Below are 118,531 nucleotides of genomic sequence, written 5' to 3'. Positions count from 1 at the left end.
CGTCCACTGACCTCCATGGAGTTCCCTAATGAGGAACCATGGGAATTTGAGGCTCAGACGGAGACCATAGAGATTCTATTAAATTTACTTTTGCCATTCATGAGCTCTAATGAGTATTCTTCCTCTAAAGAGGATGAAGATGTTACTGAAGAGCAAGTTGCTAAGTACCTTGGAGCAATCATGAAGCTAAATGCCAGGTTGTTTGGTAATGAGACTTGGGAGGATGAACCTTCATTGCTCATCAAAGGACTGGATGACTTGACTAGGCAGAAATTACCTCTGAAGAGACAAGATCCTGGAAAGTTCTCAATACCTTGTACCATAGGTACCATGACCTTTGAGAAGGCTCTGTGTGACCAGGGATCAAGTATAAACCTTATGCCTCTCTCTGTAATGGAGAAGCTAGGGATCATTGAGGTACAAGCTGCAAGAATCTTACTGGAGATGGCAGACAATTCAAAGAAACAGGCTTATGGACTTGTAGAGGATGTCTTGGTAAAGGTTGAAGACCATTACATCCCTGCTGATTTCATAATCCTAGAGACTGGGAAGTGTATGGATGAATCCATCATCCTTGGCAGACCCTTCCTAGCCACAGCAAAAGCTGTGATTGATGTTGACAGAGGAGAATTGATCATTCAAGTGAATAAAGACTCCCTTGTGTTTAAAGCTCAAAGATATCCCTCTGTCACCATGGAGAGGAAGCATGAAGAGCTTCTCTCAATACAAAGTCAAACAGAGCCCCCACAATCAAACTCTAAGTTTGGTGTTGGGAGACCACAACCAAACTTTAAGTTTGGTGTTGAACCCCGACATTCAAACTCTAAGTTTGGTGTTGGGAGGTTCCAACATTGCTCTGAACATCTGTGAGGCTCCATGAGAGCCCATTGTCAAGCTATTGACATTAAAGAAGTGCTTTTTGGGAGGCAACCCAATCTTTAATTATCTATGTTAAATTTCTATTTTCTTTTGTTATTTTATGTTTTCTTTAGGTTGATGATCATGTGAAGTCACAAAAATAATTGAAAAAGCAAAAACAGAAGGAAAAACAGAATGAAAAATAGAACACCCTGGAGGAGAAACTTAATGGCGTTAAACGCCAGTAAGGGTAGCAGAATGGGCGTTAAACGCCCAGTCTGGCACCATTCTGGGCGTTTAACGCCAGAAATGGGCACCAGACTGGCGTTTAACGGCAGGAATGGGCAAGAAGCTGGCGTTAAACGCCAGAAAAGGGCAGTAGCCTGGCGTTTAACGCCAGGATTGGCAGCAAGGGGCGTTTTGCACGTCACATGGTGCAGGGATGAGAAATCCTTGACACCTCAAGATCTGTGGACCCCACAGGATCCCCACCTACCCCACCTCTCTCTCTCTTCTTCACCCATTCACCAATCACCTCAATACCTCTTCCCCAAAAACCCCTCACCTATCAAATCCCACCATTCTCTTCACCACTCACTTCCATCCTTCATAAAACCCCACCTACCTCACCATTCAAATTCAAACCACTTTTCCACCCAAACCCACCCATAATGGCCGAACCATACCCCCCTCCCCACTCCTATATAAACCAATCTTCACTCCTTCATTTTCACACAACCTAAACACTACTTCTCCCCCTTGGCCGAAACACAAAGCCCCCTCCATCTCCTCTATTTCTTCTTCTTCTACTCTCTTCTTTCTTCTTTTGCTCGAGAACGAGCAACCTTCTAAGTTTGGTGTGGTAAAAGCTAAAGCCTTTTTGTTTTTCCATAACCATTAATGGCACCAAAGGCCGGAGAAACCTCTAGAAAAAGGAAAGGAAAGGCAAAAGCTTCCACCTCCGAGTCATGGGAGATGGAGAGATTCCTCTCAAAGGTGCATCAAGACCACTTCTATGAAGTTGTGGCCAAGAAGAAGGTGATCTTCGAGGTCCCTTTGAAGCTCAAAAACGGCGAATATCCGGAGATCCGACATGAGATCCAAAGAAGAGGTTGGGAAGTTCTCACCAACCCCATTCAACAAGTCAGAATCTTAATGGTTCAAGAGTTCTATGCCAATGCATAGATCACCAAGAACCATGATCAAAGTGTGAACCCGGATCCTAAGAATTGGCTTACAATGGTCCGGGGGAAATACTTAGATTTTAGTCCGGAAAATGTAAGGTTGGCATTCAACTCGCCCATGATGCAAGGAGATGCACACCCATACACTAGAAGGGTCAACTTTGATCAAAGGTTGGACTAAGTTCTCATGGATATATGTGAAGAGGGCGCTCAATGGAAGAGAGATTCAAGAGGGAAGCCGGTTCAACTGAGAAGGCATGACCTCAAGCCCGTGGCTAGGGGATGGTTGGAGTTCATCCAACGCTCAGTCATTCCTACTAGCAACCGATCTGAAGTTACTATAGACCGGACTATCATGATTCATAGCATCATGATTAGAGAGGAAGTAGAAGTTCATGAGATTATATCCCAAGAACTCTACAAGGTGGCGGACAAGTCCTCTACTATGGCAAGGTTAGCCTTCCCTCATCTCATTTGTCACCTCTGTAATTCAGCTGGAATTGACATAGAGGAAGACATCCTCATTGATGAGGACAAGCCCATCACCAAGAAAAGGATGGAGCAAGTGAGAGAACCTCACCAGGAGCATGAGGAAACTCCTCATCATGAAATCCCTTAGATGTCTCAAGGGATGCATTTTCCTCCACAAAACTATTGGGAGCAAATCAACACCTCCCTAGGAGAATTAAGTTCCAATATGGGACAACTAAGGGTGGAGCACCAAGAGCATTCCATCCTCCTCCATGAAATTAGAGAAGACCAAAGAACCATGAGAGAGGAACAACAAAGGCAAGGAAGAGACATTGAGGAGCTCAAGCACTCCATAAGATCTTCAAGAGGAAGAACAAGCCGCCATCACTAAGGTGGACCCGTTCTTTAATTTCCTTGTTCTTTATTTTCTGTTTTTCAAAAATTGTGCTTTATGTTTATTTATGTTTGTATCTTTATTACATGATCATTAGTGTCTAAGTGTCTATGCCTTAAAGCTATGAAAATGAATCCATCACCTTTCTTAAATGAAAAATGTTTTTAATTGAAAAAGAAAAAGAAGTGCCTGAATTTCAAATTTTAAAACAGTTTAATTATTTTGATGTGGTGGCAATACTATTATTTTTCTGAATGAATGCTTGAATAGTGCATATTTTTGAATTTGTTGTTTAAAGAATGTTAAAATTGTTGGCTCTTGAAAGAATGATCGGAAAAGGAGAAATGTTATCTGATGATCTGAAAAATCATAAAATTGATTCTTGAAGCAAGAAAAAGCAGTGAAAAGCTTGCAAAAAAAAAAGAAAAAGAAGAGACGCGAAAAAAAAAAGAGAGAGAAAAGAAAAAGAAAGAAAAAGAAAAGCAAGCAGAAAAAGCCAATACCCCTTTAAACCAAAAGGCAAGGGTGATAAAAAGGGATCCAAGGCTTTGAGCATCAGTGGATAGGAGGGCCCACAGGAATAAAATCCTGGTCTAAGCGCCTAAACCAAGCTGTCCCTAACCATGTGCTTGTGGCGTGAAGGTGTCAAGTAAAAACTTGAGACTGAGCGGTTAAAGTCGTGGTCCAAAAGCAAAAAGGGTGTGCTTAAGAGCTCTGGACACCTCTAATTGAGGACTCTAGCAAAGCTGAGTCACAATCTGAAAAGGTTCACCCAGTTATGTGTCTGTGGCATTTATTTATCCGGTGGTAATACTGGAAAACAAAATCCTTAGGGTCACGGCCAAGACTCATAAAGTAGCTGTGTTCAAGAATTAACATACTTAACTAGGAGAATCAATAACACTATCTGGATTCTGAGTTCCTATAGAAGCCAATCATTCTGAACTTCAAAGGATAAAGTGAGATGCCAAAACTGTTCAGAAGCAAAAAGCTAATAGCCCCGCTCATCTAATTAATACTGATCTTCATAGATGTTTTTGGAATTCATTGTATATTCTCTTCTTTTTATCCTATTTGATTTTCAGTTGCTTGGGGACAAGCAACAATTTAAGTTTGGTGTTGTGATGAGCGGATAATTTATACGCTTTTTGGCATTGTTTTTAGTATGTTTTTAGTATATTTTAGTTAGTTTTTATTATGTTTTTATTAGTTTTTAAATAAAAATTAATCTTTTGGACTTTACTATGAGTTTGTGTATTTTTCTGTGATTTCAGGTATTTTCTGGCTGAAATTGAGGGACTTGAGTAAAAATCTGATTCAGAGGCTGAAAAAGGACTGCAGATGCTGTTGGATTCTGACCTCCCTGCACTCAAAGTGGATTTTCTGGAGCTACAAAAGCCCAATTGGCGCGCTCTCAATTGGTTGTTGGAAAGTAGACATCCTGGGCTTTCCAGCAATATATAATAGTCCATACTTTGCCTGAGATTTGATGGCCCAAACAGGTGTTCCAAGTCAGCTCAAGAATTCTGGCGTTTAACGCCAGAACTGGCACAAAAGCTAGAGTTAAACACCCAAACTGGCACAAAAGCTGGCGTTTAACTCCAAGAAAAGTCTCTACACATGGAAGCTTCAATGTTCAGCCCAAGCACACACCAAGTGGGCCCGGAAGAAGATTTTTGCATTAATTACTGATTTATGTAAACCCTAGGCTACTAGTTCTCTATAAATAGGACCTTATACTATTGTATTTTCATCTTTGGATGTTTAGTCCCTAGACCTTGGAGGCTGGCCATTCGGCCATACTTATACCATTATCACTTTTGTATTTTCAACGGTGGAGTTTCTACACACCATAGATTAAGGTGTGGAGCTCTGCTGTTCTTCATGAATTAATACAAAGTACTATTGTTTTTCTATTCAACTCAAGTCTATTTCTTCTCCAAGATATTCATTCGCACCCAAGAACATGATGAATGTGATGATTATGTGACACTCATCACCATTCTCACCTATGAACGCGTGACTGACAACCATTTCCGTTCTACATGCAAACAAGCTTGAATGTGTATCTCTTGGATTTCTAATCTAAGATTGGAACCTTTATGGTATAGGCTAGAATTATTGGCGGCCATTCCTGAGATCCGGAACGTCTAAACCTTGTCTGTGGTATTCTGAGTAGGATCTGGGAAGGGATGGCTGTGACGAGCTTCAAACTCGCGATTGTTGGGCGTGTGACAGACGCAAAAGGATCAATGGATCCTATTCCAACATGATCGAGAACCGACAGATGATTAGCCATGCAGTGACAGCGCATTTGGAACGTTTTCACTGAGAGGACGGGAAGTAGCCATTGACAACGGTGATGCCCAACATAAAGCTTGCCATGGAAATGAGTATGAATGATTGGAAGAAGGCAATAGGAAAGCAGAGGTTCAGGAGGAACAAAGCATCTTCATACGCTTATCTGAAATTCCAACCAAAGAATTACATAAGTATCTCTATCTTTATTTTACGTTTTATTTATCTTTTAATTATCGATTCTCCATCACCATCTGAATTAGCCTGACTGAGATTTACAAGGTGACCATAGCTTGCTTCAAGCCGACAGTCTCCGTGGGATCGACCCTTACTCACGTAAGGTATTACTTGGACGACCCAGTGCACTTGCTGATTAGTTGTGCGGAATTGTCACAAAGTGTGATTCACGTTTAAGAGCTCCAAGTCCTTTGGCGCCATTGTTGATGATCACAATTTCCTACTAAAGACGTTTAATGGTATTGCATTAACGTATTTAAATGCGTGTCAGATTATTAAAGTTTTTGAAATAATTAGATCGATTGATTAGATTGCCGCTTGACAAGAAGTGAGTTTAAAACCTTGATTAAGTTAGCTAGAAGTCAAAGTTAATGATTGAGCGTGGATAAAGATGGGAATTCGAAAGGAATGGAAGTTGAAGAGCTTTTTCATATAAGATAAAGTGTTGGAAATAATGTTGAATATTCGAGTGAACTTGAAATAGAGTGATAAGCGAGTTGGAAAGCATCTATTGATTGATTAGTTAAGGGAACAAAAGCATTAGCCTGTCGACCACATTGTCTCTGCAAACACTTATCTTGAAATATTGCACCTCAGTGTGTTTCTTCAAGTTTTGGTAAAGTGTCGACACCTTATAACTTCTTTTTTTAAACCTATTGTGTAACTTCTGCTTTACACCACACTCTTCTCTTATATCCAAGTCTTATCGCTTATTCGGTATTTGAAGATTTATATATATGCTAAGACTTCGTACTTTTCTAAAGTATTCAAAATTAAAGTATTAAAACTATGTAATACCTTATATATTATTTTAGTTTTCGAGAACGAAAATTTTTATAAGGTGGGTAAGATGTAAGACCAAGAAATTTCGTAAAAATCTTATTATTAGCTAATTTTAATTTATTTATTCATTAAAGATTTTATTTTCATAAACTATTTTATTAAAAGTAATTAAATTAAGTTCTAATAATTAAAATAGAAAGTTTACTTAATTTTCTGATTATTGGATAATTTTCTATATTTAAACTATAAAGTTTAGTAGTTATAAAAGAATAAGAATTTTATATGACTTAGTTTAAATAATTGAGATTTTAGGATTTAATAATTTAATTTTTATAAACAAAGAAAATTAATTATATTATCTCTAATTTTAAATTACAATATTTGATTAAATGCCAATTTATAAAATAATATTTAAATAATATTTTTAAAGTGATTTTGAAGGATTAAATTTAGATTTCAAAATTTATACAATATAACCTAATTTGATTTAGAATTTACCGAATCCCAATTTACCAAAATATCCCAAATTTTAATTTGCCCCCAAATCAAACTTTAATCCTAAAAATTAAACACAAAATCCTAATTTTTTTGTACCCAACCCTAGCCGTCACTAACATTTTCCTTATCACAGACACACACGGTAGAAAAAAAAGAAACAAAAGAAAGGGAAGGACGGAGTGGGGGCAGGGAAATCAAGGAAGAAAGAAAGAAAGAAAAGGGGGGAAAAGAGAGAGAGCAGAGGAAGAGAAATGGGGATCGAGGGAGTGAGGGAACGGAGGAAAGCTGAGAAGAAAAGGGGATGAAAGGAGCGTCGCCGGTTGAAGAGGAGGTCATCGCCGCCAGCTTCATCGGACCTTTGCTGCCAGACCGTCCTTGCCGCCGCCGTTGGAATCGCGAACGGAGGAGGGAGAGGATGCGCGAATGGGAGCATCGCAGAGTTGCCGTTGCCGTCGTGTTGCTGGGCTCGCCATCGTCGCGTCTAGGTGGCTGCTGCGCTAAATTATTTACATCACCTTTCTGACTGCCAAAAACCGCCGGTGGAACCACAGTCTTCTCGGGTCGAGTTCCGAGTCTTGCGTGCTAAATTCAACAGCTGTTGCATGCAGCATCAAGGTGCTGCATCGTCACCAGAGCTGCTATTACTCCGTTTTCTCGATTACTCGTAAGCCCATGTGGTGTTACTGTTGTTGGCTGGTTCCTTTGTGGATGTTGCCACCGCGAAATCTAGTTGGAGTTGACGCCGTTATTTTTGGGCTGAGAGAAAAGAGTTCGGTTGACGCGTTTGGGTTATGGTTTCAACTTATTGAGGTAGGGGCTTTTTCAAAGAACTTAATTTTATAACTTGGAATTGCTATAAATAGATATTAATGTGATAGATGTACCTCTAGTGATTTTGTAAGTCTTATGTATTTGTTGGGATGTTTTTGGATGAATGTGATTGTTGTTTGACTAGATTGTAGTTTGGTTTTGTTGAATGGGCAATTGCTGAATTATTTCTTTAAAGTTTTGGAAACGAGTTTGGTTCATTGAAAATGATTTGAGTTTGAAGTTGTTTCTTGAAATATGAATTTTTGGAATTAAACTTATTTGGTTTTGAGCCGTGGAAGGGGTTATAGAATGGTTTGGTTGGGACCCGAAAAGGGTGGCAAAGTCCAAGTTTTAGGGGAGATGCTACCGAATTTTTATGAAATTTAAGATTTTGTTTTAAGAATGTGATTTAGAGAAGGAATGAATTTGAGAGGTTCTATTATTTGGTTCTTGATTTATTAAGAAATAGATGTTTTCGAGTTTAATCTGTTTACAAAAAGTTTATGTTTTAAGATTGATTTAAATAAGAAAGAACCTATGTTTTGAAGTTTGATTAAAGAAGTACTTTTGGAAGAGTTTTAGTGGATTTTAAAAGAAGTTGAACTTTGATTAATTAAGTTCGTTTTACTTTTGAAGTTTTCTTTAAACTTCGACTTAGCAAGACTAAATAATTTCGAGCCTTGAAAAGATTTTCGATTTATGAATGAAATGAAATTGGTTTTTTAGGCGTAAAATAAGTTGGTTTTGAAAGTGGCTTGGAACTTTTGGCTTACATGCCTTGGTTTTGATTTTAAATCTCTATTTTAATTGATTTCAATTTAAGTAACTATGATTTCGAGGATTTCTAAAGAATTTAAGAAATGAGGTAGGTTATTCTTCCCTAAAGTAATGAGACCTTGCTGTGGATTTAAATTAATAACTTTTGATTTCAAAGTGATGGAGCGAATGGTTTGAAAATAAATGATTTTGAGTCTTTTAGAAGAGATTTTGAATTTGGCTTGGTTTTGAAGTTGCTTGGAAGTTTTGAAAAGAAAATTTACTTGATAAAATTGGTTCTTGGCAAGATGTAAACTGAATACATTTCTGATTTGAAAGTAAGTGAGCCAAGAATGATTATTGATATAAGATTTTGAGTTTGATTGACTATGGATATTACTGAGAAAATATGATGAGGGTCTTTGGCATGGCAAGGATGGTGGTATAATCCCGCTTGCTCAGTGCATAAACCGTTATGCAGGGATGGTGATTTTATTCCGCCTACAGTGAGGATGGTGGTTTTATCCCGCTCTCATATTGATAAATTGTTTGGCAAGGATGGTGGTTTAGTCCCGCTTGCGTGTTCCGAACAAGGATAGTGGTTTAATCCTGCTTGTTTATGTAACCTATGGATAAGGATGATGGTTTAATCCCGCTTATCCGAGTCAAGTCTGGCATCATAACCGACGTATGAGCTCATGGCCAGTAGGACAGACATGCATCATATGCATTTATATGATATTTTTGGGTGTGCATATTGTAATTGGTTTGCCTATGTGAATAATTATGTTTAATTGCTAATTACTCTGCATGATGTAACTGCTTGATTGTGTTTGAACCTTCTTACTTATGTTTATGACTAAAAATTGGTTGGATTGTGGTGAATTGGTTGTTGATTGAGTTGCTTGGGCCTAGGGCCGTGGTTGATTATGAGATGGGCCGAAGGACATGTTCGGTTTGTGTTTTTTGTTTAGAAAAGTATGAAAAACTAAACTGTTTCAGAATAGACTTATTGAACCTATGCTTGGAACAGCTTGGTCATTCATTCTGTCTAGGAAAAAAACTTTTAAAAAGGTTTAGGATTTTTGAAGAATTAACAGTTTTCTCTTTTAAAATGGATTTCAGATTTTTTAATATAAATCTTTGGTTTTGAAATGATACATAAGGCGGCTATCGATCACTGTACCCTGAAAACAGTTTCTATTTTACGTATCTTAGCAATTTTGTAACCTTATAGTGAGAACCCTTTCGAGGACGATGTTCTCACTCCCCTACAGGTGTTTCCTTTTTCAGGATATGGCCGAAGAAGTCACGAAGAGTTTATTACGTTTTTATTTATATGATGTATTGTATTGTTTTAAATATTATGTTTTACCCTCGCCTTTATCTTTACACATTTGTAAGAGGGATATGATTTTATTTTATGTAAAGCTTGTAAGTTAATACTATGTATATGTATGTATATGGTTGTAAGTATGGATTTATGTTGTGTTTTAAACGGTCTTTTGAAAAATTCATTTTATGTTTTAAACAGACTTATATTTCAATATTAAATATTTTAAGAGTCGTCATAATACCCAAGCTATCAGAGTGGCGCAGCCGGAAGCATGACATTTTGATAGTTAGGGTGTTACATTTCGCTCCTCACCGTGCGTCATTTCTACTTCTCTGCCTCCTCGACAGTCTTGCTGGGTGGTCTCTACTTCTCTGCTCCTCACTCGTCGTCTCTGTCCTTGTCATCATCGGTATGCTATGACTCTTGGGAGGAAGTCCTGAAAGTTTCCTGCTATGAAGCTTTGCATCTCAGCGTAAAGCTGTAGGCTCCTGCACACTATTCTAACTTAATTAGTGATGTGAGAAAGATAAGGATAATTATGTGATTTATTTTTTGATAGAGTGATGATTGGCATTAGTATTCATAAAAAAAGAGTTAATTAGCAAGAGTGGCTGGCGATTTGTCAATTTCTTGAGTTGTTGGGTGTTCAGCTAATTGGTGGTGATGGGTAGCTAGAAGAGGGTAAGTGGGTAAGGTAGCAATTTATTGTTACAATTCTTCAAAGCATTTCTCTGCAAAGCATTTCTCTATTAGCACAATGACTTTGACCAAAAGTTTATTTTGACATCTTTCTCTTGAAAAAAAATTTAGCCTTACATTTTTCCTACTAAAGACCTTCAAACTAATTAAGCTCCACACAGGCTTGCTGCTTGAAATTTTGTTAACTAAAAGTGACAATGATGAGGCCTTAAATGATAGGGTTAATGATGATGGAAAGAACAAAGTACTGGATGATGAATTTGATAATTTTCTTGATAGCAAGCCTAATCTAGAACTGTAGGGTGTGGATCCAAAGAGGGGTTGGAGATGGTAGTTATTGTTTAATTGTTTATGATTTTTATTTGTTACTATAAACATTGCTAGAGATGGAACTTTGGTTTGGTATCTGTAGAAAATCTAATCCACAGATATAATATACCTGATGTCTTTGAAATGCTATGATTGCATTAAAGTTTTCATTGTGCACAAATGGTAATGTTTAAGCATGAAAATTGAACTGATTCTGAATATAACTGTGCTGAAACCAATTAAAGAGAATTCTTCACTAAATGGATATGGAGTCTTTGAAGCCGAAAAAAATTACTAGAGCTTAGAATAGTGTCTTTTTATTTATTTATTATTTATGTTATTCTTCATGAGTTTAAAATGATGATCAGTGATATGTTTTTATGTTGCATTTTGTATAAAAATATTAGAAATTATTAAGTTTAAATATTTGAAATTTGTATATTAAATTTTTAATAATTTTATTTTATATTTAGCTAAATTGGTTGAATCCCGATTGAATCTCTGAACCGTTGAACCAATCATTCCACTGGTTTATTAACCAGTTTGGTTCTCGCAACCTTGCTTCGACTACACATGTTGCATTGAAACAATATGTTAGAATGCCTACTACTGATATGTCAAAGAATATAACTAAGTTAATAACAAAATTAGAGAAGTTATATACTAGCTTGGCTTTAGTCTTCATGAAGGTCGTTGAGCCGCCGGTATACTTGGATGACCTGGTCGATGCCCTGTTAGCTCTGTTTGTGAGACGCCGATGCCTAAATCCCTCATCGGCATCCTAATGAACATACACAACCTTCTTGATTTCTGGGCGAAGCTAGGAAGTGAGGTGGTCGTGCCTATCTCGTACATTCTCTAGCATCCATTGCAGCTGCCTACCCATTCGATGGTTATATATCTTTCTGATGAGGGTATCGTGCTTCTTGTCCCATATAAAGTGCACCTGCACAAAGAAACTTTAAAATTAGTTAATCAAAATATATCGTATTAAACAAAATAGAATATATAAATTAGCTAATAAGGTTTTACTATATTAAGTTTTTACCGCCTACTTCTGAAACCATCACTCTCTGGTCTCAGAGGGTATCTTCTTGTAGCTCGGCCATGGATGGTTAGGGGTGTTCATGGATTGGATCGTATCCGGAGATCCGCGGTAAATATCTGCATCTGATCCGAAAATTGCGGATATGATCCGATCCGCACCCTTTAAGGATCAGATCGCGGATATCAGCTCTACATCCGCGTATCCAATCCGCGGATCCGCAGATCCGCACAATAATAATGGTTAGGGGTGTTCATGGATTGGATCGTATCCGGAGATCCGCGGTAAATATCTGCATCTGATCCGAAAATTGCGGATATGATCCGATCCGCACCCTTTAAGGATCAGATCGCGGATATCAGCTCTACATCCGCGTATCCAATCCGCGGATCCGCAGATCCGCACAATAATAATTAATATGTGTGTGTGTGTGTGTGTGTGTGTGTGTGTGTGTGTGTGTGTGTGTGTGTGGTATTATATTTTACTTGTTTGTATGCTTTAGTTAGTAATTATTTTTCATATATTGTATTATTTTATTTTTTTTATTTAGGAAAAGTTTGATTAAAAATATTTTAGGAATAAATAAGTTTAAAAGTGTGAAAGAAACATTTTTATTGAATTTTTTACATAGAAATATAATTAAAAAGAGAAAGTTCAATTATGTGGATATAAAAGATATCCGATCTGCACATTTGCGGATCGGATCGGATCCGACACTAAGAAATGCGAATATCATATCCGATACGATCCGATCCGATGAAAATTATGCGGATCGGATCGAATTTTTGGTTATATCCGATTCGATCCGATCCACGTACACCTCTATGGATGGTCATACATCAGCTTGATGATGTTGGTCATCTCTTGAGTACATGTGTTGTTGTTTAGCGCAAACCTATCAACAATTCACACACAAACCAATACGGTAATATAAATCAAAACTTGAGAAGCAAATAATATATAAAGATTATGCAAAACTCTACAGAGTTTGGGGCACATTCTAGTTATAGATGAGACAGCGGGCTGCTGAGTGGATGGAGGCGACATCGTCACCATAGACGCAGGGACATAGTTGGGGTTAGGCACCATAATGAACAGCTGTTCTGATGCACCTGCAACTTGTGACATCACCGGGGTAGTCGGATTAGAAGGAGAGGATCCAGAATTTCTAGGGGTACCGACAAAAACCCTCCCTCTACCACGTCCATCCGTAACACTTCTACCTATTGTTATGTCTACAAAGAGCATACCAATTAAAATTGAAACTAAACAAGTTCAGTACCTTAAGTTTATAATTTTAGAAAATCATAAGTTCAAAACAAGTTCAGTACCTTAAGTTCAAAACTAAATAAGGAATAAAAATCAGAACATGTTCTAGCTAAAATTGAAACTAAACAAGTTCAGTACCCTAAGTTCAGAATTTTAGAAAACCCTAAGTTCAAAACAAGTTCAGTACCCTAAGTTTAGAACTAAATAAGGGACACAAATCAGAATACGTTCTAATTAAAATTGAAAATAAACAAGTTCAGTACCTTAAGTTCAGAATTTTAGAAAATCCTAAGTTCAAAATAAGTTCAGTACCCTGAGTTCAGAACTAAATAAGGAACAGAAATCAAAACATGTTCTAGTTAAAACTGAAACTAAACAAGTTCAGTACCCTAAGTTCAGAACTAAATAAGGAACAGAAATCAAAATATGTTCTAATTAAAATTAAAAATAAACAAATTCAGTACCTTAAGTTTAGAATTTTAGAAAATTCTAAGTTCAAAACAAGTTTAGCACCCTAAGTTCAGAACTAAATAAGGAACAAAAATCAGAACATGTTCTAATTAAAATTGAAACTAAACAAGTTCAGTATCCTAATTTCATAATTTTAGAAAACTCTAAGTTCAAAATAAGTTCAGTACCCTAAGTTCAGAACCAAATAATCAACAATAATAAGAAGTCTCAAAATAGCAAATAAACCTTATAAATTATATCAACAAATCAGAATTTCAGAAAATCCTAAGTTTAGAAGCATTACCTGAAGAGCGCCAGAGCTGAGAAGAAGAAGCGGCGTAGATGGCAGTGATAGCAGTAGCGGCGTATGACAGCAGAAGCAGCAATTAGACGGCTGCAGAAGTAGCGATGTAGATGATGGTGGAAGCATTGGCGTAGACAATGGCAAAAGTAGCGGTAGCAAGTCGTTCAAATTTGAATGTGGGAGAAGAGGATTTGCGCTTTAAATTTATGTCACAGTTACAGTCAAATTTACAGTCAGAAAAATTCGAAGGTTACATATTGCGGGTCGCCAAAACGAACTGTTCCACTAAGTGGGTTTTCCGTCGCATTTTTTCGCCGGTAAATCCGACGTGCCATTTTTTTTGTTTTCCTTCTAATTATTATCGGAAACTTTACCATCGAAATCGTACATCCGCCGAAAATAATTTGACCTGACGAATTTGACGCCTAACCCATCGGTGAATCTGCTGAAAAAGTCGCGGCTACTCTGCGACGCTAAACCTGATGTTGTTTTGGGTGAAAGAGTGAGTAGAAAATATTTGGATGGAAAAAGTTGTTATTGATGACGATGATGGATACATTGGTGATGTAGTTGTAGAGAGTAGTGGAGAATAATGGATATTGATGTTATGGGAGTGTATGCAGGTGTGGTGATGAGTGAGAGAATGGAACTGTGACAATGTAGGTGATAGTGGATGTGGTGGAGGTGAGGTGAAGAGTTAGAGTGAGGAGGGTGAGAGAAAGACGTGATGAAGAAGGATATTTTAGTCTAAAAATTAGAGAAATTATTATTTTAATACAAATTCAATATTAGAGATGAATTTGAATGTAAAATAACTTTACTGAGCCGAAGACAAAGATACTTAATTTATTGCATAAACATAATATATCTTTTTTTTTATTATATCCATAAAATTCAATATTCTAATCAATTAGATATATCTTATCTATTAGATATATGTTAGAGTCTAAAAATATAAAGTATATAAATAAATGGATATAGAATAGTTAAATTGAAGTATTTTAATAAAGAGGACAATTTTGATTTTTACCCAAAATCTTAAGAATAAAAAAAATATTTAACTTTTTTTTAAATTATTTATTTTTATTAATTTTTGTAATTTATCATTACAATTTTTTTGTATTTTGAATGAAAAAATTCAGCATTTTTTTCTTAATTATGCATTTTTCATTCTTTATAAAATTTTTAAAAGTTCACAAAGAAACATACAAATAAACAGAGAAGGATAAAATGTAGGAAATAAATAAAAAGAAGTACGTAGAAGATTCAACAGAAAGAAAAAGAAGAGAAAATAAAAAGAAAGAAGAGAAGAAAAGAAAAAAAAAAGTTAAGCTCATGAGTAAAATAAATAAAAAATATGTTAGAGGTATTTAATTGAATTTGGTTATAAAAATATCTGTTCATCTAGTATTTTTATTAATTTTTTATATGTTTACTTTCCAATTTTTTAGAGAACTATCTCTAACTAGAATTAAATTTGATATTCATTCATAAAATTTCTTAGTCACTATTATTCCTAAAATTAATGATATATTCGAATAATATTAGTAATTAACGTTCTATATTATTAATATATTATTATTATTCAACCATACTATTAAAAGTAAATTGTTAGAATACAAAATAATATAAAATTTAGGGTTTAGGATTTTGAATTTATAATTTAATTTTTGAGAAATTAGGATTTCGAATGTATTATTTTTGTTAGATTGTATGTTGTTTTAAATTTAAATGTAGTAAGGAAGATTGATTTTCTATTTTAAATGTGGAAGAGAGAAAATATGAGATCTTAAATCTAAAAAGGTGTTTCTTGCATTTATTTAAATAATACAACTAGGTAATCAAGCAATAATACCCAACTTTTATCCAATATCATTAAGACCCATTTAAATAAATACAAGAAATACATCTTTAAATTTAATGTCTTATATTTTTCTGTCTTATACAAAATCAGTATCCTTAAAAATTGGTATATTTAAATTTAAAATAAAATATAATATAAATAAAACAAAATAATAAAATTTTTAATACTAAACCTTAAATTTGATATAAAAATCCTAAATTAAAATTTAAATTTTAAATTATAAAATTTTATAATTTTTATTGTAACATTTTACTTTTAGTAGTTTGTGGTTGAATAATAATAAAAGGAAGTTAATTAACAATACTATTTATATCATTTTAAGAAGTTTGGTGAGTGAGAGAGATTTTAGAAATAAAGTCCAAATTTAATTTGAGTTAGAAGTTAATTCTCTAAAAAAAATTAGAATGTGAATATATAAAAAAGTTAATATAGTTTATATAAGATGTTAAAGGCTATTGCAGATAAACTGATTTTTTTTTGTAGAAAAGATTTTTATGAAGTAAGGAGGATGAGAGAAATGGAGTTAAGTAGAAAGTGGTGCAGACTCCTAAAAGATTAGGTGGGTTGGGAGTTTGGGATACTATCATTCGCAACTCAGCTCTTTTGTTTAAGTAGTGGTAGTGCTTTTCAAAGGAGGAGTGTCCGTTGTGTAAGAAGGTATGTAGTCTGCTCATGTAATAATCTGAATCCAAATGAGTTTCTATCCACTCAGAAATTATCTGCTCGGGGATCCGTGGAAGAATATTTATCAGTTACAGTTCACGAATCAATAAGTTAGACAGAAGTTAATAACTGGATCATCTATGAAGATCGGAGATGGGAGAGGAACTAGAATCTGGGAAGATGTCTGGTTTATTGGAGGTTCTTTTGAAAGATCATTTTTCAAGACTCTTCTCAGTTTCAAACCAAAGAGGATTCGTCACAGGAGATTGTGGATTTCGGAATGGGTTTACATGGATATGGAACTTCCAATGGAGGCGAGAACTATTCCAGTGGGAGTTGGATCTAGTAAACCTGCTACATGATACCTTAAGGCTGGTCAAAGTTGCATATGAGAAAGAGGATAGAGTTGTGTGAAAATATGATAAACAAGGTGTTCCTTCTACTAATTCATTTGTGCAGGTGTTGCAGGCGAAAATGGTCCCGGAGGATGTAACAAGCTACAGTTTTACTATAACTATATGGAAAGGGCTAGTTTCACCATGAGTGAAATTGTTTGCCTGATTTGTCTTAACTGGTTGGGTCAATGCGAATGAGAGACTTAGTCGGTTTAGGGTTATTAACCAACAAGGTACCTTATGTGTTTTATATAATGAAGGTGTTGAATATAGTTACCACTTATTTTTTTTGTTGTAGTTTTTTTTTTTTTTTTTGACAGGTTTGGTGTGCATGCATATCATATGTTAGTAGACAATGGTCTTATTCGGATACGTTGAAGGAACATTTCTAAAGTTGGACTGAGATATCAAATAAAAAGAAGGATTGCAAGAGATAGATAGTAGGAGAATAATTTTTCAAAATAAAAAAAAAAAGAGATTTAGGAAATTATTAATATGCTTTTCCTGAACTACAAAGAGTGGTTAGGTGCAGACTCCTTTTATTATTAATAATAATGTCGGAGATGATAAAAAAATATTTACTTTTGTTCGATCGTTTTTTTTTTTTTTTTTGTCTTTCCTTTATTTGTTTTGTTTTACCTGTGTTATTGTCCTTTATGTTTTACTTTTTTGTATTGAACTTCTCTTTAAAAAAAAGTTAATATAGCTGATTTTTTGAATTTAATAACTGATTAAAAACTAAATAGTTTTTGGTTATATGCTTTTTTTTTTAATTAAAAAAGCTCAACACAATAAAGTGGAGCAAAAGAAAAGAAACAAAAATTTATAACGCTAAAAATAATAATCCCTAGTTATCTCCGACATTGCCATCAACAACCACAGGATTCACCATCAATTTACTCATCGTAACTTGTAAAGAATCTTTAATAATATCCACCACACTTGAACCTTGATTTTTAAAGATTCTATCATTTCTTTCTAGCCAAATTGTCCAGATGACCGCAAAAAAATCAACAACCACCGCTTCCGTTCCATCTTTCTCGCTGATATATCCGTCCAACTTTCATAGTGTTGCTTGAGCGTACCTGGAATAGTCCATATCCTTTCAAGAGCGAACAACCAAGCACACCACACCTGCCAAATGAGCTCACAACCAATGAACAAGTGAAAGGCAGTTTCAACAGATTTATGACATAAAACACACATGTTATCATTTTGGCCAATAACACCTAATCTACACAGTCTTTTCCTTGTATTCACCCTACCAACCAGTGCCAACCAAGTAAACAACTCAATCCTTGGTAGGATGAATCCTCTCCAAATAGTAGTAGTGAAGCTATAGCTTGTGATATCCGTCGGAAGTATCTTTACTTGCAATACCTGCATAAAGAAATTAGTAGAATAAACTCCTTTTTTTTTATCAAAATTTCAGATCACTCTGTCTTCTCTCTCAGTTGTCAGTTTCACTTATTGCAGAACCGCATGAAGCTGGTTTACTAGTTCCAGCTCCCATTAAAATAACTCTCGTCGCCATTGGAAATTCCAAATCCACTCTAACCCATCTCAGAACACACAATCTCTTATGACAGATCCTTGAAGATTTGAGACCGAGAAAAGTCTTGAAAAAGTAACTTTCAGAACACCACAAGATAACCAGTTATCTTTCTAGAAGCGGGTTATCCTGCTATTCCCTAGTTCCATAACCAAGCCTCTGATAATCTTCTCCCTCACTTGTGACTCCCTGATTTGTAGTTGACAAATATCCTTTCAAGGACCTTCTCTTATAGGTACAAGTTGATCACAAATCATCTCAAAAAGATTCATGTTATTACAGGAACATACAATTTTTTTCCAAAGTGATAATCCTCTTTCAAAAATCTTCACCACCACTTGAACAGGAGCGCTGTATTTCGAATTACCGCGTCACCAATTTCCAAACCTTCTACTTTTTGAAGATCTATATAACTTCCTATTTCACTAGAGACATTCCGTCCCTTCCGTCTTTCTTATTCCACAAAAAATATCTCTGTAAAAATATTATTTTAAATACATTTCTCAAGGTCTTAACTATATATGATCATTGGTTGGATAAAAACTCAATTTCATCGTTGACATATGTATTTTATATACAAGTAATTAATTTGATGATTACTTTTTTATAAGTGTATCATTTTTTTGGGGAAAATATTGCTCGGTGTTATGGTCTATATCTATTTTTGAAAAAAGAACATAAAGAATAATAATTTAAATCCTCACTATTCTTTTGGTCGGATTTTTATTCGTATTCTAAAATAATACATACTAACAATGCGTTTATTTTTCCTAAAAGTTATGATAAATTGTTGAAGTCCTTCTTCAAACTATATTATCATAACGTTTTTGGGATTAAAATCAAATTATTATGAAATAGGTACAGCAACCAAAATTCATAATATTTACAAGAATGAAAAGCTTTTTTAGGTTATGGGTGATTATTAAAAGCTTATCCAAACCAAGAAAATATAATAATTAATAACAAATAAGAAAAAGTCTTGTATCAAAATCCAAAAGAAAAAAAAGTCAACGAAACTTGCGTGAGGAGCATGTTTGCTTATGTTTGATCGGCTATTGTTTCAATTCTTTCCATGTATTTTGTTTTTTTACGATATTTTTTAATTCGATATACTAAGATTAATCTATTATTAATTAATAAATTATTATATATAAAATAATATTTAAATTCATAATATTTAATTAATAAGATGAATAAATTAATAACTCGATGAATTTATATTAATTTTCGTTCCCATATTATTAATTCAAGCAGTGTTGGTAAGGCGATAAATAAATCAAAGTATCTAAAATTAATTTATTTTTATATTTATTATTTATTGTTAAAATAATCAAATAATATTAATAAATATATAACTATAAATATTACAAATATAAATATATAAATAGAATTAAGTCTCAAAATGATCATTAAGATTGATTACTTGCACTAAAAAAATTTTGAGATTCACATTACGCTATAAATATTTTTAAGATTAAAAAAATGTTAGTCCTCACTCTTTTTTGTGTCAGAGTTACTCCTTACATCATAAGTGACTTAGCATATTTCTTTTATATTAGACTAGACAAAATAATATTCTTTTAATTTGATGCTAAATATTCGATAAAATAACATCGTTTAACTTTAAAATTGTTTTTTTACGCATAAAACGTTTTGTGGTTCATTAAAGTTGAATGACATTTCATAAAATATTTAGCATCAAAATTAAAATATTATCATTTAATTCAGTATAGTATAAAAAAATATGTTAAATTATTCATTACGTGTCAAGTAACTTGATAAAAAATAATAAATATTAACTTAGTAAATTTTTTTTTATTTTAAAGACCTTTATAATACAATTAAAATTTTAAAAAATTTTTTTGAGAAAAGCTGACCAATTTCAAAAATCACTTTTAAATTTAACTCTTTATAAATATTAAATTAAATTAAGTAAAATAAGATATTTTCTTTTTCACATTACCGTCATTAATTCGTATTGGGGAAGGCTTCAAGCATGAGATGATCGAAACTCATACCTTGCTTCAGGCGCAAATAAAGTAATAGATTAAAGAAATTTAATATTATATTGAAACTTAATTTAGTGACAGAAATTGAATGAACGCGTATATCACATGTGGCGTAAACTTAGCACATAATTCTTTGGAATAGGATATTGCAATAGGATAGCAAATGCATATACTATTGCAATTCTCACCCTACATAGTTTATTATTTAGAGGTATTTCTTGCTTTGTAAGTTAGTTTTAGAAGGTGTTAAATTCATCTAACCTCAAATTCTAATATAATATTAAAATTTATTCAATTTAATATTGTTAGTGTTTTTTGGAGATTAGCCATTGCATAGCTGGTCTCTTGATAAATTTTTACAAATTTTTTGTCAAGATAAGTTATACGTCAGTAATAAAAGAATAATAGATTTTGTAAGTTGTAATAATTTGAACAACATTTTTGTTACGATGGATAACCGAAGATTGATGGGCTGGACTCGTTAGGTTGGCCCGATTGTCTGTGGATGGAAGCCTTCGCAGGAAATCGCGCTTTTGGGCCTCCGTCCGACTTGTGAGTATGAGTGACTGGTGGGTGGTACCTGCAAAGACACTCCGATGCCTAAGTCAGCAAGGGTGTAAGCAGGTTTAAAGAGTATTGGGACTTGGAGATATCTGAGGGGTGTCAGTGTATTTATAGTGGTGAACCAACAACCACCGTTGAAGTAGTTCCACCTTTTAAGGTGGGTAACCGCCCTTTTATTTTAGGGAAGTTGAGATATAGCTCCTGAAAGTGGGTTGAGAGATTTTTGGGGCAGTTATTTTAGTGTTATCTGCCAGCTAATTCCCGTTCCCGACTTCTTTAGAGCAGGTCGTGGTGGGAACCGACTTCAAGGGGAAAGTTGGTGTGAAATTAGGGCAAATTCCTTGGGTTGGGCCTTTCTTTCTGGACCTGGGCCTTAGCGTTGGGTCAGGGTATGAACAGTGCCCCTACTCGAGCCCAATTTCTTTTAAGAATTGGGGTCGAGTATTTTAACTCGGAATCGCAGCCGACTTGATAAGGAACCGACGTGATTTTTTAGAACCGACGTGTTTTGAAAATTCTCAACAGCCGCGTCTAATCAAACATCGCGTCCGTTAGGAATTTGCATATTTATACGCGGGGATCAGTTACATTGGGAACGGCGCCTCTCTTTAAATGACGGCCTCCGCTTTTACTATTATGCCCCTAACGCTTTTATAAATACTTTCCCTCTCTTTCCTTGCTTCATTTTCGAAAATTTTCACACTTTCTCCCCTCTGTTCGAAAGAAGCTTTGTTCGAAGGGACTTCTTTTTCTCTGCTCCTTCCCTTTTCAAGCAAAGGTTAGTTTTTTCTCTACTCTCTTTTTATGAAGTGCTTTTATTTGCATGTTCTTTTTAGAGAGGAGGGTTGGCTCGTAGGCTCTTAGTGATTCTTGTTTGATTCCAGGCCCTTAGAGACCCTGTTTTGATCCTTTTTTTCTTTTTTCTTTGTAGGTTTCGCTATACCTTTCTAGGAAAGAATGTCTTCTATAGAAACCCTTGCTCAATGGGTGGATGTCACCGTTCTGGGGGAGAAACCCTTTGTAGATACTGACTTCATCACCAACCTCCGTACTCGTGATAGACTTTGTACTTCTGATGAGGATGAGCCAAAGTATGAGTTGATTGCCCCGGGTCCAGAAGACCGGGTTTGCTTTGCGAGGGCTGCTGAGGCAGCCCCTCATTTTTTCTATATGTATGAGAGCATGATTACCCGTTTGGGTGTTTTTCTTCCTTTTTCTGACTTTGAAATAGCCGTTTTACGTCACTGCCGTGTTGCTCCTACCCAACTTCACCCTAATTCTTGGGGTTTTCTGAAAATTTACCAATTTATCAGCCATGCTTTAGACTTTCTGACTTCTCTGAGGATTTTCTTTTTCCTCTTTCACATGACTAAGCCCTTTAGTGGGAAAAATAACAAACAACAGTGGGTGTCTTTCCGAGCTATACAAGGTCGGAGAGTCTTCACCCTTTTTGATGAATCCTTCCATGACTTCAAAAATTATTTTTTCAAAGTTCAAGCTGTAGAGGGTTACCACCCCTTTTTCCTGGATGGGAATTCTTCCCCTCGCTTCCCTCTGTACTGGTTAGAGGCCTCCCCCTGTGAGAAATATGGTTTGGATGACTTGGATGAAGTGGAGGCGGCCATTGTGGGGTTCCTCCGAGAAGTATGGGGGAGGGCCCCCTATCTGGATACAAAAAAGTTTCTTCAGGGGTCTCCGACTTTTGTCCAAACACAACTAGGTAGCTTTTTGTTTGTTTTCATATTTTTCGACTTGTTTTACTGATTTTAGCTACCTAATTGTTTTTACAGAGATGGCGAAGAAGAATTCCAGGGAGTCTTACCAGAGAGTTCAGGAGGCTAAGGCGAGGTCCCGCGCCAGGGTCGGCAGTGCCAGGGCAGCTGGTTCTTCCCTTCCTTCCCCTCCCCCCTCTTCTCGCAATTTGGGGACCCCTACCCAACCCATTGTCATTTCTTCCTCAGCCTCTTCTCTGCCGTCCCCTCCTCCCCGATCTTCTCCTGAGCCAGAAAAGAAGAAGCACAAGACTTTAGTGTCTAGCTCTTCTTTTGAGGGTGAGGCCAAGGTGGATGCGCCTCAGTTCGTTCGGAAGCATATCTATCCTCATACCCGTATAGGTATGGATGATTCTTCTGTTCGAAACCATCTTACTATTTTGGCTTAGGAGAGTATCAGGGCAGCAGGGGTGTGCACAAAGTTCCTTGATATTTTTGAAAAGACTTCTCTTAGCTCTCTGGGTTCATCCTCGAAGGTTGAAGAGCTGGAGGGGAGGCTTCTCTTATATCAAGAGCAGGAGAAAATGCTGAGGGGGGAGGTCGCCAAATTGAAGGAGGAGAGGGATGGCCTCCAGGAGAAGGAGAGGAAGTTGCAGGCCCAATGTTCCATGGTGGAGGGCCTGAGGGAAAAGGTGCAGGAGAGTTATTCGAGCTTGTTCGAGGACCTCGTGGAGGTGAAGAAAGATTTGATGAGAGCTCGGAATGCCTATACCGAGTTGGAGGACTCTATTGCTGACGGGGCTGAGGAAGCATGGAGGATCTTTAAAGAACAGATCGGAGTCCTTGCTCCCGACCTAGATCTCTCTCCCTTGGATCTGGACAAGATCGTGGTCGACGGGGCTATAGTTTCTCCTCCCTCTCCTCAATATGTCACTGAGTCTGATCTAAAGACTCGGGGGCAGAGGATAATGGAGTCCCCTCCCCGACCAAAGGATGCTCTGAGTTTCTCGAAGGCTCCGGGAACTTCTACTCCTTCTCCTATGGATATTTCTCTCCCTGGACCTGATGGCGCTCCGACTACTCTTCCTGACTCTGGTGGTGCTCCGACTACTCCTCTCGGTTCTGGTGGTGACGTCCTTCCTAACTGAAAAAATTGATTGTGGCTATATGGGGCCCGGCCTGTGGGTCCCCTCTTTTTTAAACTATTTATTTTCTTGAATTGTGGTGGTATTCTGTTGACATTTCCTTGGCCTTTTATGGTCGTTAACAAAAAATACCCTTTTTTGGATAAGGGTTTAAGTTACCTCTGTCTATTGTGTGCATGCTTTTCTGTTTTAGGTTTCGAAAAAATCTTTTTCTTTTTTTTTTTATCTTTATGTTTAAAAAATCTTTCCCTTGACTGACTGTCCCTTCTTCTTAGTTTCTCTTAAGTTTTTCTTTGGGACAGCCTTTGCCTTAGTGCTTTTGGCAGGTTTTCTGATCTCTTTTGGTATTCCTTATACTCAATTTTTGATTTATTAAGTTCTTATGACTTAGGTTATTTTTGCGATGCATTTCTTTGTTTATCGGTTTTTTCGACTTGTAAGTCAGATAATTTCCGAGTTTACCACGATCGACTTTTATAACATTTTTACACCGACTTGTACCTCGTCGTTTTATCCTGACGACCATCTAGGTCGGTTCATGGGATTTTCACGCTTTGTTGAGCTTAAGTCGGCGCGTTTCGTAGAAAGAAAGAAAGCGAGAAGGAATTTATAAAAGATATTGTAAAAGATCTTTATTTATTTGCGAAGGTACTTTACTGCTACTAAGGGTTATTAACTGTTTATTGTCCTTTAGTCTCTACTGTGATGCCTCGTTAAAAATCCTCCTTCAGAAAAAAACCCTTTTATTTTGGGAAAAAATCATGAAGTGGGAAAAGAGTACATCAGGGAGTAGAGTTCGCTTTTAACTATAGTACCTTTTCATATTACAAGCATGACACGACCTTGGTAACTCGGTGCCGTTTAAGTCGGTCATCCTATAATAACCTTTTCCTAAGACCTCACTAATTTTGTATGGTCCCTTCCAATTCGCAGCGAGCTTCCCTTCCCCAGATTTGTTGACTCTAATGTCGTTTCTGATTAAGACTAAGTCGTCTAGGGTGAAACTCCTTCGAATGACTTTTTTGTTGTATCTGGTGGTCATTCTTTGCTTCAATGCCGCTTCTCTTATCTGGGCTTGCTCTCGGACTTCGGGGAGCAATTCAAGTTCCTCTTTATGCCCCTGTATATTTCCGACCTCGTCATGGAAGATCACCCTTGGACTTTGCTCGTCGACTTCTACTGGCATCATGGCTTCCACGCCATAAACAAGTCGGAAAGGTGTTTCTCCTGTGGCAGATTGAGGCGTCGTCCGGTAAGCCCATAACACTTGTGGGAGCTCCTCAGCCCAAGCTCCTTTTGCTTCTTGTAGTCTTTTCTTTATTCCTGCCAGTATGACTTTGTTAGCTGCCTCGACTTGTCCATTTGCTTGTGAATGTTCCACCGAGGTGAACTGGTGTTTGATCTTCATACTGGCTACTAGGCTTCTGAAAGTAGAGTCAGTGAACTGGGTTCCATTATCTGTGGTGATGGAATGAGGTATCCCGTATCTTGTGATAATATTTTTGTAGAGGAACCTCCGACTTCTCTGAGCCGTGATGGTGGCTAATGGCTCTGCTTCTATCCACTTTGTGAAGTAGTCTATTCCCACAATTAAGTATTTGACTTGTCCTGGGGCCTGGGGAAAAGGTCCTAACAGATCCATCCCTCATTTTGCAAAGGGCTATGGAGAAGTTATATTAATTAGCTCCTCGGGAGGAGCCACGTGGAAATTTGCGTGCATCTGGCATGGTTGGCACTTCTTCATAAATTCTGTGGCATCCTTCTGTAAGGTCGGCTAATAGAATCCAGCTCGGATTATCTTTCTAACAAGCGACCTGGCTCCGAGGTGGTTTCCGCAGATCCCATTATGAACCTCCTCTAGTACTTCAGTGGTCGTTAAGGTCGGTACGTATTTCAGCAATGTTGTTGATATACCTCTTTTATAAAGGATATTTTTCACCAGTGTGTAATGTTGTGCTTCCCTCCGGGTTTTCTTGGCCTCTTTCTCCTCTTTAGGGAGGATGTCGAATTTTAAATATTCGACCAAGGGGTTCATCCAACCGATGTTTAGCCTGGTTACTTCAAGGACATCTTGTTTGGCCTCTGTTTTTGCTACAGAGGATTCTTGGAGAGTTTCCTGGATCAAGCTTCTATTATTCCCTCCTGGCCTGGTACTTGCTAACTTGGAGAGGGCGTCTGCTCTGCTGTTAAGATCCCGAGTTATATGTTTGATCTCGATTTCTGCAAAGCGCCCGAGGTGCTCCAGAGTTTTTTCCAAGTATCGCTTCATATTTGGGTCTTTGGCCTGGTACTCTCCATTTATCTGGGAGGTCACTACTTGAGAGTCGCTGAATATCATTACTTTTGTTGCACCGACCTCTTCTACCAATTTTAAACCCACGATCAGGGCTTCATATTCTGCCTGATTATTAGAAGCTGGGAATTCAAATTTAAGGGAAACCTCTATTTGCGTTCCCCCTTCATTTACCAGTATTATGCCTGCACCACTTCCTGTCTTGTTTGAGGATCCATCTACGTATAGTTCCCATATAGTTGGCTTTTCCTCTTGGTCTCCAGCATACTCTGCTATGAAGTCGGTGAGGCATTGGGCTTTAACTACTGTCCGAGTTTCGTACTTCAAGTCGAAATCGGAGAGCTCTATTGCCCATTGAACCATTCTTCCTGCAACATCCGTCTTTTGGAGGATTTGCTTCATAGGTTGGTTCGTTCGGACTCTTATTGTGTGGGCTTGGAAGTAAGGCCGCAACCTCCGAGAGGCTATTACTAAGGAGTAGGCGAACTTCTCTAGTTTGTGGTACCTCAGTTCAGGGCCTTGTAGAACCTTGCTGGTGAAGTACACGGGATGTTGCCCGACTTCATCTTCTCGTATCAGGGCTGATGCTATAGCTTTGTCTGCTACAGACAAGTATAGAACGAGCTCTTCCCCAACTAGAGGTCGGGTCAGGATTGGAGGTTGGCTCAAGAACCTTTTGAACTCCTGGAATGCTTCTTCGCATTCTGAAGTCCATTCGAACTGACATCCCTTTCTTAGTAGAGAGAACAGCGGAAGGGATCTTAGTGCTGATCTTGCCAAGAACCTGGAGAAGGCTGCAAGTCGACCATTCAATTGTTGAACCTCTCTTAAGCAAGTCGGCCTTTTCATTTCCAGGATAGCTTTGCACTTGTCGGGATTTACTTCAATCCCCATTTGCGTCAGCATAAACCCTAGGAATTTTTTAGCCTCAACCACAAAGGTACACTTTGCGGGATTTAGCCTCATCTCGTGTAACCTTATGGTGTTGAAGACTTGCGAGGGGTCTGTCAAGAGGTCGGTTTCTTCCTTGGTTTTTACTAGCATATCGTCTACGTAGACTTCCATTAAGTTCCTGAGGTGAGGGGCGAACACCTTATTCATCAGCCTTTGATATGTGGCCCCGGCATTCTTTAGTCCAAAGGGCATGACCACGTAGCAGTAGTTTTCTCTAGACGTGATGAATGATGTTTTTTCTTGATCCGGCTTGTACATCGGGATTTGGTTGTATCCCGAGTAGGCATCCATAAACAACAAGTATTGATACCCCGAGCTAGAGTCCACTAGAGTATCAATGCTTGGGAGTGGATATGGGTCTTTGGGACATGCCTTATTTAGGTCAGTATAGTCGACGCACATCCTCCACTTGCCGTTTTGCTTCTTGACTAGCACTACGTTTGCTAGCCATGTTGGATATTTAACTTCTCTGATAAAGCCGGCTTCTCGGAGTGCTTGTACATGCTCTTCCACCGCTTGAGCTCGTTCTGGGCCGAGCTTACGCCTTCGCTGTTGTACAGGTCGTGACCCCGGATATACTGAGAGCCTGTGCGACATGAGCTCGGGGTCTATCCCTGGCATGTCAGAAGCTTTCCAGGCAAAAAGGTCAGAATTATCTTTTAAGAGTTTTGCAACCTTTGCTTTAGGTTTTCTTCTATGTCGGCTCCTATGTTAGTATTTTTTCTTCCTCTTCGCCGATCTGTACTTCTTCAGTTTTTCTTTCTGGCTGCGGTCGCAGCTCTTTTTTGGCTCTCGCACCGCCGAGCTCTATGGTGTGGACTTCCTTGCCTTTTCCCCTCAGGTTCAGGCTTTCATTGTAGCATTTTCTTGCCAATTTCTGATCTCCCTGTACTGTTGCTATCCCCACAAATATCGGGAATTTCATGCAAAGATGAGGGGTAGACACCACCGCTCCGAGTCGATTTAGGGTAGCTCTGCCAATTAAGGCATTATATGTTGACCCCACATCGATGACTATAAAGTCTATGCTTAGAGTTTTGGATTTTTCCCCCTTTCCGAAGGTCGTGTGGAGGGGTAGAAATCCTAGTGGTTTTATTGGCGTGTCGCCTAGTCCGTACAAGGTATCGGGGTAGGCTCTTAATTCCTTTTCATCCAACCCTAGTTTGTCGAATGCGGGCTTGAAAAGGATGTCTGCTAAACTCCCTTGATCTACTAAAGTTCTGTGGAGATGGGCATTTGCCAGGATCATGGTGATCACCATTGGATCATCATGTCCGGGGATTACTCCCTGTCCATCCTCCTTTGTGAATGTGATAGTCGGGAGGTCAGGAGCTTCACTCCCGACCTGGTAAACTCGCTTGAGGTGTCTCTTGCGAGAGGACTTGGTGAGTCCCCCTCCCGCAAATCCGCCTGAGATCATATGTATATGTCTTTCAGGAGTTTGTGGTGGTGGGTCTCTTCTATCCTCGTCATCTCGCTTTCTTTTCCCATGATTTTTCGACCTTTCCATGAGATATTTATCAAGTCGGCTCTCTCTGGCCAACTTTTCTATTACATTTTTGAGGTCGTAACAATCATTTGTTGAGTGACCATACATCTTATGGTAGTCACAGTAGTCGCTGCGACTTCCTCCCTTTTTGTTTTTGATGGGCCTGGGAGGCGGCAGTCTTTCAGTATTGCAGATTTTTCTGTATACATCCACTACGGAAACTTTTAGAGAAGTATAAGAGTGATATCTCCTCGGCCTGTCGGGACCGACCTCCTCTTTTTTCTTGGGCTCCCTTTCCCTCTCTTTTATCGAGGGAGGATGCCCAGGTCGCCAACTCAGCTCTCGTAACCTGGCATTCTCCTCCATATTGATGTACTTTTCGGTTCTCTCTTGTACATCGCTCAAGGAGGTGGGGTGCCTTTTTTATATGGACTGCGAAAAGGGACCTTCTCTAAGCCCATTCATTAGCCCCATGATGACTGCTTCTGTAGGCAGGTCTTGGATCTCCAAGCACGCTTTGTTGAACCTTTCCATATAGTCTCGCAAAGGTTCTCCGACCTCCTGTTTTACTCCCAGGAGGCTTGGTGCATGCTTTACTTTATCCTTCTGAATGGAGAACCTCATTAAAAACTTTCACGAGAGGTCCTCAAAACTGGTGACCAATCTTGGAGAAAGGCTGTCGAACCACTTCATCGCTGCTTTTGACAAAGTGGTTGGGAAGGCTTTGCAACGAGTAGCGTCGGAAGCATCGGCTAGGTACATCCGACTTTTAAAGTTGCTTAAGTGATGTTTCGGGTCTGTGGTTCCATCATAAAGGTTCATATCAGGACTTTTGAAGTTCCTTGGAACTTTTGCCCTCATTATGTCCTCGCTGAACGGATCCTCTCCTCCCAGGGGTGACTCTTCTCGATCGCCTCGGGAGTTCCAACCTCTAAGGGAGGATTCTAGCTTTAAGAGTTTTTCCTCTAACTCTTTTCGTCGCGCCATTTCCTCCCTTAGATTCCTCTCTTCCTCCCTTTGTTGTTCCAGCTCCTGTTCCAGCTGTTCCAAACGACCTTGGTGGCCATGGACTAGTCCCATTAGTTCGGTCGCATGGGGTGGCCCTTCCTTTCCCGATTCGCGTCCCTCCGAGGAGTTCATCTTTGGATTTTTTAACCCTGAGGTGCCTTCCCTGTGTTGGTCATTGGCTCCCTAGTGATGGGTCAGATCTGCGTCATTGTTTCCGGTATCTAGATTTTCTTGTTCGAAATCTGACGCCGTATGACCATCCTCAGGTGATTTATCCGCCATTACTGGTTGATCTCTCGGGTCTCCGACAACAGCGCCAATGTTACGATGGGTAACCGAAGATTAATGGGCTGGACTCGTTAGGCTGGCCCGATCGTCTGTGGATGGAATCCTTCGCAGGGAACCGCACTTCTGGGCCTCCGTCCGACTTGTGAGTATGAGTGAACGGTGGGTGGTACCTGCAAAGACACTCCGATGCCTAAGTCAGCAAGGGTGTAAGCAGGTTTAAAGAGTATTGAGACTTGGAGATACCTGAGGGGTGTCAGTGTATTTATAGTGGTGAACCAATAACCACCATTGAAGTATTTCCACCTTTTAAGGTGGGCAACCGTTCCTTTATTTTAGGGAAGTTGAGATATAGCTCCTGAAAGTGGGTTGAGAGATTTTAGGGGCAGTTATTTTAGTGTTATCTGCCAGCTAATTCCCGTTCCCAGCTTCTTTAGAGCAGGTCGTGGTGGGAACCGACTTCAAGGGGAAAGTTGGTGTGAAATGAGGGCCAATTCCTTGGTTTGGGCCTTTCTTTTTGGACCTGGGCCTTAGCGTTGGGGTAGGGTATGAACAATTTTTATCTTTTCTTTTATATTTAAAATAGAAAATAATAATTAAGTCTTCGAATAATTTTATATCAGTTAAATTATCCATTATGAATATTTATGCTCCACACTTCTATAGGATTTTATAAATAAAATTAGTTACTAATGAAATAATACCTAAAGATTTATATCACTAATAAAATTAATTTTAGAATATACAAATAACAAAGAAATTATTGAATAATTCAAAAATATAAAAAAATAATAAAAAAATCATATTATTTTTATAAGTAATAAATAATTTTTATATCTAATAAAAGATTTGTCTATTTAAAAAATATTCACTTAATCTAAAATTACCAACAGTTAAAAATAAAAGGGTAAAAAACACAAATAAACCATGGGAGGAAAGTTGTTACATGAATAAGCCAAATTGAAGATTGATTCACGAATGAGCCAAATCAAACTTATATGTAATTCGAACCTAATTGGTTCGAACTACGTTTGCATATAAATCAAACCTATTTGGTTCGAACTTCAAACATAAAATTCGAACCTAATTGGTTCGAATTACTCATGAATAAGTGCCACCACAAATTCGAACCTAATTGGTTCGAATTACGAACAATTGGGCTATATAAGGAGTTCGAATCAAGCAAATTCGAACCACTTCTCATTTTCCATACCCCATCAAATCCCAGAGAAAACGACCCAGATTCGATCCGAGAAATAGTAGAACCGAAGACTCAGCTGATGGAGGACGATCCTGCAAGGCTGTACCGGTTGGACGGGGTTGCTCATATAGCCGGGGTCATCAACGACGAGGTTAGTACATAGAAAACTTTATGCACACGGTTTATTTGAGTTAGTGGTTTTGCATGTGGTTTTAGTGGCATTTTATGTTAGTGGTTTATCGTGGTGGTATTGCAAATGGTTTATATTAGAGGTTTTGCATGCGGTTTAGTTGGTGGTTTTTGGTAAGTGGTTTTTTTTAAGTGGTTTTATATGCGCTTCTGTTTATGGTTTATGTAAGTGGTTTATGTTAGGTGGTATTGTTAGTGGTTTATTGTAGTGGTATTGCAAATGGTTTATTTTAGTGGTTTTGCATGCGGTTTAGTTGGTGGTTTAGGGTAAGTGATTTTTTGTACGTGGTTTTATATGCAGTTGTGTTGATGGTTTATGTAAGTGGTTTATGTTAGTGATTTTATATGCGGTTGTGTTGATGGTTTATGTAAGTGGTTTATGTAAGTGGTTTATTGTGTTAGTTTTTTTTTTTTGTTCCTAGTATTGTATGTGGTTCTAATAATGCGGTCCATTTAATGCGCAGCCACAGCGATGCATCAGGAGCATGCGGCGGCAACAAGGCATGCCACTCGATGAGTGTTATGTTTCCTACTTGCAGATGGTCGGGTTATACCATCTGGCTAGGCTGAACGATAGATGGTTCCGGTTAGATGAGCCCCTTGTCAGCGCATTCGTCGAGCGGTGGCGTCCTGAGACGCACACCTTCCATATGCCCTTCGGAAAGTACACGATCACGCTTCAGGACGTGGCGTACCAGTTGGGGTTGGCAGTGGACGGGCGTTGTGTCAGCGGTTGCCTTACAGAGTTCCATTTGTATATCGAGGGTGGACGTCCAGCTTGGGTGTGGTTCGAGGAGTTGCTTGGAGTGGTTCCTCCTCCGAGCTAGGTTCAGATGTTTGCAGTAAACTGCAGCTGGTTCCAGGAGACTTTTGGAGAGTGTCCCGAGGGAGCCGATGAGGAGACCGTGCGGCACTTTGCTCGTGCCTATATCATGATGTTGTTGGGCACTCAGCTGTTTGCCGACAAGTCCGGCAATCGCATTCACATCAGATGGCTTCCCTACGTAGCTAGGCTTGAGGAGATGGGTTCCTACAGTTGGGGGTCTGCAGCATTGCCATGGTTGTACCGGTGCATGTGCCGAGTGGCAAACAGACATGTGGTGAAGTTAGCGGGCCCACTTCAGCTACTTGAGAGGAGAGCTCGTGTCGGGACACGACGGAGCCAGCGTGAGTGGAGGTGGCTAGAGCAGGCTATCGGGGAGGCTGATGAGGCAGGTAGGGTTGGTGGTCGAGGACGAGGGCGTAGAGGCAGACAGAGGGCACCCGTTGCGGGCCACGACGATGGTGATCTTCGTGACGTGGACGGTGGGGGAAGGGGTGCAGTCGGGGTTGTTACTCCCCATCATGGCGGCCTTGGTGGAGAGGGGTACGCCACCGGAGATCCCACTGCCCATGGTGAGGTGGGACTTGGGGAGGGGCCGCTAGGAGATTACTTCGTTGGAGTTCCCCCTGACGACCACACACTTCAGCAGAGTACGCCATGGGTGAGTCCGGGCAGCACGTTTTCAGTCTTCCTTGCCGGTGTTGGGTTTGAGGGGGATTTTGGTGGATCCCCCTTCTTAGATGAGATCAGTGCCATCATGCATGATGATGAGGCTACCTGTGGGCGGAGTCAGACGACGGGGACACAGGCACCATTACATGTCGATCTGAATGAGCTGCCCTCCGTGCCTCCTCCTGAGTATTTCGCTTTGGGTGGTACCCCAACTTCGGCACATACAGTTGTCGGGCCGTCCTCATTCCGACCGGCACATGTCCAGCCTGGGATGCCTGCACAGCCAGCCCCGCAGGACGAGGACGAGGACGACGAGATCGAGGATGAGGAGCCGCTTATCCGGAGAGGTCAGAGGACACGGGTTCCACGTCGTTGCTTCACGGGGTCGCACCTGTTTAGATGATTTATGTTGCCGAGTTGTATGTTACCTATCTTCGTCTATGTATTTTGTTATTAGTGTTACTTCGTATCCACCTTTAGATGTATGTGTGTGTTGCTCTGAAAACATCTGTACTTTGCGTTTTGATGTTATTTAATTTCCGCATCATGTCTTAATTAATTTAATTCGTAGACTAATTTATTCCCATGTGTGTTCAACAGAAATTTCATTTAAAACTCCTTAAACGAAACATATTCATCAATTACGATCCCATGCACGTAACATATTCAGCTCTGTTCCTTAGTAATTCGAACCAATTAGGTTCGAATTATATGTTTGAAGTTCGAACCAAATAGGTTCGATTTATATGCAAATGTAGTTCGAACTAATTAGGTTCGAATTACATATAAGTTTTCTTTGACTCATTCGTGAATCAATTTCCAGTTTAGCGGATTTGCGTAATTTCTCAACTCCCTTGGCTTATTTACGTTTTTTACCCAAAATAAAAATATCTTATTTTTCTATTAATACTTTAAAAAATACATAAAATCGATCTTATCTCTAAAACTTTTTTTTAAATATATATTTGATATTGATAATTTTTGCATTATTTTAAAATATTTTAAAATTTTATTTTTTTTAATTATTTTTATCAGTAATATAAATTTTCTTATATCATTTTAGTAGTTTATCTTTTTAAATAATTTATAAATAAAAAAATAATGCTACATGACTAATAAAATTTATTTTTTTGGCCAACATTTTAGTGAATTTAGTTATTATTCTAAATTCCAAGTACTAAATTCTAAACCTAAATCTCAAATCTAATAATATAAAGATAAGGTGTTGTCTAAAAGTGTTGACTAATATAGATAAAAAGTATTAGTCTCCTGACATTTTTTCATGTGAAATAATTTTCATCTTTTGAACTAATTTTTAAAATTAAATGAGGTTCATTTGATATCAATGCAAAATTTTATTTCTTATCATACTTGAATTCTTTTTATTTAAAATCAAAATAGTTCTCTAATTTTTGTAACTTGATGGCTATGTTATTAAGGGGTGTATGTGAATCGGATAAGATATAGTAAAAATATTGATCCAATCCATATTATAATCACTGTATCAAATTAAATTTAATAAATACATTTTTTAGGTTTATAAATCGGATTGAATATCAGATATATATTTAAAATAAATAAATATTTTAAAAATTTATTCTTATTTAAAATCAATAAAACACTTCTTTTTTATTCTTTTAGATATGTTTATTCTTAACATAATATTAAATAAAACATAAAAATAATAATTTAATTTTTATTTGTTTATTTATTTTTTGTAAGTACCTACTTAAAATTCATAATCTGATTTTATTAGTGTGTCTAGTTCAATTCAATCGGATCTAATAATCTTACAAATCAAAATATATCTATAATTTTTAGATCAAATTTAAATAATTATCGCAGAATTATATATGAGATCCGCTCCATAAACATCCCTTTATGCATGCTGTGCTGCTGTAGGGTCAGGGGAGTTGATTTGATCATCATATCTCGATGGTTATACCAGTATGGAAGTGGGAATTTATAATTTTTATTTTTAATAAGAAAGATCTATTCTTTTTGGTAGGTATATAAAAGACTGATTAAAAGAAAAAAAAGGTGCAAAAACGAAATATTGTGTCGAGGTTGCAATTTGAGACCATCGAGATAAAAGGCAGGGTTGGTTTGAAATGCTGTTGCTTTGCCTCTTTTGGCATGAAAATGGCTACTAATTAGTCAACAACGTTGCGCTACTCATATGAAGTAGACCGGTAGTTTCCTTTTCTACTTTCCAATGGAGCGTTCTGTACATAGATGAATAAATAAAAGCAGTAATAATGAGAGAAAAAATCTAGGGTTAGCAATTTTATTAAATTCTGGCTAGCATGTAATCAATAAAAGAAAAATGAATAATTCCACATCATTGAATGAAATCTCACACCATTAAAAATATCATTGATAATTATTTGATGGTTATAAATTACAAAAGTTATTGGTCTCTTAACACTCTTTATAATTAAATACAAATTTGGGTTTAACTAGTCCATAGCTTACTAAAAAATAGTCAAATAGACTAGTTCAAAATTATGGTGATAGCTGTGGTGTTTAAAAAATTTACTTAATTTATTAAAAAATTAATATTTAATATTAAAAATATAAAAACAAATAATTATTAAATATTTAAATTTTGTTATAAAAAATAAATTAAACAAAAAATAAATACTAAATTATAATCGCTATAGAATTCACCCAAAATTATATACTACCGTTTCACACATTCACAGGACATTTTCCCACGCATTGTGCAAGGTGCCGCTTTGGTCAACACGTAGTTTGAGAGACACAAAAAACAAATAGAAAAATCAAAAGTAAAATAAAATTCCAATTTGCGAATATGCTACCACCTGCTTAGTTTGACTTGGTGAATAAGACACATATATCTTCTTATGTATTAGTACTCTATATATACAATAATATAATGGCCAAATAATGTAATATAATATAAGTAGTAACATTAGCATTTATAGGCGGTATCAAATCATCGCTATATTCATCCCATACAACGCCAAAATTATTAGCAGTAGCAGTTCTAATTAGACTATACGTATATATATTTGGTCTCTAAATTGAGCTAAGAATCAATCTTCTATTCATCTATCTTAGAAAAATTAAGGGGTGAGGATGGTTGAGTTAAGGTTGATAAAGGGTATGCCAACTTTATTGGTTATATGGTGTATATTGCTTGGTGTTCTGGGGAATTTGCAGAAAGGTGAGGGTCGAATTAGACATTACAGATGGGATGTGAAGTACGAGTATAAGTCCCCTGATTGCTTCAAGAAGCTGGTGATCACCGTTAATGGGAGATCTCCAGGACCCACCATCCAGGCAGAGGAGGGTGACACTGTGGTTGTTGAAGTTAACAACTCTCTCGTCACTGAAAACCTTGCCATCCATTGGCATGGGATTAGACAGGTACATCAACCACTACACAAATATTTAAAGCAAAGTTCATCACTCAATTGTTATATTTGTTATAGTAATTTTGTTGCATATGCATGTGATGATAGATTGGAAGTCCTTGGTTTGACGGAACAGAAGGTGTAACTCAATGTCCGGTACTTCCCGGAGACACATTCAAGTATCAATTCGTTGTGGACCAGGTATAAATTAAATTAAATTATATTGTTCATGCATGATTCATTATTTTTAATTAGCTAGTAAGTATTTGGTTAAATGAATGGGACAGGCTGGAACATATCTATACCATGCTCACTATGGAATGCAAAGGGAAGCAGGGCTATATGGACTAATTAGGGTGTCACCACGTCAGCCAGAACCATTTTCATATGACTATGATCGAAGTATCATTTTAGATGATTGGTTCCACAAGAGCACATATGAACAAGCAGCTGGATTATCTGCAATTCCTTTCCAATGGGTCGGGGAACCTCAGGTATATCAATCATTTCAGAGTTTTCTTTAAATATTTAGGAGTAAATATCTATTTCAAATCCTGTTTATTTGCTCAAAGCACAAAAGCATCTTTTCACAACTTGAAAATCTCTAGTCGGATTTGAAGTAATTAGTTTAAGTGGTCTTTATAAATAATAATGAGCAATGTTACATTGTTAGTAAATATTATCATTTTTGTCTTATAAGAATTGATACTTATATTTACAAATGTTGCACACAAAAAATATATAATTTATATTTATATTTATCAAATTTAATACAGTTTGTACCCATATTTTTTAAAATTTGTACACATGAATTAATAAAATTTATTTATTAAAAATAATTTAATGTATAAATTAGTTAAATAATAATAAAAAATACTAAAAATTATTCGTCCTCAAAACTTTTTCAAATATCACAATTGTTGAGACTAATTTTTTAAATAATTAAAGACTAATTAAATATTTTTAAATTATAAAAAAATATTTTGTCCATTCATAAAATAGTCAAGAATAAAAAAAAGACATTTCTTTGTATTTTACTTTGTTATCTCATCTCAATATCTTAAGTATATATTTGGGTTGCATTGGCACAGTCACTGTTGATAAATGGAAAAGGAAGGTTCAACTGCTCTTTATCATCTCCAATAACTGGAATTTGTAACGCAACAAATCCAGAATGCGCCCCCTTTTCACAAACGGTGGTCCCTGGAAAAACATACAGACTCAGAATTGGCAGCTTGACCACTCTTTCAGCCCTCTCTTTCCAAATTCAGGTAATCTAATTCAAACCTCATTTGTCAACGTCTTATTCATTTATTGCGTTGCTTCTATTCGGTTCAACACATCTACCACATGCATGAAAATTAATTAAATATATTGTGCTTGATATTTTGGCAAAAATATTTTTGTATGGGGAGAATTTGAGTGATATCCACCAAAATGAGGATGTTTTGTATTGTCGAAAATAAAAATATTATACGTACACTAAAATTAATTATTATATATTTATATATAAATATATATTATTTAAATTATTTTTAAATGTATTTTATATTTTAAGTTTGTACTAATATTTAATTTTAATAATTAATTTTAAAATATATACATATTTTAATTAGTCTAAATTATATGAGCTTAAGATGAATTGTATTTTTTTTTTAATTTTTGAAAAATGAATTAGTTGGTGCAAATGGTAGTTTTTTATGTTTTTTTTATAAGAGCGATTCATTGGATAGAATTGTATTTTTCTTTTTTTTTTTTGAAAATGAATTAATCAAAAATGAATTATAATATTTTAAAAAATCAAAAAAGAAATTTATAGAGGGCGAATTGTAAGACTTTTAAAGAAGAAATTTTAAAAATAGAATAGGTGGGACAATTTGTGAAAAATGAATAACTTAGGTTGACTTCTACATATCACCATGTCTGAGTAATTCACATATTTGGGCAATTTTTTTTCTGTAAAACATATTACACAGAATCATATTTCCTCTGCTCTGATATAGAATTCCATGAAATGTATAATAAGAATAATAAATAAAGTTGAAATGCATGCAGGGCCATAAGATGAGAGTGGTGGAAGCAGATGGACACTATGTTGAGCCATTTGAGGTAGAGAATTTGTTCATATACTCTGGTGAGACCTACTCGGTGCTGGTTAAAGCAGATCAAGACCCTAAAAGAAACTATTGGATCACCTCTAACGTTGTAAGCAGAAACAGAACCACACCACCTGGTTTAGCCATTTTCAACTACTATCCTAACCACCCTATGCGCTCTCCCCCAACCCCACCACCAACACCTCCTGCTTGGGACGACGTTAAGCCCAGGCTGGCCCAGAGCCTCGCCATCAAAGCCCGCCAAGGCTTCATTCAAAAGCCTCCAACAACCTCTGACAGAGTCATAGTACTCCTCAACACCCAGAACACCATAAATGGTTATCGCAAATGGTCCGTTAACAATGTTTCTTTCAGCCTCCCTCAGACCCCTTACCTTGTTGCACTCAAAGATAATCTAAAAGACGCATTTGATCAAACACCTCCTCCTGAAGGCTATGATTCTGTTAACTATGACATTTTCAGTGTCCAAAACAACACCAATGCTACTTCCAGCAATGGTATTTACAGGCTGGAGTTCAACTCAACGGTGGATGTTATACTTCAGAATGCAAATACCATGAACAAGAACAATAGCGAGACACACCCGTGGCATCTTCATGGACATGATTTTTGGGTTCTTGGGTATGGAAATGGAAAGTTTGACAAGGACAAGGACCCTAAGAAGTACAACTTGGAGAACCCCATATTAAAGAACACTGTTCCGGTGCATCCCTATGGTTGGACTGCACTGAGATTCAAAGCCAATAATCCTGGAGTGTGGCTATTCCATTGCCACATAGACTCACACTTCTACATGGGCATGGGAGTCGTCTTTGAAGAAGGAATCCATAGACTTGCTGAGAAGCTTCCTTCTTCTATTATGGGTTGCGGTGAAACCAAAACTTTTAGACCTTAATTAGTAATAATAACTAATTCAACCACTTACAATCAATATTGTTTCATCTCATTTCACACTTACCTGTATTCTTTTATACGTTTCAATTGTATTGTTATTATATGATTTTATCAAGTGGGATTAAAGTCTCTTCTGCGTGCCAATCTATTTTTTCCCCTAGATACTCTCAATAGAAAATAGGAAATAAAACGAAAACGAAAAGATCAGATCAACACGTTTAACTGAACAAAGAATCAACGAACATATTATTACATGTGGATCAATATAAGCTATGAATTGTTTATCTGAAATAATGCAATTAAAAATCTTGTTCTAATCACAGCACAAGTACTGAATATGATTGTAAGTTTGACATAAAACTTCTAGAAGATGTTTACTGGTTAGGATAATAAGGTGGAAAACTTCCAATTAACCATGGAATTTATCGGAGTCATGGGTTGCCTGGTCAGGGGCATCTATCACTGTCTCAACAATAAGTAATTTGACATCTAGTTAGTATCACTGGCTATAATCAGATAACAATTTCAACATTTGACAATACAATACATACACCAAATTCCCCAACTACATTGACAAATTACAGTAACAAACTTCCACAATCAATGCATCAACTTGTTCAATCCTTGTCAGCGTATCCTTCTCCTTCTTCAGCTTGGCAACCTCAGCCTTCAAAGCTTCCACCTTGGCAAGCAGAGAAGCGGCCCCTGACTCAGTGTCAGACGCCCATTTTCGCTCCCGAGACAGCTAGGAGAGAAGCAAGGTCTCCAATTCGGAGAGACTGAGGATCTTTGAACCAGTATCCTCAGCGCATCCTTCACAGCCTTCAACCGAGAAGCCTCCCCCGCCCCCAATTGCTCCTTCAGCTTACCAGACTCCACTTGAAATTGACGGAGCTTACCATCCAAAAGAGCCACTTGAGACAACATCGGCTCCGCCTTCCGAATGATAGCAACCGAGCGAAGGAAAACGTGGTACATGGACTTCGCCTAACCGGCAACGTCGCAATCATGGAAGAAGTCCTCGGTGCCTGACAATAGGGTTGTGCATGGACCGGATGAAATCGAGTTTGATGTGACTCAGACCCGGCCCAAAATATATACCGGGCCTATTTATTAGACCCGAATCTGACCCTAGACCCGATGAAACCTATATATTTTCGGGCCACGATTATATCGGGTAAAAACCAGGTCGTTAACATTACATTACCTTGATACCTTCTTATAAGCTAACATGTGAAAATATCTAAATTTTCAAGACTCCAACCATTATTTGACATGGTAAAATTCACTTAGAAAAATATAACAAGAACCAACTCTTCTCTAAAATTAAAGCATAACCATAATCAATACTAATATTGTCTAATAACACCAAATATTTAAATCAATACAAATAACATAATATTATGCATTAGTCTAAAATCTTATGCATTTAAACGTAAATCATTAACTTATAGTCTTATAATAACTAATAAAACAAAATATTAAGGTTTATAATACTTAAATTCCACATGAGAATAAACCATCATCTATCACTAATAACACAAAATATTAATTGTGTATGATGACCGGGCCACCGGGCCGAGTTCGGGTGACCCGAAACATGGCTCGGACCCAACCCGAAATAATGAGCGAGTCTATTTTTGAAACCCTTACCCGACTCTAGACCCGGTGAAATCACATCAAATTAGGGACTGGGTCGGGCCATGCACACCCCTACCTGGCAAGAGGTGCTAATCAATAAAAGCTAGGGCGTCAAAAGTCCGATTCATCACGGAAGGCACAGACCGCTCCTCTTCCATGTTCTCCCCGCTACTTTCCTCAATCGACCTCTTCCGCTTCTTACCTACCTTGGAAATAGGAACCTCCACGACTTCCACATCAACCTCGGCATCAGGTGTCCCGATCGCAATCACCTCCTGAGAGACTGTCCGCGAGTCCGGCTGAGGCACGGACTGAGGTGTTGACGGCGAGGCTCCACCACCCGCTCTCCCGACATCCTGGGTTAGGACAACCTTCAACCTCACAAGAGTAGTCTGATTACCAGCCATCTCAACTGAAAGAAGTAGGAAATTGCATCAAGTTTCGAACTAGGAAAAACATAGAAATAAAAACAGGAGAAAGTAATAAGACCCACCGACATAAGATCGACACGCCACCGGATCACCTATAACATCCTAGGATTTAGTGGCCCGTCCCTAAAAATTACCAACAAGACGTCGGCAAGATCCCTATTTTCGGGGGAACAACCCTTCATAGGTGATCCTCGTCAGATACGACAGACTTGCGCCAAAATTTCAATAAGTAGCGAAGCGACGTTCCCCCTCAAGGGTCAACCAGAAGGGATGATGGCCCCAAACTGGTCTAATTTTAAAATATTCCTCCTTAAAGCCGTGAAAAGAATCCTCGAACAATTTGAAGATCCGCCAATTCAAATGGACCCGAAATGACATGTAGCCCTTCTTGTGCTTCTCCTCCTTGGTTGAAAGAGTACACAGAAAAAATATAGAAAGACCTACACACGAACAGGGAGCTCCAGATACTCATAGCCTAGCTTGAAAGCCCGGTTGGCCACCCAACTATTTGGATGCAGTAGAGACGGTGCCATCAAACATCGATTCAACAGAGCTTGAACAAACGTAGAAAAGAGAAGCCACACCTCCAACTACGTGAACATAGACTCGTAAACTCACATTCAGTCAATGACTCGGGGAGAGTCAGGATTTATGTAGCAAACCCTCTCATCCATCCCGGGAAGCGAAAGCTCATACCGAACTCCTAAATTATAATTAAAACCCCAAATTAGGTTTGTTAGCGTGTCGGAAATCTATCTACATCAGCTTTTTTATGACATTTCATTAACGAAAATTGTTTGAAAGATAACTCTGAGTTTCGGAATGCAAGTTCAAGAATAAATATGGATAACTAATAACTTGAGGGACTATTATAGAGTTCGAGTGTAATTTTAAGGACCACTTTAAAATTTAGTTTATGAATGAACATATTATTACATGTGGATCAATATAAGCTGTGAATTATTTATCTGAAATAATGCAATTAAAAATCTGAAATAATGCAATTAAAAAGCTTGTTCTAATCACAGCACAAGTACTGAATATGATTGTAAATTTGACATAAAACTTCTAGAAGATGTTTACTGGTTAGGATAATAAGGAAGTGGAAAACTTCCAATTAACCATGTGGAATTTACCGGAGTCATGGGTTGCCTGGTCAGGGGCATTTATCACTGTCTCAACAATAAGTAATTTGACATCTAGTTAGTATCACTGCTATAATCAGATAACAATTTCAACATTTGACAATACAATACATACACCAAATTCCACAACTACATTGACAACTTACAGAAACAAACTTCCACAATCAATGCATCAACTTGTTCAATCCTTGTTAGCATATGACACTCTCTCTCTCTCTCTGGTGTGAATAAGTTGACAGAGGAGCTAATTATTCCATGCGACCTTACCTCCTTCCGTCGTCTCATTCAGTAGATGAGAATGATTTAGAAGAAAAAAAAATGCATGATAGTTAGATATATTCAGTTTTAATTATCCTTCTGATTACTAAATATTGAGATATTTATTAAATGGTGTTTGTTACGGTACGATGATAAATTCATACGTACCAATATGTTTAAAATATGGACAAATAATAATAATCCATGTGAAATTTATTTTTCACACCAACATTTAATTTTTGTTTTTTTAAATATATATTATATCACCATTTTTACTAATACACCCTTTTAATTAAATAAAAAATAAAAAAAATATTTTTTATTTAATTTTATAAAAAATCTTAAACATCTTTCTTTTATTTGATTAGACAAAAATATCCTTTTAAATTAACGAAATTTTAGAATTCAATTAATCCTAATTTTATAGTTTCAAATAATTTAAACAACAAAACAAAAACATATTAAAAAAACAAAAAATCAAAATTTCTTCATCTTCTCCAATTTCTCTAATCATTCGTGCTCTCTCTAAGCAAAATGTTAGCTAATGTTAATTTAAATGTATAATAAAAATAAGAAAAAAATATTAATCACCAAATAATTTCTAATTTTATTAACAATACATGAATATTAAATTTTTTATTTTATTATCGTCAAACTTTTATTTTTTAACAAGCATTTTAAATTAAAAATAAAAATATATTATACGTGATACCTTTTTGCAAAATATAAGTGATTATTTTTATATAACTAATATCTCAAATCAGTATCTACAAAATTTTTAGTAAGATATTTTAGTTTTTAATAAATTTTAATTTTAAATTAATTTCTAAAATTTTTATTTTGTTTAACAAATTAATCCCTATATCATATTGCTTGTCTTTATAAAATGAGTGATATGAACATTTAAAAATTTTCAGAGATTATTATATCTTTTATTAAATAACAAGAGAGATTGATTGATCTATTTTTTTTTATCAAAATTTGACGTGAGAATTAATTTATTTAACAAAATAAAAAGTTAAGAATTGATTTAATAATTAAAATTTATTAAAAATTAAATTATCTGACTAAATATTTGTAGGAATCTGTTCTTGCAAGGATACTCTTTCCGAGTTATACGTCAGTTCCTTGTTGATCTTGGTATGCTTGATAGCTTTAGTCGGATCGAAAATATCCTCGTGAACTCAAACCCAAGTGTGGTACTTGTAAAAAAGACTCCGACACCTAAATCAGTAAAGGAATGATTTAAATAAAAAGCGTGTGTATGAGTGCGGATACTGTTCCATAGTATGTTGTGAGATGAATTATTTGTTCTTTTATCATTGACACCCTGCTCGTTTTATAGCTTGGTGTAGAGTTTAACAGTTTGCTTCGTCCGAGATTCTGGTGACTGATTTCCTTCCGAGATTGTGGGGAGCGTTCTGTTGAGATAGAGCTGTTGTGTCGAGGTATGACTCGGTTTTATCCGAGATCTTAGGGGTACAGTACACAGCCCCCAAGTTTGACTTGATGTAATTTTAGCAAGTTGAGCTTTTTCTTAGAGTTATACCTCGGCATTTTGAGGTAGGATACTGAAGCCCCCAAGCTCAACGTGCATTTCAAGCTTGGGTTAAAAAATAAATGGATTCGAAATATTAAAAATTAAAAACAAAAAATGCTTTTTTGGAAAAAGTTTTTGCTTTGTGAATTGGGCTACAATAAATTTGTGCTTAGTTGTGATGGAACCGGACCGTTTTGCATTGGGCGCGTAATTTTTGTTTTTTCAACTTTCCACTAGAATAGTGGGTTGTAATTAAATTTCTGCCGTTTTGGAAAACACGAAACAACTTCAGTTTGCAAAAAATTTGATAAGTGTGAGAAGGCATAACTTCCAGAGGTTAGTCTTCTTCTTCTAACTGTCTTCTCGTCTTGTCACTTGTCCTCACTTTCTCACTGTTCCTCTCATTTCACCCTCTCTGTTTATTTTCTGAAAAATGGCTAAAGAAAAAGAGAAAGAAAAAGTGAAAGTTGTCGAAATAAATAAGGAGAACCCTTACCATTGGGTCCATGTTGATGTAAAAACTCGTGCGTCGTCATACTGTGATCAACTGATCATGAGTCGGTTTGCATTTTAGAGGCCCTAAAGTTTGTTAGGGGGGTTCTGGCGTTCGTATTAAATTTCTTTCCTATACCAGTGAGGAGAAGGTTTGTGAAAGGAGAGGGGACTGGGCCTATTTTTACATGTATGTTCCTTGTTTGTCTGAGTTGCATGAGAGGTTTCCTTTTTCAGATTTTGAATGTAAGGTTTTGACTCAGCTAAACTGTGCCCCGTCGCAGTTGCATCCAAATTCTTGGGCATTTCTACGCGCGTTTGAATGTTTGATGAGTTTTCTAAATTTTCCTCCTTCTCTTAATGTTTTCTTTTCTTTGTTTCAATCAAAGGGGATACGTAAAGGGCTTTGGGTGTTTCTGAGTAGCTTTCCTGGCCACTCTCTCTTCTTATTGTATAAATCTTCCTTTAAAAATTTTAAATCAATATTGTAAAGGTTCGCACTTTGGAGTCTGAATATCCTTTTTATTTAGATAATGAGCTGATAGAAAAATTTCCTTTGTACTGGTGTTCGGAACCGTTGCAAATCCTCGAAGCTAGCGAGAGAAGTGAGAAAGAGGACTGTTTGTTAGATTTTTTAATTGAAATTTTTGCTGCTGGAGAATGTTTGTTTATTCCTGATTTATTGAGATGTGAAGAGGAAAATGACAAGGAAGGGCTGGAATTGTATATAGGTAATTTTGTATTTATATGTTTTGATTTTGTCTGATTGCCTATTCATTCATCTTTTACTTTTCGTTGTGGTAGGTAACAGGGTTCCGAACTTGAATGCTGCTAAGTTTCAGGCGTACTTGAAAAAGAAAGGTGAGATAGGTGGTAGTACTTCCGGGGCTGTTAAAGAGACAAATGGGGATGCTGCTTTTTCTGCTACTCAGCCTCCTCCTTCTCTAAAAAGGAGAAAGACTGAGTCGGAAAAGTCCTTGGAAGTGATCTCCGAAGGTAACCAAAGTGCTGCTGTGAAGTCTGTTTTTGAAAGGCAGTGAAGACTGCATGGTTTTATTCCTGGGGCATGATGCACCATTATTTCGTGGTATATTTTATTCTCAATTGAGTGGATTTTATCAACTTTTTCACATTTATTCAATGAAATAGCATGGTTTCATGACTTTCTCCTAATTTGTGCTTAAGTGTAAAAACATGCTTTTTAGGCCTTTAATTTGCTAATTTTAATTCACCTTTGATTCCACTAGATGCCTTGATATGTTTGTTAGTGAATTCAGGTTGAAAAGACTAGGAATGGATCGAAGGAGTGAAGAGAAAAGTATGCAAAGTGAAGAAATCATGGAAAATCAAGGATTTGGGATGCATTCATCGACGCGCACACGTGGAACAACGTGCACGCGTGGATATGAAGTCGCATGGCGATACGTACGTGTGACATGACGCGTACGCGTGGAAAGCAAAAATACCAAGCGACGCGTACGCGTGGTCGATGCTCGCACGTGACATCATTAAAGTGAAAACGCTGGGGACAATTTCTGAGCTTCCCAGGCCTAAATCTAACTCATTCCAGAGTCTATTACATGCAGAAATCAAGAGGAGTCAAGGGGGAGCACATAGTTTAGTTTTCATGATGCTTTAGTTAGTTTCTAGAGAGAGAAGCTCTCTCTTCTCTCTAGAATTAGGTTAGATGTAGATTAGGATTTTTTAGATCTAGGTTTAATTCATGCTTTGATTTACTTTTCCTTTTCAATTTTTTGTTCCTCTACCTTTGCTTTCTTAGTTTAGCATTTTAATCCTTGTATTTGTTTACTTTGTTGTTAATGCATTCTTGTTTCTTCTTTTTTTCTTTTAATGCAATTTATGTTTCCATGTCTTTTATTGCTTTCTTGAGTTGTTGTTGTTAATTTCCTTGCAATTGGTAGTGTAGATTTACTTTTGTTGTAATTTTATCTTGCTTTCCTTTTATGCCTCCCAAGTGTTTGATAAAATGCTTGGAAGGATGTTAGAGTAGATTTTGGTATTCTTGGCTTGGGATGGTAACTTAGGTGAAATTGAGTTACTAATGTCCAAGTCTTGATAATTGGTGTCCATTGACTCTAGCTCTCACTAAGTTAATTAGTGAGCGGTTAGGACTTATGGATTAGGATTGGTGTAACTCATTTGACTTTCCTTCACTTGTTAGAGGATGACTTAATGAGATTGATCCTTACAATTATCATGTTGTGGTTAGTAACAAGGATAAAGATCCTTAACCATCAACCCTTGCTAAGACCTTTTTATTATTTGAGTTCATTTACTTTCTTGCAATTTATCTTTCATGTCCCTTATCCAAAACCCCAAAATATACTATCCATAACCAATAACAAGAACACTTCCCTGCAATTCCTTTGAGAGACGACCCGAGGTTTGAATACTTCGGTTATTTTTATTGGGGTTGTACTTGTGACAAACAAATTTTTGATTGAGGAATTGTTTGTTGGTTTAGAACTATACTTGCAACGAGATTTTATTTGTGAAATTCTTTACCGACACGCAATTTTCGTTCATCAGGGCAACCTCGCATTCTCTGTGGAGCGATCAATTTCTGATATCTGAGCTTGCGGATCGTGTATCCCAATATCCTGGAGATATGGGCCTCACACGTCGGACCGGAGTCGAGGGGATGGACAAGTTTATTCAGGTTGGATTTTCTCTACTCCCTTTTTTCGTCCCTGTATGGTTTTTTGATCGGTTTTGTTGTTGTCTCTGTAGATTGTTGCTTCTCGACTGTTACGTGTTGGTCGAGCTACTGAGTTGTTGGGTTCGGAGCAACAGGTAGTGGTGGAAAAGGCGTCGTCTCTTGAGCGTTTGCTGAAAGAAAGGAAGAGGTTGTCGTTGACGTGACCGCGAAGATGAAGGAGAAAGAGGTTGAAGTTGGCCGCCTCCAAGAACAAATTAGATTACTGCAAGCTGAAGTTAAGGAGAATGATAAGACCAAGGGTGAAATGACTGCTCGTCTTAACGAGCTTGAGGAGGAGAAGATGTATATGTTCATGGCTGGGTTTGATCGTGCCGTCAGCCAAGTCACATTGTTTTCGCCGAATTTTGATGTAAGGAAACTCAATGTGGCAAAGATTGTTGTTAATGGTGAACTTGCTGATGATGAGGCTGGCGAGGAGCAGGCTGAGAGCATTCCTCCTCCTTCTTAGAAAATATTTGTACTTTTAATTGTGTTTGTATCTGGTTTTCGGTTTGATAAGAATGTTTTGGATTGTGTTGCCTGACTATTTTGGTGTCGGTTTTAACTGCTTATGATATTTTATGAAAACTCTTATGTGTATGAATGTTAATTCTAGCTTTTGTTTGCTAGTTAGATAATAGATGTTGATTTTGGTAATAGCTTTGAATAGGTTTGTATCTTTGGTTGATGATATTCTGAATTGGTGTTTCCGACTTATGTGGTTGGTTCGATTTCTTAGATGGTCGCGATTTCTGTCCTGATTTGCCAATTTGACTAATATGCATTTAGTATTGTTTGAAGTATATATAGTTGAGCATAATGTGAAATTCATTGATATACGAATCAGTCGTTTAAGGAAGGTATGAAGTGGTCGGCCAAGTTAAAACCTGTCCGAGTAAAACCCTCCTTAGGGATAAAACCTCGTGATCAGGAAAAAGAGTACCTGGCCATTTCATATTTACATAAGAATTCAACTGTAATAAATTTTTAAAGATGAAATGTTCCAAGTGTTAGGAAGGGGTGTTCCTTCTAGTGTTTCGAGGGAGTATGCTCCTTTTCTGATGACTTTGGAGACGCGGAAAGGACCCTCCCAGTTGGCAGCTAGTTTCCCGTGTCATGGTGGTTTTCGGACTTCTTCCATTTGTCATAGGACCAAGTCTCCCTCTTGTAATGTTCATGGTTTCACCTTTTTTTTTTGTACTGCTTTCGTATTGTCGCTTGCATGGCTTGCTGTCTTAGTTCGGTGAGGCTTCGTTCTTCGCTTATCAAATCGAGCTCTGTTGATCTGGCTTCCAAGTTGCCCAGCTCATCAAAGTATTCGGTCCGAGTGGACCCTTGGCTGATCTCTATGAGTATCATGCAGTCTGCACCATATACTAGTCGGAACGGGCTTTCATTTGTTGTTGTGTGGGGTGTTGTGTTATAACTCCACAATACTTCTGGTATGAGCTCGGCCCATCATCCCTTAGCATCTGTTAATTTCTTTTTTAAGGCCTACAAGATAACTTTGTTAGCTGCCTCCGCGAGCCCATTGGTTTGTGGGTGTTCGACAGAGGAAAAACGGTGCTTAATATGTAGGTCGGTTAGATACGACACGATCTTTTTATCCGTAAACTGTCTGCCGTTATCAGATACGATTTTCCTAGGTAAACCAAATCTACATATAATTGATTTCCAAATGAAATTTTATACCTTTTCGGGTGTAATTTTCACAAGAGGTTGTACTTCTATCCATTTTGTGAAATAGTCGACAGCTACTAGAAGGAATTTTACCTGTCCTGTTGAGATTGGGAATGGTCTGAGTATGTCCATGCCCCACTTGTGGAACGGCCAGCTGACATCTGAGGTATGTAATAGCTCGGCTGGGTCGTGGATGAGCGGTGCGCATCTTTGACATGCATCGCAGTTTTGTACCTTATCTCTGCAATCTTTTCTCAATGTTGGCCAGAAATATCCTGCTCGGAGTATTCTTGTAGCTAGGCTCCTACTTCCCGTGTGGTGTCCGCAGATTCCATCATGTAGCTCGTCCATGGTGATTTCTGCTTCTGTTCGACCGAGGCATTTCAGAAGAGGTCGGAAAATACCTCGTCTGTATAGGTCGGCCCCTAATAAGGTGTACTGGTTTGCTTTGTATCTGAAAGTCCTTAGGTTTTCACCTTCTGGTATTTCTCCGCTTTTTAAGTAGCAAATGAATGTGCTTCGCCAATCTTCTTCCTGTGACACGCTCAAAACAAATTTTGCATCTGAACTGGATTCCATTAGTGTAAGGTGATGCAGTTTGTCTGTTTGATCGGCTATCCTATATGTAGCTAATTTGGATAAAATGTCGGCCCTGCAGTTTTGTTCTTTAGGTATATGCAGTATTTCAATACTTTGAAAAAATTTCATTAGGGTTTTGACCGAGTTCAGATATTTTTCTAAAAGTGAATCTCGTACCTGAAAGTGACCGTTTACCTGTTCTACCACGAGGAGTGAGTCACAGTGTACTTTTAAGCTAGAGATCCCTACTTCCTTGGCTAACCTTAGGCCTGCTAGCAGAGCTTCATATTTGGCCTGGTTGTTGGTTGTTTCAAAAAGAAACTTGATTGACTATTCGGCTTGGACTCTATTGTCGTCTTTCAGGAGAATTCCTGCTCCACATCCATTTTCGTTTGATGCTCCGTCCACATATAATTCCCATGTTTTGATGTGCTCTTCTTTATCTGTGAATTTCGAAATGAAGTCGGCTAATTCTTGTGCTTTAGGCGATCCTTGTGATTGATATGACATGTCGAATTCAGAGAGCTCGATCGCCCATTTCCTCAACCATCCTGCTAAGTCCGGCTTCGATAGTATTTGTTGTAGAGGATGACCTATCCGAATTATAATTGGGTGTGTTTGAAAATAGTGCCTCAAACGCCGAGCAATGATTACTAGACCGAATGTCAGCTTTTCTATCATCGGGTATCTTGTCTCGGTATTTTATAAGACTTTGCTTACAAAATACACCGGGTGTTGTTCTTTTCATGTTTTTGCTACAAGCACAGAACTGATAGTGTTAGTGAAAATTGAAAGAAATAGAAAGAGTGGTTTAACTTGCTCCGGTTTCTTGAGTATAGGTGGTGACCCCAAGATATGTTTGAATTCGGAAAATGCTTTTTTGCAATCTTCTGTCCAAACGAATTTATCCGACTTCTTCATGGTTTTGAAGAAATTATAGGATCTGGTTGCTGCGGATGGCAGGAATCTGGACAGGGCTGCTAGGCAACCTGTAAGTCGTTGCACTTCTTTGAGCGTCTTTGGTGATTGCATGTTTAGGATTGCTTGACATTTGTCAGGGTTTGCTTCTATACCTCGGTTTGTCAACAAAAACTCGAGGAATTTGCCTTTCTGTACGCCAAATGCGCACTTTTCTGGGTTTAGTCTCATATTATAAGCTTGGAGTTGCTGAAAAATCTCCTGAAGGTCAGCTTGGTGCTGTTTCTCTGAGCTGGATTTGACGACCATATCATTGATGTATATTTCGATATTCCATCCGATTTGATTTTTAAATATTTTGTCCATCAATCTTTGATAAGTCGCTCCTACATTTTTTAGTCCAAAAGGCATTACCTTATAGCAAAAATTACCTTGGTCGGTTACAAACGCTGTCTTATCTTCATCATCTTAGTGCATTTGTATCTGGTTGTATCCAGAGTAAGCATCCATGAAACTTAGTACTTGGTATCCAGAGGTGTCGTCTACTAGTCTGTCAATGTTCGGCAACGGGTAGAAGTCCTTTGGGTAAGCCTTGTTTAGATCTATGAAGTCTAGACACATCCGCCATTTTCCCAAGCTTTTTCTAACCATAACCACGTTTGCTAGCCATGAGGAAAAGCGAATTTCTCGGATGAAACCTGCATCAAGTAATTTCTGTGTTTATACTGCTGTTGCAATTCTTCTTTTCGTGCCCAGGTTACGTTTCTTTTGTCTTATAGGTTAGGCATTAGGGTTGACCACTAATTTGTGGCATATGAAGTTCGGGTCGATCCCTAGCATGTCAGCAGGGGTCCAGGCGAATAGGTCGGCATTGGCCTTCAATATGCCTTCCAGGTGTTGTTTTGTTTCTGCAGAAAAAGCTGAACCGATGTTAGTATATTGATTTATTTCACCCAATTGTACCTTTTCTAGGTCGTCCATTGGGAAGGGGCGACTGTTGTTGTCCCTGGGGTCCATTTCAGCCAGGGTAGGAATGCTTTCCGAGTTGTATATGGAATGGATTCTTGGAATGGCCTCCTTTGTGATTTTCTTCAAACTCGCGTTGTAGCATTGTCTGGCTTTCTTATGGTCAGCATGGACCATCGCCACTGTGTTATCCTACAAAGAAAACTTGACACATAGATGAATGGTAGAGACAATAGCTCCAAAAGAGTTAAGGGACTGGCGTCCTAAAATGATATTGTAAGGACTAACACAATCGACTACTAGAAACTGGATGTCTAGTGTTTTGGAATTTGGGGATTCTCCCAGTGTTGTTCTTAACCATACATAACCTGATATAGGGACTCTTTCATCTGAGAACCCTGCCAAATCTCCTACTGATGGTTGCAATTCCTTGTTGTTTAGCTGCATCTTTTTTAATGTGGAGTAGAATAGGACATCGGCACTGCTTCCTGGATCGAACAGGACCTTCTTTACGGTTAGTTCTCCTATGTGAACTGAGATCACCACTGGGTCGTCTAAATTTGGCGTCTGTGATTTAAAGTTGTCAGTATTGAAACTAATGTGGGCGACTGAGGTCGGGACTAGTGGATTTTGGTGAGACCCTTCCACTATCATCATAGTCCGATAATTTCTTTTCCTGGCTGTGTTAGTGATTCCTCCTCCGGCGAAACCACCTGATATGTAGTTTATGACTCCCTTGCAGGCAGGGGTCTCTACCAGGCCACGCCATGTTCTTTTTTCTTTGTGATCCGAGGCATACTTCGGCTTGTCCATGTCCTGGGTTGGCTCCTTCCGATTTCTGGAGCTAACGTATTTGTCCAGTAGTCCCTGTCTTGCTAACCTCTCCAGTAGGTCTTTAGCTACTACGCATTCATCAATGGTGTGACCGAACTTTTGGTGGAATGCACAATGTTTGCGTTTGTCTACGTATTTCTGATCTTGGTATGTTCCTGCCTTGATTAGTGGCTTTATGAGTCTGTTGTGCAGTATCTCTTTAATGATGTCTTCTCTTCTGGTATTAAACCTGGTATACGAATCAAATTTCGGAGTTAATTTAAAAGGTTTTTTGGAATCTTTGTTATGGGACATGTTCGGCTTGTCTTCTTCCTTTCGTGATGGTAGCCTCTCGTTCCTTCGTGTTTCACGTAATTCCTCTATTTCGATTTGTCCAGTGGCTTTGTCTCAGAACTCCTCTAATATTTTTGGTTTCGCCACAGCTATAGCTTCCTAGAATTTTCCATGTCAGAGGCCGCTCTTGATGGCATGCAGCTGTACTTCTGGATTAAGGTCAGGAATTTTCATGGCTGTTGTTGTGAAGCGTGTCATGTAATCCTTTAGGCTTTCATGCTGCCCTTGTTCAATTGTGCTGAGGTAGTCTGAGTCTCTCACATAGATTTTAGACGCTGCGAAATGATTGATGAACATCTTGGTGAACTCGTCAAAGTTGGTTATGGATCCTGCAGGCAGATTAAAAAACCATAATAAAGCAGCTCCATCTAAAAAAGTTGGAAAGGATCGGCATAGGATGGGATCGGAGTCGCTATTGAGGAACATCATGGACTCGAATTCCGTGACATGAACTTTAGGATCTCCGATCCCCTTATATGGTATTAGGGTCATAGGGAGTGTAAAATTCTTAGGCATTTTGAAATTCATTATCTCCTCGGAAAACAGGTTGGTTCGTCGTCTTTCGGTTTTGGGGGTGTTTCTCCTGTCTTTGCGTTGGACTCTGACTGATGCTCTTCGTGTTGATCAGCGTTTGTTTTTTTGCTGTCGACTTTCCGTTTCCCGTTATTTTGCATTGCTGCTAATAGTTCGGCCATCCACTGATTTTCTGCTAGGAGAGCGGCGTTAGCAGCCATGAGGTCGGCATTGGTTTAAGGAGGTTGCTGGGTCTCCGAGTGATCAGTCATGCTTCCCTTTCTGCAAAGAAAAAAGGGGTCCAAAGCAGATATGGATGGGTTATAAAAATTAAAATATCAGGATGGGGCGAAGTTAAACTTTCCGGCCCCACGGTGGGCGCCAAATATTCTTGCAAGGATACTCTTTCCGAGCTATACGTCAGTTCCTTGTTGATCTTGGTATACTTGATAGCTTTAGCTGGATCAGGAATATCCTCGTGAACTCGGACCCGAGCGTAGTACCTGCAAAAAGGACTCCGATGCCCAAGTCAATAAAGGAATGATTTAAATTAAAAGCGTGTGTATGAGTGCGTATACTGTTCCGTAGTATGTTGTGAGACGAATTATTTGTGTCTTTTATCATTGACACCATGCTAGTTTTATAACTTGGTGTTGAGTTTAACAATTTGTTTCGTCCAAGATTCTGGTGACTAATTTTCTTTTGAGATTGTGGGAGCGTTCTATTGAGATAGAGCTGTTGTACCGAGGTATGATTCGATTTTATCCGAAATCTTAGAAGTACGGTACAGAATCCATTTAGAATATTCCTGTCTTTCCATATAGAAAGTTGTACAAGGGATAAAGAGAAATAAGAATAAAGAATCCCATTTTGAAAGTTTCATTTAAAGTCCGGACACCAATTAAGTCTAAAATGAGCGAAATTTTATGACTTTTGCTAAGTGGTAAATGGAAAGTGGAAACTAACTAATTCAAGTAGTCATCGTCCAAAGTAAAAGCATATCTGTCGGCTGGAGTTTTTTTTTTTTTTTTTTTTTAAGAAAAACTGTCCTACGCAGTCAATGCTTTACAGATGGATAGAATTAAGGGTATACATGGATTGGATCCGATTCGCATATCCGCGGTGTTTATTCGAATTCGATTTGAAAATTGCGGATATAGATCTGATTCACAAGGCTTTCATCATATCCGATCCGATCCACACATTAGTAAGATCAGATTGCGGATTTTGTGTAGGTATCCATATATCCGATCCGCATATTCGCGTATCCGCAAAAATAAAGAAATAAATAAGTAAATATTTTTTTATGTTTTATTTCAACTAATAATTATCATATATGTTATATTATTTTAATTTATTATTTAAGAAAAATATGTTTAATATTATTTTAAGAGTAAACATATTTAAAAGAATAGAAAAAATAGTTTTTATTGATATTTTTTTAATAAAAATAAGCTTTTAAAAATATTTTTGTGTTTTGCGGATATATCCGATATCCAATCCGATCTAAGCTTAAAAATTACGGATATTTAATCCGATTTGATCCGATAATTTTAGTGCTGATCAGCTCGAAATTTTGACAATATCCAATCTGATTTAATCCGCATTCACCCTCGATAGAATCACTTAATCAGAATGAATAAGAATAGAAGAACCATTTTTTTTGGGGTCAGATAGAAGAACGATTCTGAACCACCCCCCATCCCCCACAAAAAACCACCAAAAAAGTTCAAAGGCACGCCAACAAATAAGTGTAGAAGAACGATAAATTCATGGATCCATGGCCCATCAAGTATGTTTTTTGACGGTGAAAAGACAAAAGAGCCTTGTCCATAAAATGGGAATAATACTAATAAAAAAAAAAAAAAGGGAATAATGCCGGTCACCCAGACCAAGTCGATTACTGTAGTACTTGACATTGAAAATACGCTCGGGAATGGACCAGGCTCCTACCAGAACAAGAACAATAATTACAGAACTCTTCTTTGAGTGAACGACGTTGATGAATGAGATTTTTTTGAAATTTGCTCCATTAACCAGATAGTTTTTAAAAAATCATGTAATACTATATATATATATATATATATATTAACAATATAATTAAAACAAGAAGTAGAAATAGTCCTTAGAATTGTGTTGGTGTGGTTAAATATCAAGTAGAACTCAGAGATGTGAAATGAGTTTATACGCACGGTGTAGTACACTAACCAACTAACCGAATCCTGTTCCTTAACTAACTTTCTTGCTACAACGTAACTCCCTCTCAGATACTGCTAACACTAACTGAATGATAAGTGCGGCACATTTTCAGTTTTTCACCACAACCTGAAGATTTATGTTGTTTGGGGCCTGGCCTCGCTCTGTTTATTAACTCGAGAAAGGCAAAAGGAAAATCAAAGGAACAATTCTAAAAGGGGTATCGTATTACTGATTTACCATTTGACAAATAGATGATTGTCTTAATTTCCCAACGAGAAACCGAAGCATAGCTATACATGCACCTATTAATTATTGCAATGCCAACAAGAATTTATTTTGTAATACCACATTTTCTCAGTCGCAAAAATTATAATCATTGAAGATATCATAAATTATGATAGTTGACATAATACAGATTTTGAAATAAACAGTAAGTAAAATTAATTTAAATCTGGCTTCAGGACAAAATGATACTACATTATCATGCATGATTCTAGGAGCAACTATATAACATCTCATTACAAGGGAAGAAGGGCACAGGCAGCACTGCAATATAATGAGAGCAAATGAATAAAAGGGAGAAAACGTTTCTTGTTGGCAACACAAGATTTCCTGAATATGCATGTAGTATAGTCAAGAAAACAAAGATAATAACAATGAGCAGGTAAGGCAAGAAATCTCCAGAATCTGAAATTAAATCTGAATCAACAGCGTTTTATTCAAGGAACGTAACGTCATAACGAACATACCGAGGGCTCAAACTGATGAGCATTGGTTCCAATTCATTCCGAACCTGAACAAACTAAAATGAACTAAGCGACACTAGATGTATAGCTGTGAGCAAAGAAAAATGTCACAGACCAAATATACGAGTTTATTTCCTTTCACCAGAGAAACAAACAGGAAACCTACCTATCTTCAGCAATCTTCAGCACGCAGCTCACGATCATCATGACAATCACAGTAGTCTCACAGGCCGTGGTGGTCTTCTATCTCCACCATTGGCTTAACCTGAACCTGAGGCATTGGTGACACGCCACAGGCTCCGTGTCCATCAAGAATGGAACAGGTTCCTTCCGTAGTCTGAGTCTGACCACCAGAAGCAGCTGCATTATTCGCTCCTTCCGAAGCAGCTTCACCTCCTGATCCTAAGATACTGTCATAGGCCGCCGCTACCGGATTGATATGCGGAAAAGGCAAGTACACGCCGTGGATGACGATCTTGACGTTGCGTATGACGTCAGCAACCTTGACCCTGACGTAGTTGATTCTCATCGGCGCCATGGTAACTCCTCCACCGGAGGTTGTTATCAGCAACGGCTGGCCACGTTCCAAGGTTGGAAGAGCAGTTCCTACTGGAAGCTTCTCCAGATCTGCGATCGACAAGTAGTGGTTCGGCACGATGTGAAACCTCACGTTGCTGATGTACGAGTGCGAACCAGAGAAGATGGAGAGGTCATCCACGGCGAACACGGTCATGTTATTGAGAGTTACCAGCTCCGCGTACTTCACCTTCATAGCTAGCGCTAGGATGCTGAAGCCGTTGTTGCGGAGCCTGAGCATGGCGTCCCTGAGCATGAGGCGCATCACAGCTGGCTGAACGGTGGCACCGGGAGTTTGGAGATGCTGACCGGAGCGGTGATCCGGATGGAAGGGAAAGGAGAGCGACGTCATCCTCTCCACGTCGCAAGAAAACGGAGACAGAGGAGAGACGAAGCCTTGGAGACCGTGAACGACGATCATTCCGTTGTTGAAAAGATCCGGCTGCGTGATCTCTACGCCGCCGATGAAGACCTTGGAGGCTGTGGTGTTCGGTTGGATCGAATCGGAAGTGACGGTGATGCAGCGTCCAGGGCTCAAGGTTTCAATCTTGGTGCCGAAAGCGAGTCTGCGAAGGTAATCGATGGTGAACAGGCCTGGAACTATGTGCTCGCGGAGTAGGCTGGGAACGGAGCAAGAGAAGCATGTGCGGAGGGAGGAGTCGGAGGGAGCGAAGATAGTGGATGGACCGGTCCAGGCGGTGGAAGCGGTGGTGGCGGTGTCGGAGAGCGACGGCGCCGCCGTTGCTAGCTCGTGAAAACCGAGATGTGAGAGGATCGGAGGCAGCAGCGCCGTGTGAGAGAAGAACGAGTGTTCTTGGAGATCATTTGGAGTTGGCGGTGGCGTTGAGAGAGTTGAAGGCGTGAATGATGCTTCGAGTCCTTCAGTAGCAGTGACTTTGGCGCCGCAGAGCATAGCGGCGAAGGAGATTGCGAAGAACAGTGCGAATCGCTTGGAGGAGGTGTTCATGGCTGAGAGAGAAAGGTGATGAATGAATTTCTGAGGTGAGTGGTGGAGAGAGAGTAGTGATGAATCGAGTTTCAGAGTAAGTGAAAATGGAAAAAATGAAGCAAGCGAGAGGTGCAGAGGTATTTATACACGCGGGGAAATGTGATGGCGGGAAAAACGGTTATGAGATGATTGTTACTCGTTAGGGGAGTGTTGTAAGGCGTGCGTGTTTGTTACGCGATTGTTAGAACGTTCTCGAATCTCTGATATTTTAATTCTGTTGCATTCTTCCCTGCAAGATCACTAGCTCACTACTCCACAATTGTGAAATCAAGTGCATTACCCAAACCGAAAATGCCAAGTGCCTTCGATTTAAGTTTTCTACAATAAGATTGAAAACGGTGCTCCTTGTCAGATTAAATATACTCAAACATAAATATTATGGATTATTACAAGGCCACCTTATTACAACAATTACAATAATGTATACAGGATCCAAAATTAAATAAATTTGGTGAGATTCTATTTTTTTTTTAAATTATTTTAAGTGTAACCTTTATTATAAGTGCATGTAAATTTGGAGTTGGGAGTGTTATTACGTTGATAGAGATGTTCGTCATTTTACATTATACGGTCCTCCATTTTTCTTTTCTTTTTGAAAACGAAGTCTTGCATTCCCTTTCGTCTGCTAGCTGCTACTGTTGCCTTGGGTGTTACACTATTTTCGCATTCCCCCAACTTGCACCATATTAATTTTTCATAATAAAGCCACCAACTTAAAATTCTTTCATTTGTTAACTATAATTTGACATTTTTTGGGCAATTTTTTAATGGATTTCAGCGCATTTACATTGATGTAACATTGATTTATAAACAAGTAATATGACGGAATAAAACTGGATTAAGTATATTCAACAGTAGTAAACTGATTTGCATCAAGGGTAACTGATAGGTTTTTACTATTTTTTTTTTTTTAAATTATATTCATAATGTGGTGAATGGTCGTCAGGCTTTCGCTTTGATTTGAGAGCATATGCAGTGTGAAGCAAGCTCATTATAATTCTACTATGTAAATGTTCACCTGAGGAGCAGGAGTTAGTAATCCCTATTTATCAACAAAATTTATTATTTTTTATTTTAAATCATAAATTGTAATAATATTAAAAAATATCGATCTAAAATGTTAATTAATATTGATATATTCCTCGTAAATTAATTAGTATCTAACCTGGAAGATAACAGGAGAGTAGCAGTATTTGGTTTTCATTCCTGTTATCCTGTAGCTGTAGGGTGGGGAAAGATATTTTATATTATTTTCATAAATATTATTAGGTATTATTAGCCAATTATCCAAAAGCATTGGTGTGATATTTCATATTTGGTTTTAGGTGGACCCAGTCCCGGGTTTGATATCCTGAGGGAGCCATAGAAAAACTTGGAGGTGGAGGCTTCATCTTCACTAGCAGATAACTGTAACAAAATGGCACACTCACTTTCTTCCGTTGCAACGGGTCCCAAACTGGGGTTTTCTTACACTTGTCCATCTTGTATTTGGAAACCGAAGCCTAACCCCAAGGTTACTTGTTCAGCACATAAGAGTAATCCATTGGCTGGTATAGGAATTGGGATTGTAGCATCTTCGGTGGTGGCCTTAACGCCCTTCAATGCTGACGCCACCAGAATCGAATACTACGCCACCACGGCTGAGCCCTTGTGCGAGTACAACTACGTTAAGTCCGGCCTCGGTTACTGTGACATTCTCGAGGGCTTCGGCGATGAGGCCCCCCTCGGCGAGCTCATCAATGTTAGTTACTGCTACCCTGCCATGCCCTCACTTAGTTCGTTAATTAGTTACGGTTGTTACTTGTTATTGTTGTTGTTGCTGCTGAGGGAATGATACCCTGCGCTGCAGGTTCACTATACCGCAAGGTTCGGGGATGAGAGAGTGTTTGATAGCAGCTACAAACGTGGCAGACCTCTCACCATGCGCATTGGTGTTGGCAAGGCAAGTCAACTTTTTTTTTATCTTTTAGCCAAAGTTAAATTATTGATTTCACTATAAACATGGTTTAATTAATTAATTGCTGAGAGCTGAGTTGAGTTGGGACTTGGGACTAACTATTCAAGTATGTATTTGTCAAGTGCAGGTGATTAAGGGGCTAGATCAGGGAATTTTAGGTGGGGAAGGAGTGCCTCCAATGAGGATAGGTATGCAATATTTTGAGTTTCTTATTTCTTATATCTCACTTGCATCTTATCAATTTTCAATGATTTAATGATTTACTTTTTGTCCAGGTGGCAAACGCAAACTCAAGATCCCTCCAATGTTAGCTTATGGCCCTGAACCTGCTGGATGCTTCTCAGGTTATTTGTATTTCATTTCATCCCCTGGCTTACTTGTTTCAGAAAACGTTTTTGTTTTATTATACTTCATCTACATGAGATTTTTTGTGTTATTGATTGAGATTTTGACTTGGTTTGTCATTTTTTTGATAGGTGACTGCAACATACCCGGCAATGCAACTCTTCTATATGACATTAATTTTGTTGGTATTTATTCTGGTAATAGAAAGTGAAGGAAGTGGAAATTGATCAGATACATATATGCATACGAACTACACATGGATCCAGTGAGTTTCCTTCATCCTTTTAGAATACTAATTAACCTTTTAGATTTCTCATAAGAGAGTCATTGATAATTAACTGTGAGCGTATTGCTAATTGTCTAATTTTATCTTATAATAGCGTAAAACCTTTGAAACTATACATAAAAAATGGTGTTACTTCTCTGGCCTGGCCTATATCTAAAAAATAGGAATAGTTCTAATTTTCTGATAGTCAAGAGCAATGAAATGCCCCTTTTTTTTGGCTAGAGAATGTTGATCAAATTGTTTGGCAGAATCTCCTTCGTGATTCCAGCTACCTCAAGTTACTGTTCCTGGTTGGTGCTGTTGGACCCAACTGATCTCGATGCCCTTTTTTTGAGAGCAGCGAGCAATCTTTCAAGATGATATAGACTACACAAGTGGTGTATCTCTGCACATGACATATAATTTGAGAGAGAAAATTCATCAATTCTTCACATCTTGTCAATACTACTTAATATGCTTTTATGCATGGATGGAGCAAACCTTGAGTAGTTTTTTTTGCACATCTAAAATAGCTAATTATAAAATGATGTTGATGGGAGGCTGGTAATATAATAATAACGATGATGATGATAATAAACAATTAAACATCAACCGAGTAATTAATGCTGTCGGATTCTCCTTACTGGCCAGAGTTACACTTTGTTAGGATCTAGTAAAGGCTGAGGGAAATACAGAAAAGGCAAAGCAAAAAAAAGGTAAAGATGATTCCAACCTCACGTTGATTGAGAGAAAAGGATATGCCTTCCTTCTTCATTATTGTTCCAGTTCATTATGGAACCAAGATGGTTAGGATTTAGAAATTTAATTTCAAAGTATGAATGTTTTCTTGAACACGAGCCCCAATGCAGTATATCTTTCGGTGACAAGAGGGGCCGAATGCTCCAGAACTAGGCAGCAAGCAATCGTGCCTAGTACCCTAAATTGCATTTGTTATTGAGATTTTGGAGATTCAATCAGGAATTTGACTCGAATTTGCTATTTTTGACTTCAACTAAACATGCTTATTTTACCATTTCAACCCTGCTGGCCCAATCTATTTACAAGGAATGATTATTTTACACGCAAACCAGGTCCATTGCAGTTAGAAAAGAAGGCCATTACAACACAATAACAATCTCTTGACTTCAGATCAAGGCCCACCAGAGCTATCTACTGCAAGAAAAGTAATAGAGTGCACTGTGAACAGTTCAGGACCATTGTAGCGAAAATGAGGAAAGCACTGATCATAATTCACAACAACGTCTCTTGTCATTAAAAGAAAAGTGTACATACACTCGTCGAGAACAAAAATAAAAAGGAAAGAAGAAGTTATTTTTGTCTACATGATGGAGCAGGCATTAGGGTTGTCATCACTGAAGATGTTGATGTAAGGATCTTCATATGTTGCAACAGTTGCAGTGGCAGCAGTGGTCTCAAGTCTTCTAACATGGCCAGGAGGGGCCTTTTTGTCATAAGCATGAGCAGCATATGGCTGAGCCACCAAGTTGTAAGGCACATAAGGCCAAATCTCAGCTCTCTTCCCTGTTGACTTAGCCTTCTTCAGCACCTTGCTTGATTCCACATACCCAGTTACTGTCACCTTCTGCTGTTTACGGTTTATCTCCACTGACTTTACCCCTGCAATTCACAGTTTCATTTTGAATTGAACATGCAGTGGAAAACAAACAAAGAAAGAATGTAAACTCACCACTCATTGAAGAGAGGGCTTTCTTGACCTTGAGCTCACATCCATCACAGTCCATTCTCACCTTAAGCTCCACTGTCTGCAACTGCTTCTTCTTCTTCTTGTGGTGGTGCTGGCTACTGCTCACTAGATCAGACAAGTACTCCAGAGTTCCAGAAACTCCCATTTCTCTCTGTTTATTTACAACTCAAATATGAGCATATATGATCACAGTTAATAACTAGAGAAAAGAGGGGAAGTAAAGGGGGTGTGGTGTGGCAGGATACAGGGTAGCATATATATACTATATTGAAAACAGAAAGGTTACAACTTACAAGGAACTTTCTTCAAGGAAAAAATGGATTCCTTCCTTACCTTGTAATAATGGTTGCTGCTCTCTGCTCTATGAAGAAGTTGTTTATTTTGTTTGAGATCTTTAAGACAGGACATACTTATAGACGAGTTTCATCAGATTCAAACAGAGGAAAGGTCGTGTGGCCCCCACCCAACACCAGTAAACTTAAGTGCCTTCTCATTTTGCTTTTCAGATCATATTAAACACCATAACATAAATAGTAGTATTACAATTTTGATAACAGACCTTTTTATTTGTCAAATGTTTTTTAAGGTGGTGATTCAGTCCACAAGACTTTTAACAGTTTCACTTCACAGTATAAACAGAGAAACGTCCAGCCTTAATCCTGTGACAATTTATCATAATTTTCTACTGTTTTAAGAAATGAAGAATTTTGATTTAAAATATTAAATTTTTGAGTAATTTGATAAATGACTGGTGGAATGAAGATAAATCGCTCATTTATAGAAAGAATAAAAGTTAGTGATTAAATTTTTAAAGTAGTCATTTATATTCATGTGTTTAGCGTGAAAAATCAGAACTAACTCAACATTTCGTTTATTGACTCAATGCCAAAAAAGATCCAAAGATTAATATGGTGTCTAAGGTTGGACTCAAAGACTAGTACAATAATTTAAATCTAATGGACTAAAATAGTAAAAATCGTAATTTTAAAGACTACGGTCGAGATTTAATCAAAAGTTAGTATAAAATAATTATTTTAAAAATACTTAATGAACTTATAGTTTCTTATATGCACGTATAGAAACTTGTTGTTGGGATATAAAAGGTTTTTTATTAATAGATAAATTATATTATCAAGTTGAAGCAGATAAGAAAGAAAAAGTTATTGTCTTTGGAGATTAGTAGTTATACCACCAGGTCCGAGTAGATAAGTTTATGTTTATTATATTGTTTATGTCCACTTGGGTTTGATCTAATTTATATATATATATGTAGAAAAAAGACACTAACAAAAGTACTCATAATAAGTAAATGACTACGCACATGTAAGTATAAATATATTGCATGCATGTCCATATCAACCTAATTAGTTTACATAGAAAAAAAGGTTGAGATTCGTTAATTTTAAACTAGTTAACCAAAAATCATGATCAACAAAGTAATCTGAGAACTTCATACATGCCTTTTTCTTCTTTCTTTCTTTTTTTAACAGGTAATCTTTTATCATAAATTATTGTAAAGAGCATAAAAAATACTTACAAATAGAGCTCATATAAAAATATATAATTATGTCAAGGGTAATTGAAACGCTTCATTGCGCAAAAAGTGTAAATCAGTAAGTCCTTTTTCCATGGAAAAATTGTCAAACTATGAAGCCTTTTTAATACAATTATGGACCCGCGTGTCCCTTTTTATTTCGTTTCTTTTCATATTTTTTCCTTCCCTACCTTGATTTTAAACAACGAACCTTCTAATTTTAATTTCACTCCAAACACACCTTATAACATGTTGATAACTAAGAAGATAATTCAAGTGCCAAAACACCTTTTCATGAAGTGAAATTCAACGGTTAGAGAAAATGATTTTTATATCCCTATATGTTTCCCGCGCAAACCCCTTTAATAAAGAATGTTTTGTACCAATAATTGGTGCAAATAAAATTTAAAAACAAAATTGTACCAATATTACAACTTCGCAAAATTTTGTTTATGTAACGAATTTGGTTCATCAGTGACAGAAGGCTGAAGCTACGAACGCGTTTGGTTGGAACATTCACAAGCACAGCTGTGTAAGGAGTTGGTGCATGTGTAATGTTGAATTGGGACAAAAATGAGTATTTAGTTTTTGTTAATGCGTATTTTAATACAAGAATCAAAGGAAGACCACGGTTTTCGAAGCTTCTTTCAGTTCTTTGATCCACCATCTCAAAGCCATTTTTTTTTTAATTGGAGATCCAAGAGAAAGAGGACAACCTATATACGTTGTTTGATTACTAGCTAGCATTATCCAAAAGGAACAATTTCTTAGCTTACATATAATTTTTGGCGTTAATAATTCTACTAAATAATTACATTAAATCAGTGATTGTTGTTTTAAATGGGAACCGTATGCTTACCAAAACAAAAACAAAGAGGAATTCGAGTCAGACTTAGTTTTCCAGATATTTTTCAGAACCACTGCAAATTTGTAAACATTTCCTTTGTTTTTATTTATTTTTTGTTGTTGAAAACAGGGGCTAATTTTTTTTAATATTGGTAAAAAATATGTGTTACACACTTACACCAAATTATTTTACTTCATGTGAATTTTACTTTGCTATAGAAAATTTGTTTTACTTTTCAGAAGATATTGATGTTTTGTCTAAAAAATGGTTTAATTAATTAAAAAAAATGTCATTGACATTTTTACTAATTTTTTTTAATTTTAAAATTATTAAAGTATAAAATGCAGTGTCGTTTTATTTTTATATATATTTTTTAATTATTAAAATAGAAAATGGCGTTTTTTAGTTTTTGAAAATAGAAAACAGCGTCGCCAATTAAAGTTACGATGTTTCCACAGTTTAACACAACACATTTTTTTGGTGACTTTTTAATACAACACATATAATGACTTTTTAATTTGAGTAAGATTTTTATATGAAAATTCATGTAAATTGTCTTTTTTGTTATCAGCTATCGGTTTAGTGCACGTTTGGGCGTTATTATTTTGTTAAAAAAAGCTTTTTTTTAATAAAAAAATCTTTTTTTTTTATTTTTTAACGTGTTTGGCAAATTTCTAATAGTAAAAGTAAAAACACTAGTAAAATAAAAAAAAGATCTTTTTGAGAAGCTTTTACATATTTTTTTAAAAGATTTTTTTTTCTTAAAAAAAATTGTTTTTCGTGTAATAAATGAACAAAAAAGTACTTTTATATTATTATACTCAAACATAATTGATACATAAAAAGATTTTTTTACATGAGATATTCAAATATAAAATTACTTTTACTTCTCTATAAGATCTTTTAAAAAAAGATAACTCAAAAAAAATATTTTCTTAAAAGTTCACCCAAACAAACCCTTAATCATGTCTCAAATAATGTAGTTGCGCGCGTCTAAAAGAAGAGTACTGGTGGTAGCAACAAAAGCAAGGAGAATAATAAAGAAAAGAAAAGAAAAGAAAATTGTTAATTTAACTAATTTCCTAGGTACGTTCCTTATACTACCTACTAGCTAGCTACTTTATTTTATGTTCGCCATACAAGTATATTATTTTGAGAAAGGAGGAATTCTTTTGCTACTTATGATTTTTTTTTTCTTTGTCTAAATGGTTTAAAAGTAAAAATAAAAAAAGTAAAATTAATTATTCTTTTATTTTTAAATTTTATATTTAAAATTTAAACACCATAAAAAGAATTTTTGAAAAATAATATCTAAAGTATTTTTTAGGGATAAGTATTGTTTTGATCCCTCACGTTGAGGGTCGGAATCGAAACCGTCCCCAACGTAATTTCCGATTTAAAATCATACTTAACGTTTTTTTCATATTAAAATCGTCCTTTTAATATATTTTTTTGACAAAAATACCCTTACTACTACCAACACAATTACCTCCTCCACCAGCACCACCACCACAACCACCACCAGCACCAGCACCACCACCACAACCACCACCAGCACCACCACTAACACCAACACCAACACCAACACCAACACTAACAACCACAACCACAACCACAACCACAGCCACCACCACCACCACCAAGACCACCACCAAGAAAGCAGGAAACAACACCAAACAGAAATAGAAACAACACCAAACAGAAACAGAAAGCAAGAAAGCAGAAACAAGGCGTGAGGCGGAGGCGGCGATGCGTGAGGCGGCAGAAGCGACGCCTACTCCGACGGCAGTGGCTCGCCGTCCCCTCCCCCCTTTCCCCTTCCCCCTCCTCCTCCCCCTCTTCCCTTCCCCCACCCCGCGTCCTTTCCCCCTTCCCCCTTCGCCACCGCCGTCCCCCTCCCCCTTTCCCCTTCCCCCACTCCGAACCTGCGTCCCCTTCATTTTCTTCCTCTTCTTCTCCGGCTTCTTCCACTTCCCCTCCTCCCTCTCTTCGCCGCCGGCGCCGTCCCCCCATCCCCCCCCCCCTTCCCCCTTTCCCTCCCATCCCCTTTCGTATACCCTTTTCTTCCCCTCTCCCCAACCAACGCATTTTCTTTTTTTTTTATAATTTTTTTTATTATAGGAGTAGTTTAGGAATAAATTAAAAAAATTTATTAGAAATGACGATTTTAAATTCAAATACGACTTTAAGGATGATTTTAAATCAAAATATATACCAGGGACGAATTCGATCCTACCCTCAATGTAAGGGACCAAAACAATATTTATCCCTATTTTTTATATAAATTTGTATATATTTTTTAATATCAAAAATATTTTTTATTCTTTATTAATTACATTTAATATTAAAATAAAACAGGAAATATCCAAAAATAATATACACAAATATAGTACATATAAACTACTCTATTATTTTTTCCCAATATTCAGGTCGCTGGACACATAGCATCATTGAATGCCTGTCTCTTAAACTTCGGAGTGGATACCATACATTGATGACAAATAATAATTGCTATAATAAACTTGAATTTGGATCCTCAAAATTTTAAATTTGTATTTTAGAGGATAAAGTGTGATCTTCTATTCTTGAATAATTTCTCTCTCATATTTATTCTTGGTCCCACTTATAAAATAAATGGTGAGAAATCACACTTTACTCTCTAAAATAAAATTCACTTAGGAAAGTGGATTTAATGGTTCTTGTAAATTTGAAAATCAATATAATAGATCAAAATCAATCACTAAAATTAATTATTAATATAAAATATATATTAAAATATAAAATATATATTATTAAAAATAAATTAAATTATATATTTATCAATATAAAAATATATAATAACTAATTTTAATATATAAATATTCAACCATCTCAAAAATTTAACTTCCATTCAATTATCCAAACTTATTTTTTTAATGGATTTCCGTTACGTATTATGCATTATTATGGGTTATTAGAGTGTATCATTATGGGTTATTAGAGTGTATCGTATTAATATGGAATTAATTTTCTTTTAAACAATAATATACAAATCGAAGAGTAGTATTTGTAAGAAAGAAAAAATTTAGCCTATGATTTATGCCTAAACTTAATTGATGAATAAATCAGACTCTAAAATATTGTGTGTGCAAAATTTTTTTTTGTCAAATGTATAGCAAATCGAAAGGTAAATTTTATAGTTAAAAAAAAAAAATTTTAAAAATCCAAATCAGTGGATCAAAATTGAGGATTAAAAAAAACTAGCTTTCAATTTGTGTTATACTAAATCAGACTCTTCGATTTATTACCGTCCGTCTTCTTGAATAACACTCAAAATTCTAATAATGGGTAGATAACACATTAATTTTTTCAATATCAAAATTAAAAAATGAATTATCCGCGTCCAAGCATATATATATCGTATGGTGGCCACTATGGCCTATTATATCTACCTGACTCGGCCAATTCTACAAAAGTGTTATACACACTATAGAAATTGTTGCCTCTACCTAAAAGACGATCAATATATTTACATATATAGTGGGTGCATATATATGGACAAAGCCATCAGTAGTATAAACCTTTATGGAATTTGGAGTTAATTCTAATCTTTTTTGATGTGTTGGAGTTAATACTAACGCAATACAACAAAATTAATTAGTACAATAATGGCCATTGTTAAACGCTATTGGTTTTAAAAAAAAGCAGGTCGAAATGGACATATATAATTATTAGGACCATGCGTCACCCTTAGAGGTTAGAGAATTCTTCAAATAGCCACAATGAGGTCACAAATTGATCGAGATGGCCGACGTACGTGTATTAAGATTTAATTGAATGTTAAATAAAATGCTAAACATACAATTTGTGTTATGCAAGTTGCTACTTCTATAAGCTAGAAATTAACATGGCCTATTCTGGATAAGAGTGAATGACCAATGAGTTATCTACTCAATAAAAAGATAAATAATAAGTTATTTCTGCTTCTTGATGAAAAAATTTGAGCTGTTTGTTATAATCTATTTTTAATATATAAAAGTAGGTACATAAATTTATTTATATTGTTTTTAAGTTATTTCTCTTCTTCTACTAACGTCATGTCAGCACCAACGCTTACTTGGCAAAATTTTAGAATCCACCACTCAAATCTTGTCAAATTAATTTTTATTTTCACATAAAAAAAAACACAAAAAATAATTAAAAAACACAATAAAAACTAATAAATTAACTTTTTCCAAATCAATCCTTATTTCTAAAACAACAAAAACACAAATTAACATTTACCCCACAAAAGCTCTCAAAACCAAAGAGCTTATTACCTTTCTCAAACCCTCGTCCTCTTAGCACCTCTCTGTACTAAGATCCTATTTCTTCTATCCTCTTCCGGTCCCATCCTATTTCCTCCATTCTCTTTCGGTCCCATAAGCCATTGTTTTTTCCTCAAAATAAATTATACATTGCGATGTCCATCTTCGGTGGAACCGCATTGCATAAATTGCAGAAACCAAGGCAAACTCCATTCCTCCTCTTGCGGTTTCTTTGCCAGAGCTCGATTTTGGGTCTCAGACCAACGTCACTATTCGGCGCCGCCAACGTAGAAAATTTGTCTCAGGTATCTTCCTAAAGATTTTCAACTTTGTCGTTTACTCTTCTCATTGTTCAATATCATTTTCAATAGCCCTATTTATTTGTTATAAATAATAACATTTTAATTGTGAACTCATTGCAAGTAGCACAAATTTATGTATTCCTCTTTTGTAAACGGTTCTCTAGAGCTCGATTCTGGGTCTCAGACCAACGTCACCATTCGGCGCCGCCAACGTAGGAAATTTGTCTCAAGTATCTTCCTAAAGATTTTTAACTTTGCCGTTTACTCTTCTCATTGTTCAATATCATTTTCAATAGCCCTATTTATTTGCTATAAATAATAACATTTTAATTGTGAACTCATTGCAAGTAGCACAAGTTTATGTATTCCTTTTTGTAAATGGTTCTGTCCAACACTCACAACCAAAATTAATGTGCAGTTAAAATTATTGCTCCCTATATACTATCGATTGCAATATTTCATCATCAAATTATAAATTGTTATTTTACATGTGGAGTACTTCTTCCACAATTTACATTTACGTGTTCATCTTTTTCAAATTGTTATTTTCACATAAAAAAAACACAAAAAACAATTAAAAAACACAATAAAAACCAACAAATTAACTTTTTCCAAATCAATCCTTATTTCTAAAACAACAAAAATACAAATTAACATTTACCCCACAAAAAGCTCTCAAAACCAAAGAGCTTATTACCTTTCTCAAACCCTCACCCTCTTAGCACCTCTCCGTACCAAGATCCTATTTCCTCCATCCTCTTTCGATCCCATCCTATTTCCTCCATCATCTTCCGGTCCCATGAGCCATTGTTTTTTCCTCAAAATAAATTGTACATCGCGATATCCATCTCCGGTGGAGCCGCATTGCATAAATTGCAGAAACCAAGGCAAACTCCATTCCTCCTCTTGTGGTTTTCCTGCCAGAGCTCGATTCTGGGTCTCAGACCAACGTCACCGTTCGGCGCCGCCATCGTAGGAAATTTGTCTCAGGTATCTTCCTAAAGATTTTCAACTTTGCCGTTTACTCCTCTCATTATTCAATATCATTTTCAATAACCCTATTTATTTGTTATAAATAATAACATTTTAATTGTGAACTCATTGCAAGTAGCACAAGTTTATGTATTCCTCTTTTGTAAACGGTTCTCCAGAGCTCGATTCTGGGTCTCAGACTAACGTCACCATTCGGCGCCGCCAACGTAGGAAATTTGTCTCAGGTATCTTCCTAAAGATTTTCAACTTTGCCGTTTACTCTTCTCATTGTTCAATATCATTTTCAATAGCCCTATTTATTTGCTATAAATAATAACATTTTAATTGTGAACTCATTGCAAGTAGCACACATTTATGTATTCCTCTTTTGTAAACGGTTCTGTCCAACACTCACAACTAAAATTAATGTGCAGTTAAAATTATTGCTCCCTATATACTATCGATTGCAATATTTCATCATCAAATTATAAATTGTTATTTTACATGTGGAGTACTTCTTTCACAATTTACATTTACGTGTTCCTCTTTTTCAAATTGTTATTCCACATGTGCAGTATTACTTCCGCAATTTACTTAGAATGGATTATCATTCTTTGACCATGTCTTATTCTCTTTGTTGTAGAAGGATTTGCAGTGGTAATGACAGACCGAAAGAGTTAATACCCAAAATTGCTAGATGAAAATCAACCAATCACTATTTAGTAAAATGTTTTAAAAAAATTAAAACAAAAAACTTTTATCTATTATTATTCAATTGAAACATCAAGTACTAATTAAATGCAATAAACATACATTAAAAGTGTCATAATAATAATAATTATAAAAAATTTCAGTTACAAATATTCAAATTCTACAACTTATACATATTAAGACTCTTACTACTCTTCATTTCTTAATCTCTTATACTAATTGTAAAAAATTTCTTAAATTTAATATAACATTTTTATATGTTTTTTATTCTCATTCATTTATTTTTTTATTATTTACATACAAAAAAACCGCAAGAAAAGACAAAGTGTAGCCATTAATGCAAATCAAAAAATAAAAAAAAATATAATTTTATATAATTCTAATATAAATAATTTGTCTTTTTTAAAAATAAATAAATTCAAAATTTATTTATAATATATTCTCTAAAATATTTTTAATATAACATTTATTAAAATATATTATATAATATAAATAATTTAGCTCTTCGCGCATTGCGCGGGTCTCACTCTAGTTTTATATACATTATTAGTATAATCACTGATTTGATTTACATTCTAGTTTTGAAATATTAATCTAATCCTATTTGGGGATAGATAAGGGTAGGGATGGAAGATTGATCTATTGTTTTAACAAAAGCTAGCATAATAAGGGGACTTCAGTTTCTAATATATTTTATTAAATGTAATTTTACACCATTAAAAATATTATTAATGACCAATTAATGATTATAAAATACAAAAGTTGATGGACATAGCATTTCTCTAAAGCAAATTTGATTTAAATAACTTCACCATCCTGCATGGCCCTTTTTATATAACATCAACACTATAGAAAGCTCTCACTTTTGGAAAAAGTAGGGTGCAAAGAGAAAGCAAAGCAAGGGTAAAAACAAACTAGAGGCGAAAAAAAAAGCACCATCAAAAGCATAGTAGGTGAGAAATGAAAGAGAAATATCCATCACAATACCAAAATATCTATACGCATGTAAGCTTGGTATTTTGTGATAACATCACTTATTCCAAACTTAAATTAATAAGTAGAAATATATTAACAATTATATATCTAATATATTCTTTTACAAAATAATTAAAACATCAACTGTATGTGCATATATAAGTTTATTTATTTTTGGTTTGCTTTGAATTTTAAATTTTTTAATTATAAAAAATTTAATACCATATAATAAAATTAAGTATTTTAAAAATTTAAACTAAATAAAATACATAAATAATTATATATTTAACCGTCTAAATTATTATCAAAAGCAATAATATTAATAATTAGAGGTAGATTGTTCAGATCCTGTGTGACATAGGCTTTATATAACATTTCATCAACCATCATATATATATATGAAGTAAGAACTTAAAATCTCGTACTACATCATTTGGTGCATCACCATATGATCATATTACATTATTGTGATTACGATTTGCATCATTTTGCAACGAACCATCAAAATAATTTGAACTTTGATGCAAAGTGTGAAATCACAAACAAAATGTTCCAAAAAATGATGAAAAGCTAGTTCATTCACCTTCTTTCATCACTTCTTAATTAATTAGCTAACTCCATACTCCCAGGTGAGGATATAAGAGGAAGAATAAGTACATACAACCACCTCATTATCAACATGGAAGTTCAAACTTCTAGAATTTTGTTTAATTTGTGCACACGAGTGGCACATGATTATGGATTTATGTCTATTAAACGTAGGAAAAAGCTGCATGAATATATTTTTCATTGTGAGTGCTTTGGTTCCTTTTGGATTGTAGATTGATTCTTTTTTGTTTATGAAAAGGAGACACTTTAATTTAGGAAATGGGGAGGGAAGGTGGCGTAAGAACACCTCTCTAGTCCTTTTTCATCATTCCCATTGCAAGCCACTTATACAACTTTTTAAGCTTCTTTCTTGTTCTGCTTCTTAATTCTTCATCACTTTTGTATGCTAAGACCTTTATTTTAACAAGCTATCTTAATGAAACTAATTTGATTGCTTCCCGAATTTCAACATTAAACATACAGATAATTTTAAATTACACATAATCTATTCAATTTCCATGTCATTTTTTTAATGCACCAATATAATGGACGACAGTGGAGAGGACGTGCATGATTGTTTTATGGAAAAATCATACTGATGCGCATAAACTCCAGTTTCTTTATTAAGTATATATAATAGCGAATACATTTTAATGTCACTTTAATAATTTATTTTGATTTAATATCTGTCACTCTCACATGTTTCAATGTCTCATTGTACTATATATCTTAAAAGTAATAATAGAATAAATTAAAATTGCTACTAATTAATGAACGAGTTTTTATGAACTGTTCATTTTGTAATGATAGAGAGAGAATAACCCAAAATTATTTTATTTAATTTAACATTTATAATTTTATACATATAATATTTATAATTATATAATTATTACTTCTAATATTACTCAATTATTCTAAAATAAATAATAAATACAAAATGAAATAAACAGGAATTAAGAAATACAAAATAAAATAATATTAAATTACTTTGAACTAATTGTCTTTCAAATATTTTTTATACCTTGCTAAAAATTAAATTAGTACATGGCAGCCTTAATTTATTATGTATGCTGTCTTCTCTTGGTGTTGAGAAAGAAAAATACCTTGACAATGCGCAACTCAATCAAGTTGGCTGCATGGTTATTTTTATTTTGTTGTAAACCAGTTGTGTCCACCAGTGAATAAGTTTGTTATTGAAAAGCCAATTAAATACATAAAAACTTGAGCTGGCACGCAATATTCAGCAAGATTAGGTGAGCGTATAATGCAATGAAATATTGGTTATGACAGAGACATAATAAACTCATAATTGGGCTATTACTGTTGCGATTAACATTTGTCCTTGACTATGCATAATGGCGTATGTCAATCATGTGTTTGCCTCTTATGATGCCTCCTTCAACTCCAAGAAATCAAATAACACGTTGGATTGCTAGTGTAAATTAGTATATTTATAGATAGATAGATGGCAAGATAGATTTATAATAAATATGAAATAAGACGTTGTACTTGTAAGGTAAGGCACCAAGAATCACAAAACAGACTCGGTATTTTTTCTTTTAAGCTTACAAATAACAACACACAAAGAATCAGACAAGAAAAGCCGAAGTAGGCCTTGATCTTGGTCCCACTGTTGTTTATCCTGAAAAACGAAGGATCAGCTTACAAAAGAATATTCTGACAAAAGTGAACTATAGCCCAAAAATAATAAAATACAAAGTGCTATATACACATGAAAAAATACAAAAATTTCTTCCCCAGCAAGTATGTAATGTTCCTAATCTTCCAATTTACTCAGCAGCTGCAGCAGCAGCTTCAGCAGCATTAACAATGGGCTTGTTAGACCACTGAAATTCTATTTCTAGATTCCTTGGGGGCCCACTTTTACTTTGAGGCAATAGAGCATACTCTCCAGCTACTGCTCCAAGCATTACCACACGATCAATTTGTATTGTTACTTTTCCAAATTTACTCTGTCACCAAATCCAGATCAAGATAGTATAGTTAAGACTTAGTTGAATATATTATCATTACTCATTACACTGCATTTAAATTAGTATAATGTTTTTGCACTCATTTACCTTTCCCACTTTGCTCTTGTTTTTGCATGAAATGTGAAGCTTCTGGCCTTTTGGAGGACTCTCAAAGGACCATGAAAAGCTCTCATCCCATTCTGGATTAGGGCCAGTTGACACCACCTGCTCAAGACATCATCATTGGATGTTAGTAATTTTATCATGACAAGCTTATACAGAAACCACATGAAGTTCCATCTGGAAGATCATTCACAAATTTCATATACATCATTTCAAATCAATCTGGAACTTTTAAGTAGCTCTAGATAGAATGCCATAGCTTGTTAAATTTGTGTACATTTGACATAGAGAGACAGCCCTGAAGATAGTAAATAACATAAAAATTATTACCTTTGTTTGCCTGGGTGGGGTGTTTCCCAATGTAAGTTTACAGTAGACACTTGGGTTTCCGACGGACTGCTTCATATTGTTACCACGCTTGATGATCACCACCAATGTCCCCGGCAAACACTGCAACAGAAATTCTGCCTTCTCCTGAAACCGAGGTGGGCCGGACTGGATCAAGTACTGCAGGAATGGAATAGCATCGGCAGCTGCAATTGACTGAGCTCTTGAGACTTCGGCAGGGCATGCCGACCAAGCTTGTCGTAGTAAAAAAAGTGCATCCAAAGCAGCCTCCTGACAAGCCTCTGAGCCTGTCTTTAAGGATGTAACCAGATGGGGGATGCTAAGTGTTGCTGGTTCAGTTGCTCTCAGTCGTGGGAAGTTGCTGAAGAGAGAATTTAAGGCTTTCAAGTACTCCTCATTCACGGTACCAGAGGCCCATAAATCTTTTTCAATAGCAGCTGCAAGAACATTAAACTCAACATGTTACCACATGAAATCAAGAGAGAAACAAAGGCAGAAGGGAAAGGTGTCCTTGTTTGGATGGTAAAAGCCTAAAAAATGTTCAAAGAATTATCAACTTCATGAGTAAAACCAGGATATTCTATTTGCAGATTTCAAAACTACATTCCTTGAAAAGAAAAGAAAAAAGGTGGTTGTAAGGTGCTCAATTGGCTAAATAGTGAACATTTCTTGAAAAGGAAAGTCATTATTACCAGTTATTGCTCTGACTGTTTCACTGGAAGCATACTCTTGAATTGTATTATTTGAGAAGAGAAGTTTAATGAACATTGCAGCCTGAATGGATGTATCTGGCTCACTTGAACTTATCAGATCCAATACAACCTGAACACCACCAGCCTCTGCAACAGCTCTCCTATTCGATCGACTATACATCACAAGATTTTGCAAAGCACAGATGGCCACAACTTTCATTTCTTCTGTCGGTTGTTCTTCGAGAACATTCACTAAAGCACGACATGCAGAAACTGCATCAGCTGTTCGAGCAAGACCTTCATTCTGAAACAGATCCCCAAGAGCTAAAGTTGCCAATAACCTTGCCTGTTGTGCTTGAGTTTGTGGATCCAAAAGGTACTGGGATAATGGTACAATGGCTGATTTAGTGACTTTTGTTTCTCGGATCTTTACATTGTTCAGCAATACTTCTAAGAGTCTAGCAGCAGTTTCCTCACACTGATGAGACCTTAGGAGCTCCAAGAGTGCCTCTATGGCACCACTTTCAGCCATAGCTACTGCACTAGTTCCATCATCACTTTCCAACACCAGCAGAGCATTTAATGCACCAATAACTGTGCTCTCTGAGCCAGACCGCAGCAACCTTACCAACACAGCAATAGGCACTTCCAAGTAGAATTCAGAACTAAATTGCAGAATACACGACAAAACTGAGGCAGAAGACTCCCATAAGGCATGCGGAATGGAAGGATCGGCCTGCAATATTACTTTGGAAATTTCAACAACGCCACCCTCTTTGGCAATTTCATTTGGCCATGTTAGAGCAATACTAACTAGAGCCTTTACAGCTCTCTGCTGCAATATGTGTATACCAGAACTAAGAACTCGTATAAGGGGACCAATTACTTGCTGTGTCACTGGATCCTTCTGAAGGTGTTCTTCTACAAGTAGATGCGAAAGAAGCTCAGCAGCCAGCTGTTGCACTGCTGGTATTGGAGAATCGAGCAAGGGGATAAGTGGTTCAATAACTTGGCGAGAACTCAATGTATGGTCTGCACGACACTGTGGATGTTCCAAGATATTAACCAATACCTGCAATGTGCTATGCAGACCTTCGGGCATAAATTCTTGTCTTGTCAGCAACATAAACAAGGGTTCAACCACTTTGGCAGCAGATTGTCCTTTAGCTATGGTAGCATTATTGGTCAATATACGCAACAATTCTGCAAACGCTGCACATAGATAATCAGGTGCTTCGTGTACGATGCTAAGTATGCTTTCAACCACTCCAGCTTTCACCATTTCCATTTTACAAGCAGGCCTGTCTTTTCCTAACTTGACTAGAGCTCTGGAAATGGCCTCATGTAGTAAATAGTTCCGACCATACAGTAGGCCGACAAGAGGAACAACTGCACCATGTGCAGCAACTAGTTCAGCCAGTTGCTCATCATCTACAAGCCTATCCAATGCCCGAACAACTGAAAGCTGAGCAGGACTAAACTCAGTTACAAGGAGAGAGACTAGTGGTTCGACACAGCGGGCAGAAGCCATTGTGGATCGAATCCTTGTGTTTCCAAAAAGTGCACAACATAATTCAGCAGCATCCCCCTTGAGTTCCACCGAACAATCCGATGAAAGGATCCTGCAAAGAACATCCACTGCATTCATCTCAACATCTGCAACAGCAAGTGCTTTTGATGGGTTTTCATTCAGTAACCGAACCAATGCAGCAATTGCAGCATGCTGCTCTCTCTCTGTACCAGTACTAAGAATCTCCACCAAAGGTTGAACAGCTTGTCGAGCCATCTCTGCATTTCTAATGTGATCAGCAGTGAATAAACTTTCCAAGGCTTTTGCAGCACTTAACCTGGCAGCTCTTCCTCCTAGCCGTAGGACAGCAACGAGTTGAGCAACAGCACCGAATGCTGACTCATGTTTTCGTATATCAGCAGTGCTAAACAGAATTCCTAGTAGATCTGTAGCAGCTTCTTCAGTTGCATCTTGTGGACTTAGTGAAAGATACTTCGTAAGTGCTTCTAAGGCTCCAGCCTCTACCATTATAAGCTTATTGGATGGGCAATCTCTACCAAGATGAATCAAAAGCCCGAGTGCTAAAAATGGGGCTCCTGGGCGATCTGGAATTGGTTTGAGCAGATCAACAAGGGCAGGCATTGCCTTCCGAGAAGTGGCACCAACTCTTATATCATCAACTCTAAACAACCTCTCAAGAGCAACTTGATCAGGATAACGCACCAACAAAAATTCTTCTGACAATTCCAGAAGATCATGAATATCAGTATCAGCACTGCCAAGCAAGGAGATAAGTCCACCAGCTGCACCAGAATTTGCTACAGACAGAAGCGTTCCCCTGCTACCGTTACAGACAAGGCTAGCTATTGCTTGTGCAGCAAAATATTTGTTTGCCAATTCTTCTGACTTCAATAAACTGGCAAGTGCTGGTACAGATTTTATGGTTGCATGTGTGCGTATGATATCTCTATCTTGAAATAATATTGCTAACAACAAAGCACAAATCCACATGCTGCTATCTTCTTTGTAGTCAATCTGCAGTTTCACCATAATGAAGCAGATAGAGGTTATTATACAGAAACAATCAATTAATAATTTAATTAAAAGTAAAAAATAATAATGACAGGGCTATAGGTCACACTTTCAGTTCAATTTAATTATTCGGCAAAATTTCAAGATCTTACTTTGTTTCGATTACGACAAAAGTTCATGCAAACAGTTACAGTGCTATATTATAACTAGGAACTTTCTTAATATACACTGAGATCACTGTCTCTTGAAATAGCATGTTTCAAAAATATAAATATGATTATCAGATGCATATTTGTAAACTATGTGCAATTCAAGTGACAGTGAGCATATGTAATGTCTATATTAAAGGGATGTACTGTGGAGATTTTGAAACTTAATGCAAGTTCTATAGGACTTGATATTTTGAGGATTGATGTTAATTTTGGAGCGCAGAAAAGAAGCTTCAAGGGAGGGGAGGTGCAGGGTTTAAAGCATAATTTGTAAATTACAATCTTATTATGATCAGAATCTGATTGGCTGAAACTAGTGTAGAATAAAGCACTTAAATACCTGGGAATATTGTGAGAAACAATTTGAGATCCTGTCAGTTAGAACATCAATTGCTCCAGCCTCCATTATGATACTTCTACTTTTTTCATCATGACAAGCAAGAATAGATAATAACCATATAGCTAAGTCAGCACCAGATATAATGGCCGTGCCAGTGTTTGATTCACCACCATTGGCCTCTTCTTGTGTACTCCTGCATATGCTGATTAGCTCCTTCTTGTCATCACCTTGATTACCCAGAGAAGGCTCTGCAGAAATAAGAATATCAACTAGAGATTGAATAAGATTAGCACACAAGTTTGATGAATTGAGATCCTCCATAAGTCTCTGATGATTTGCTTTTGCTGCAGAAATTAGAAGTGCAGCTCCCCCAATTTTGACCTTCACATTTGTGGAACTACTTATTCTCCTAGCTATTGAAGATATACATCCAGATGCAGTAACAACATTGTCACCTAAAACAATAGGTAGATCCTTGCATAATCGAGACAATATCTCAATAGCTTTATCCTGCAACATTGGTGCTGAATCAACAATAGATAAGACTATTGGACTTATGCTCTTTGGGAATTCAGCCAAAACTGCACAAGCCGATTTGTTCTGTGTGCTGGACTCTTCTGACCTGGACAGAATGGCAAGAGCTTCTAGAGCCTCTGATGTGGCAACAGATCCACTAATAGCAGAATCTAAGAAAGAAACTAATGCAAGAACAGTGCCAGCACGATTTACGCAATCGGTTACGTCAGAATCAACTTTCCGGGAATGTAAGAGGCGAGCAATTGCTGCAGCTGCATGGGCTTTTCCAGAGATTGTACCTTCACGTAATACTTTGGTGGCAGGCAAGATAACTTCTTCTGTAACAGCTTTTTCTGCAATTTCACTATCCAAAATAATGTTTGCCACAGCACATGTTGCCATCTCTGCAACTTCCAAAACTGAAGAGTTAGCGAGTGCAACTAAGCGGGATAATGCAGCTCTAGCAATAGCAGCTACATCCCTGTTTTCTTTGATGGATAGAAATATTGAAGCCAGGCAGTGTGAGGACTCCATCAGGATACTTTCAGATTCAACATTAATCAATTTCAGGGCTGAACTAAGAGCTTTAACAGCAATGCTACTTTCACGAATGTCTTTCCTTGATTCAAAAATTCCTGCCAGAGCTGATGCTGACTTTGCCTGAGTTTCTTCCTTGGTAGAGCTCAGTAATGCTATCATGGTATCAAATGCATCACTAGGAGCACTACCTTCACGTAGAATGTCACTAAGAGGCGCAACAGAAAGCATACTTCTCAAAGCATCCAGAATATAGATCTTAGATTCAGGCTGATCACTAGTCAATAATGCTGTAAGCTGACTGATAGTCGTAGTATCAGATTTATGAATTAAATGATTTAATGTCTTTGCTGCAATATCCTTCCCATTTGGGCTTCCATTCTTCAATAGCCACAACAAAGCAGGAACAGCATCAGCACTTTCGACACATGCTCGTATGTCTTCACTGTGGTTGCACAAGTTCTTAAGGATGGTTGCTGAGTCTTCCTTTGCTTTTGCAGATCCTGTCTCTAGAATTTGAACAAGTGGAGGTATACCGCCAGCAGCAGTAATGGCCCATTTACTTTCATCATTTTCATTAGTTAGAAGGCAAAGCAAGGCAACTGCACATTCTTGCTGCTGTTCTGATGAAAGCCCAAGAAGAGATATCAATAGTTGAATTCCTTCACGGCCTTGAATTGCACGCCATAGACTGGCTTCACCATTGCACAAGGTCAAGAGAGCTTTTGTGAGCTCATCTTGCACTTCATTGGAAGCCATTGTTATCAAACCAACAAGCAAATGTTTTGCACCAGAATTCGCAAGTTTAAGCGAGAGTATGGGATTTCCATACAAACTAGCAAGAGCTTCAATGGTCCGTTCCTGAACAAGGAATGGCAAGCGAGGTTTAAACTGTTTGAGTAATGTTTGTTCAACCACTGAAGGATCTGATGCTCTAGTAGATTCTGCCTTGTTATCATATATCATGAGAGCTGAAGCTAATGCTCCTAATGTGTCAGCAACCTGGCTAGGTGTGGTGCATGAGTCAAGGCTTTGACCAAGACTAGATATGACAAAAGACAAACCACCAGATATGTTTGCTAGAGCACACATTGCATTCTCCTGTAATGCTTGAGCGCACTCACCTTGCATGAACTCTTTGGAAGGAGCTATTGTTGCATTGATTAATGCAGGAATACCATTAGCATTTGCTATCTCTCTTCTTGCTTCTTTGCACTGGGAAGATAGAGACTTAAGAGCACCAGCTGCTTCAGCCCTGACAGAGTCATCATTACCAGGGCCTAATAGTTTGAGGAGTTGTTTTGTCACGTCTGCTGATAACACCTTTGAGCATGCAGATGCATCCTCCATCATAACAGAAGCAAGCAAAAAGCACACATTAGCTAAGGTGCCAGGCTGTCCTGTTGCCAGTAACTTGACTAATATGTCCACTCCTCCAGCTTGCATGGTTGCACCCCAGAATCCCTCGGTATTGCTGGCGAGATTTTTCAATGCTCCAGTCAATAAACTTTCGACTACATTTGCTGATTTCAAGCCCTTCTGCAGCTGCTGCCAGAGCACTGGTACAACACCTTCAGTTGAAAATATTTTCGAACCAACATGATCTTTCACACCATCTTGAGAGACAGCATAAATAGTCTTGGCAGCAGCAATTTGCCCTTCTGTGGAACTAGATTTTAGAAGACCAAGCAACGGAGGAATGCATCCTCCAAGCAAGACTTTCACCCTCAGCTCATTTTCTTTACAAAGGGAGCCCAGGACAGTTGCTGCCTGTATCTTTACATTCAATGAACCCGACCGAAGAAGGGAAACAAGTACTGGAACTGCTTGAGAGTGAGATCCAACAGCACTAAAAGCATTTTCTCGCATCTCTATAAGCTCCAATAACTGCCTTAAGGAATACTCTTTCTCGTGCGCAGAAGATGAGCTCTGGCGCAGTTGTTCAATGCACTGGGCAACGCTGGCTAATGTTCCATCTGGATCCTCCATGCTGCTGGTTCGATCCCTGCAAGTGCAACCAGTTAAGAATGTGCAACACCAAGGTTCTCAGACAAATTTGAAGTTCCTTAGTCCATAAAGAATCAATTCAGAAGATGTTAATTCAGATATATATACTAGAAAGTTGTCAGCATCCTAAAGGATAAAAAGTAAGTACACTTGGAATGTGAAAGCAAAACTAACGCAAGAGACATATTTGACATTGTAACCAACCTCAATCCCATCTTTAGAACAGAATGTGGAGTTGGGGGCTCTGAATCTTGAACCCTTCCGTCACCATTTCGTTCCTGCAATTTAAAGTGACAGCAGAGAATATCAAATTTATATCTGCATGTCTCTCAGTGCTTTGATTGATCAAATTGACTTGCTAGCTGTATTGACACGACTAAATAAACACTAATATCAGGAACAATATAGAATCCTAGGCTTTTGTTTCTTCTCCCTATTCATAATGCCAAGGCACAGTGTAAAATTCAGTAATAAGCTCGATTATATTAACAAGAAAATGTAAAATTTCGGAATATATAAACAAATGAAATAATTTCTTCTTGATCTTTAATCACTTAGGATGGGATCTTATTGAAGCACAACAGATGGAAATCTGATAGGAAGTAAAATCATACAGCATTATGACATGTTGGCAAAGAACCACACAACAATATAAAGGTTATTTGCACCGTTAAACAGAACTATCTATGATAAATACTTGACCAGTAGACCCTTCTAGCTATAATAACTACTATTATTGTGTAGGAGTATGATGAATTCATGATATGAATCTGATAGCTGAAGGCACAAACATGGAGAAAACATGAAAATTATTGGAAGTACCATATCATTTGAACCATGGGAACTGCCATTGCTGGCAGGAACCCTCCAAGTCACTGTGGTCGCCAGCTTGACTTCAATTCAGTATCACTGCCAATCAGATCAGCCCCAGATCTGCACTGGAGACACACTCAGAACCTCATTCAAATCCCCCAGCAGCTGAAAAGAGAACCTACCATCAAATTAAAGCTTCAACAAAGTCATGGGCAGAATATAGATCACAGATACAACCGTGAATTATAACACTACATAAGCAAAGCAATAATGCAATTATGCAACACTGAAGGAAGCTCATAAATCTGACAAATTTAGACCCAAATTGGACAAGTCATGCAGAAAATGATGGGAGATCAACAACCCCAGATGAAAAGTAAAATGCTTTATAGAATGTTAGTGGATGAGAGATCAAAGAGCTTACAAGGAAATGCACGAATGGTGGGAAGATGAGTGCATGAAAGTGAGTGAGAGAAGAAACTGAGGAATGGTATTGGGAATTGGGAAACTGAAAGAGATGAGGGGGGTATAATGGGGATGATGTTGATGCAACTATCAAATTCTAATGTATGGGGTTTCGTAGAATAGAAGGGAACATCAAAAGCAAAAAATAAATAAAGAGAAGATGCAACAACACACTTTGCTAGCAACAAGAATAACAAATATTATTACTCAAGCTTTTTAAAAAATAAAAATGGTGTTGTTTTGTTTGGGTCTTACGTTTTGCTTTGATTTTCTTTTTTCATGGAACCGTGAGTAAAAGAAAGAGAGTAGCGGTTGTTTTTGGTGCTGCCGTGATTGGACATCATCCGCATCCACCGACAAGTACCAACAGCAAGACTCTTACCACTTGACAGCTACATTCATTAACCGTAAAACTGCCAACTAAATATCCATTAACACAACACAACTTGCACATCAAAATAATAGTTACACAAAAAATGAATTAAAAGAGTATAATTGTAGCGTCATAATGTTTGTCAGGGAATTTCTTTCAAGTTTGAAAGTTAATAACGAGTCGCTTCCCTCTTATATAACGTTGATGGTTTATTTATTTAACAATGTTATACATGATTTTAAACAATTCCCATAAAATCTTAAACTAACGATTAATAACAACAACAACGGTTTACAAAAAAAGACAAATAATTAACTGGAACCAAACTCTAATAATGCATCACATGGGTTTCCTAAATAAACATGGAAATTGTTCAGTAAAATGAAGGGCCATTTCCCCAAAAATGTAAAATAAACATGTTAGTGTATTAATAGCCGTTCCGTTAAATTGACAATAACAGAGTGCGACTGTTGATCACAACAAAACAGTACTACATTAGTATTAGTATAGTAGTAGTTATATTTAAGGCTAGAAATGAGTGGAGCTGAGTCGATTATTTGAATTAGACTAAGCTTAAGTTCGACTCACGAAAATTAAGTTTGGCTTACGGTTCGACTCATTAATAATTGAGCATATTTTATAAGTTCAAGCTCGATTCCACAAAAGCTCACAAAATGACTCAATCTTACAAGTTGGCTCAAATAATAAAAATATAATCTATAATTCTATATCAATAAATTATAATTTATATATATTAAAAAATATTAAAAAAATCAAATTTATATATTATTAATCTATCGATTATAAATTTTTTATTTATATTTTACATTAAAATTATATATAAAAATAATAATAAAATTTTAAATAATTAAAAATAATAATATATATATAATTATATTACTATTATATATATATATATTAAATTATTAATACGCATATTTTATATATATTTAATCTATATTATTATATATATATAATTGAGTCACCTCATAAATTAATAAATTAAATTTATTTAAATTTAAATTTGTTTTATTTAATTTATGAACTTAATTTTAAGTTTAAATAATCTAATTTTAAACTCAAATTTAATTCATTAACTTATAAATTTAGTTTATTAAATTATTAACGAATTAAATTTAGACTGATTTATAAATTCACTTGACTTACTTCAAACACTAATTATATTATAGTACCTACACAACTACAATTGATAGCATAAAAAATGTTCTCATTATTAGTTGCGAGAGTTAGACAAATGTGAGGTTGAAAAGGTATTATTAATTTATTAATTATTATTTGGACCAGCTAGAATAGCAACTGGCAAAAAATGAGGTTGGAATTGGATATCAATATAATATGCAATCAAATCAAGGGGCAAGTAACGAGTCATGTTATTTGTAGCTGTGCCCCTTTTATGATCGGGACTCTACACCGCATCAGTATAAGGTGGATTTAATCTTAATTTTATTTGTTGTTAAAATTTTTATATAAATTAAATTTTATTTTATTTATAGATTAAAAATATTTTAACGTTAATTTTATCTATTTTTAATTTCTGGGTATTTGATTTTATTTGTAGATTATTAAAAAGATATAATATTATTATATAATTTAATAATAATTTAAAATAAAATTAATTTTTATGTAAAAAAATATATATTAAATTATTATTTAATAATTTTTTAATGATTAAAAATTTTTTATATTTAGCGAGAGATTTTTAGTTTAAAATTTACTTGAAATATATTTTATATAAATATATAATATATAGATATATAGGTTTTGGGTTGGTCAGGTATAATTGAGACTCAACTCGCACCTTATCTGACCCATACAAAAATTATACCTGCACCCGTATTCTACCACTGCAAAACTCGTACCTTATCTGATCCGTACAAAAATTATACCTGCACCCGTATTCTATGCACCCGTATTCTACCACTGCAAATCGAATTGACAATCTTACCTGACTGGATTAGAATAAACTGGATACCTGCAGATAAAATGTGCATATTATCAAAAATTAAAATTTAATCCGCACCATATTTGACCTGTATGAGAATCATACTCACATCCTACTCTATTTGTTATGGATCAAATTGACAACTCTACCTAATTGAATTGGGTCTGATTGGATATCTACAAGTAAATTGCATGTTGCTATCCCTACATCAGCATCCATATCAGCTTCCTAATACAGCTTTAATTCATAATAAGTTAACCTCAATAGTAGGATTTACCGTTACACAAGGAACATCTTCTCCTTTCACTAATCCTATATTTCATTCACTTTCTTTCTTTAATTCACTACCTACGGTTTTCTACTCAAATAAACTATTCCATAGAGAAGTTGATATGCTACCAATCATGATTGAGATTGTAGACACGTTAGTCGTTACTCTTGTCGTTTGAGGGGCTAATAATACAATAATCGTGTTCACGTTCTATCATTTGCACAATAAAACTTTTTTGGGCCGTGCAGGTCATGTGACGATGAAATTAACTTGCTTACACTGATTCTTATAAATAAGATAATCACATGCTTTGTTTGAATAAAATGCAATCGTTTTTTAATACATGCGAGTTTTTGGCCATCTTTTGGACTTACACAATTAATCAGAGGGCATATATAAAAGTTCGAAAAAATAATAGTTTGAATAATTAAGCTGAATCTAGTATTGCACACTATCAGCCGAAAACAGTACTTTTCATTCCTCTATTATTATTATTTAGCCCAAATAAATAAGGCTATGAAATACAAAAATGAAAATCTCGTTAGCTGAAATAATAAATAAACAACTTAAATTAGTGGAGTGAACTAGTGTTGAGAATTTCAATCTCTTGTGCATAGAGTAACTACTTAGTTTATTGGATTAAGAGATACCATTGAAAAAAAATTAGAAATTTCTTAGTAACAGTAAACAAACTTAGCATTGAATACTGGTAATGTAAAATAAAGGAACGATTTTGGGACACAGGTTTAGACTGGCACGATCAAATCTGGTTATGTAATGATAACAAATATGTTTTCTTAAACTCTGCTTTCAAGGAAAAATACAAAACGCTGTATAAAAATTATACTTTCATTTCATTCGGATAGCTTGACAACAATGATATTGATACCTTGTGAGTTGTGACATAAGTGGAATTCAGCTATTATATACACCACTCGTTAACTCGTGCATTGGATTCAATATGTAACTGAAGGAATAGCTGACTAGCCAACTAGGTATTATCACTCTAGAAATCATTGAGAAGAATGCATGAAATTCAAATCAAGATACACATATTTGGCATCCAACCTTGTCCTGGTAGCCTGAGGTATATTATTAAAATTTCCATGTGACCAATGCAAGATTTCTGTCATTTTGGGGTAAGGAAACGGAAATTATACAGACTGAAATTGGGGCTACAAATTTCAGCAGCTATGGAACATAAACAAGAATGTTATCCCTTTGGGTCAACAATTCAGGAACCTCCCGGTGGCATCCTCGAACTATGTATAAACTCACTCTGCAGACTTGGGTACTAAATCAACATGGCATATGTAAATATTCAAAAATTGAGAACTATGTAAAGCTAATAGAATTAGCATAGGATTGAAGGAAAACAACAGCTTGCTCAGAAATAGCCCTGTTTCTTGCTTGCCTCACCCAACCTTCAACAACTTCTGCAGCTTGGGTGCCTCTTACACTCTCTTCTAGTAATTCGGCTGCTTCAACAAGTTTTCCTTCAGCCAAGTAATTCTCAACTTTATTAATCACAGATTCAATCCCTTCGCCAGATTGGTCAGCTTCCTTAACCTGAATATAAACCAGTGCCAAAAAGAAATAAAACTAGTGAATTATCAGAAGGCAAAACAAAAATTTTGTCCAAATAGTCAACTGACCCACAACCATTTTCACATGAAGCACAGCTTTAAATATGTCAGTTATCTACATACCTTCAACCAAGATGCCATATGTGCCAAAGAATGGGCCAATATACCACCACCTCCTGGTGGGAAGAAGCTGAAGTGTCGTAATGTCCCTTTTAAGGAATCAAACTGCAACAGAATAGGCACAATATCTAAGGCATCCAAAATTATGTGTTTTCTTTCAGAATTCACATGGTAACAGACAAATGCAGTTCATATAATTACACTGTTCAATAATTCAAGAACTTTCTTTGTACTCAATCCTAGTAGTGTTTTGTATAAATGCTGAATGTCAAATCCACATATGACATAAGCATATAGAGTATTAAACTTTCAGCAGATCATCTCAAGTAAAAGATATGCAAGGTCCAAAATAATAACTACTATAAAATATTAAAGAAGAAGAATAATCAACGAAAGAAAAAAATAACAAATTTCATATAATACAAGTGATCAAAGAAAAGCCAACAAGAGGAAACACAACTTGCCTTCTGCTTTAACTGCAGTGGTGTTTCTGTGCCATTGTTTCGAGTCTCTTCTGGAAGGGATGATAGCACTAAATTCAAAATTGAATCTTTATCCGTGTCTTCAAGAGAAGACTGCAACGATGCTATTTCTGTCTGAATTGGCAATCCTTTGGAAAGTGCATCTTCCAGTGCAAGAGCTCCCTGCAGGATTCATGCACAATCAAAGAAATGGCGAAAAGCTGATGAACAGAATGCAAAATAAATAAATAGAACATAAACAAATATTTAGCCATTAAATTCCTTTATACTAAATATAGTAGATAGAATCAGAATGAGAAAACTGGGAAAACTTACCAATGCAAAATGCTGAGCAGCATGACTTTGACGAGCTTCTTCAGATCGAGCATAAAATGCCATACATAAGGCATTGATCTAGAGAATTGGAGTGCAAGAAATTTCTAATCTAGTCAGATTTCATATATGTTTAGTGAAAGAACCTACCATGTAAATGACCAGGCAGCATTGATTTGCAAAGAATGGTGAAAAATAGATTATGAACTGTTTTAAATAGGCATAAAACGGCTTTAGCCGCAACTTGATGTCACTTTACATGTTACACTAATTTCTGGAATTTGATGACAGAACTTACTCCAGAAAATTTTAATCGAACTTATAAGAAGCTATATGGCTATTATTTTTCCATGAGCCTCCACACGAGTTCATATCCGCTTCATAAATTAATTGAAGTAAATTCTTAAAAAGTTTAACTTATTTAAATCTAGTTTCCTTAACTTAAAAAGAAGGCTCACATTAATATTTGCTTCAGCCATTCTTTCAATTTGGGCTGCCTTCTCTTTTGCTATGGCTGCATTTAACTCTGCCTTAGACAATTCCTGAGCTTTATTCAGCTTGATTTCTGTTTCAACTTCCTGCAATTTCCAAAGACAAACTTGAGTTTAGATTTTAAGTTTTTAACAAATATCATCTAGTTTATAAGAATAATAATAAGAGTAAAAAGATAGTAGAAAGAGAGAAAAGGAAAAGGGGAAGGGGGGGGGGGGGGGGGGAGACAGTACTTATACAGTTATATTACCAACAAAAGTCTAAATGTGTACCTTCTGTTCAAGTTCTGTCTTCAGTTTTTCCTCCATCTTTTCTTGAAGTGACTTCATAGCAAGGACCGCTTTTGCTCTTTCTCTTTTTAGCTCCTGCAAATAAATAAATAAATAAATAATAGTCATTGTTATTAATTTAAAACGAGAAAAGAAAAGAACAGAGGAAAGATAATGACTTGGGGCCAATCTAGATATCACCACTCATGAACTTTTCTTAACTTTTTTGGAAGTCAAAAGTTGGAATTTTAACTTTTGTACCATTTGACTATATAGCTTATACATTAAAGAGTCATTTGTTGTGCTCTGAGATGTTACAGATATTCTAACTTATCTTACTGCTCAAAATGCACATTTTAAAGCACTAAAAAGAAACGAGTAAATGGTCAAATTTGTCCTGAAAGATCACTCGTTCTCCAAATTGATCCCCGAAATATTTTTTTAATCAAATTTATCTTTCAAAGATTTTAAGTTAGTCACATTAGTCCTTCTGCCACTTCCCTTGCTAATAGCGTCAAAATTTGCTAATGTGACACCACACTAACCACAACACACACTTGGCTAACGCAATAAGTTTATGCAATTAGATCAAATCAACTCCAAATTGAGGGGACCTTGAGGCATTGAAATCCCTCAATTTGGAATTGATTTGATCGAATTTCATAAACTTATTATGTTAACAGCCAATTAGAACAGTCAGATGTATATTGTGGTGTTATTTAACGTACCATATCAAAATAACAAAACAAACCTGACAAAATGAAGAGTCGAATTTGATTCCAATCATTACTATGAGAATATGGATCCACCTTTTAATGCCTTTTTGCAAGAAAAGTACTTTTAATATTTTACCTTTCATTATATTTTTATAAAAGAAAAAATATTTGTGCAGCTTGTTTGAATAAGCTTATAAACCAAATAGCTGAAAGCCTAGAAGTGACTTTCCTTCTGTGTTTTTTCTTAAAAAGTACTATTATTAGACCTGCCATACTATTGAGTCAAACCCAGGATAGCATGGTATTGCTTAAATTGTCATAGGGTAAAGTATTATTTTGGTCTCCAATGTTTTGGCCAAATCCTAATTTTGGTCCCTAACGTTTCAATCGTTTTATTTCAGTCCCAAAATGTTTCAGACGTCCTATTTCAATCCCAAAAATTTCCAAACGAGTTCAATGTTGTCCCATCATTAAATTTGATATGAACAATTAGTGTATTGAAGAGACAAGAAAGTAAATCAACCCACCAATGATAATCAACGTAAAAGCTTTTCCTTTGATTTTGAAGCATTGATGATTAGGATTTAGGGTTTATTTACAAGAAGGAAATCGAGAAGAGAAAATGTTATAAAAAGGTTTTGGTAATGCTTTTCTGATACGGAAGAAGATATGAGTAAACAATAACATTAATGTCCACATCACTCACTGTTAATTATTCGTGTCAAATTTAATGGTAGGACAACATTGAATCCGTTTAAAACTTTTTGGGATAGAAATAGGACATTTGAAACGTTAGGGACTAAATTAGGATTTGACCCAAACATTGGGGACCAAAATAGTACTTTACCCAATTGTCATATTCACAAACAAGACTAAGTAAATGTGTTGAATAAAAAGTGCATACATCGAAACAAACACTTAATCCATTATACATGACTGTTGACTAGCTCTTGTTTAGGAAACTTGGGGCAGGCTTACTCATTCCAACCCATGGACTAGAGAAGAGAAAAACGTGTTCACCTTGTCCAACAATGCAGCCTCTTCAGCAAGCATAAGTTCCCTGGCAGCTGCCTCTTTCAACTTCTTTTCATATTTTTCCTAACAAGAACAGCATGATATGCAGAAGTTAATATAAAAAAGTTCATCATCATACTAAACAATAAAAAGCAAAAGACACAAATACAGGGAAGATTTCAGAGATTAGACAGTAAGTCATAGAAATGATCCATGATATAGCCCAAACCTTCAACACTTTCTTCTCTTCATTAAAAACATGTGAATCTAAGTCAGCCTGCCTTTTTTCCGCAGCATGAATGGCTTGTATGAAATCAAGAATCAGTTTCCCATCCTCAGAAATATATCCACCTTGCAATCCCTTTGTCGCACCATTAAGTGCCTGGTATGTAAACACATTATCTTTAACCCATGCGCCATATCAAAAAATAAATATAGCACCCAGAAAAGGGGGGAAAATCTAAATGTGAGATTTAAATTACCTCTTTTTCTACAGAAAAATGGCCGTAAGTATGGTTTCTTCCATTCCTTAAATGATATTCCTCAAGGAGACCAGGTTGATGTTCCCTATCTTTATCCAATGCATTCTATAATAGAGTAATAAAGGAAAGATGTTTTAAAAGCAATGTTGATGTCAATATTCATTTAAGGAAACAAGGAAAATCCTTGGGTAATGTTAGCTGTTAACTGAATCATTTCATAGGCACACATTATACTCTCATAGTGAAACTGTGATTATTACTAAGAAGGCTGTAGTTTTTATAGTGATTAAACCTCAATATTAAGCTACGGAAAAGTCATAAGTACCTCTCTTCTCTCCTCCACTTCTTGTTGTTTTGGTTGAATGTTTGTCATCCCATTTTCATCCAGAGCTGTACTAGTCTGTGTGGATGTGGATGTGTGTTGTATTCCCTGTTCCAATCTAGGGGCAGTAACAGTATCTGTGCTTCTTATGCCAAAACTCCCTTCAGATTGCACTACAGATGCTTTACTTTGATCATCAGATGTTAGATTGCCTTGAGGATGTTCAGGCCACAGGTTTTCTTTGGTAGGAGCAGTAACATCTACGGCTATATCGGATTTGTCTTGCTCTTGAATTGGCTTATCACCTTTATCTTCTTTCGCATTTTCTAGCTGTGGAAAATGATTATCAACCTTCTGCTCTGCATGCTCTGACACAAGATTTTCATTGTTAGATGTCTCCCTATGAGGTGAAATGAACTGGTCCACTGAAGGTTGTACATTTTGTGAGTCTCCATTGGTATCGTTGATCTGAGCTTCCTCATGAGCACCAAGCTGCTCTATTTTAAGATATTTATCTAAATAACCAGTTTGGTAAGCTGCTAGAAAAGCAGCACCTAAAGCAACAGTTCCAATGAGAAACTTTGATGGAGAACCACTAGACTCTGGTGGTTTGCCTGTAGAGCCAGGAGCAGGGGCAGGATCTGGTTTAGATGCAGTTGATAATTTCTTTTGTGATGATAGATGTGAAGGTATCTGCTGAATTAAATGAAGAGATTTTTGAAGATAAATTAGGAAAATAATATAATAAACATGGTTTAAATGTTCTTTTTGCTTCAAGTACAGATATAGTTAAGGATCCTCTATTACCCCAGAAACCATCAAACGAAAACATCCTAAGAGTACCCTAAAAGCTACCTGACTGAGCCTTAGACCCCAGCCTATCGCAGTATCGCTTCCAAACCCCTCATCATACTTAATGAGCTTTCAACTATCCTAATTTCTACCTGTAACCAATTCCACATTTTACAAATTTGAGAAATCCTAATCGCTCCAATGTCTAGCATTAGACGGTTCATGTAATATTTTTCAAGTTACATTTGGTGGTGGCTGACTGTGTGTTAAGCATGGACAATAAAATAAATAGGAAATAAGGATGATATTAAAAATTATTTGGTCCTGTTGAATGTAGTTAAAGTAGAAGTAATGAGAATATGACATACTTATGAAAGTGAATTAGCATGTTTATTGACCAAATGTTTTTCTTAAGTTAATAATCAATCCATGATCCAATGCCTGTTCTAGGTAAATTATTATAAGTGTAAGACCCAATGGTTGAAAATTAAAATCCAAAATGACAAGACTACTAGCATATGGGACAGAACCAACCAATTCCAGTGCCCAAATTATAAAAACATATATATGAAACTGAATTCCAAGAATGGCATCGAAAATAAAGCTTGAACAGAACACAGGCACCTGATTTGCAACATATCTAGGGCTCCTTCTGAGCGTTTGGCGAGAAGATATTTCCAAAAGCGACCTGCAACTCGCACGAGACAATGCATTCAAGGTTGAAACCACGGCCAATGAAATCAAAAGAGCGGGTAAGAAAGAAATACAAAAACAAGAATAAAAATGGTGAGTTCGTTGGATTTGAAGAGGCGTACCTCCGCAACATGGCAGTGAGGCGTGGGTGGCTCTGAGAGGATTGAAAACGAGAATGCGCCCCAGGTATACGAGGAAATGACTGAACCAGATTAGAGGAGCTGGGTTAGATGAGTCTGGAAAGGGCGTTGAATTGGAGATCGATAAGAGTGTGTTTGTGGATTGATTGATTGATTGGCGATTGCCGTGTTCCTCTACTACTGCAGTCTGCTGTCGATTCTTACTGCAACCGGAATAGGAATACAACACAATTTTGCAGTTTTCCCCCAAACTTTTCAGGTGCTTATTATGTGATTTTAATAGAGCTAAGTCTCAGAGTGGTCCCTGAAGTTACACTCGCGTTTTCTAGTAGTCCCTAAAATTATTAATTATCCAAATTGGTACCTGAAGTTAAACGCCGGAACTCAGTGTTGTCCTTCCGGCACATTTCCTCCAGGTGGCGTCATCGGAAAGCTGATGTGGCTAATTTGGTGACACGCGGGCAAGGCTAACGGCTAGCTGAGGTGGAAGAACGAATTTTATTGACTCAATTTGGTCCCTAATTCGAAGTTTAAAATCCCTAATTCCCAAATCTGAAGATCAACCTCCAGTGCCCTTCTCTTCTCTTCTGGTCTCTTCCGTTGGTTTCTCTGCAGCATCTTGATACCCAGACGACAATGGCTAGCGCGAGCAATGCTGCTGGAAGTTCGAACAACCCACGATCGTTTGGAAGCATCATGAGAAGAATGAACAGGAATAGGGATTCGCGTTTGCCAGAATGGTGCAGATGCGGTTTGAGACCAGTGCTGCGATGGTCAATGACGGATTCTAATCCAGGGAGACCCTTCGTGGGTTGTCCAAACTACAATGTAAGTGGTTGTTGTTGTTGTTGTTTGCTGTAATTTTGGATATAAATTTGGTTGATTCTTTTACCTTGGTGCAGACTGTAGGCAAGAAGTGGTGTGGTTTGTTTATGTGGATTGATAAAATTCTTGAAGAAGATGTGATCACATGTGATGGTAGAGCAAGCCCTTCAATTGACAATGAAGAATGGAAGATGAAGTTTGCTTGGAAACTTGGAAGATTAGAGTCTGAAGTTAGGGTTCTAAAAGTGGGTGGAGTTTTGGTGTTTGTATTTATGCTGCTGGTTACAGTAGCTATTCTTATCTTAAAGTTAGATAGGCAGTTTGGCCAATTGTATCTGGGAAGAAACACATGAATTATGCATGTTGTTGCTGTAGTTGTACCTGTTAGTTTGTTTAAAAGAAATAAAAATTAAAGTGATTGAGACTAGTGTGCTTGCATATGTTGTCAATAAAATAGGAGTTTATAGTGTTTGGAAAGCATCTTAATTGCATATGAGAGTGCAAAATAAAACCAAAAATCTGTCACAGATCTCTTCAAGAAAGTCATAATTCATATTTCATATTGTAGTGATTACATCCAAAATAAGGCATTATAAAGCCAGAACAATAGTCACCAACTATATCAGAGTTTTCAAAACATAAGTGTCATAAGTTTTCAATCTCCAACACTGGAATTGTAAGCAAGAAAGCATACACAGTACATTACTTCAGCAAAACAGAGAAATAAAGACACCATACTGTCCCTAAATACAAAAAACTAAGTCACTAATTCTTGGTTCTGGGTGGCTTGAATCCCGGATTAGGCACAAATCGCATTGCTGGTAGATCCGTTGCTGTTTCAGTGCTTGCAGGCTGACTGCTTGTTGGGAGAGTGCTTGCAGATGGAGTGATTGCAGATGGAGTACTTGCAGATGGAGGAGATGGAATGCTTGCAGATGGGGTGCTGGATGGTTGGGTGGTAGCACTGGGTGTGGACAACTTTCTCTTAGGAGGCAGTTTGGATGGCCGAACAGCAGGTTGTTGCACCTATGTATGAAACACCAAAAATTTAAAGTGACTAAGAAAAATTAATGTATGACCACAATACATGTATATATATGGGTAAATAATATTATCCACCTGTTGCGAGTCATCAGTTTCTGACATAATAGGCTGACTAAGATCAACCTGAATCTCAACCTGATCCTGTGACACAGCTGGGGCATCACCACCATTTACAGCAGCAGTTGGAGCAGAATTGTTGACCTCACCTCCATTAGCATTAGAATTAGCAGCAGCAGCAGCCGCCGCCACAGCAGCTGATTCTTCATCAACGGCCCTCTTATGACAGTTCCTCTTTGTGTGACCAGATTCACCACAATAGCGACAATGTCCTTTTTTATGAACTCTTTTCATTGAGGTCTTCTGCTTCTTGCCTTTACTTGACTCCTCATCAGCATCCTTTCTTCTTTTCTTCTTGATTGGCCCTGGCTTCTTCTTGAACTTTGGTGCTTGAGGTCTATTATAAGGTGATTTTTCCCACAGTGCCTGGCCAGGAATTGGATTTATATGGAAGTCATAGGTGTTGTTGTATGCTTCCATGGTCAACCAGCTATGACAGAATTCATCTGGCCTTCTACCAGCCCTGGCCAAAGCGGCACATGCATGCACACATGGCATCCCTACATAGAACATCACAGCCATACATAAACATAATTCGAACTGCAAATCGAAGATAAAAAAATTAAAAAATATGCATAAAAAATTCATACCACTTAGTTGCCAAAAACCACAGGTGCATGATCTCTTGCCTAAGTCCACAGCCATATTTGTAGGCCACTCATGAACTTCAAATATTTCGTAATCTGCATCACCAGACCACATGGGAACCCATTTTTTTTATTCCTTTCTTATCTTTTCCAACCTACTTCTCTGTATTGGAGGTAGAATCCCGTCATTGTTCCTCAACTTCACCTTGTTCCTGGCTATAGATCTCATGATGTACATCCTGACCTCCTCCAGCAGTGTGATAATAGGCTTGGCTCTAGGGTCCTTGATCCGCGAGTTGAAAACCTCACATGCATTATTGCAGATATTGTCCATTTTTGGTGCAATGCTGAAGAATGCCCTGCTGCATGAATTCTTTGGCCATTTGCATAGATAACTCCAAGCATCCTTATTTAGCTTTTCCAATTTTTTCATCCCTTCCACAAATCCCTCTTGAGTCGTAGACCTTGCACACTCCCAAAGCAAACCTCTAAGCTGATTATCCTTCCACTGTTTGTTGAAGTTCCTCCATAAATGCCATACACAGAATCTGTGATGGACATTTGGGAACACATCCTGAACTGCATGAATTAGACCCTGCAAAAGCCAGTCACAAAGTTTCAAATCGAGCCTCAAAATGGTCCCTAATGTTATTTTAATGAACTCATAGTGGTCCCTAAAGTTGTGTAAGTGACATCAACTTGGTCCTTAGCTTAGCTGAGTACACAGAGACTACCCCCTATAATGCAACCATCAACTATGCAGCATTCAACAATTACTCAATCTAAGTAAACAGATTTGTATTTATAAACCAGCAGATATTCAATTCAACAATTATTTAATTCACACAACAATGTCCTTAGCTTAGCTGAGTACATAGATACTACCCCCTATAATGCAACCATCAACTATGCAGCATTCAACAATTACTCAATCTAAGTAAACATATTTGTATTTATAAACCAGCAGATATTCAATTCATCAATTATTTAATTTACACAACAATTATTCAATTTATACTACTATTATTCACTACTAAGCAACAGGTATATCTAAGAATGACAACTGTTAGTTAGGATAACTAGCAATAGATATGCATACCTTTTGCATGTCTGAAATAAAACACCAACCATGTTGCTTGTAGTCACCCAAGTCTTGGTGCAGCAATTCCAGAAACCATCGCCAATTCTCCGTGTTTTCGATGGACACTATTGCATAAGCAATCACATAAATGTGATTGTTTGCGTCTTGACCAATTGCAGAGAGGATTTGACCACCATGTTTTGTTTTTAGAAATGCTCCATCCAACCCTATAAGTGGTCTGCAGCCAGCCTTGAACCCTCTTCTACACCCATCAAGGCAAATGTACATCCTATCAAAGGTTGGATCTTCATCAGGATTGGGATGAGGTGTAACCCCAATACTCACAGTGGAGCCAGGATTAGTTTTCAGTAATGTCAACCCGTAATCCCTAACCATACCATACTGGGCAGCAGCATCTCCATAAACTATGGCCCTAGCATCCCCTAGAGCCCTTGTCAGTGAAGACTTGTTGAGGTCCAAGTCGCACTTGCTCTTAAAGTACTGGGCAGCTTCACAATGTCTAAGGTTGGGATATTTTCTTAATTTCCTAACCAGTTTGAACCCAGCCACTTCCTGTTAGCTAGCCTGTTCTTAGTCTCTCTAGGACAAGTGTGATCGTCCATAAATGTCTTGATCTGCCAGCAGTTACCCTCACTGTCCATGGAAGCATATACTACCCAGCCACACTCCTCTCCCTTACAAATAGCCCTCATCCTTAAATTGTCATTCTTCTTCCACCAGATCCGCCTTCCCTCCTGGATACAGTACTCACGAACAGCTTCCTTGAATTCCATCTTAGAATTAAATTTCATCCCAACCTTTAGTTTAAGCTCACCAAACCTTCCTCCTTCCCTAAATACCGGAAACACCTCATCTGACTCAACCTCGTCTAACTCATCCTCAGAGTTCGGTGGAGTCTTCATTTCCTCAGAGTGCCAAGACTCTCCACCATCAGATTCATCATAAGCTCCATCTTGAGCATCATAATATGCTCCCGTTTCACCAACCTTCGGAATCGGGCCAAAGAAGAATTCATCATCTTCAGACCCTGACTCTGCACACACAATCCCATCATCCTCAAGTATAACTGAACTCTTTTCATTAACTTCTTTAGTATCACTCTTCTTTCCAGTTGATCTCTGCCCAACCACTTCTTCTTCCTCACTAGAGACATCATCAGCAGCAGGCCTATACGGTTCGTCCTCTACACTGTCATAACTGTCATGGGAGTCTGAAGATTCTTCCTCACTAGACAAGCTAACAAACACAGTCTCAGGATCCTTTCCCTTAACAGATGCTCTTCCAAAAGTTCCAGTTGTGGCTGATCTTGTTAAAGGCCTCCTAGCATGTAATGCTGCATTCTTTACTTTCTGAGGGCCTTTCTTTGGTATATCAGACCTCCTTGATTTTTGTGATGTTGATCTTGTTACAGGTTTTGAAGTGGGCTGGGCCGTTGACTTTGGTGGTGGGTTGGGCTTCGTAGTAGGAGCAGCAGTGGACTGGCCCAGTCTCTTTGGTCGTGGGTTGGGCTTAGAAGTAGTGGCAACTATGGGTTTGGCCATTGTTTTTGGTGGTGGGGTGGGCTTAACACTGGGAGCAGCAGCTGTGGGTGCTGCCATTTCTTTGGGTGGTGATTTGGAATAACTAACAGAAGGAGCAGTAGTGTGACTCTTATGCTTTGGTCCTGAAATACCTTTACCAGTAGGCATAGTTGGGGGGATTGTTGTTGGAGTAGGAATTGTGGTGTTCATTGCTTCTGAGGTTCGAATTGGTGGTGATGTGGTGGAAATTGTGTTGGCTGTCACATTGATGCTGGGGTATGTATGTGGAATAGGGTCTGGTAGCACTATCAACTCCTTGCCTTTGGATGATGCTAGTCCTGTTTTCTCATCAAACACAGGTTCAGAGATCCCATGTTCATAATACACATGGACAACTCCCTTGTTGGTCTGACCAGCATAACACATCTCCATGAGCTCTTTGTCATGTGTCAAAGCTCTAAGCCCTCTTTGCAATGGCCTATTAGGCACCAGCCACCAACAGTGAGTCACATTGTCATACCCAAGTGTCTTATAGTAGTCTCGGATAAAAAATACATCCACAGTGTCTACGTCAACTCTCGGCAACTCAAAAATCTGTCCACCACTGTAATTCACAGTTCCATCACGCTCTGTGACGAATAAGCCTCCATGGTGAAATATGATGGTAATCCAAGGATCTTCCATCTGCAATTTAGAAACAAAATTTCATGATCAACCTCATCATCTTCAACCATATTAACAAGTTGGAAACCACATTAACTGTAAATGCAGCAGAGCATAATAGATAAGAAATAGCATTTTCCCATGACAAACATCCCTCATACAGTCAACACCTTCATTAGCCTAACCACTCTGAAAACTAGTTGCGATCAAACCCTAGCCAAATATTGCGAAACACAAACATGCATACCCGCAGATAACACTCCAAAAAATCGTTTCTAACTACTGAAGAGATTAAACTAACAACCTTAACAAAAAACAGAGCATTCCTTATATCACATTATATTTTTCCTTTTTTCCTTACCTTTTTCAGAGAGACGGGCCTTCGATACAGTCTTTGTTTGAGGCAGATGATGATATCCGATCCTATATAGCAGTCGTGCTCCACAGAAATCGCAACAGTTACCACAATCCAACCACCGCCATTGACGAATAAAGGGGAACAGGGGTTTGTGTTGTATTTTGAGGGAGAGAAGACAATGCGTTACGTTAACGTTTGATGGGGAGTCTTCAAAACCAACTTTTGGAGTGAAACGACGTCGTTTTCGGCCATTTACGCGCCACCAACAAAACTACGTCGTTTTAGCCTTGCCCGCGTGTCACCAAATTAGCCACATCAGCTTTCCGATGACGCCACCTGGAGGAAATGTGCCGGAAGGACAACACTGAGTCCCGGCGTTTAACTTCAGGTACCAATTTGGGTAATTAATAATTTTAGGGACTACTGTGAAGCACGAGTGTAACTTCAGGGACCACTCTGAGGCTTAGCTCGATTTTAATATAATGAGGAGGAAAATCATAATTAATAAATGGTTCAATTATTCAATTATTCAATTGCTCCTTATAGTTTTACAAAATTTTTAATTAGGTTCTTATATTTTTTTTTAATTGAGTTCTTATACCAAAATTTTTTTAATTGAGTTCCTATACTTTTTTTTTATTTGAGTACTTGCATTAATTTTTTTTAGTTGAGTCCCTATACAATTAAGCGAATACTATCAAGAGAGACTTAATTAAAAAAACAATTTGGTGCAGGGACCAATTAAAAGAAAAAAAAAATATAAAAACCTAATTAAAAATTTCGCAAAACTATAAGAACCAACAGAATAATTAAATCTTAATAAATTATATTAAAAAATTGAAATAAATTGCGGTTTTTTATATTAAACTATTTCCATTTTTTTGTGTCTAAACTATTTCCATTTGATACCGTATCAACAGAGATTAGTATGTAAAAATAATTAAAATAGAATTAATGGAGATAATAAGCTATTTATAATTTAATTAAGAGCTATATACCTTTTGTAACACCATATTACCCTATGTTTTATCTCGCGCCGTAAAGTAAAGGATAAAAAAGTGTCACTACAGTTCTAAGGCTCATTTAATATTATATTTAGAAAAAATTAATAATTTCTAGAAGCCCGATGAAAAATTAAAGCTCAAAACAGAGATAGAAAAGCTCGAAGCGTCCACACGATAACTAAAAGTATAAGGGATAAGGTACACACGATAATGATACAAAAGATCACATGATATATAGATATACATATGTAATATAGCCAAAAGAGTACTAGTCGCAACCCGCGGAGTTTAGGCCGACTACTTATATACAGACATAACAGAATATTTATAAAGGTACAAACATAAACAACCTGTCTCTCTTAAGTTTAGCCTCTACGGCAACAAAGTATAAAGTACAAAAGTGAGAGAACTACAACATAATAATCAAAATACAAAATAGATAGCAAAAAATCCTCCGCTCTGTCACCATCGGGCAACTCACCGAGGTGGGTTACGACCTGCATCTGAAAAATAATAACAGAATATGGTATAAGAACAGGAGATTCTCAGTATAGTAACAGTGCCCAGTAATGTAAGATATAAGATTTCGGGACGCCAGAGGCAATCCTAGAACTTCACATCAAGCATGGATTCAAACTTATAGAATAATTAAATAAATCCTTAAATAGGTCATCTAACTTAAGAGATTTCTAATTTAACATTATCGCCGCTGTCCTACAGCCTTCGCCAGTCTAACCCCAACGCGATCCCATCGCCACCGTCTACCGAACCTCCTCAATCCCAGCAGAAAGCACAAGTAATACAGACAAGTAAAGTACATGTACAGCAAGTAGAACAATTAACAAGTAAACATGTGGTTCATTTAGGCATAACAGAAATTAAGCAAAGCAAACAAGCAGGTAGAAGATGCATATGATGAATGCATGTCCTATTGGTTCGTCTTAGACATCATCAGTCCATAATTCCACAACTTATCACATTAGTCATCATTACAGTACTCCGCCATCTCACTCAACTAATTACATCCTCAGTACTCCAGAAACCTAAGTCTCTATCTTCTAAATTCATACAGAAATTCACATATTTAAGTCACTAACTCTTCTCTATTAGTCTTAGGGCCTAATTATTAGGTAGTAATTCCAAATAGCTAAGACAACTCCACAAATTACTCCATTCAAGCTAAAATCATATAAATCACCATGAATCAACCTAGAGTTTATCAAATTCACAAATTAACAAAGGTAAAGAGTTTTCTTACCTTCTCCGATGGTGTTTCGGGGCACAAACCACCAATAGTCCAACCTTAGATACCACCTAATAAATCGAAACACAAAAATCTACTCAATACTCAAATGTAAAATTTCAATTTTTTAAGGGCTGTAGAATGGGAAGGGAGTTTTAAAATCTTACCAACAAAAGTTAAGTAGAACTAAATATGGGACGAAGGACCCATAAGAACATTTCATGGCCTTTGAGTTTAAAATGACCATGGAGGGAGCCGTCGATGCGGTTCTATGCAGGGCCTTTCCGGTAACCTTAGACAGCCCCGCCATCAAGTGGTTCAACGCCCTCTCTAACGGCTTGATAGCCAATTTTGACAATGTCTCCAGGAAGTTCATGGCGCAATTCACTACCAGGATTGCCAAAGCAAAGCACCCGATCAGTATGCTCGAAATTACACAAAGGTAAGACGAACCCACAAGGAAATACCTCGACAGGTTCAATGACGAATACCTAATGGTCAACGGGCTCTCGGACTCTGTGGCCAGCCTTTGCTTGACCAATGGCCTCATGAAAGCACCTCACCACCAAACCGGTCTGAACCATGCATGAAATCCAAAACATTGCAAGAGAATACATAAAAGATGAGGAGGCAAGCTAAGTTGTGGCCGCTAATAAACGGCAGCACGATGGTATGGCACCTCGAAGTAACCTGCCGCCTAAAGACACCCCAAAAGAGCACTTCAAATCCATGGCCCCTCCAGCCGTCCAGGGTGGGAAAGTTCACGAACTACACCCCACTACCAGCCCTATATCACCGAGATCTATCACAACATAGAAGAGTGGGACATTCTCCCGAAGGCACGACAATTGAAGGAAAGGATAGTCGGTAACAAAAGCTAGTACTCCGACTATCACGGAGGATACGGATACAAGACTCAAGACTGCTTTGATCTGAAAGATGTCCTCGAACAAGCCATCCGAGACTAAAACTCCCCAAGTTTGCCAGAACAGGAAGGACACAATCCCAGGATGGTGAGGCAAGCGCAACAGGAAAGCTCGAAAACCAACCCCACCGTAATAGTAAATATCATCACTGGGAAAGACGCGCCGGAAAAATCCAAATCAGCGCTAAAAAGGATCTCCGACTGCCGTGAAAAGCGAAGTACAAACCACTCCCTTCTCGGCAGCGATAATGTTCTCCCCCAATGATTGCCATAACGGCACCTCAATGGAAGATGCCCCATTCATCATCTCGGCTAGGGTCGGAACCGGACTAGTAAAACTGATACTAGTAGACACCGGAGCCGACTCCAACATCCTCTTTAGAGGAGCCTTTGACAAGCTAGGAATCCAAAACAAGAATCTGCAAAGTCATTACAATAGAATAACCGGACTCAGAAATAATTTCCTCAAATTAGGTCACGATCAAAAATAGAAACCAAAGGAAGACCGTACTCTCTGAGTTCATGGTCCTAAAGGACTCCACGACCTACAACATCATCCTGTGAAGGAAAACAATCAACGACCTATCTGTCGCCATATTCACCAAGTTCCTAATCATGAAGTTCCAAGCCGACAACGGCACCGTAGGAACGTTACATAGGAACCAAGAAGTCGTGACTAAATGTGACAACACCAAGGTGGCCCTCCAAAAGAGGTCCCGAGATGCGATAGAAATCTTCCTCGCCAACCTAGACGTATGCTAGGACAATCAACCCAGACCAGAACCAAAGGGAGACATGGAAAACCTGCAGATAAGGTGGACCAAAGATAATTTCACATTCGTCAACAAAAACCTTTCCCTTAATCTAAAAAGTGACCTTGTGGAACTTCTGAAGCAAAATAGAGACCTATTTGCATTCAATCTAGCTGGCAAGCTGGGAATAGACCCTAACCTAACGTCTCACCGTTTGGCCGTAGATCCCAAAGCCAAGTCAGTAGTGCAAAAAAGAACGAAAATGTCCGTCGACCGACAGACAAGTAGAGCCCGCCTCGAGACACCAGTACCTCAACTTTATGGACGCTTACTCCGGGTACAACCAGATACCCATGCACCGACCAGACGAAGAGAAAACCACGTTCGTAATCCCCGATGGCACGTACTGCTACACAGTCATGCCCTTCGGGTTAAAGAACAGTGAGGCCACCTACTGAAGGCTCGTCACAAAAAATTTTCAAAGACCTTTTTGAGACAAAACTGGAGGTCTATATTGACGACATGCTAGCCAAGACACAAACAAGTGAGGAGCTTATTAACGACCTCAAACTCATTCTAGACACCATGAGAAAGCACCAAATGCACCTTAACCTGACGAAGTACACCTTCGGCATGGAAGCCGGGAAGTTCCTAGGCTTCATGATCATGCAACGGGGAGTAAAAGCAAATCTGGAAAAGTGTAAGGCCATTCTCAAGATGAGTAACCCCACAAATCTCAAAGATGTTCAAAGACTAACTAGGCGACTCGCCGCTCTCTCACATTTCCTCGGGGCCTCAGCCCAAAAAGTCATCCATTTCTTCAAACTCATGAAAAAGGGTATAAGTTTTAAACGGGAACTCAAATGTGAAGAAGTCTTCCAACACTTCAAAAAGGTACTAGTGAAGCCTCCCGTACTCTCAAAACTAAGAATGGAAGACACACTCTACGTCTGCCTATCAATAATAGAGGAAGCGCTAGCGGCGGCGCTCATCCAAGAAGACGAGCAAAAGACACAAAGTCCTATATACCTCATAAGTAAGGTCCTCTGAAACGCAAGGACATACTACTCCAGACTCAAGAGACTCGCCTTCACATTGCTCACGTCATCCCGGCGCCTTCGACAGTATTTCCAAGGCCACCCCATCACGGTCCGAACAAACCAAATTGTTAGGCAAGTGCTACCGAATCCGAATCTCCCAGGATGGATGCTCGCTTGGTCGGTCGAGTTATCATAATACGAGATCGTATTCGATCCCAAGAACTTAATCAAGGCCCAGGCTATGACGAACTTCATAGCTAAAATGACCCTAGGAAGCGAACCCACAGAAGCATTGAAACTCCACGTTGACGACTCGTTAAAACCAGCTTAGGGGGAGCAGGAATAATACTGGAAAACGAAAACGGGTTCGCTATCAAACAATCCATTCGATAGAGTTCTCGATCTCCAACAACCAAGCCAAATACAAAGCCCTCATAGTCGGATTAACGTTAGCCAAAGAGGTCGGTGCAAAAACACTAGAAGTCTACATCGACTCCCAGATAGTTAGCTCCCAAATAAACAGGGATTACTAAACACGGGACCCCCTATTACAACAGTACTTAACCAAAGTCAAGGAGCTAACCTTCGAGTTTGACGAAGTGACCACCCGGAATATTCCCAAAGAACAGAACGTGTAGGCCGCCCTACTTTCTAAACTCGCATGCACCAAGTCGCCCCCAGCGAACCGATCGCTAATCCATGAAGTCATTAAGATGCCATTCGTCACGATCACGACTACGGCAAACCTTGCCATATCCAGTCAGCACTCTTGGACCTTCCTAATCCTTCGGTACCTCACCGACGGGAGCCTACCCAAAAACCCAAAGGAAGCAAAGCGCGTAAGTAGGAAGTTGTAAAGTACACCACACCAGCAGGGCAACTATATAAACGAGAAATGTCTCAACCCCTCCTCAAATGTATAGAACCTAGCGACACTGACTACATACTTTGTGAGATTCACGAAGGGTGCTGCGGCTACCATGTCGGTGGAAAAACCTGGCCTAAAAAGTTTTTCAAGTTGGATACTTCTGCCCCACCATCGTCAAAGATTCCCTGCAACTGGTCAAAAACTGCAAAAAATGCCAAGCTCATATCGACTTTCACTAAGTTGTCTCCCACCAACTTAGCGTGATAACATCAGACCGACCTTTCAGAACCCGGGAAATTGACCTCGTAGGACTCTTCCTCACGGCTCCTAGGCAGCTCCGATACCTTATAGTCGCCATCGATTATTACACACAAAGTGAGTTGAGGCCGAGGCACTGGCCACCATCACGACTGCTTAATGCCAAAAGTTCTTCTGGAGGAAGGTCATAACTCGCTTTGGAATCCTGAGGTTGTAATATCAGACAATGGGTCCCAGTTCATGGAAAACGATTTAAGGAGTTTTTAGAAGGACTTGGCGTCTCCCAGCAGTTCAGCTCGGTGGAACATCCACAAACCAACGACCAAGTAGAAGCGACCAACAAAATCACTATGAAAAGCCCAAAAAAATGACTAGACGAGGCCAAGGGCCTATGGGCTGACGAGTTGGGATTCGTCCTTTGGTCATACTAAACGTCCCCTCAAACCTCAACCGGGGAGACCCCCTTTCGGTTAACATACGGTCTAGAGGCCGTCATTCTGGTAGAGGTCGGGGATCCCAATCCATGGAGAACTGTGGGAGGACACGATGAGGATGCGGAGCAGGACCTCACAGACGAAGTCAAGAGCATAGCACACCTACGGAAGCTAGCCCTAAAACAAAGGATAACACTAAGGTACAATCGCGGCATGGTAAAATGGGACTTCAAACCAGGAGATCTTGTCTTATGATACAATGATATCGGTCCCCCCACCCTAGAAGAAGGAGAGCTCACACCTAACTGGGAGGGTCCCTACCGGCTCAAGTCCGAAATCGGAAAAGGAGCCTACAAGCTCGAATGACTCAACGGGACCGAGTTATTGAGGTCATCGAATGCCGCGAACATACGGTGCTACTACACATAAGAACCTACCACCGAGATGATAACTTTAGCAAGATTAAGGTTATTTTGCCATTTTTATGATCTTTCTTTATTTTTCATTTTCCATTTATCATTATCTTTGTTTTCTTTGTCGGGCACTCTTTCCTACCCACAACACGAGGTTTTAACAAGGCCCAATCCTCAATAAAAATCATTCTTATATTTTCTTTTCAAAGACATTTTTTCTCGCGTTCTCACCAAACCGACGACACAAACAAAATGAGTAAATGGCTACCCATAGGACCCGATCACCCCTGAGACCAATACAAACAGATATCCACAAAAATAAACATAAGTCTTGAAAACGGCCCACCAAAAGGCCCACTATTCATGCACAAATTACAAATCAACGATCTAGCCGTCCTTCACAGTTTGAAAGGGCCCATGACGAACACATTCATGTCCGAAGCCAAAACCAAAACTTGCGCCTCCAGAGCCTCCTCGGAAGCTGAGACGACCACCCGGGAATTGGCCAGAAGGCTAGCATTCCACTTCTTCAAGCTCTCCACCTTAGCCTTTGGTGCCTCTGCCTCCAAACGGGCAACAGCAGCTACGGTTTTAGCATCGGCAGCCAGCTTCTGGGCCTAGCAACCTGAATCGACAGCTCAGTCTCCTGCTTTGATAATCTTAGGATCTCGGCACCTGCATCCTCAGCATCCTTGGCCGCCTTCACCCGAGCAACCTTAGCTGCCTCCAGCTGCCTTTTCAGAATGCCCAAGTTCGCCTGAGCCTGTCGAAGCTTCCCATGCAGACGAAAAGTTTGCGAAAGCGCAGGCTCAACTTTCCAGATAATAGTAGCAGATCAAAGAAGGGCACAGTAGACTGACTTGGCCTGGCCTGAAAGGTCACAATCTTTGAAGAACTCATCAGTACCGGGTAGCAAATGACGGTTAATAAAATCGGGAGTGTCGAAGGACTTGTCCATCACACAAGGTTAACCACACCCGTACTAACCCCCTCGTGGTCACCCCTTCTGGCCTCTTACATTTTCGATTAGGCTTTGAAATCGAGATCTTCTGAAGCTCGTCATCCCTGGTAACCCCCTTTTGGGCGATTAATCTTTGAAATCACTTAACACATATATCAGCATCGAATGGTAATAAGAGAGGATCAAAATTAATAAAATTAAGGTCAAAGAAACATGTTTTCAATCATAGCACAAAATCAGGAAGGAAAATGTAAAACATGCGATTAGTATGAATAAGTGGATAAAGAGTTGATAAAAACCACTCAATTGAGCACAAGATAAACCATGAAATAGTGGTTTATCAGCGATCTCTTGCGAGACCATCTGAGAGCTCAGGACAGAAGCTGCCAGAAGGGTTGATTGAGAGGACCCCTCGACTCCAGCCTCTAGAGTCTCCACAAAAGCAGCCTTCAAGCACTACAATGTCGTCAACCCATTAGCCATTCCAACTACAAAACAAAGGAAACAAGAAAATGAATAAGTTACATGATCGGAAGGCAAATACTTAAGCATGAAAAATAAACAAGAACCTACCAACATAAGACCTACCCGCCTCGGGATCCCCTATCATGTCACGAGGATTCAAAGAACGATCCCTAAAAAGAGCCAACAAGACATCGAGAATTTCCTTGTCTTTGGATGACAACCCCTCATAGGTCACCCTCGACATATAGGAAGCCTCGGCCCCGAAGTTCTAATACGGGGAAATCCGACGCTTTCCCTCTGGCAAAAGCCAAAAAGGGTGACAACCCTCGACAGGACGGACCTTGAAATACTCTGTCTTAAAACTGTGAAACGATTCTTCGAACAAGTTGAAGATTCAGCGGTTCGTCTGGGCCTGGAAAGAGATGTACCCTTTCCTATGTTTTCCCTCCTTGTGCGTAATGGTGCACAGAAAAAAGAATAGAAAGACCTCAACCTGAGCTGGTAACTCCAAGAAAGCACACACCATATCGAATGTCCGGATAGTCACCCAGCTATTCGGGTGCAACTGAGATGGCGTCACCGAAACCCGATTCAAGAGAGCCATCTGAAATTTGGAAAAGGGTAGCCGAATCCCTAACATAGGGAACAAGGGCTCATGCACCCAAATCCAATCCGGGACACGAGGGGGATGCAAGTTGAGGTAGCAAACCCTCTCGTTCTTGTTGACAAGCACCAATTCATACTGACCCGTCATCTCACCACCTCCCAACACGGCCCTTTCATCACGAACCCTTTGAAGGACCCTTCATCCAGTCGAGAATGCATGCCTAAGACATCGAACATTATCCAATGGTAATAATTCAGCACGCCCCCTGCCGAGAAGATAGGACCTGGATTCCCCTCTGTCGCACCATACCTATATCCAAATAGGTGCACAGATAAATTCCTATTTTATGATAATATTTGAATAGAAACGCAGAGTTTATCAACTTATCTTGTACTTATTCACCAAGAATGTATGCTATTATGATTTCTTCCTAAATTATGCTTAAGTGTTAAAAGCATGCTTTTTGGGCCAATAAACTGTCAATTTTAACTCAATGTTATCCCATTCAATATTGTGATGTGTTTGTTGAGTGAATTCAAGTTTAACAGGACAAGAATGACTTAGAAGATAAGGCAAAAACATGTAAAAGTGAAAAAATATGAAGAATTGAAGATTAGGAGTTTTGGCCATCATGCGTATGCATCACCCTCAATTCGGGTGTACGCATGGTGCATGCGTACGCATGACAAGAAGCGTGTGCCTCATTAATGAAAGCACATGACATCGATTTTGGTGCAACTTTTTGGGCCTAATTCTACCCTATTCTAGTGAGAGAAACTCTAGGTTCTCTCTAGGTTTTTCTAGAGTTCTTATCTATTTTGTTCTCAATTTTGAATTCCAAACTTGCTTAACTATAGTTTTGCTTTAATTTTGTTATTCTCTTACTTTAATTTTCCATAGAATTTTCCTTTAGTCACTTTGTTATTTTTCTTAGTTCCTGAACCTTGTTAATTTTGAATTTCTATTAATGTAGTGATGTTTTATGTTCTATATGTGTTAATTAAGTTGTTATTGTTAATATTTGATAGTAATTAGATTTAATTTTGATTAATTTTCACAATCTCATGATATTTTCTCTTATTGCTCACCAAGTGTTCGATGAATTGCTTACTTTAGATACAGAGTAGATTTTTGAACTTTTGGCTTGGGGTTGAGTTATTAGGGATTCTTCAGTTATCAATGTCCAATATTGGTTGGTAATTGAGGGTTGTTAGTTGATTTGGTTTTTACTAACGCTAATCTTTTACCAAATTTGATTGGTAAGTTGATTAGGATTTGTGGATTAAGATCAATTATGACTACTTGATTTTCCTCTGATGTTAGGGGATAACGAAGTTGGAATAACTCCTAATAATTGCCATGTTTGTGATTGATAATAAGGATAGAAAGTCTAAACTCTCAATCCTAGCCAAGGCCTTTTAAATATTTAATTACCATCTCTTTTATCGATTTAATTATCTTAATCCTTTAGTTCGATTCCATTTCTTCCTAGTGCAGTTGCTTTTTAATTGTTGTCATCTCAATTGCATGCTTACTAGATAGTTGTTTACTTGCTTATTGCTTTTACTCATTGCCATTTTATTGTTGATTGCACTTTAATTTCTAGTTGTCTTACCTTTTCTGCATTCATATTCAAAACTACCAAATTTCATAACTAATGATGAACACTCAACTACAAGTCCAAAGGAGAACGACCCGAGATTCAACTCCCAGTTATTGAATTCATTTTTGTGACAACCTTCTAAACTTTGATTGTGAGTTGGTTGTAGGTTTAGACTATACTTACGACGTAATTGAGTTTTCAAAATTGGTAAAATTCTAATCATGCACCACTATCAGCCCACTACCCAGAAACACATAAATAAGAAAATCTGCTACCCATATCAAATGACTACCAAAACCCCATTGAAAGTCTAAAGACTACACCTAAATGCAATATCCCGAAGCAAACAAACCAAAAGGGACAATGCAAGCAGGAAGAAAAACACAGAAATAGAATAAACAAGAAACAAAGGAAGAAGGAAGAAAGAGGCACCAACCTGATTTTAGAAAGTGGCAACAAGTGAAAGAAGAATCAAACACTGCGAGCCCTCTAAATAACCAACAAACCATCCAAACACAACACTAAAAGAAGGATGCAGAGTGTTCACATGGAAGCAATAAAAGGAAATGAAGAAGAAGAAAAAACGGACAATTATGTTAGGAAGACAAAGGAAATGAAAAGAAAACCCCAAGCATTTCAAATAGCAAAAGACTAAAGGGTAAAAAAGGAAAAGAACAAACCTCTCTCCCCCCCATTAAGTGTCATTATGAAACCTTGAACCCGTAACGAACAGAGGGAAAAGCAACGCGCAAGAGACGGGACGGCAGACCATGAGGAGTTTTGTGGTTCCCGATGTTTCCAGGAAATGCAACAATCACGCCACACTTTCCACGGTGTAAGGCCCGTGAGACCCCATCACAACGGAGAAACGAGCTTATCCAGCGACGAGACAAAGCAAGCATACTCTCCCGCTCTAGAAAAATTGTTCTGAACCTGATTCTCGGGTCCCAAATCAGAGCAGCTACGACCTGGTTACTCGGGATAGGTCATCGGCCTAGACCGATCTAGTAGCCACAAACCTCTAACTAACATTCAAATTCAAGTACTTCCTTATCTTAAGCAATAAGATAAGATTAGTTAACAACCTATACAAAGGGAGTCAGGGGCTCCCTCTAGTACGTTACACACTCCTAATTCCCACACACACCTCTAAGATCTATTCTGACTTGAGCGTCGGAGTGTCTTTGCAGGTATCACCCCCTATCGCTCCAGAAGTTCAATCTCATCACCCTATTAGCCTGTGACTCCCCAATCCATCTCACAACCCATACCAACAGCTTCTTGTACATTGTGTAAATAATAATAATAATAATAATAATAATAATAATAATAATAATAATAATAATAATAATAATAATAATAATAATAATAATAATAATAATTTTATTTATGTGGTGTAATTGATACTAATGAATGTCACTGAATGCGCATTCGGTGATGATGATTGTATGAGCATATCTGCTTAAAATCTTACATAGTGCATACAAATGTATATAATCAATGTTTGGACCACTTCTTAATAAAAGACATATCTAGCTTGGAGTTAGAGAATATTCAACATAATAAAATAAAATGTACAAACAACAAGAAATGAAACTAAACAAACCACAATAATATACTTTTAATTTAAGAGAATATGAAATTTCGTACATCTCTTTTCGTTGGATTTGGAATTATGTTATTGTGTATGTAGTGAGGATAGTTCAATAATATTTTTTTTTGAAAAAATACCATATTAGAAATCAAATAGGTTTAACTTAACTTTAAAAGTTAATTTGATTATAATATCTACTAATATTCTTTTTCTAATAAATACTTGAAGAATTTAGTATGTCATGCCGAAAAATGGATGAGAGAATGTTATGTCTGGCTAGGGATGGCAGTGGGGCGGGTAGGGGCGGGTTTTTGCCCTACCTGACCCCGCCCTGCCCTCCTTGCACTCCACTACTACCCGTCCCACCCCTACTCGCGGGTAGTAGGCTACTCTACCCTAACCCGCCCCCACAGGTACCCACCCGCCCCTATAAATATTAAATGACATTTTAATTTTTACACATTCATATATAAATTAAGATAAAAACTTAAAATTCATAACTAAATTAAAATACAAACATAAGATTCATACAATGTCAAATAACTTGAAATTAAAAAAAGTTCATACAATGTCAAATAACTAAATTAAAATACAAACATAAAGAAATTACATCATTAAAATTAATGTTTTGAAAACCGGACCAGACTGGCCGATCGAACCGGTTCAACTGGGAACCGACAAAGAAAATGGTCTGGTCCACTACCTATAACCGCTCAATCACAAACCGCTTCAAAACCGTTGAACCGTCCAGTTGGACCGGCCCGAAAACTGGCCGGTTCTATGTAAACGACGCCGTTTTGGTTTTTTTTAAACCCACCCAGTCATACTCACCCATGACCCACCCCTTCCCCCAACACCCCTCACTCACGAATCTCACACAGACTCAAACACACTCACTCCTCAGACACTCTCCCTCACCCCCATCTGAAGCCCAAAACCCTAGCTTCCTCCTTAACGCTTCTGCCGCAATACCGCCGTTGTAACAGCCCAGACCACCCACTAGCACGATATTGTCTGCTTTGGCACACAAGGCCTCACGTTTTTGCCTTTGATGATAGGGATGCTAGCCGAAGCCCCCCACACTCACTCGTCAAAATGCGTCATGCTAGGGAGAGGTATCCACACTCTTATAAGGCATGCTTCGTTCCCCTCCCCAACCAATGTGGGCCTTACAATCATCCATGTTGTTGACGCCTCCGTGGCTTCCTCTTTCCCCCTTTCCGAACCCAAGCCCTTACTTGTTGGCTGTAGATCGGCACGTCGTCCCCATTGTCCATGGCTTCTCTGTTCGAGGCTTGGAATAGCTCGCCATCATCTCGACATTCGCCGTATTTCTTTCTGTCGTAGGTTAGTGTCACTGCTTTCACTTCTCCGATTCTTCACTTCTTCCTTTTATCAATCTGTTTAGTCTGAATGTTCTCTTATGAGTTGTGAATCGATTAATGGAAAGGAAATCATTATTTAAATTTTGTGCTGCTACTCATTGATTTTGTGTTGTTGCTGTGTTGTTAATTTCTGTCCTTTTTTTTAAATTTGGTTGCTGTTGCTAAACAAGAAAATCTAATAATTACTGAAAATTTGTGCTTCTACTAATTGATTGTGTGCTGCTGTTGTGTTTCTAATTTCTGAAGTTTTTGTTGAAATTTGGTTGCTGCTGCTAAACAGAAAAATCAAATAATTACTGAAATTTTGTGCTTTTGCTCATTGATTGTGTGCTGCTGCTGTGTTTTTAATTTCTGTAATTTTTGTTGAAATTTGATTGCTGCTGCTAAATAGAAAAATCAAATAATTACTGGAATTTTGTACTTCTGCTCATTGATTTTGTGCTGTTGCTGTTTTTAAATTTCTATAGTTTTTGTTGAAATTTGGTTGCTGCTACTAAACAGGAAAATCAAATAATTACTAAAATTTTGTGCTTCTGCTCATTGATTTTGTGCTGATGCTATTTTTTCAATTTCTAACATTTTTGTTGAAATTTTCTTGCTGTTGCAAAACATAGAAATCAAATCATTATTGAAATTTTTTATTTTTATTTATCTTTATTGATTTCAAGTTTAGTGTGGTTACTTTATGCCTGTTTTGTAATGTTTGTTGCTGGATGCTGATTGTTCTTGATTCTTGGCTCTGTTTAGTCTCTTGTTTTTATGAATTAGCATTTAGTCAAGCAAAGCCACATAACTTTGTGCTAAAAATCATGATATTCATTACTTTAAAATTTGTTATTAGTTTGAGATGGAAACTTGATCAGTGTAAACACTCATTAATATGTTTACAACTTATTTCAGATTGCTGCACTAAATCAATTGAGAAATATATTTGGAATTTTAGATTGGGCAAATGCGAAGCAGAAGCCATTTCACTTTATGTTATTTTGGTGCTTGTTAGTTTGGTACTTGATGTTAGTTTAGAAGCAGGAGCCATTTTGGAGTGAAATCAGTTTTACATCTTATTAGTTTTTTGCTTGTTGACTGAACCAGATTGGTAGGAAAATCTTCACCAAAAGTTATAATTATATTTTATGATGAATATTTATAATTTATTTATTATTTTATTCTAAAATGATTTTTTCGGTTAAACTATGATTGGACCGGTCGAACCAGTGAACTAGTGACTAGAGCGATTGATGACCAGTCTGGTTCTCAAAACCTTGATTAAAATATAAAAAAGTCTTCAATCCTTATTCTTGATCACTTTCCATATCTTTATCATCATTAAAGGTTTGAAGGTCAAGATTCAAACCTAAAAATCAAAAGAGATAGCAATTAATAAATTAATTACTATTATGTAAAAAATTAACATAAATAAAATATTAAGTAATATATCACCTTTATTCCCTAAAGCTGCCAACAAGCAACTTTGGCCACACATCAAAGCTTCAATTATGCTTTCTTTGAGCTTTCTGCGAAGAGGAGAAATTACACGACCACTTGTACTAAAAGCATATTCAGAAGCAACAGTGGATATCGGAATGGCATATATATCCTTGGCTATTTTTGTAAAACTTTAAATTTCATTTGATTGTTCTTCCACCATTTCAAAATATTAAAGTTAGGATCATTTGGAGGATGAATTTCCTCCTCAGAATAATGATCAAACTCAACATTTACACATGAACCCCTTGTCATTTTTCTTCTTTTAAGATACACCATATAATCATCACCCCCAAATATGCTTATATTTCCACTTTCATCAACTTCTTTTGTACCAACATGTGACACATCAGAACTCATTTTTTGATTGTATTCATTAACCAACTCATTACACAACTGATGAATTCTGTCAACTTGCTTGGAATATTCTATTGGATCTGGATACATTTTTTCAAATTGAAACTCAACTCCAACCCCAACCATCTTGTACCTAGGATCTAAAACAGCAGCAACACCCATAATGCCATAAATCTCATCCCAATACTTCTCAAATTTCTTCTTCATGCTAGATGCCATATTAGCAATTAAAGAATTACTAGAAAATTGTCATTCATCCAATGAGACTTTTATTTTACAAACCAGAGTAAAGTAAAGATTGATAGTTGGAAATTTAGAACTAGAAAACAGTTGAGTTACATCATAAAACAACTTCAATCTATCATATATTTCCTTGGCAAGTTCCCACTCCTCATTACTTGGCACAGTTTTATATTGGGGTTCCTTCTGTCTTAACCTAGGAAAGATAGCTCTATACAATAATACAGTTTCTAACATCAAATAAGTTGAGTTTCACCTAGTCGGACAATCAAGAACCAATTTCTTACACTACAACAGGAACGGAGAATGGCGGCAGAAAATTGGGGGCCTTTCACCTTGCCGCTGCAAAACAAGGCTACCGAAGAAGGATCCCTTCATGTGCGCAACATTAGCGGCGATTGCTTAGTGAAACGCTGCTAGGTGAGGATCTACTCATAACTTAATTTCTGTTTTACCCCTTTTTATCTTATAACCTTTAATTGTTTCCTCCCCAAATTTGCAGAAACCCGCGAAGAGACCTTGGAAGCGCGCGAACACTGCCGTCGCTGCTCTACCGTGCCACTGCTGCCGATCCATCGTCCTCTGGCCACCGTCGAGCCTTTGCCTCATCCACAGTTCCTAAAACCCATACTCCCTCATCCAAGGTGTGCGACATCCCTAACCTCTGCTCCACCCTGCGCCTCTGTTTGGGTTGTCAAGTCGCGCAGCTGCCATCCATGCTTCTCCCAACGGCGTCGAAGTCTCCCATCACCTTGATCGTGCGTGAAACTGTTACACCATCCTCCATCGTGTGCCATTCTGAGCTATCGCAGCCTCTCCCCTGTCAGTGGTACATTCTGACACTTTGATCTTTCCTTCTTGTTTTCATTCTTAGTTCAGAAATTTGAAAAAGAATTTGTCTATATCTTCCGTTAAATGTGGTTAATTGATGCTGTTTAGAGTTAGGGATTTGAAGCTTCCACTTTTTTTTATTTAATGGGGTGCTTTGTATTGAAAGTGATAGTTAGAGTAGATAAATGGAAAAAGGGTTATTATCATTATTATAGGAATGAATTGGTCATGGATCGTGCTCCCTATTTTTGGAATTGGAATCATTAAACAAGAGGGACTTAGGAGCATGTATAGATCAAAACAAAACAAAAAAACGCTAAGGTGTTCATGCTGATCTCCATTATGCTCTTGGTATGCTACTAGCAGCTATGTTCTGCCTCTGAGCTTGGAATTGTTGAGATTGTTCAGTTTAATAGTTGCTGATCTAATGATGTGTGTTAGGGGAATCACTTACAAATTTTGATGCTGATTGTTGCCATTTTCTGGTCATTGTGCTTATTCTGCTATTGCTTATTTGCTATTGCTATTGGACCACTTCTCATGGTGCTGATTTGTTATCTTTGGTGTTCATTTATTAATTGCATAATTATGTTCCTCACAATGCTGAGTTGTTATTGATGTGTTGCTTACCAATTGTTATGCTGCTACCATTGTGGTGTTACTCTACTCCAAACCAATTTGGTTCATTTTATGCTAAGTGCTGTTGTTTGGTTGCTACTATGCTTACTGTGACAAGTTGTAGTGATCTTAGAATAATTAATCATTCCCTAATAGGTTAGGTATCCTTCTAGCTTAAATTTAAGTTGATTATGGTCATTGCCTTGCTTTAGTCTATCAAAAGTAGTAATCTGGTGGATCAATAATCACACTTGCTACTTATATCACTCACCATGAACTTACTAGGCCCTTTACAGTTAATCTTTTCTTGCTTTCTTCACCTTTTTTTAAGTTCTTAGTGTCATTTGTTAAAAGGATTGCCATAGTATCTATCCTCACATATTATGTATTCTATGTATCTAAATCCAAGAAGAAAGTAAATCATGCTGTTGCATTCTCGGTTCCTTTTACCATATGTGGCAAGTTGATTCCTATATGATTTGTTCTTGTGTTTTACATGATTAAATTTCTATCAACATCATCTCAAGTTACTTTTCAAGTCTTAGTCTGCTATTTTCCCTCTGATTTTTAATTTCAACTTTCATTATTTGATGGGAATAGCATTGCATCACGACGTTAGTAACCTTTGTACCTTCTTATACAGGTTAAACTATTTGTTGCTAGTATTTATTCTTTTGGTTCAGGTAATTTGTATTATATGGCATTGTTATCCATTGGCAAAATCAAGTTATGGGACCTGGTTGCTGTAATTCTCAAAAGAATAGATCCCATACACTTCATTCATCTTGCATGTCTTATTTTTTTGTGACAATCTTGCTTGTCTTATAAGTTCGTTTACTGCTATTTTTCTGCATAAAAAATGAACAAAAAAGAAGACAGGATAGAAAATTTGTAGATCAAAACAAAAAATGGTAAGGTGTTCATGCTGATCCCCATTGTGCTCTTTGTATGCTACTAGCATCTATGTTCTACTTCTGAGCTTGGAAATTTGTAGCCACTATACAATTACACTCTAGAGAGAGTTTTTGGGACTGAAATTACGCTATTTTAATGCAGATTGATTTCAACCTGAAAGTGTTTAGAGGCTCTTCAACGAAGAAGGTTCTGGTGCAGGAAGCGACGTCGTTTGGTGTCGGTTGCTAAGTACTACGCAAAGAAATTGTCAAAGTGTGTTTCTGTTTTTGCCGTTGATAAGAATTGCAAAATTACTTGCAGCAGAGAAGCTTCTAGACCACACTCTGATCAAGGTTATTTTTCTTTCAACTTTGTTATTTGTTTTGAGTATGATGATTTTGATTTATTATTATTGTTCTATTCATCTTTTACCTATGTGAGTAGCAAAATTAATCATTCTTAGTTAGGAAAAGGAAAATAATAAGAAGGAATTAAGACTGATACAAACTATAATATTATTAAAGTGTTATAAGTAATATTCAGCATTGGCAACTTCTCAACACTACAACTTGGCCATATTATCAGTATTATTAAAGTGTTATAAGCAATATTCTGGGAGTTTTGGGTATTGTTGGATAGTTGATAATATAGTATATTGGGGATTATTGGGTTGGTGACCTGGATTTTTTATTCGTTATTAGCACAAGTTAAGAAAATTATAGATTTTGATGGGGACGTTAAATGGGAAGGGTGAGAGTTAAAAAGACTGAAACTCTAATAAAGCTTTAAGGATAAAGGATGAAGGGTATATAGAGAATACATATCTAATCAAGCCAATTTTTACAAGAATTAGCACTTTGTTGTTGACTCTTCCAAGTGACAATTGAACGTTAGTATTTTTATTTTTCATATGTTGTGTTACTGGTGGGTTATTTGTGCTTTACACATTGGTTTGTTTTTTAAACAAATTTGCTAGAAAAGATCATTTTATTTTAGCAAAATTTATATCTGATAACTTTGATCCATCCAAATGGCTTTGATGGAACAATTTTAAATTTGCTTGCTTAGTTGAATCTCTTTGAAACTTGTACATGTCACTGTACAATTTTTTTTCTACTTGCTGCTTAGTTCCTGAGATAGATGCATTATCAGAGTATTTGGTTTATTGTGTCCGGTTCATTGAATTTATGAAAGCTTATTGATTATACTTTCTATACATTGTGAACCTAGTTCTATTCCATGTGTTGCAGCATTCATGCATGTTATCATCTAATTGATGAATAAAATGTTAAAATCAAGAGGAATTTCTAAGTTCTAATAAACATATAGACACATGACCCTTTATCCCATTTTCTATTTGTCAGATTGGTAACTGTTATGTTCAACAAAATGGTATAGAATATAAAAGTTGCATTTGTATTATTATTTATGTGAAATTAGAAAATAGTACTTAATTAATTTGTGCAGCTAGCTAGCTTAGCTGGATTATATATTCATTATTGGTAGAGAAATTGTTGTACAGAAGAGAGGATTTTGATGTTTTTACAAGTATGAATAATAATGGAGTTATTATAGACTTTGCGTGTTTAATTTAATTTAACATTTACTTAATTGACTTCAATTTCTTTGCCCTGACGAAAGTTTCCTCTTTCTTTTTCTTTTTTGGTTAATATAGTTTCCTGTTTCATTGCAAATGAAGCCAAAATTTCAAAAGAACTCAATTATATGCTTTATTATTATTACTATAAT

The 118,531-nt window shown here is 37.2% G+C and overlaps 5 protein-coding genes across 12 annotated transcripts; 2 read left to right on the top strand and 3 right to left on the bottom strand.

Moving 5' to 3' along the window:
• Nucleotides 1–35,401: 35,401 nt before the first annotated feature.
• Nucleotides 35,402–39,039, top strand: LOC112733284 (L-ascorbate oxidase). The gene is made up of 5 exons (XM_025782201.2): nt 35,402–35,912; nt 36,008–36,100; nt 36,187–36,393; nt 36,991–37,170; nt 37,955–39,039. The coding sequence occupies exons 1-5, from the start codon at nt 35,622–35,624 to the stop codon at nt 38,909–38,911; spliced, it is 1,728 nt and encodes a 575-aa protein (XP_025637986.1). The 5' UTR covers nt 35,402–35,621; the 3' UTR covers nt 38,912–39,039.
• Nucleotides 39,040–58,651: 19,612 nt separating this feature from the next.
• LOC112733281 (photosynthetic NDH subunit of lumenal location 4, chloroplastic) lies at nt 58,652–62,336 on the top strand. 4 transcript variants are annotated; one of them, XM_072212473.1, is made up of 7 exons: nt 58,652–58,716; nt 58,815–59,230; nt 59,339–59,431; nt 59,574–59,634; nt 59,722–59,790; nt 59,923–60,056; nt 60,300–60,565. In XM_072212473.1, the coding sequence occupies exons 2-6, from the start codon at nt 58,907–58,909 to the stop codon at nt 60,000–60,002; spliced, it is 627 nt and encodes a 208-aa protein (XP_072068574.1). In that variant the 5' UTR covers nt 58,652–58,716; nt 58,815–58,906; the 3' UTR covers nt 60,003–60,056; nt 60,300–60,565. The 4 variants fall into 4 exon arrangements, with proteins under 4 accessions (XP_072068574.1, XP_025637980.1, XP_072068575.1 ...); XM_025782195.3 differs by lacking the exon at nt 58,652–58,716 and having other exon boundaries at nt 58,719–59,230; nt 60,326–60,565; XM_072212474.1 differs by lacking the exons at nt 58,652–58,716; nt 60,300–60,565 and adding an exon at nt 61,148–62,336 and having other exon boundaries at nt 58,767–59,230.
• On the bottom strand, nt 61,064–62,255 carry LOC112733282 (heavy metal-associated isoprenylated plant protein 23). Its single transcript, XM_025782198.3, has 3 exons — nt 62,116–62,255; nt 61,765–61,933; nt 61,064–61,694 (listed from the first exon to the last, which is right to left on the bottom strand). Exons 1-3 carry the CDS (start codon nt 62,188–62,190, stop codon nt 61,396–61,398), a joined length of 543 nt encoding a protein of 180 aa, XP_025637983.1. The 5' UTR covers nt 62,191–62,255; the 3' UTR covers nt 61,064–61,395.
• An 11,192-nt stretch (nt 62,337–73,528) lies between the features above and the next one.
• On the bottom strand, nt 73,529–83,099 carry LOC112733279 (protein CELLULOSE SYNTHASE INTERACTIVE 1). 4 transcript variants are annotated; one of them, XM_072212472.1, is made up of 8 exons: nt 82,818–83,099; nt 82,107–82,275; nt 81,489–81,562; nt 78,225–81,282; nt 75,134–77,678; nt 74,424–74,878; nt 74,079–74,195; nt 73,529–73,970 (listed from the first exon to the last, which is right to left on the bottom strand). In XM_072212472.1, exons 2-8 carry the CDS (start codon nt 82,107–82,109, stop codon nt 73,788–73,790), a joined length of 6,435 nt encoding a protein of 2,144 aa, XP_072068573.1. In that variant the 5' UTR covers nt 82,110–82,275; nt 82,818–83,099; the 3' UTR covers nt 73,529–73,787. The 4 variants fall into 4 exon arrangements, with proteins under 4 accessions (XP_072068573.1, XP_025637976.1, XP_025637974.1 ...); XM_025782191.3 differs by having other exon boundaries at nt 82,107–82,262; nt 82,818–83,079; XM_025782189.3 differs by having other exon boundaries at nt 82,107–82,262; nt 82,522–82,958.
• A 3,125-nt stretch (nt 83,100–86,224) lies between these two features.
• LOC112733278 (MICOS complex subunit MIC60, mitochondrial) lies at nt 86,225–93,143 on the bottom strand. 2 transcript variants are annotated; one of them, XM_025782188.3, is made up of 12 exons: nt 92,572–93,143; nt 92,381–92,444; nt 90,968–91,657; nt 90,643–90,747; nt 90,390–90,542; nt 90,167–90,244; nt 88,434–88,526; nt 88,128–88,247; nt 87,673–87,750; nt 87,340–87,519; nt 86,879–86,980; nt 86,225–86,738 (listed from the first exon to the last, which is right to left on the bottom strand). In XM_025782188.3, exons 1-12 carry the CDS (start codon nt 92,580–92,582, stop codon nt 86,505–86,507), a joined length of 1,908 nt encoding a protein of 635 aa, XP_025637973.1. In that variant the 5' UTR covers nt 92,583–93,143; the 3' UTR covers nt 86,225–86,504. The 2 variants fall into 2 exon arrangements, with proteins under 2 accessions (XP_025637973.1, XP_025637971.1); XM_025782186.3 differs by having other exon boundaries at nt 90,968–91,660; nt 92,572–92,926.
• Between the last annotated feature and the right edge of the window lie 25,388 nt (nt 93,144–118,531).

The sequence above is a fragment of the Arachis hypogaea genome, chromosome 13 (genome assembly GCF_003086295.3).
Source record: "Arachis hypogaea cultivar Tifrunner chromosome 13, arahy.Tifrunner.gnm2.J5K5, whole genome shotgun sequence".
Classification (NCBI taxonomy): Eukaryota; Viridiplantae; Streptophyta; class Magnoliopsida; order Fabales; family Fabaceae; genus Arachis; species Arachis hypogaea.
Note: the sequence above shows the minus strand (reverse complement) of the source record. Positions and strands in the feature narration are given on the sequence as shown.

What these genes read in the sequence shown, in the direction of transcription:
- LOC112733284 (XM_025782201.2), top strand. Translation starts at nt 35,622, where the DNA reads ATGGTTGAGTTAAGGTTGATAAAGGGTATGCCAACTTTATTGGTTATA. An exon ending in ATCAATTCGTTGTGGACCAG is followed by an intron (nt 36,101 to 36,186) that starts GTATAAATTAAA and finishes TGAATGGGACAG; the next exon opens with GCTGGAACATATCTATACCA. An exon ending in AATGGGTCGGGGAACCTCAG is followed by an intron (nt 36,394 to 36,990) that starts GTATATCAATCA and finishes GCATTGGCACAG; the next exon opens with TCACTGTTGATAAATGGAAA.
- LOC112733281 (XM_072212474.1), top strand. Translation starts at nt 58,907, where the DNA reads ATGGCACACTCACTTTCTTCCGTTGCAACGGGTCCCAAACTGGGGTTT. An exon ending in TGCGCATTGGTGTTGGCAAG is followed by an intron (nt 59,432 to 59,573) that starts GCAAGTCAACTT and finishes TGTCAAGTGCAG; the next exon opens with GTGATTAAGGGGCTAGATCA. An exon ending in ACCTGCTGGATGCTTCTCAG is followed by an intron (nt 59,791 to 59,922) that starts GTTATTTGTATT and finishes TTTTTTTGATAG; the next exon opens with GTGACTGCAACATACCCGGC.
- LOC112733282 (XM_025782198.3), bottom strand. Translation starts at nt 62,190, where the DNA reads ATGTCCTGTCTTAAAGATCTCAAACAAAATAAACAACTTCTTCATAGA. An exon ending in GCAGCAACCATTATTACAAG is followed by an intron (nt 61,934 to 62,115) that starts GTAAGGAAGGAA and finishes GTAAATAAACAG; the next exon opens with AGAGAAATGGGAGTTTCTGG. An exon ending in AGCCCTCTCTTCAATGAGTG is followed by an intron (nt 61,695 to 61,764) that starts GTGAGTTTACAT and finishes TGTGAATTGCAG; the next exon opens with GGGTAAAGTCAGTGGAGATA.
- LOC112733279 (XM_072212472.1), bottom strand. An exon ending in AACAGTCAGAGCAATAACTG is followed by an intron (nt 74,879 to 75,133) that starts GTAATAATGACT and finishes ATGTTCTTGCAG; the next exon opens with CTGCTATTGAAAAAGATTTA. An exon ending in ACAAGAGCAAAGTGGGAAAG is followed by an intron (nt 73,971 to 74,078) that starts GTAAATGAGTGC and finishes ATTTGGTGACAG; the next exon opens with AGTAAATTTGGAAAAGTAAC.
- LOC112733278 (XM_025782186.3), bottom strand. An exon ending in AGGCTGCATTGTTGGACAAG is followed by an intron (nt 88,527 to 90,166) that starts GTGAACACGTTT and finishes ATTTATTTGCAG; the next exon opens with GAGCTAAAAAGAGAAAGAGC. An exon ending in CACTGCAGTTAAAGCAGAAG is followed by an intron (nt 86,981 to 87,339) that starts GCAAGTTGTGTT and finishes ATTCTGTTGCAG; the next exon opens with TTTGATTCCTTAAAAGGGAC.